General features: G+C 45.7%; 1 protein-coding gene, 1 long non-coding RNA gene and 1 pseudogene across 5 annotated transcripts; 2 read left to right on the top strand and 1 right to left on the bottom strand.

Annotated features, from left to right (window-relative positions):
- Positions 1–52,927: 52,927 nt before the first annotated feature.
- On the top strand, positions 52,928–96,303 carry NCK2 (NCK adaptor protein 2). 3 transcript variants are annotated; one of them, XM_082247072.1, is made up of 4 exons: positions 52,928–52,950; positions 73,611–73,852; positions 75,524–76,245; positions 95,217–96,303. In XM_082247072.1, exons 2-4 carry the CDS (start codon positions 73,627–73,629, stop codon positions 95,409–95,411), a joined length of 1,143 nt encoding a protein of 380 aa, XP_082103198.1. In that variant the 5' UTR covers positions 52,928–52,950; positions 73,611–73,626; the 3' UTR covers positions 95,412–96,303. The 3 variants fall into 3 exon arrangements, with proteins under 3 accessions (XP_082103198.1, XP_082103197.1, XP_082103196.1); XM_082247071.1 differs by lacking the exon at positions 52,928–52,950 and adding an exon at positions 63,063–63,087; XM_082247070.1 differs by lacking the exon at positions 52,928–52,950 and having other exon boundaries at positions 73,610–73,852.
- Positions 96,304–99,042: 2,739 nt separating this feature from the next.
- LOC309545205 lies at positions 99,043–139,429 on the top strand. Its single transcript, XR_014224880.1, has 3 exons — positions 99,043–99,152; positions 133,948–133,974; positions 139,365–139,429. It is a non-coding gene; the product is annotated as an uncharacterized lncRNA (long non-coding RNA).
- On the bottom strand, positions 131,398–131,759 carry LOC309545193 (large ribosomal subunit protein eL42-like; annotated as a pseudogene). Its single transcript has one exon. The product of its transcript is annotated as a large ribosomal subunit protein eL42-like (transcript).
- Positions 139,430–144,179: the final 4,750 nt, after the last annotated feature.

Raw genomic sequence — 144,179 nt, 5'->3', positions numbered from 1 at the left:
AAAATCTGGCTATGCCTATGGGCAGTCCCAGGGGGTATTATACTCCCTTTCTCTGCTGTAGGTACTTTGGTTTTTTTTTCTGCCTCGTCAGGAGTAAGGACCTAGTTCCTTGCTGAGATTTCTGGGCCTGGCAATTTACTTTTTTAGATTTTTTTTTTTTCTCCTTGTCCTTTCCTGTGAGATCTACAATCAACTGCCGGACTGGGCGACGGGCTGGATAATCTAGATCCGATGGTCTTTCCAGTTTGACCAGCGAGCGCGCGCTGACATCAGCTCCACGTTAGGTCGGCTGCGACATAGCCCCACTGGACGGGGGCTGGCCTGCGAGTCAAACGCCTCGCGAGGTTGCATACAACCGGGTCTCGGCTCGAGTCGCAGCGTTCCTACTGGCCAATGGCCATCAGCCCCCCCATTTCGATGGCGAGGAGGTTCTGTCTGGAGCAGTGCCCACCTGGTTCCTGGTATGCGAGTAGCTGCCCCTCCTCTCCCCCGGAGCGTTTTGGGGTGGATGTAGGCCCATCCTACCACCCCCTCCACTTATGCTGGGGCTGTGTGGGTGGTCTGGTCCACCTCCTGGGACGGGGGCAGAGCGCTATGCTGGCGATGGGGGTGTGCACCACTGGCGATCAGCCGATCGGCTGTGCAATGGGGGTTGTACCTGGTGGGGGCTCCTGCCAGGGCCTCTCCTTGAGGCCCAGGATCCCTCCGTGGTCCCTGAGAGCCTCGTTGTGCCGCACGTGGCCACCATTTTCTTGTAGCCTGTGTGCTCATTGCACGGCAGACATTTTGCGGTGCCTGGTTTCTGCAGGGTGTGGAGTCTGGTGGGGTCCTCTCCCTCTCTGCTGTAGATCGATTGGTACTCTGTGACTAGTAACTGGGTGGTGCTGCTAGAGCGGTGGGAGTTGTCCCTTAGCAGTGTTTTACACTTTTTTGTGGGGTCCCCCTGGTGACTCATGGAGTCTTTGGAGCACATCTCCCCACCTAATCCCCTCTCTGAAGCTGCGGGGCTCTCCGGGTCCCATCAATCGATTGATGCACTGACAGCGATCCTGGATCTTTTGGGTGGCTTTTGGGCGAAGGGCTGGCATAAAGCGCCCCTCCCCCCCTCGCCTTCTACTGCCTCATCTTTCACCTCAGATCCTGAATCTGTTTCGGCTGCCATGGACGGGAGTCATCCTGCTGGGTCTGTGACCTCGTGCCCTGAATCCTCAGATAGTGAAAATGATTACTCTGCTTCTGCAACCGTGCACGAAAAGGCTTTGGGGGACGCACTGACTAAGTCTCAAGCACAGATACAAAGTTGGAGGACACAGCTGCGACGGAGGCGCAGGTTCCCTTTTGGCACTCGCAAACCATCCAGAGTGGCAAAGGAGTTTCCTTTCCCCTCCTATTTTGACAGAATTGTCACTGAAGAGTGGAGACAGCCGAAGTGTCCCCTTGGGGTCCCTAAGCGAGGCAATACCCCATGAGGAGTCCCTATATTGGTTTATTAGTCAAAGTGAGTGGGGGGGGGGGCACAGGAAAATGTGTTCATGATGTTTAAGAAAGTCTGTGAAAATAATTCACCACTTTATTCATTTGCTTTTAGATATGTCTTGAAAAATAAATATAGGGGCACCAAAATTTTAAATAGTGTTAGTCTGTAGCAGGGGTATTGTTGTAAAATTCACGGAGGTCCAGTCACTAAAATATTCTTCCATCAGGGGTCCGAATCACATGTTTGATTCCAAATGGCACCTTTAAGCATCAGGCAAACGCTGCACATTTTGTGACAGCCAAGGCAGCTTGGTGCAGCGCAATTAAAGAAAAGGGGGGGGGGGGGTCAGGGACTTCTTTTACTGCGTTTCTGCGTGTAAAACCACCTACATGCAGAACACAGGTAGCAGTCATCTAAACCTAGCCTCAGATCCTTCACATCACAACAGTGTTCTCAACCCCACCTGCACATCACAATCCCCCTCTACATCACAGCCCCCTTTACATCACTTCCCCCCATTAATATAATTTTGGCTGCTGGAAATGGGCATCTTTTTAGTAAAATTGTTAACATCTTTGGGTTTAACAGAATATTTTAGGATGAAAAGTACTAGGTAAAATTACAATTATGTATTAAGGTTTCCACAAATAATTTTTTTACATTTTTTCTTTTTTCCCTTTTCTAGAACTACTGCTAGATATACTGCAGTCTAGTGGATCATTCTTTTCTGAAATTCAGTCAACACTTTTTGTAAGTACTGTTCTTTATGAATCAATTTGCATTGTAATGTATGAACTTCTCTTGGAAGTAATATGTTCCGGCAAAGGAAACTGACAATACTGCAACTTAACCCCTTCCGTACCGCGTCATGTAAAAAGACGTCGGCACAAATCCTTTCTCGATCCGGGCGGACGTCATATGACGGCGCCCTGATCTCCCCGCTACTGCGCGCCCCCGGGGGCGCACAGCGCGGCGATCGGAAGTGAGGCTCGTCCCTCGGACTGAGCCCAACCCCGATCAAGGTAAACAGCCAATGAAATTGGCTGTTTACCACGTGATCGGCTGTGTCAATCACAGCCGATCACATGAGCGGCTCCAGCGCGAGCCGCTCGTTCCTTCCTTAATGCACGCCCCCGGGGGCGCGCAGCGCGGCGATCGGGGACGAGGCTCGTCCCTCGGACAGAGCCCATCCCCGATCTAGGTAAAGAGCCAATGAAATTGGCTCTTTACCACGTGACCGGCTGTGTCCAATCACAGCCGGTCACAAATGTCGTCAGAACACGGTAACTAGCTGTCACCGTGTTCTCCTCTTCACACACTGATCCTGTGTGAGGAGGAAATTGTGGTAACAGCTAGTTACCAAGTACAGTGCACCCCAACCACACTGATTGCCCCCCCCCCCCAAATAAAAAGCACCTGTCACTAGCCCATCAAAGTACCCGAGTACCTGTCACCAGCCCATCAGGTACTCTGATGACAGGTACTCGGATACTCTGATGGGCTGATGACAGGTACTCTGATGGGCTGATGACAGGTACTCTGATGGGCTGGTGACAGGTACTCGGGTACTCTGATGACGGGTACTCGGGTACTCTGATGACAGGTACTCGGGTACTCTGATGGGCTGATGACAGGTACTCTGATGGGCTGGTGACAGGTACTCGGGTACTCTGATGACAGGTACTGGGGTACTCTGATGACGGGTACTCGGGTACTCTGATGACGGGTACTCTGATGACAGGTACTTGGGTACTCTGATGACAGGTACTTGGGTACTCTGATGACAGGTACTCGGGTACTCTGATGACAGGTACTCGGGTACTCTGATGACATGTACTCGGGTACTCTGATGACATGTACTCGGGTACTCTGATGACGGGTACTCGGGTACTCTGATGACGGGTACTCGGGTACTCTGATGACGGGTACTCGGGTACTCTGATGACGGGTACTCGGGTACTCTGATGACGGGTACTCGGGTACTCTGATGACAGGTACTCGGGTACTCACAGCCGGTCACAAATGTCATCAGAGAACACGGTAACTAGCTGTCACCGTGTTCTCCTCCTCACACACTGATCCTGTGTGAGGAGGAAATTGTGGTAACAGCTAGTTACCAAGTACAGTGCACCCCAACCACACTGATTGCCCCCCCCCCCCCCAAATAAAAAGCACCTGTCACTAGCCCATCAAAGTACCCGAGTACCTGTCACCAGCCCATCAGGTACTCTGATGACAGGTACTCGGATACTCTGATGGGCTGATGACAGGTACTCGGGTACTCTGATGACAGGTACTCGGGTACTCTGATGACAGGTACTGGGGTACTCTGATGACGGGTACTCGGGTACTCTGATGACAGGTACTCGGGTACTCTGATGGGCTGATGACAGGTACTCTGATGGGCTGGTGACAGGTACTGGGGTACTCTGAAGACGGGTACACGGGTACTCTGATGACGGGTACTCTGATGACGGGTACTCGGGTACTCTGATGACTGGTACTCGGGTACTCTGATGACTGGTACTCGGGTACTCTGATGACGGGTACTCGGGTACTCTGATGACGGGTACTCGGGTACTCTGATGACAGGTACTCGGGTACTCTGATGACAGGTACTCGGGTACTCTGATGACAGGTACTCTGATACTCTGAGTACCCGTCACCGGAGTACCCGAGTACCTGTCACCTACCCATCAGAGTACCCAAGTACCTGTCACCTACCCAACAGAGTACCCGAGTACTTTCCACCTGCTCATCAGAGTACCTGACATCTGAAGTACCCGAGTACTTGCCACCTGCTCATCAGTACCCATCACTACTCATCTGTACTCATCAGTACCCATCAGTACCTATCACCTATTAGTATCAGTACTGATAATCAGTACCCATCAGTACAGTATCAGTATCACCTATCAGTATCAGTACTACTCATCAGTACCTATCACCTGCCTGTCACCTGCCCATAAGAGTACCCGAGTACCTGTCACCTGCCTATCTGAGTACTCGAGTACCTGCCACTTGCTCATCAGTACCAGAGTACCTGTCACCTGCCCAGCAAAGTACCCGAGTACCTGTCACCCTTCATACAGCCACCATGTCTAAGTCCAAAAAGGTTTATATACGTCCTCCGTTTAAACCTAAATACCGGTGTTATGGCAGCAGATAGCTGCCATAACCCTGGTATTTTTTTAAACGGTGGACAGTTGGCTTTCCGATAAGGGTGGTCCCAGCGGCGGATTCGCCGCGGGATCACCCTTCCGGGGTGGCGGAAGAGGTGCCCCCCCCCCTCCCGCCGCATTCTGGTCCTTTTCCCCGCTTACCGGACCCGCCGGCAGCGGGGAAAATGATCCGTCCCAGATCCTCACAGACAGGATGTCGAGTGAGGGCAAGCTTGCCCTCACTCGACTCTATGGTCTTGGAGGACCGGAGCTACGGCAAACGTAGTTGCCTAGCAACCAGTTTAAAGGTCCCTTTTTTTTTTTTTTTTCATTTTATTTAATTTTTTTTTTTTTTTTTCTATCTTTTAGTGTACTTGTGAGATCTGAGGACTTTTTGACCCCAGATCTCACAAAAAAGAGGTCCTGTCGTGCCTTTTTCTATTACAAGTAATGTTTACATTTCTTGTAATAGAAATAAAAATGATCAATTTTTTTTTTTTTAAAAAAAAGTGTAAAAATAAAAAATAATAAATAAAATAAATAGTAAAAAAAAAAAAAAAAATTAAAGCGCCCTGTCCCCGCGAGCTCGCGCGCAGAAGCGAACGCATACGGAAACCCCGCCCACATATGTAAACAGTGTTCAAACTACACATGTGAGGTATTGTCGCGATCGTTAGAGCAAGAGCAATAATTTGAGCCCTAGACCTCCTCTGTAACACTAAGATAGCAACCTATAGAAATTTTTAAAATGTCGCCTATGGGGATTTTTAAGTACCAAAGTTTGTCACCATTCTGTGAGCATGCGCAATTTTGAAGCATGACATGTTGGGTATCTATTTACTCGGCGTAACATTATCTTTCACATTATGGAAAACAATTGGGCTAACTTTACTGGTTTCTTATTTTTTATATCTTATTATATATTAAAAAAAGTGAATTTCCTGACAGACTCCATGGCAGCATACGTATCGGGTTTGGCCCCGCCTCCAAACCTACCCATAGGACCTCACTCCCATAAATCTTTGCTCCTGTTCAGCACACGTGTTCTTTTTTTGTCCTCCAAAGGATTACCTGATATCCTACCTGAAGATGGATTCCGGGTGATGGATGGCTCTACCTGTCGGGTATGGAGCTCTCCAATAAGCCCCAGCTGCTGCGGGGTATGGAGGAGGGGCGAAGATGTAGCAGCCTTGGCCAAAAAGCCCAGCTGCTGCGGGTGGCCGGTACCCTTGAAAGAGATAAGTCCGGTGTGCATCCATCCCTGGTGGTCTGCGGTTCGTGAGTACACTCCATGGCAGCTATGTTATATGCTTATATTTGCCTTTGTTTATATGTTTTTTCTCTTACCTGGTCTTTCCTGCCTTCCCTGGTGGCTAGTGGTCCGGGGCCGGTCAGCGGTTCACTTCCTGACCGGCCGCCGGTGCGGTGCGCTACTGCGCATGTGCGGCGCCTCCAGAACGAGGCTTGGTTCTCGCGCGTGCGCAGTAAGAGTGCGGCGCATGCGCAGTGAGTTGGCGTCGGCGGCGAGCGCTGATGACGTCACCAGGCGCCATATTTAAACCCCAGAACTGTCAGCAGTGTTGTGTTTATACACACTGCTGATACTGGGTGTTCCATACTCCGCATCTGATCGGTTTTTGGACGCCTGCTGTTCGTTGCCGCTCTGCCTGCTAACCTCTGGTTCTTGGTGAGTACTGGCCCCAGTTTGGGAGCCCCCCCCCCCTCCCCCCCCCCTCCTCTTTTGCTGGTTTTCTGACATTGCTGTCCGGCTCATTCTTGTAGGTCAGCATCAGAATGGAAGCTACTTTGCCCTCCGGTGGTCAGCCCGCCCCTAACAGGTATTTGGGGCTTCTTAGTGGGGCTGTGGGTTATAGGGGGTGGGGGTAGGAACTCAAGTGTTCCTAGCTTCCTGTCTGTTTTTTCTGTTTTTTCTCTTGTTCACAGCCCTCCTCGTTCAGAGACTAGGCACTCTTCTCAAAGAAGTGAAAGACGCTCAAGCTCTCGCCACCGGCACTCTACAGGAAAGTCCCGTTCGGGCTCACATCATCAAAAATCATCTACTTCAGCCAGCCACGCACGGAGACCTGACAAAGCAGGTTGCAGAGGCTGTGGCGCTAGTGTCCCGGAGAGGAAGCTTTTCTGTGATAGATGTTTCTCCCAGGCTGCGGGAGAAAGGGATACTTCCGATCAGCGCATTGAGGCTTTGGTCAAGAGAGTGGTTAAGGACTCTTTGGCAGAGTTGGGTGTCAGTCGTTCTCAAGACACTGCAACGGCTTCCCCAAGCCCCTCCCCTGTAGCACTACAGGTACAGGAAGATTTCGAGTCAGCCCACACAAGCCATCAGTCGATGCTCTTGTCAGGTAGCGACTCTGAAGATGAGGATCCCTGCTTGGGTTTTGAATATACCTTGGTGCCTTCCCTGGTTAAAGCGGTCAGAGAGACCTTAAATTGGGAGGAGTCAGCTGTTCCCCCTCCCAAGCAGAAGAAGTACTTTAAACAGCTCAATAAGGAGCGTGTTAATTTTCCCTTCCTGGGAGAGTTGGGTGAAATCATCTTGGAGGAGTGGAAAAAGGTGGAACGAAAGAATTCCTTAGTATCCAAGATGGCTAAACTTTACCCCTTCAAAGAGGATGATGTGAAACATCTTGAGTCCCTTCCCCTAGTTGACGCAGCAGTCATGAGACTGGTCAAGCACGTGACCCTTCCCTTAGAGGATACGGTCTCATTTAAAGACCTGTTGGACCGAAGGATGGACTCTGATTTGAAGAGAATCTACCTTACAGCAGGTATGGCCTGTAAGCCAGTCCTGGCTTTGGCTGCTCTATCCAAGGCCATGGAGTCTTGGGCTGATGTGGTAGACGAATCGGTCAGATCGGTTTCGGAGGAGGTGGCCAGAAGCGCTCCAAACCAGGAGCTTAGGCTGGGCGCGTCGTTCCTTGGGGAGGCTTCCATAGACTTGATCCGTCTATTGGCAAGAGTTATGCTGTCCTCGGTCACAGCTAAGAGAGCTCTTTGGCTCCGCCCTTGGGTGGCGGATCCGGCATCAAAGCAAGTTTGGTGCCGTATTCCCTTTGAGGGGTCCTCCCTTTTCGGGAATAAACTGGACGAGGCCATAACCCGGGCTACAGGCGGTAAGTCTGGGTTTCTTCCCCAGGATCGGCGCCAGTTCAACGTCAAGAAAGGACAGCCTACCAGAAAATTTGTGCCTGACCGGGCCAGGGAAGCTCGTTCTTATAGACCTGGTCGGGAGTTCAACCGGAACTGGAGATCCAGACAGTCTTCCAGGAAGACGACAAAGAATGTCTCCTCTGGGGACCGCGAGCCCACTAAGTCCTTTTGAAGGTGGGCCCGCTCAGACATGTCGGGTGGGTGCACGTCTACGCTCCTTCCGACATGTCTGGGCGGCTTCGATTCAGGACCCCTGGGCCGTCAGGACGGTGTCTTCAGGCCACAAGTGGGTCTTCAAGGAGAGGCCAGGCTCAAGGTTCCTGCCTACTGCCATACCATGTCTAGAAGAAAGGCGTCAGATTTTGTTTTCTTACGTCGAAGCTCTCATTGCTCAAGGGGCTGTCATCTCCGTTCCAGAGTCAGAGCGAGGCCAAGGAATATATTCTCCGCTCTTTCTGGTCCAAAAGAAGAACGGATCATGGAGACCAGTAATAGATTTGACCTTCTTGAACAAATTCATAAAAAAAGAAAGGTTCAAAATGGAGACCCTGTTGTCCATACAGCAGTCAGTCCAGCCGGCAGATTGGATGGTGTCCATCGACTTGAAAGACGCCTACTTTCATGTCCCTGTGGACGAAGATTTTCAAAGGTTTCTCCGGTTCGAAGTGGGAGGATTACATCTTCAGTTTATCTGTCTCCCATTCGGGCTCTCAACATCTCCACGGACCTTTTCAAAAATCTTATTGGCCGTGGTAGCCCTACTGAGATTGAAAGGTATCCGTCTTCACCACTATTTGGACGATCTACTCCTGTTGTCCCAAGACAGAGACCAACTATTAGTTCATCTGGAGCAGGTCGTGTCCACTCTCCAGAAGTTTGGTTGGTTACTCAACAAGGAGAAGAGTCACCTGATTCCAACTCAGTCCCTGATCTACTTGGGCGCTCTGTTCGACACAGAGAAGGCGACTATCTCTCTTCCAGAGGAAAAGATAGGGACTCTCCGAGACAGGATTCGCTTTGCCCTCTCATCCTCTCATCTTCAGGCACGTCAATGTCTGAAGGTGATCGGGACTATGGTCGCAGTAGTCCCCATGGTGAAGTGGGCCCTGTGGAGGATGAGACCCTTTCAGAAGGGATTCCTTCAGCAATGGGATACGTGGCATCTGGATCAACGCATCTTCCTAACCCCTTCAATGAGAGCGAGTCTTCCTTGGTGGCTATGCAGAGACCACCTGCTGAACTGCCACTCTCTGAAACCAGCTCCGTGGGTAGTGGTTACCTCGGACGCCAGCAACATAGGCTGGGGTGCCCACTGTCTGTCGGAGGTGGCACAGGGCAGGTGGGAGTTTTCCACTCGAGGAATAGTATCCAACATACTAGAACTCCGAGCAGCATTCCAAGCTCTTCGAGCATTTGCTCACCTGACAAAAGACCAACCTGTCATGCTGCGCCTGGACAACACCTCAGCAGTGGCATACATCAGGAAACAAGGGGGTACACGCAGCTGGTCCCTATTGAGGGAAGTGGAGCCGATTATGTCCTGGGCACAGAAAAATCTCTCGAATCTTTCAGCGGTTTATGTTCCAGGAGTCCAGAATGTCAAAGCAGACTTCTTGTCCAGAGTGGATCTGGACAACAACGAGTGGTCCCTTCACAAGGAAACGTTCGACTGGATCCTAACATTGGGGTTTTCTCCAGAGGTAGATCTCTTCGCCTCCCCCTGCAATCACAAACTGCCGAAGTACTACTCAAGATTCAGAGATCCACAAGCATCAGGGATAGATGCACTCTCGGATCAGTGGAGATTCCACAGGGCATACGCCTTCCCACCAATTCCGATTGTGTTGCAGTTCCTTCGGAGACTCAGGTCGGAGCCAGTGGAGGTAGTGGCGGTGATTCCCTTCTGGCCGAACAGGCCATGGTTTCCCCTTCTGACGCTACTCAGTGTCCAAGATCCAATCCCGCTACCCTTCAGACCGGACCTGTTGTCCCAGGGGTCTGTACTCCATCCATGCCCAGACCGTTTACATCTCAAGGTCTGGATGTTGAGAGGAGGAGGTTACAGGCTTTAGGCTGTCCAGAAACGGCAATCTCGACACTACTTAGTGCTAGAAGAAGCTCAACGAACAGGGTGTATCAGAGAATCTGGGAAAAATTTTCTGCACAACTGAATACAAGGCCTGATCCTCAATCTTCAATTAAGATCCAGGATGTATTGAGCTTTCTCCAATCAGGACTGGATTTGCCTCTATCAGTGAGTTCGCTCAGAGTCCAGGTCTCGGCTATTTCTGCTTTTACAGGGATCTCCTGGGCCACTCATGCCCTAATTCGTCAGTTCTTCCAAGGGGCAGTGAGAATCAGACCTCAGAGAAAACCCAGGTTTCCCAAGTGGGATCTGCCACTAGTTCTGGATTTCCTGGCGAGTCAAATTCAAGACATGTTTGATTCTTTGACCATAAGAGAGCTTACACTGATAACAGTGTTTCTGGTGGCTATAACCTCAGCAAAAAGAGTGTCGGAAATTGGGTCCTTTGGGACACAAGAGCCTTTCTTAACCTTTTTTCCTGACAGAGTGGTGCTCATCCCCATGCTGGATGCGAGACCAAAAAGGACCTCTGTCTTCCATGAAAACATAGAAACAGTATTACCAACCTTTAGACAGGAAGAGGAAGAATCTTCGGTTCATCCGCTGGATGTTGGAGAGTGTATTAAGAGATATTTAAATGCCACTTCCTCTTTCAGAAAATCAGAACATCTTTTCGTTACCTTTTATGGAAAAAACAAAGGTTCAAGAGCCTCGACGAGATCCATTTCCTCTTGGATCATCCAGACCATCCAGTGGGCTTATAGGGCTAAGGGCTTGACCCCTCCAGCAGTAGTTACAGCTCATTCGACGCGGAGCATCTCTACCTCCTGGGCAGTATCCAGACATGTGGCTCCTGAAGTCATTTGCAGAGCAGCATCGTGGTCCTCTATTAACACTTTCTTATCCCATTACTGTGTTGAGCCAGCGGCTCTTTCTTCTGTGAATTTTGGTTTGCAAGTCCTGTCTGTTTGACAAAATGCATTAAAACTTTTCTGTTCAGCACCTGCCCACCCTGTGTGTACGGCGAGTTATTTCCCGATACGTATGCTGCCATGGAGTCTGTCAGGAAAACGGAAAATTTATATCAAATACTTACCGTAATTTTCCTTTCCTGATGGACTCCATGGCAGCAGGAGTTCCCTCCCGGATTTCTGTGGAGGATAGTTACAGAACACGTGTGCTGAACAGGAGCAAAGATTTATGGGAGTGAGGTCCTATGGGTAGGTTTGGAGGCGGGGCCAAACCCGATACGTATGCTGCCATGGAGTCCATCAGGAAAGGAAAATTACGGTAAGTATTTGATATAAATTTTCCGTTTTTTTCCCAAAAAATTGCGTTTGGAAGACCGCTGCGCAAATACGGTGTGATAAAAAATATTGCAATAATCTCCATTTTATTCTCTAGGGTCTCTGCTAAAAAAAAATATATAATGTTTTGGGGTTCTAAGTAGTTTTCTAGCAAAAACAACTGATTTTAGCTTGTAAACACCAAATGTCAAAAATAGGCCTAGGCAAGTGGCTAGGATGCATGATGATGCTCCTTGGATGTTGGGCCCCTCTCTATGGCTAGGCTGTGAAAAAGTCTCACACATGTGGTATTGCCATACTCAGGAGGAGTGGCAGAATGTATTTTGGGGTGTCATTTTTGCTATGTACATGCTATGTGTTAGGAATATCCTATAAATTGACAAGTTTGTGTAAAAAAAAAAAAAGTTTTTATTTTTTTCCCACATTTACCAAAAACTTGTGGAAAAAAATGATATGTTCAAAGGACCCATAATGCCTCATAGAATATACGTTGGAGTGTTTGCTTTCCAAAATGGGGTCATTTTGTGGACTTTTCCATTGTATTTGTGCTCTAGGGCCTTGAAAAGTGTGATAGGTAGTAAGAAAGTTTTATGTGTATTTATGCTCCTAAAACGCCTTATGGTGCTACTTGGACGTGGAGTCTATTTTTGTGGACAGGTTGTGTAAAAGTCTCACACATGTGGTATCACCATACTCAGAAGGAGTAGCAGAATGAATTTTGGGGTGTCATTTTTGCTGTGTACATGCTATGTGTTAGAAATAGCTTATAAATTGACAACGTTTTGGGGAAAAAAAAGAAAAAAAAATGTTTTCTTCATTTTCCCAAGAATTGTGGGAAAAAATTATAACTTCAAAAAACTCACCTTGCCTCTTACTAAATACCTTGGACTGTCTACTTTACAAAAAAGGGTCATTTGGGCGGTATTTGTACTGTCCTGACATTTCAGGGCCTCAAGAAAGGAGATAGGCAGTCAGTACATCTGGTGTGATCAATTTTCAGTAATTGGTACCATCGCTTCTAGACTCAATAACTTTCACACAGACTAAATAATATACACTAATTTGGGTTAATTTTACCAGAGATATGTAGCAGTATAAATTTTTGGCCCAAATGTATGAAGAAAAATTAATTTTTTGCAAAATTTTATAATAGAAACTAAAAAAGTGTTTTTTTTGCAAAATTATTGCTCTTTTATTGCTTATATCACGAAAAAAAAAACCCCAGTTGTGATCAAATACCACCAAAAGAAAGCTCTATTTGTGTGAAAAAAATGATAAAAATTTTGTTTGGTTACAGTGTAGCATGACTGAGCAATTGTCATTCAAAGTGTGAGAGTGCTGAAAGCTGAAAATTGGTCTGGGCAGGAAGGGGGTCTAACTGCTCTGTATGGAAGCGGTTAAACTCAAACTTTCCCCACTCAGTCCAAAATTTTCACACTTCTGTTAAAGCTGAGCTAACGTCCACAATGTGGGGCTAGACTGGTAATAATTTGCAAGCAACAAGGTGCCCTCCTTAACCGGTTGCCGACCGCCGCACGACTATATACTGCGGCGGTCAGCCCCGGCCAGGCAGAGTGACGTATCGGTACGTCACTCGCCTGTCACTGACTTGCGAGCCTATAGCGAGCGGGCGCGCGCCCGCCGAGGCGCGCGCCCGCCGCGGCTCGTTCACAGGCAAGTCAGTGCGTGTGACCGGCGGACTCGATGTCCGCCGGCCACACTACGATCGCTCCTGTGAAGGGAGAAAGACAGAGCAGCTTGTGTAAACAAGCTGCCTGTCAGTTCTCCCTGTGTAAAAGTGAAGATCTGACCGTTCTACTATGTAGAACGGTGGATCTTTGCTTTTACACCAATAGCAATGTCCCTACACAGTAGAAAGCACGCCCCTAGGACACACTTAACCCCTCCCTTCCCAATAAAGTTAACCCCTTCCCTGCCAGTGTCATTTTTGCAGTAACAGTGCATATGTATAGCACTGATTACTGCAGTAATGTCACTGGTAACCCCAAAAGTGTCAAAAATGTCAGTCAAGGGTCCGATCTGTCCGCCGCAATGTCGCAGTACCGAAAAAAAAATCGCAGATCGCCGCCATTACGCGTTAAAAAAAAAAACACCAAAAATGACAAAAATCTTTCTCTTTGTTAGTAAACGCGATAACTTTTGCGCAAACCAATCAAAATACGCTTTTTGCGATTTTTTTTACCAAACATAGGTAGCATAAAACAAATTGGCCGAAAAATGTTAAAAAATTTTGATTTTTACTTTTTTTTTTGGGGAATTTCATATAAAAAAATGTGAAAAATATTGTTATTTTTGCAAAATTTACGCTCTTTTTTTGTTTATAGCGCGTGATCAAAAAATCGCACAGGTGATCAAATACCACCAAAAGAAAGCTCTGTTTGTGGGAAAAAAAGGACGTCAAATTCGTTTAGGTACAGCGTCGCACGACCGCGCAATTGTCCGTTAAAGTCACGCAGTAAAAAATCGCAAAAAAACCCCTGGTCCTTTAGCAGCCAAATCCTCCGGGGCTTAAGTGGTTAAGCAGTAACAGGTCCAAGTTGCAGTCACCACTGTCCCCCACTGCTACCATATTCTTTGCAGCTGTTTGTGCCTTGTGACACTCCTCTTCAACTATTGGGTGGTCACTGATGATATAACCACTTTAAACAGGAATTGATTTGAGCCCAGCTCATTACGATTGCTGGAATTGTACACTGCATGGCAGATGTGTCGTGCAGAGTACTTGGCAAATAGACTTTTGTATTTTCAGCCAAAAAGCTAGTGTAATATTTATTTATTTTCTTTTTAATTTGAAACATTCTATCCTAACTCCTTGTCTACCGAGGTACAAATGTCTTGTTACCTAAGGGGTTAAAACAAGCTCACAGCTGCTACAGCAGCCGTAAGCTTGGTATTGATTTTTTTCAGCCAACTCCCAGCTTTCATGTAAAAGTGATCCCTTACAGTACAGTGAATTTTGTTTAGCAATTTTGGGGGCAAGCGCAATTGTAGGGCTTGACATGTTTATCCATTTGACACAACCCCATCTTTTTAACGTATCAAAAGATGAGTATTCTATTGTGTATATGTGCACTTAAATTCATTTTAGCATATTTTGTCCTGAAAATATGCATCTGATAAATGTTTGCTAAAATATCATGCTACAGGGCACGCTTTATAAAGGGTGGGGCCGGCGGGAGAGGATTCTGCTCGCGCACCCCTCCAAAGAGCACGAGGCGTCTCTCCCTTCTCCTCTCACACCCGCCCAAAGAACATCCGCATCGCCATGTCTTGGATAGACTACGTCAACACCATGGTGGACGGCACTGCGTGCACGGACTGCGCCATCTACGCCTTGGCTCCTTCGCACGGCGTGTGGGCCGCCTACCCCGGAGGGGGCTTCGGTTCTGTCACGTCACAAGAATTGGCTGCTATCATTGCCAAAGATTGAAGCCAATTTATCAATGGCATAGTGATTGGAGGGGTGAAATGCAGTGTGCTCAGGGACCTCTAGTTTGACGAATCACAACAGTGCCTAGATGCAAGGACAAAAAGCTCAGACGGAGGAACAACATTCAACATACACATTGTCAAAACATGTCAAGCAATTTTCCTCCTCAAAGGAGGGAACGGCATTCACGGTGGACAGTTGACCCAAAAATGTCATGAAATCATAAAGTACCTGAGGAGTGTAAGCTATTGATGCTGCTGCCTCTTCATTTGCCTGTTCCAGCTGCCAACTTTCGACCAACCACCTGATTCGTCACCCACCAACCCCTTTTTTCTATCGTTTTGTTTTTTTTCTGCCCCCAAAACACCAGAATGAACAGAATTTTTTCCAAGAAAAAAAATTTATATCTGATTTAAGAATAAAAAAAATGCTCTAAAATATCATGCTACACAAAAAAAATTCACAATTTTATTGCTATATATTTTAAAATATTGTTTAGGGGTTTTTTAGTTTTCGAGATAAAAATTAAGATTTTAACATGCTAAAAATGTAAATAATTCCCCCGGTAAAAAAGAGGATAAGAGAAATACTTGTTCAACTTCACAATAGTGTGGGTTTTTTTTTTTCTTTTAAATAAGTGTGCTCTGCCCTGTCCTTGAATGGAAAGTTATTTGTGTTTTTGCAGACCTCTGCCATCTTTAGGAAGACCTTCTTGTCCTCTTCACATGTGTGTTGCAGAGCACATTGCGCTTCTGTGCTAACCAAACAGATATTCCACTGGACCACAATTCCATACCAATATATTTATAGATAGCCAACCATCTCAAACAAATCAAAAATAAAATGAGTCATAAAGTATACAACCAAGAATATAACATGAGTTTTCAGGGGACCAAATTGGCCGCTGTCAATAACGAGCACCAATAAGACAATCCTATTTGGCAAATATGTTGTTCCATCCAAGATAAAATAAGAACAGAAGATTAGTGGGATGGATTGAGATGACAAGGTGGTACAGTCAAAAAATCGTGAAGTCAATGTGGAACTGAAAAGCGTAAGTTCTTTGTGTTTTTGCAAACCTCTGCCATCTTTGTGAAAACCATCTTGTCCTCTTCACATGTATGTTGCTGAGCACATTGTTCTTCTGTGCTAACCAAACAGATATTTCACTGGACCACAATTCCATACCTCCCAAACTTGCGGAATTTTGCGAGACTGTCCTTGTATTTCAACAAAATCCTGGTCTTCTGTGGATCCTGGCTGGGTCCCGGAGTGCAGTGCTTCAACGCAGGCAAACCAAGAACCAGGGAGGAAGGATATCAGGAAGGGTCAGGGAGCGGGATATTTGTGCTGGCAGGGGGATTTGGAGAGTAAAGGAGGATTTGTGCTGGGGTGGGGGGGGGGGGGGTTTGTTCTGGGAGGTAGAGTTAAGGGAAATGAGGATTTGATAAAAGGGGAACATGTGCACCACAGTTAACTATCTCACTTAAGTGTAACTGCCATCTTGCAGACAAGCATAGAAACGTGCCATATGCTTACACCCATGTATTACCTTGAAGAACATCTGTTTTGTGTGAAGAGCCGCAATAGCCATCCTACTATGCAGCTGCCACACTATCAGATAACACCTACCCCAAATTTTAATAGGTAGTATTGTCCTTCTATTGTTTGATTGAACCCTTTACCATGCCTAAAAGAATACTATACCTGATATATAAGGTAATGGTACATATCCTTATTCCCTTATATATTACTTTATTATAACTAAAAGATTATCCCAGAACTGCAACTGTATCTATCTACCTAATGGATTTATCCATTTCTAAATTATCTGTCTATATAGTCTCTACTAACTTTTTCCAGCATACCTTTTCCATTTCACATCCAGACTTCAGGGCCCTGGAAGTAACTCGCTCACACCCAAGAGCATAGTGAATGGGTTACTCAATTTTAATTTCAGTATTTGGCTCTTATATACAGTATACAAAACAGGATATATTTCCAGTCTATATACGTCATTATTCTACATATACAATAAAAATAGAATCATGCATAACAGGAAAAAGTCCTATACCATAATCGTCAGCAAGAGACCCTTTAAAATTATTATTATACAGGATTTATATAGCGCCAACAGTTTGCGCAGCGCTTAACAAAATAAAGACAGACATTCCGGGAGAATACATTTTGGAACAAGAGAAATCAGAGGGCCCTGCTCATTAGACCTTACAATCTAAAAGGGAGGGTAAATTGATACAACAGGTAATAGCTGTGAGGGATGAGCTGAACAGTGTATTAGTAGCCGGATAGGCTTCTTTAAAGAGAAGGGTTTTCAGGGATCGTCTAAAGATGGACAGATTAGGGGACAGTCTGACAGATTGGGGTAGAGAGTTCCAAAGAATGGGGGAAGCTCTGGAGAAATCCTGGAGGCGAGCATGGGAAGAGGTGACAAGGGAGCTAGAGAGCAAGGAGGTCTTGGGAGGACCGAAGAGAGCGGCTTGGTTGATATTTTGAGATCAGGTTAGTGATGTAGCTGGGGGCAGAGTTGTGGATGGCATTGTAAACTATTGTTAGCACTTTGAATTTTATTCGTTGGGTGAGTGGAAGCCATTGAAGTGAAAAATATGCCTTTATGTAAAGGAAACGGATATACAACAGGAAAGCAAACTCAAGAAACAACTTTTCAGAATAGCAAAATATCCTGCAAACAAAAATATTCTCATAACTCTGATAACAATGGGAGGTAAGTTACATCCTCAACAGCAAAAATGTCTAAGTTGCAAAGGGAGAGATTTTCAGTAAAATGTTAAAGTAAAACTACCAACATTCAATTAAGCATGACTATATAATATTTAAATAAAGCATAATCCTAACAATGCTCTCTGATTGTGTGCAATCTGTCTGTATCTTAGGACTAAAAGAGGAATTTATCAAAACTGGAGCAGACAGAATTTGGAGCAGCTGTTGATAGTAAGCAATCAGCTTCTATCTTTAGCTTGTTCAGTAAAGCCCCTTTCACACACGGTAGTCCGTCGGCAGACTCCGTTTTTTCTCAGCGGGGGATCCTCTGATCCCCCGCTGAGCAGACGGATGGCAGATGTGTCTCTGCGCTGTGTGCGGAGACAGAGCTGTCAGGTCCCCATTCTTCTCTATGGGGGAACCGGATGAGAACGGACCTTCTATCCGTTCTCATCCGATCCGCCAGACGGATGGAATAAAGGGTTTCCATCCGTCCGGTTTTGACAGATCGGATGTCAGCGGACATGTCTCCGCTGACATCCGATAACCCATAGAGATGCATGGGGCATCCGTTCAGATCCGCCTGTCCTGGCCTAAGGCTTCAAAAATGAAAGAAGCTGATTGGTTGCCATGCACAGCTGTTCCAGTTTCTGGCTGCTCCAGTCTTCAGCAGGATATACACATTTTGAAATTTGCCTGGTACCCCTTTCAGTTCAACAGAAGCCAGAAGTTTCTGTTTGACAGGTATTACTGCATCCCTGCTGTCAGAATACAATAGCGCTGCAGAGGAGATCCCTGCATCCACATCCTTTGTGTGGATCTGTCAGGTTTTCTTTGTTCAACTTGCTAGTTGCACGAATTTCTTCTTTTTTTCGTGTATACCCTGCATTAGTAAATTCCCCTCTAAGTGGCATTCGGTCTACATACTGTGACTGGTTTTGTTATTTGCTTGTGCATTGTTTGTGTGTACACATGCACTTCATTTGCAGTATGCTTTAAATGGAGGAGACCTTTCAAAGCCTTAATTTCCTAAACATGCAGTCACTCCAGTGTCCCTGTTAAGGTCTTGGATCATACCTGGTATACCTGATGTCAGGGCCTAGATTTGAACCTGGAACCTCTGCTGTGTCTGGCGATGACTCTTCTCGCTGAGCCACCTGAGATACTGGAAAGTGCCCTGTCTGATGCATTAGACAACCCTGTCTTGTGTCTTGACTTCTGCTGAACCTTGAACTCTTTGCGCCTCTCCCAGGAACTTCCTAATTTAAGCCATGTCTCTGCACTTCCTGTTTGCCTGAGTATTGTGCTCTCTTTAGCCAGTATCTCGCTCTCATTTTTCCTGCTGCTGTCCATATTTTGCTACCACTTGTTATTTACTCTTGGCTCGTTTCTTGACTTTGCTTCTGCCTGATCCCAACCTGCAACTACTTTTTACTGACCTTTGGCTTCTTTTACTCACTGTGCTTCTGTTCGATCCTTACCTGCTTATCTGCTTCTGGACCCGGCTTGCTCATCTCCTAGTGGGGAGATCCTAAGGACTGCGACCTGGTACTAACACATAGCAAAATCCATTTCCACCATCAGGAGCTCTGGTGAACACCGGTTAGTACATGGACACCGCTCCTCAGGTGACTTCCTGTGTACCTATCCTGCTGGTTGGTGGTAGTCTCGCTATTGATATAGCAACTGGTCTTTGAGTCTGACCCCTGATCAAGAGGAAGGATCCTGACAAGTCCAAAGTCGTTTTAATGACTTTGTAAGGCTATGTATAAAGAGAATTTATAATGTAATTTCTCTTACCTCCTCCGACAGTCGCCGCCTCTTCATATTCGTCACATATGGGGTATTAGACTTTGCTCCGAAGGAGTAGCTAGGCAACAGAATATGTTAACAATAAAGCTTTAACATATCCCACCCTCAAGGGGTGGTCCCCTCAGTCAATACCCTCCTACTTCCTGCAACCATATCTCAGTTTTAGTGGAATAGCAGTAGAGTATACATTCAAACCCCAAAAGAGGGGCGGGGGCGGCGACTGTCGGAGGACTCAGAGAAAGGAATTTTACAGGTAAGATTTTACAAAAATTCCGTTTTCTCTTACCTCCTCCGACAGTCGCCGCCTCCTCCAAGTCATTACTATTGGGTATTGTCCACCTATCCGTAGGAATAGCTAGGCATATATAGACTTAGTCAAAAGACAAAAGGCATTAGCATATACACACCCACGGGGGCTGTCCCATCTGGTCAATACCCCCCCTGCATCACCACTCCCAACTCAGTTTTAGTTTGCCTAGCATCAGGAATAGTCAGGCTACCTTGTGCTGGGGCTTCAGTCTCAGCCTTCCTAAATCTTTTATTTGATTTTCTTTTAAATGTCAGTTTTTTTCTCTCACTTTACTAGCTGTTTATTTTGTCAGCTTTAGTGTTAGTTTATTCTTCGGATGAAGATGGATCATGCGGTGCTGGGATTCGGACTGGCCGCCCTGCTTCTCCAGGGCACAGAGGGTCAGATGGACCCCCCAGCCCGCCATCGAGCGTTCAGCTATGGTTCGCCCTGGCATTAAGAACGACCCATCCCTGTTCGCTGCAGGGATGCAGCCGTGAGGTGGCTACCTCACAGGACTTGTCTGCGGTACTGCAGCGTCATGTCCCTGGCTCACTGCACTCCCTGTCAGATGAGGACAGAGGTTTATCCGTGCATAGAGGCTCCCCCACGCCATCGGGTACAGGTAAGTACTTTCTGTGTGGGGCCTCTGCCTGGGGTGGCAGTCTGTGTTGCTGTGTGTCCCCATGTCTGTGCCTGTGTGACTCCCTGTGCGATCCCTGCGGGGTTCGCTGTGTGCAGATCGGTATATTTGCCAGGGGTCCCTGTCCCTGTGTCACCTTAGGTGCATGTTTGGGGGTACAGACTTGTGTGCTGTGCGGCGACCGCTGCGGGGGTGAAATCGCGCGGTCCGCCATGTTTTTTGCTATGCACAGGTGTATAGCCCCTCTGGGGCGAGTATACAGCTCATTTTGGCGCCATCCGCCGCCATTTTGTGGGCGGTGAGACGATCGGTTCGGCCGCATGTCGGCGGCCATCTTGGTGTAGCCTCCTATGCATCCCTATGGGGCAGCCATTTTCCCTGGGGTCTGGCTTATGGCCAGCCCCCTCCAGCAGCATTTCCTTTTCCTCTCAGACAGCACAGACACAGGTAGCAACGATCTGCGGGCTCTGCAGTTTATCTCTGTCTTCTTCTGTATACTGCTTCTGGCTCAGTTTCTTTCTCCTTTTGGGGGTCTTCACAGCTGTGACAGTGGCGGTGGGCTGCGCACTCCGCAGCGCTATTTAAGGGGACAGTACACTACTTTTTTGCACTGTAGTTTTTTTATTGTCTTGAGCCATGGATTCTCAGGAAAGTTTCCTCCAGCTTTAGTGGGGGGCCCCAGTTCTCCTGTGGCCCCGCTGCGACCTGATCTGGCTGCTGTGGTTGCGACTTTAGTGGCAAATATGGAAATGCTGATGTCTGAACGGGCTGCGAGAAAACGGCCAAGGCTGTCTCTCTCTTCTGATTCAGATGGGGATATGGATGCTGCTGCAGCTGCGAGCGTGCCCTTTTCAGGGTCCCGCTCATCCTTAGACCCCCCCGGGGTCTGAGAGGGAGGCTGAGGTGGAGGGTGTCGATACATCCTCCCCAGGGTCACCCGAAGAACGGGCGACCATGGATGAGTTGATTGTTTCTGTTAAGGAAACCTTACATTTAGAGGATGAGCCCTGTCCTCTGGGCGTTGTGTCCTCATTTGGGACGCACAGGACCCGCAAGTCTGCGCAGGTTTTTCCCTGCCCAGCGGAATTCCATTACACTGTTAATGAAATGTGGCGCACGTTAAAACGTCCATTCCTGGTACCTAGTCGGTTCAAATTGCTTTATCCTTTTGCGCCGGCTACGGAATCACGATGGTGTGTGCCTCCTCAGGTAGATCACACTGTGGCCGTGCTGAACAAGGCTACCTTGGTTCCTACGAAGGATACCCCGGTTTTCCGGGATCCCACGGACCGGCGGTTGGAGTCTCTAGCTCGCCATTCCTATACGGTGGCGGGTTCGTTGCTCAAACCCGTTTTCGCGTCCGTTATGGTGGCTCAGGCGGTGGCTGATTGGATTAAGGTGCTTAGAAGCAGCCTAGTGTCCGATGACGTGCCGCCTGCACGACTGGAAATGGTGGACCAGATCCATCAAGGAGTCATGTATCTGTGTGATGCAGCCCCTAATGAGGCCTTCTTGGTGGCTCGCCTCTCGAGTGTCGCGGTACTTAACCGGCGACTGATATGGCTGAAGAGCTGGTCGGCCGACCAGCCCTCGCGGAAAACTGTTGCTGATTTTCCCTATGCTGGCTCTCGCCTTTTTGGCGAGGCGTTGGATACCCTGGTGAAAGGCGTCACGGGGGGTAAGAGCACTATGCTACCCCAGAACCCGAAGAACAAGTCTTTCCGTGGCAAGCGGGGTTCTGCGCCTAAATCAAGTCAGGGGTCCTTTCGTGCCTTTCGGAACCAATCCAAGGGCAAGCCCTTCAAGGCCCAGGGCAACCAGAAGAAACCCTGGGCGGGTAAGCAGAAGACCGGCAATGCCGGTTCGGCGGGACACTCCACTCTGCCTGAAGGGTTGCCCTCACCCATTTCTGGGGTGGGGGGACGTTTGCGCGGTTTCCTCCAACCTTGGCTGCTCCAGATCTCGGACAGGTGGGTCCAGAAAATCGTTCGATCAGGTTACAAGATCTAATTCCTTTCCAGGCCGGCGGACAGATTCTTTTCCTCCAATCTCCATTTGCTTCCGGGGCGTCTGCAGGACTTGCATCAAGCGGTGCAGGACATGCTTGCTCAGGGGGTGATTGTCCCGGTGCCTCATCGGGACAGGTTTCGGGGGTTTTATTCGAATCTGTTCACTATGCCCAGGAAGGAGGGCAAGGTGCGTCCTATTCTGGACCTGAAAGCGCTGAACCGCTTCGTGCGTGTTCGGAAGTTTTGAATGGAGTCTCTCCGTTCGGTTGTGGCCTCCTTGAGTCCAGGAGAATTCCTGGCTTCGATAGATCTGAAGGATGCGTACCTGCACATCCCCATTTTCGAGGGTCATTAGCGGTACCTTCGGTTCGCTATCGCAGAGGACCACTACCAGTTTGTGGCGTTACCGTTCGGTCTCGCTTCGGCACCCAGGGTTTTTACCAAGGTGTTGGCACCGGTTCTGGGCCTGCTGCGGGCCCAGGGCATTGCGGTCCTGGGGTACCTGGACGATCTGCTTCTGAGATCGCGTGCCAGTCAGGACCTTGTGCGCGATCTGTCCATCACGGTACAGACGCTCCAGGAGTTTGGGTGGACCATCAACGTTCAAAAATCAGCGTTGTCTCCGTCGCTTCGCCTTCCCTATCTGGGAATGGTTCTGGACTCTGCTCAGGCAAAGGTATTCTTGCCGGAGGACAAGCTCCGAACTTTGCGGGACGAAATCCGGTCCCTCAGGGACAATCCGTCCTCGTCACTCAGGGCCTGCATGCGGGGCCTGGGTTTGATGGTGTCGGCCTTCGAGGCAATTCCCTTTGCCCAGTTCCACACACGGGCCCTCCAGGCGGAGATCCTGGCCAGGTGGGACAGACTTCCTCAGTCCTTGGATCTGGAGGTCTCCTTGAGTCGCCGGACCAGATTGGCTCTTCTGTGGTGGATCCAGTCCCCGTCGGTGGCGGAAGGCAAGTCCTTCCGCCCGTTGGTGTGGACAGTGGTTACCACGGATCCCAGCCTGTCGGGCTGGGGTGGAGTCCTGGGCACCCTGTCTGCCCAGGGCACTTGGTCGGAGGAGGAATCCTCCCTCCCGATAAATGTGCTGGAACTACGAGCGATAAAACTCTGTCTCTTCCAGTGGTCCGACCGTCTCCAGGGCCTGCCTGTTCGCGTACAGACGGACAGTGCTACCGCGGTGGCTTACATCAACCACCAGGGGGGCACCAGGAGTGCTCGAGCGGCCCAGGAGGTGACCGACATTCTGTCTTGGGCCGAGACTCATGTCCCGGCGATTTCGACAGTTCACATTCCGGGTGTGGAGAATTGGCAGGCAGACTATCTGAGCCGCCAGACCCTGGACCAGGGGGAATGGTCCCTACACCCGGAGATGCTGTGTGCGAAGTGGGGATCCCCAGACGTGGATCTGTTCGCATCCCGGCTAAACCGAAAGGTTTGTGGCAAGAACGCGCGACCCTTTGGCGGACGCCTCGGATGCGTTGGTGGCCCCTTGGCATCAGTATCATCTGATGTACGCCTTTCCTCCAATTCAGTTACTATCCCGGTTCCTTCGCAGATTGGTCTCGGAACCGCACATGGTGATTCTGGTGGCGCCGGTCTTGGTACGCCAACGTTGTTCACCTGGCAGTGGCGCCTCCGTGGCGGCTGCCTCTGCGGGAAGATCTCCGGTCTCGGTCCGATCTTCCATCCTGCTTTACAGTCGCTGGCTTTAACGGCCTGGCTGTTGAGACCCAGGTCTTGAAGGACAAGGGTCTATCTTCTGAGGTTATCCCTAGCCTGATCAAGGCTAGGAAATCTTCCTCTGGTAAGATCTATTACCTGGAAAGCCTACTTCACCTGGTGTGAGTCCAGGGGGTTTTCCCCTCGTTCTTACTCGGTGTCGAGAATCTTGGCTTTCCTCCAGTCTGGGGTGGATCAGCGCCTGGCGCTGGCCACTATAAAGGGCCAGGTATCAGCACTGGCGGTCCTTTTCCAACGCCCTGTGGCGTCTCATTCCTTGGTGCGCACATTCATTCAAGGTGTGCGACATTTGGCTCCTCCTAGGAAGGAGCCTTTACCTCCATGGGACTTGAACTTGGTCCTGTCCGCATTGCAGCGTGCTCCTTTTGAAAATATCAGGGAGATATCGTTGCCTCTGCTGTCGAAAAAGGTTGCCTTTCTTGTGGCGATCACTTCGGCTCGCAGAGTGTCGGAGCTGGCGGCGTTGTCTTGCCGCTCCCCTTACTTGATAATTCACAAGGATAAGGTGGTGTTGAGAACACCCCCGTCCTTTCTTCCCAAGGTGATCACGGAGTTCCACCTTAATGAGGAAATTGTCCTGCCTTCGCTTTGTACAAAGCCTAAGCATCCAAAGGAGATTGCTTTGCATTCCTTGGATGTTGTCAGGGCGATCAGGGTTTACCTGAAGTCTATGGAATCCTTTCAGAAGGCGGACTCTCTTTGTCCTTCCTGAGGGACCTCGGAAGGGCATGGCTGCATCGGCAGCGACTATTGCCAAGTGGATCAGACAGACCATTGAGCAGGCCTATGCCTTGAAGGAACGGGTTCCGCCCTTCCCTGTTAAGGCGCACTCTACCAGGTCTTTGAGTACTTCCTGGGCCTGTTGGCATCGGGCCTCGGTGGCCCAGGTGTGCAAGGCGGTGACTTGGTCGTCGGGGCACACCTTTTCCAAGTTCTACAAAGTAGACGTTCTGGCATCAGCTGATGCTTCTTTTGGCCGCAAAGTTCTCAGTGCGGCTGTGCCATGATGGACCCTTGCATTTTTTTCTCTGGGTCCCTGGCTGTTGGCATTTGCTTTCCTGGGCTGTTGCTCCTGTTGAGCATTGTTTTTTTTCTGTTGCCCAGTTGGTTCTTACGGTGCATGTAAGATTCCTTTCTCTGTGGGTACTGTGTTGCCTTTTCTACGGTTGCGTCTCCCACCCCTCATGTCTATACTGCTTTGGGACATCCCAATAGTGATGACTTAGAGGAGGCGGCGACTGTCGGAGGACGTAAGAGAAAACGGAATTTTTGTAAAATCTTACCTGTAAAATTCCTTTCTCTGAGTCCTCCGACAGTCGCCGCCCCCGCCCCTCTTTTGGGGTTCTTATTACCTACTGCTATGCTACCAAACTGAGTTGGGAGTGGTGATGCAGGGGGGTATTGACCAGATGGGACAGCCCCCGTGGGTGTGTATATGCTAATGCCTTTTGTCTTTTGACTAAGTCTATATGCCTAGCTATTCCTACGGATAGGTGGACAATACCCAATAGTGATGACTTGGAGGAGGCGGCGACTGTCGGAGGACTCAGAGAAAGGAAATTTACAGGTAAGATTTTACAAAAATTCAGTTTTTTGAACTTTTTTTTTTTTTTACACATATATTTGCTACTATCAGTAAGGGGACTGCAAAGGCCCTTTATGTAATAGTAACAAGTTCTCGTTGTGGGGACATCTATCAGCCCCAGATTTCCTTCAGCACCCAGCATCTGTCAGGAGTTTTATAGCTGTGACTCGGAAGTGCTCAGAGCTGCACACATCTGTGTTCAGTCTCACCAGGAAGAGATAAGGACCACTTGACGTTTTTGAAGCTCCCTGCTTCAGTCTGGACTCACAAATAAACAAGGTGAGCCCTGAGAGCAGGTGTGGTAGCTTCATCTTTAGTACTGCTGGTATAAGTGATCAGCTGCCTGGATCACCTTCTCATGAAGCTTTTCAACAACTACAAAAGGAAACAAACCTGTAGTTGCTATTTACGTGCGGGTTTATTTTAATCCTTTTACTGCATCACTGTAACAGTTACAGTAGTAAAAGGGGGTACCTATGCACAATATTTGATCGGTAACCAGAATGATTACCAAACAAATCTTCCACTCCCCTTGTTGCATTCTGCATCTACTTTAGGAAACTAGAGCGATCTCCAGGTAGTGCAGTTGGACACACTGTGCTTGCATAAACCTATTTTCAGCATGGTGCACATGTACAGATGGTGGATGGGAAGGGGTTAAGGAGAAGACATGGCATTGGAGGTTAAGCTTTTAGATTCCAAATAGTAATGATAATGGCTGCTTGGGCTATTTGTGACTATTAAAACAAAATACTCTTTAGCAGCTAATCAGTGTCCTTGCCTAACGCACAGCTGAGGCAGAAATGAAGAAGTATGAAGAAACGAAGAAGGCTGATGTTTAGATGATTCTTTTAGTAATTGCAACAGCCTAGTCAGCATGCAGACCTAACGCGGTTTCTTCAGACTCCTTCTCCCCCTTTTCCTGGATACCTCCGGTGCCCTTTTTTGTAGGGGCAAACAGAGCAGTCTTGTCTTGGAGGTACTTCTTTCTTCCATGGGTACTTTTTCCTATACTTTTTATACAAAGGTATTTCTTGGGGCTGCCTTTTTCAGATTTGTTGTAAGGTGCAGACACATGTCACTCCTTTGAGTCAGTCTGGAATCTTGTGACATTGTACCTTTTACAGAGGATTGAGTTGCCTCAATTTATTGTTGCTTTTTATAAATATTTTAACCAATTTATGGCACTTTTCCACTGCAAGTATCGGCTCGTACCGGCTCGGCTCTACTCGGCCCTGCTTGGCCCGGTTTGCTTTTCCACTGCTGGTACCACATGGTATAGTGTCGGAACGGTTCGGTACGGTACGGTATAGGTTTGCTTTTCCACTAAAGTAGTACTAAAGTTAAGTGGGTGGGATAACAACGGGGTGGGTGGGATTCTCTGACCAATCAGTGGCTAGTAGTGACTGCATGCAAAGGATTGTGGGATATGGTACCAGTTTGGTACCTGTTGGAACCACAATCGAGTAGGTACTGTTTTTTCAGAGCCGTACCGTACCGTTCGGTTCCATGCAGTGGATAAGCAAACCTATACCGTACCGTACCGAACCGTTCCGACCCTATACCATGCGGTACCAGCAGTGGAAAAGCACAAAAGCGTGCCTAACCGGTACGTTTCCATGCAGTGGAAAAGCGCCATTAGTTAGGTTTTCTGTTCTGGCTAGCTGGATTGAGTACTGTTTTTTTTTTTTTTTTTTTTTATTTCTTTTAGTTCTAATAGTACAGAGACTTTCTATACTCGCATGAATCTTTCTGCTGTTCGTTAAAAAATGTTCTGTATATGTATGTATGTGGATGGGTGTTTGTATGCTTTGCAGAGTAGGCATTTTCTCTTTCCTGGCTTTGAAAAAACCCACAATGTTCCTACCATGTTCATGAACACTAGGGGCAGTTTGGTTGGATTCCTACCTAATGTTAGATTGTAGGAGGAAACGTAAGCATTTAAAAGAAACCTATAGAATTCACATGGGTAATATCCAAGGTAGGATTTGAACTCTCAGCTGCAAGGAAAATGTATCCTAAGTAGAGATGGGCTCAGGCGTATTCAAGATCCTACTCCCAATCCACCTGCCTGATCCCACCAGGAAGCCAACACTGCTAATTATAGGCATTGAGACATTTCCATGTCTGCAGCTGCACAAACCGGGTAATGTCTCAATGCCTGTGATTAGCCATGTGCAGTGTTTCTCTACTGGTGGGATCAGGCAGGTGGGTTGGGACTAAGATCCCGAACACGCCTGGGCCTATCTCTAATCCTAAGTGTATGTGTAATGGTGTTGCCAGGGGTGTGGAAATTGTTTTTAAAAAACTACTTGTCCAAGGGACAAAATCAGTGTCCCAATCTACTTGTCCCTTATGACAATCTGCTTCTTCTGATTAAAAATAAAAAAATTTCAGAGGATGGAAAATCTGAAGGGTTGATGTTTTTTTTTTTATTAGACAAAGGTGCTTTTATAAGTCCCCGTTCACACTAAGGCGACCTGTGAGGCGACCTGGTCGCCTCACAGGTCGCCGTAGGTCGCCTTCCATAGGGAAGCTGCGGACCCGTTCTAATAGGAGTGACACAAGTCGCTCCGACTTAGAAAAAGGGTCCGGAGCTTCTTTGGGGCGACCCTGAGGCGACCGCCATAGACTTCAATGTTATGAAGTCCGTGGCGGCCGCTCCGAGGTCGTGGCGCGCTGCTCGCACCGCGACCTCGGAGGTCGCCCCCCCAAGTCGGATCGCGGCAATGTGAACGGGGCCTTAATGTCTGGGGCTTTTAAAAACAAAAGGGGCTTTATGGCGACCTAAAGAGGAAGTAAAGTTCCCTCTGTAACTTAAACTATAGGTAAGCCTATGATGAGACTAAAGTATAGGTACTGTAATATCTCCTAAACATGCACCGTTTAGGAGATATTTACCTTACATGCAGCCAGTGACATCATTGGCACATGCGCTCTGAAGGAACGGCCACCCATGCCCTAAACGGCGGCCCCCGTGCGAATGTGCTGGAGTGATGTCACCGTGGCTCCGGCCAATCAGACAGCCAGAGGACAGGAACTTGGAAGGAAGACGGGTGAACATGTCGGTTGTCTCAGGTGTGTGTGGGTGCCGCTGGAAGGGCTTTGTTCTATGGCAAGTATGTCGTAATGAGCTAGTATGCGATGCATACTGTTTTTTTTTTTTTTTGGTTGAACCAGATGGACTTGTCTTTTTTTTTTTTTTTTCAACCTGACTATGTAACCAGGTATATATTAGCTCATTATGCCTTTTTGTCTTTCAGGTTTTTATTTTATTTTTTTTTTGTAGGAGGTTTACAACCTCTTTAAACATGCAAATGTTGTTTTTTATTTTTTGTTAGAAAATTTTCTTAGGACCCCCCAGACTTATATATTGTTTTCTCTTACGTCCTCCGACAGTCGCCGCCTCTTCATATTCGTCACATATGGGGTATTAGACTTTGCTCCGAAGGAGTAGCTAGGCAACAGAATATGTTAACATTAAAGCTTTTAACATATCCCACCCTCAAGGGGTGGTCCCCTCAGTCAATACCCTCCTACTTCCTGCAACCATATCTCAGTTTTAATGTCTAGCTTGTCAGGAGTGGCTGGCTCTCTCTGTGCTGGGGCTTTTCTGCCCCAGACTCTTTCTTCTTTTTGATATTTTGTTTGAGTTTTCTCTCTACCTTTACTTAGCTGTTATTTTTGTCAGCGTTGGTTAGTTCTTCTGATGAAGAGGATCATGCGGACTGGGTCTCGGGCTGATCCCCCTGGTCGCAGGTCGTGGGTCAGTGGCTTCCCAGTCTGCCATCGAGCGTTCAGCCAGGTAACGCTCCTGGCACAGTGAACGACCCATCCCTGTTCGGTGCTGGGATGATTGGTGAGGTGGCTACCTCACTGGACGCTGTGCGGTTTCTTAACCCCCATTTTGTGCGTCTTGAATGCGACTCTCCCTGCCGCATGTGCAGCGGCTTGTTCGCCTGTGCGGGTCCCCCACGCCATGTGAGGTAAGTGTATTTATGTGGGGACCTGTCTGTCTGGGGGGGTGTCAGTCTGGGACTGTGTAACCTGCCTCTATTCACACTGCTTGTCTCCCTATCTCTCGGCTGCATGCTGTGGGCTGCAAGGGGGGGGGGGGGGGAGCTGTGTGACACTGTGTGTGTCAGCCTGGTCAGTGTGTGAAGCTGTGTGCTGTGGGGCATGTTTTTTTGGCATGTTTGGGCATATACAGCGATCGTTGCGGCGATCTGACATGTATTCTGATACTGGACTGTAATGTGTGCTTTACTGCACTGTGGAGCGGCGGTTTCGGCGCCAGACGGCGCCATTTTGCCTACACTCGCTCCGGCCGCATGTTTTACATGCATGGCGGCCATTTTCTTGTAGCCTCCATAGGCTTACATAGAGCGCCCTGGCAGCATCACTTCCTCTTTCCAGGAACACCGATCGAGGCAGCAGCAGCGGCGAGGGTCTCCTCAGGTTTTATCCTTCTGTTCTTGCTATCCATTGCCTGTGTTCAGTTTACATATTCCCTGTGGGGGTCTTATTGTGCTTGAGTGTGGTGCGGTGGGCTGCGCTTGCCGCGCTTGCTTAAAAGGGGCAGTTAACCCTTTATTGTCTGGCATTACAGGGGCAATGGATTCTCAGGAGGGCAAATTTCCTACAGCCTTGGTGGAAAGCCAGGGGACCGCTGTTTCCCCCCCAGGGGGGGATTTAGCCACTATTGTGGCTGGCCTTGCTGCTCAGGTACAGATGCTGGTGGCTGCTCAATCTACTAAAAGGCCCAGAGTTGCTCTTTCCTCTGATTCTGAGGGTGAAGGTGATGGGGCTGTTATGGCGGGGGCCTCCTTATCGGGGTCCCGCTCCTCTCTTGATCTAGTGGGGTCCGAGGTGGAGGCTGAAGTTGAGGGGGTTGATAATTCTCCCCCTGGCTCGCCTGAAGAGCTTGCAATCATGGATGAGTTGATTGCTTCCATAAAGCAAACGCTGCGTTTGCAGGATGAAGTGTGTCCCCCCGCCGCCTTGGCGGCTTATGGGACGCAGAGAAAACGCAGGACGCCGCAGGTTTTTCCCTGCAATGATGATTTTCAGCGCGCTGTTAAGGAACAATGGCGCAATCTGCGCAAACCTTTTGCTGTACCAAGTAGATTCAAACTGCGTTATCCTTTCTCGCCTTCCACTGATGAAAGGTGGTGTGTGCCTCCCCCAGTGGATCACGCGATTGCGGTTTTGAACAAATCCACTGCGATTCCTGCAGAGGATTCCCCTGTGTTCCGTGATGCCACGGATAGGAGATTGGAGTCTCTTGCCCGTCATACTTATTCTGTTACGGGCTCTATGCTTAAGGCTCTGTTTGCTTCTCTCATGGCGGCTCAGGCGATCGCAAGTTGGACGCAGATGCTTAGGCGCGTCCTAGTGGCCGATTCTGCCTCGCCGGCGACCCTGGATATGGTGGATCAAATCCACCAGGGTGTCATGTATCTGTGTGATGCGGACCTGGACCTGGTTCCGTTGGCTGCACGTGTGCACAGCGTGGCGGTGTTGTCTCGCCGCCTGGTTTGGTTAAAATGTTGGTCGGTGGACCAGTCCTCACGTAAGACCTTAGCCAATCTACCTTATGATGGGTCTCGCCTTTTTGGGGAGTCCTTGGATGTGTTGATTAAGGGGATCACTGGGGGTAAGAGCACTCTCTTGCCCCATTTCCCCAAGGCTAAGGGGGCTTCTGGGAAGAAGCATGCTAATTTTCGGCCCCCTCAGGGGTCCTTTCGTGCCTTTCGGCCGCACTACAAGGGCAAGCCGTTCAAAGGTCAAGGCTCTCAGAAGAAGCCCTGGTCTGGTAAACAGAAGTCCGGCCAATCCGGATCTGCAGCCCATAACAGTTCGGCCTGAAGGGGCGCCCTCACCCAGTTTTGGGGTGGGGGGACGCTTGCTCGGTTTTCTTCAGCCCTGGTTGGCCCGTGTGCGGGACAGATGGGTTCAGGAAATCGTTCGATCTGGTTACAAGATCGAGTTTCTCTCTCGGCCGGAGAGCAGATTTTTTCCCTCAAATCTTCAACTGTCTCCGGAGCGTGTGCGGGACCTGAGGGCTCAGGGAGTGGTGGTTCCGGTGCCTCATCGGGACAGATTTCGGGGGTTTTATTCCAATCTGTTCACCGTGCCCAGAAAGGAGGGCAAGGTTCGTCCAATTCTGGACTTGAAGGCTCTGAACCGCTCTGTGCGGGTTCGCAAGTTCCGCATGGAATCCCTGCGGTCGGTGGTGGCTGCCCTGGTTCCGGGGGAATTCATGGCCTCCATCGATTTGAAGGATGCGTATCTTCACATCCCCATTTTCGAGGGTCACCAGAGGTTCCTTCGATTTGCCATTGCGGAGGATCACTACCAGTTCGTGGCGTTGCCTTTTGGTCTCGCCTCGGCTCCGCGGGTCTTCACCAAGGTGCTTGCACCGGTTCTGGCGTTATTGAGGGCCCAGGGCATTTCTGTGATGGGGTATCTGGACGACATTCTGGTTCGGTCTGCGACCAGCCAGGGTCTGGAGAAGGACCTGTCTGTCACGATGCAAACTCTGCAGGAGTTTGGTTGGACGATAAATTTTCCAAAGTCGACACTGAGTCCGTCGGTTCGTCTTCCCTACCTGGGAATGATTCTGGACTCGGTGCAGGCGAAGGTCTTCCTGCCGGAAGACAAACTCAGAACTCTCCAGGAGGAAGTCAGGTCCCTCAGGGACGTTCCGCCCCAGACTTATATATTGTTTTTTAAAGTATCGGTCCTACAGCAGGGGTCTCCAAACTATGGCCTTCCAGTTGTTAAGAAACTGCAATTCTCATCATGCCTAGACATGTCTGTGAATGTCAGAGTTTTACAATGCCTCATGGGACGTGTAGTTCCTCAACAGCTGCAGGGCCGTTGTTTGGAGATCCGTGTCCTAGAGAATAAATTGGTGGGTGTTGACGAAAAAATTGCAAACGGTATTTGCGCAGTGGTTTTTCAAACACAATTTGTTTAGGAAAAATTGTTTTTTGAGTTTTAATGCAAAGAAACATATTACATAACCCAATTAAAATATACAAGATGATATGCCACGTAAATAGATACGAAGTGTGTCACGATTTAAAATTGTGCACGTCAATGCAACAGCAACAAACGGGTATCTTTTGGGCCTCATGCACACTGGACATTTTACAGCTACTGTTTTTGGCTACAGATGTTTTTTTCTGCAGGCAATATACTCCCCAGCATGTTATCCTATGTGTCCTTGCACACATAGGCTTTTATCAGCAGTTTCTGGCTGGAAAAAAAAACCCAAAAATAGTGGGTTTTGAGAGGAATTTTTCAGCTGGAACTCTCTGATAAAAGCTTAATAACGCTTAAAAATGCGGCTATTCTGTGTTTATCAGTGTTTTTGAGCCAAAATGTTTTGTGGGAGTATAGTTCTTGCAAAAAAAAAAACGCTACTGCAGAAATGCTGAAAACCTCCTTCTACAGCTATAGCTTTCTACTGGCGTTTTAATAACGTCCAGTGTGCATGAGGCCTTACTATCCATAGGTGACACTTTAAAAGCCTTTACAGTTTACCACTTTAGATTTACACAGGAGGTCTGGTGCTAGAATTACTGCCCATGATCTGAGGTTCGCGGTGATACCTCACGTGTTAAGACAATCATTATTTGTGTATGTGTGCGTGACCGACGCGTGAGTTCGCCTTTGCACACAAGCATGGGTAGTACAGTGGTGCTTTAAAAAAATAAATGAATTCCTAATTTTTTTTTTAACATGGTCGCTTTAAATATATATATTTTTTGATCACTTTTATTGCTGTCACATCCCTTGTGACCGCAACAGACAGTGACCAGTACTCTTTTTTTTTTTTTTTTTTTTTTTTTTTTATAGAGAGATCTGGGGTCAATAAGATCTCTCCTCTGCCCTTAAAAAGCTTTTTAACACACCAAGATTGGTGTGATCAAATCCACCATTTTTACAAATGACGCCAGGAGAACTAGAAGGGATATATGCTGATCACTTCCGGTTTCCTATATCATAGAGGTGGATAGGGTGGTTCCGGTCTTTGTCTCCCTCTATGATCAGCCGTTATCGCAAAACCCTGCTGCTTGCCCACAGCAGGTCTAAGTGTAAAAAAAAAACTTCTTGCCCGGAACCTGGAACTGCATATTCTGTGCGTCGGGTGGAAGGCATTCAACATCCCTGTGTTTCTGTGTTCTAGATAAAGACTACAGCTTTTTCTAAGGAAAACCATGTCATGGTACTTGTTTTGTGTACATCAGTATGGCTACTTCTCCACTTCAATATCCCAAATGTTTGTGGATTTTTTATAGTATTATACCGTTTCTGCAAAGCAAGAGGACTTGGTGTGTGCTCTTAAAGTGGCACTGAAGTTCTGCCGTTACATACTGTGAGCAGGCAGACTTTTTATTGCAGAAGAGTCATGCAGCGTTTCTTCAGGAAAAATCTATGCCTGCCTGCTCACAGCGATCTGTAGAATGTAAACTGAGCTCTGCATGCTCAACTAAGCTTAAAACAACCATCCCGATCCCTGCTTGTGCAAGAGTGACGTCGTAGGCCTTTTATGGAACTAGAAATTTGTATTAATCAGTCTTTTAAAGTGTTAATAACTATTAAAATGAATAAGTGTTTTTCCACTTTTGCTCTAAAGTCACATAACATCTACCTTCTATTTTAAGTCAATACAAGAAAGGCCACACCTTGATGCCAGCCCTTAAAGATATGTTCATTCAGGACCTGTACACTAATCGTCCCTGCCTGTAGCCATGTCCTTTAATGTGCTTTGCCCTGATTGGGCTTAGTCAGAGTTCCCCACGACTAAACTGAATCTGAGCAAAACGCGTTGGTAGTACATGGCTACAGGAAGAGACTGCCAGTGTACAGGACCTGCATAAAACCTTTATCGGTTAGGATTGGCATCATTGCTGTGCAGTTTTTCTTGTATGAACCTTGACACACCCGAGCAGGACCTGCACAGCCAGCACCTTTCTCCAAAGGCTAAGGAGGATTATTAGGGATCAGAACGGCACGCCATATGATAAATGCTAGTACACCTACTTTAAAATTGTTACATGTTCCCATAGCATAACTTAAAAAAATATTAAATTTGCTGCTTACCTTTTTTTAGTGCTGGTTCACAATTATGCAATGCGGGAACGCTGCAAATATACAGCGTGTTCCCGCATCGCATCTGCAGCACAGGCAGTAAACACTGCCACATGTGATACGCTGGGGGTGTCGATTCAAAGTTAACGTCACCCCCAGATCAGATGGCATATCGCAGTGCGATCTGAAAGTTCGCACAGAATCGGATCACACTAGTGTGAACCACCATGCGATCTGATTCTCCTGCGGACCAAAAAAAGGGTCCTGTGCGTGTTTCAGTGCGGTTGCGGTGCAAATTCAGCCATACAAACTGTATGCCTGAATTTGCACCGCACAGATATCGCATGTAATTTTAGGAGCAGTGCGCTCCGAATTACATCCGGATCTCTATGATCGCACAAATGTGAACCGGCACTTAAAGCTAAAGCTCTTTTGTGAAATCTCCAGAACTGAAAAATCCTGTGCGGCTTTCCTATCGCTCTAATGTTTATAAAGTGGTTGTAAAGTCTTGTGTGTTTATTTTTTTTTTTAAAGTAACAAACATGTTATACTTACCCTCCTCTGTGCAGTGGTTTTGCACAAAGCAGCCCTCCTCTTCTCGGGTCCCTTTTCACTGCTCCTGGCCCCTCCCTCCTGTCGAGTGCCCCACAGCAAGCCGTTTGCTATGGGGGCAACCAAGCCGAGCTGCAGCTCAGTGTGTCCATTCAGAGGGGGTTGCTGGTGAGGCTGCTACACACAGAAGGCTTTTTATCTTAATGCATAGAATGCATTAAGATAACAAAAAAACCTGCCTTTACAACTCCTTTTTAATGTTTACTATAATTGCCTTGTCTGTATAGTTCTGGTAGATCTCATTATCAGTTCTAAACTAGATTTGAAAACTGTCTTTTTCCTGACGGAACTCCCCTATGTTTACCCTCTCCTATCCCATCTAACCAGGTTAGGTTGAGCTAAATGCAAAATACACTAACCTGTCAAGTGGGTCTAGTGTTACCCTGCAGTGATCCACTGTTTATCTGTCTGTGCCTGTGTCCGGGACTGCCATCTTTGTCCTCTTTAACCAGTTACCTCTTTCGGGTTCATGTAGCCTGTCCCCCCATTTATGTGGCAGCGCCGCCCCCAGTTCTGTGAATGGGCTCCAGCAGCCTCCTGGGATATGTGTCAAGGGTTTCCAAGGGAGCAGCCAGAGCACAACATTTCATTTTTGCCCAGGCCAGAATGAAAAAATATAAAAGCAGAAAATCCGAAACCCCCCCCCCTCCTTTTTTATTTTATTTATTTATTTTAAAAAAAACATTTTTTTTTTTTTTTTAATTATTAATTGGTTCAGGTTCTGTTTTGAAGATGTGGAAATTTGGCTTCTTGCATTGCATGTTAATAAGCTGTGTCTATCTTATTCAGCGGGGACTGAATCAATGCGGAATTGGTAAAAGTAGTATGCAGTCTGCCCAGACCTGCATTATGCAGTATAAATTAAGTGTTAAGGTCCTAAATAGCTTTTATATACCCATACATATCACAAAATATATAGTTTGCTATATGTAAGTGTTAATACGTAGTTACACCTCTTTAGTATCTCATGTGTTGTATGTATAGAAGCTATTAAGGACATGTACACTCATAGATCTTTTTATACTGCATGGTGTAGGTTCATAATTTAAAAAAGGGCAGGGGTGCCTGCACTTGCTATAATTATATTTTGATTAAGCTTTAAGTTTGTATTTACCTTGTTTTTCCGAAAATAAGACCTACCCTGAAAATAAGACCTTTTATTTTCAGGGAGGGCTGCAATATAACCCCTACCCCAAAAATAAGCCCTAGTTTAGTGTTTGTAAAATCCTGGAATTCACTTCCCCCAGCTGTCAGCGGGGGAGAAGAGAAGGAAGAGCAGCGGGAAATCAGCTGAGCACCAAGCGGCGCTGTACCAAAGGTATTTCACACTATTATAATGTTCGGCACTTCTGTGACCCGCTCTGAGGGGAGGGGCTGAGATCCCCTATTGACAGCTATGAGAAGAGAAGGAGAGGAGAGCAGAGCGGGAGATTAGCTGAGCGGCGCTGTGCCAAAGCTATTTCCCACTATTCGATTACAGAAACACACTGGACATTATATAAAACAGTCATGAAGTGTATTCTAGCATTTTACAAACACCAAACTAGGTTCACACAGGGGTATCCTGACAGGCAGGGAGGGAGATGAGAACTACCCCGAAAATAAGCCCTACTGTGTCTTTTGGTGCCAAAATTATTATAAGACCCAGGCTTATTTTCGGGGAAACACGGTATTATGCTGTGCCCCTCCCCCTGCATTATATATGTATATATACACACACACACACACACACACTATATTCCCAAAAGTATTGGGATGTCTGCCGTTACATGCACGTGAACTTTAATGACATCCCAGTCTTAGTCTGTAAGGTTCATTGAGTTGGCCCACCCTTTGCAGCTATAACAGCTTCAACTCTTCTGGGAAGGCTGTCCACAAGATTTAGGAGTGTGTCTATGAGAATGTTTGACCATTCTTCCAGAAGCGTATTTGTGAGGTCAGGCACTGATGTTGGAGAGAAGGCCTGGCTCGCAGTCTCCACTCTAACTCATCTTAAAGGTGTTATATTGGGTTAAGTGCAGACCAGTTAAGTTCCTCCACTCCAAACTCGCTCATCCATGTCTTTATGAACTTTGCTTTATGCACTGGTGCGCAGTCATGTTGGGACAGGAAGGGTCCATCCCCAAACTGTTCCCACAAAGTTGGGAGCATAAAATTGTCCAAAATGTCTTGGTATGCTGACGCCTTTAGCGTTCCCTTCACTGGGACTAAGGGGCAAAGCCCAACCCCTGAAAAACAACCCCACGCTGTTATCCCCCCTCCACCAAATGTTTTAGACCAGTGCACAAAGCAAGGTCCCTAAAGACATGTATGAGGGTGGAGGAACTTGACTGGCCTGCACAGTCCTGAACTCAACCCTATAGAACACCTTTGGGATGAATTAGAGCGGAGACTGTGAGCTAGGCCTTCTCCTCAACATCCGTGCCTGACCTCACAAATGCGCATCCAGAAAATGGTCAAACATTCCCATATACGCACTTCTAAACCTTGTGGACAGCTTTCCCAGGAGAGTTGAAGCTGGTATAGCTGCAAAGGGTGGGCTAACTCAATATTGAACCCTACAGACTAGAACTGGGATGACATTTAAAGTTCATGTGTGTAAAGGTAGATGTCCCAATACTTTTGACAGGCGTGCGCGCGCATATATAATATACACACACTTTTTTTTAAGTATTTGTACGTATTCCATTTGAATTGGGACACATAACAAACAGTGGGGTTTTCTCAAATTTAATAAAGAGGAGTGTAGCGCCTTAAAGCAGAGGTAAATCAGTGCTCAGGTATAAACATGCAAACACATAAAAAAATGTATTAGGGTTAAGCAAAGAGTCCATGTAAAATAATTCCATAGAACAAATGAGTCCATGATGAAATCACCAATCCAGTGAGCAAACCGCAAGGCAATGGTGTCCAATCAAATGTACCGCCACCAATAGAAATATTGCAAACTCATTAGAGCAGTTACAGCAGCAAGTGAGCCTCAAACACATATGGAAGTCCTTCTGGAAATCACACAGTGGATCACTTCCACCAGTCATTTGTACCAGGATCCCACTGGAAATGAATATATTCACCCAGAGCCCAGAAGTGTATTCATAGTGTAGTAAAGTTTATTCCATAAATAAAATACACGTTAAGTGAAAAATAAAAACAATAAGAACTCTCATGGGTTGCTGCTGGCAACCCAGAATCGCTCAGCAGCGAGGAGTCAGTGCCAAATGCTACGCCCCGAAATTTTCTTAAATTTGACTGGAAAAGTACAACTTCACTTCATCGTATACTGTAGTTGTTTATTACAATGAGTGTTGGTCTAGACTAGTGTAATTATGTGTTTGCTAATCTCTCACATTCCATACGGCTAGTAGTTAATGAGTATTTACAATCCAGGGCCTGATTATTCGGGCCACAATGTTCTTGCCTTTTAACACTTTAATGCCAGCTTTATGTGCTGTGGTATCAACCGCATGTATGACACATGCAAGACCACCATGTCTAGTAAGCATCCAAATATGCCTGTAAATACTGTTAGTCTGTATTTATTTTTTTTGTGTAGTTGTGGTCAGCTTGTTAAAGTTCCACCTATGCTAAATTATGGCACCTATAATTAACAAATGCAAAGTAAAGGAAAAAAGTTGAATTAATGCTTGTGATCTGTCTGTAGCTCTATCTTCAGATTATAAAAGAAAAAATGAAATTGCTCCTTGTGGTATGTGCTGGAAATGTTGTCCTATATGAAAGCTTAAAGTATGACTAAAGGAAAAACCTTTTTTTCCTCTTTCGTTCATTGACGGACACAGCTCCTGTCATTCTTGACGATTGGGTTATGCTGCCCTCTACAGGAGTAGGACACTAGGCAAAAAAACTTCTGGCTACACCCATGGACAGTCTCAGGGGGTATACTCCCTCTTCCTGCTATAGTCACTCAGTTTTTTTTCTGCCTAGTCAGGAGCAAGGGCCTATTTCCTTGCTGGGATCTTTGGTCCTGGAAAAAATTTTTAGGTAGGAAATTTTTTCTTCCTGGATTTCTTTCGTTCATTAACGGACATAGCTCCATATCATCTTTGACCCTTGAGTTATGCTGTTCTCTTTGGAGTAGGACACTAGGCGGTAAAGAATTGACTATGCCTATAGGGCAGTCCCAGGGGGTATACTCCCACTTCCTGATACAGGACTTCAGTTTTTTTCTGCCTAGTAAGGTGTAAGGACCTAGTTCCTTACTGGGATCTCTGGTCCTGGCATTTTTTACCTTTTTAAACAGAATTTTTTTCTTTCTGCTATTGCAGCGCCTGGCGCGCTGGGACCTGTGGTGCCACTGCTACAACAATCTTTTTTTTCCAGAATTTGTTGGCGGTCCAACCATGGAGTCCCTGGAATATGTGTCACCACTTGACCTACTCTCAGAAACTGCTGGACTCTCTGGGCCTCAGTTCGCCCTGGCAGCCATGAGGGCGGTACTACAGTCACTGGTGTCCAAAGTTGATATGGCCCTTCAAATAGGCCTAGCAAAAAGTGCCCCTGCCCTCACCTCTGTCCTCTGCCTCCTCAGCTTCTGAGGTTGATTCAGTCACCGCGGACGTGAGTCAACACGCTGGGTCTGCGTCCACGCACCTTGAGTGCTCTGACAGTGAGGATGGGTCCTCTTCCACTACAACCGCGCATAAAAGGGCGCTTGTGGAGGCACTGATTGTATCAATGCGGGAAACTTTAAAATTAGAGGACAAAGCAAATCATGCACCGATGCAATTTGGTACCCACAGACCATCCAAGGTGACTAAGGTGTTCCCCCCCCCCCTTCCTGCCTATTTCAACGATATTGTCGCAAGTCAGTGGGGTTCCCTGAAACGCATGGTTGGGATACATAAGCGTTTCGCTAGGAGGTATCCTTTTAAGGGGTCCCTTTTGAAAAAACTGACAGTTCCATTGGTGGTGGATTCTCAGGTTTCTAGATTGAATAAAGCAACACTGCTACCGGTGGAGGACTCCCCGTCCTTTTAAGACCCGGTGGACACGAGAGCTGAGTCTCTGGTCCGATACCTTTTTTACCTTGGCAGGTTCAATTTTGAAGCCAGTGTTTGCCACAACCTTGGTCTCCCAGACCTTAACGAAATAGGCAAAGCTTCTGCACCAGGATTTGGAAGGAGGTCAGCATCCTCCCAAGCTGGCGAATCAGTTGGTACAGGGGTTACAGTATATCTATGAAGCCTCTCTGGATGCAGGTCCCTTTGGCCTGCAGAGTGTCGGTGACAGTTGTGACTCTTCGCCGCATGATTTTGCTGAAATACTGGTCTGCCGACCAGACTTCTAAAAAGAAGCTGACTGATCTCCCTTTTGTAGGAGACACCTGTTCGAGGCTTCTATGAAAGGGATCATTAAAGGTCTTACGGGAAGCTTCCACAGGACGCCAAGAGCAAAGAGCCTCGTGGTAAACGTGGTCCTTTCTTCTCAGCCCACAAACGGCCTTCTCCTCCTGCGGGGTCGCTGGACAAGGGTTTAAAATCCGCCCGTTTTTTGCAGGAGGTTTCAAGACACCCTGGTCTGGTAAGCCAAAAGCGGGTTCTGCTAGTCCTGCAGACAAGTCCTCTTCAGCCTGAAGGGGCGCCCTCACCCGTGCCTGGGGTGGGGGGAACGTCTTAGTTTTTTTTTCCAGACCTGTGGACCTCTTTCATTCAAGACAAATGGGTCCACGAGTTGATTCGGTCAGGTTATTACAAGATCGAGTTTTGGTCCTTGCCTCCAGCAAGGTTCTTTCCTCCCAACTTGCTTCTGCCCCCGGATCAGCTGCAGGGCCTTTTCGGAGCAGTACAGGATCTTCTCTCGCAAGGAAGAGAAATTAAATGTCCCAATGAGGCGGTTACCATGGACATGAAAAAAGTGTCAGTGCCACGTCTTAGTTCATGTATTTAAAGGGACAGTTACGTAACACGGACTTTACTGGCACATAATATCAAGTAACTCGTTCAAGTAAAAATAATTATTTATCAAAGCGTTGATATTAAAAATATATTTCTCTGTCGCTCATTGACAGACGTAGTCCTCGTTGATTCAACACACTCGGGTTATGCTGCCCTCTACAGGAGTAGGACTAGACAGGAAAGAAAACGTTCTGGCCACACCCTAGGGGCAGTCCCAGAGGGTATATCCTCTCACTTCCTGCTCTAGCAAATCAGTTTTTTCTGTCTAGTTAGGAGTAAGGACCTAGATACCTTGCTGGGATCTTCGGTCCTGGCAGGATTTTTTTCTTAGAAAAATTTTTTAGACAGCTTTTTTTCTCCAGTGTTCCTGTGAGATCTTCAAGCAAGAAAGCTGAACTGGGCGACGGGCTGGATGTTGAGATCCAGTGGTCACCCCAGTTCAGCCTACGAGCGCGTGCAGGCCATAGCTCCGCGCTGGGTCGGCCGCGACATAGTCCCACTGGACGGGGACTGACCCTGCGAGTTAAACGTCTCGCTGAAACGCCAAAGACCATAAGTCTCGGCGTCCGGATTGGTCGACAGCCCTCCCACCTCGGTGGAGAGGGGTACTGTCAGGAGTTGGCGCCCGCCTGGTTCCGGTATGGTGAGTAGTATGTTCCCCCTATCCCCCGGACTGGTCTTGTGGTGAACGCGGGCCCCTCTCTGTAATGGTAAGGATGGGTCTTCCCTCTATCCTGTAACATGTCACAGATCCCCCTGTTTGAGTGTGATTTTTGTGAACAAGAAGCCAGGAGGCTTGGTTTGGGAGCTGACAATCTAATTGCAAAGATGTTAAAATGATTGAAGTCAGGGGCAGTACTAGAACTTTACTGTGATAGTGTAAGGTATCCTACCTGTCGGAAGCCACAGGGCGATGTCTATACATGTATACTGCATTCCAGATCATTCCTCCAGCTAAACAGATGCGTCCCGACGGCCACGGACCGCATACGGCCCGCCAGGGTCCGGTACCGCCGAACATGCTGACCACCATGAGGGTGAAGGGTTGTGAGGCCGAGATCCTTCTGCGGACATGCCGCTATTCTGTGCAGGCCGCCGCCATTGTCTGGTAGTTCGCACGAGGCCGCCATTTTGGCGTAGCCTCGTGTCTCCAGCATGGGGGCGGCCATGTTTGAGGTGACTCAAACACCTCGTGGAGCTAGGGGAGGTGCCGGAAGGCGTGCAGAGGGGCGGAGCCGCCTCCTTTCTTCCCGGGAAGCCAGCCAAAAGACTTCCTGTCTGTTCTAGACAATGCTGAAACAAGTTGCATTTTGAAACTCTGAGCAGTAAGTGGTGAGCTTTGGGGTCTATCTCTCTCTCTCTCTCTCGCTCTATAGGGGTCCCTAAACAGGCAACACTGAGGGGCTTTGTGGCGCTGGGGGTCTGAAAAAAAAAAAAAAAGTTTTATTTCTTTTTGGCAAATTGATTTTTCCGGGCAGTATCTGGAATTATCATGGACCCTGCCACACAGGTACCCCCACCGGTTTCCCTCGGGGGGGCCGCGGGACCCGCCAGTGCACAGAGTATGGATGCATTCACAGCAGTTTTGAAGTCTTTGGCTCGGGTGGAGACGGCCTGTCAGGAACGGGGGTCAAGAAAGCGACCCCCGCCTACCCCTATATTGTCTGAGACTTCAGATTCAGATGCTGAGATGGTTATTGCAGCTGCAGGCCCCTCTGCAGGGGCTGTTATCTCAGGTAAGGTTTCCTCAGACTGTGAGGAGAACGTTCATGCTTCCGCCATAAATCAGCAAGAAGCATTGGTGGACGCACTAGTTGTGCGGTTTGGGAAACCTTAAGACTTGAGGTTTTTCCGGCAGAGGCAAATAGAAAGGAATTTCCCTTTGGTACTAGCAGACCCACCAGGACGGTGAAGGTTTTTTCTTTACCAAAGGGTTTGGGTAAAAAGATTAAAGAGGTATGGGATCATTCTAAGCGTACCTTTTACTAGTTCCAAGAGCATTACTAGACGCTATCCGTTTGAGGAATCCCTTATTAAGAAATGGACGGTATCACCAGTGGTGGATCCACCTATTTCCAGACTGAATAAAGCCACGGTTTTTTTCAGTGGAGGACGCTTCGTCCTTTAAGAATTCGGTGGATCGGAAGGTAGAAGCAGAGTCCCGCACTATCTTTCCCTGATAGGATCAGCCTTTAGACCAGTTATTGTCATTTGATCTAGTTCTCAGACATTTACGGAATGGGCGAGATTGGTGCGCCAGGACCTGAAGGGGAAAGGTACCCCCCAGGCAACATCTGTTTTGATGGAACAGATTATATAAGGACTACAGGTTGTCTGTGACGCAGCCTTGGATGCTACCCCCCTATTAGGGCATGCATCTATGTCAGCGGTAATCCTCAGACGTGTGCTGTGGTTAAAATGCTGGGTCAGCGTAAGTACTACAGGGAGCGGTAGTTACCGTTCCCTGAACAGATCATTTTCTTTACCTTTTCCAAAGATTAGCATCAGTTCCCCACAAGAATCTGATCCGGTTGAACGGACAGACCGGGTGACTTCGGTCTCTAATGTTTAACCAGGAGAAATCACCACTCGTGATAGGAATCAGGTGTCTAAATAATGTGTGGGAACAGAGAACGATCAGACTTTGTCGGATTGCCAGGGCCAGATAGCTCTAGGGCAGCCTGGTTCGGATCCAGTCAGGCAATATCAGGGTGATGACGTAAGTAATTCGCCAAGGATTTCACCATCTGTGCCTTCTTCACAGCATCCCGAAGGCGCAGAGATTGGTAACGCGCGCCCACGATGCTACAGTGGACGCAGCAGACGCGCTGAACGGCCTGTAAAGGCAGTGTCAGCTATTAAAGGGATTCCCTCATCTCAGATTGCTGCTGAGATTTCTCCGCAGGATGGAGATGGAGGGAACTCCAGTTGTCCTGGAAATTCTAGGCTAGCCTCGTCAAGCCGGTCCGGCCGACTTGGACATGCTAGTCGCTAACGTTCCTTGGGAACTTCTTCTCAGGGAGTGTCTGCGGTCTCAAGGACCGATCTTCCATTGTGCTTTACAATCGCTGGGTTTAATGGCCTGGCCATTGAGACCCAGGTACTGAAGGACAGAGGGTTGTCAGCTTCAGTTATTCCTACGCTAATTAAAGCAGGGAAAGCGACTTCCAGCAAGGTCTATTATCGCACATGGAAGACGTATATCGCATGGTGCGAATCTTTAGAAATTCCTCCACGTACCTATTCGGTGACCCGAATATTGGCCTTTCTGCGAAAGGGGGTTGAGCAGAAACTAGCCTTGAGCACCATCAAGGGTCAGGTTTCAGCATTAGCAATCTTCTTTCAGAAGCCTTTGGCTATTAAGTCCTTGGTGCGGAATTTCATCCAGGGGATGCGGCACCTGGCTCCACCAGTCCGCGCGCCCTTATCGCCCTGGGATTTTAATTTGGTTGTCGGTTCTGAAGAAACCTCCTTTTGAAAGCATCAGGGAGATTCCCTTGTTTACTTTATTCCAGAAGGTGGCCTTCTTGGTGGCTATTACTTCTGCACGCAGGGTGTCAGAACTGGCTGCATTGTCAGACCAGTCCCCATATTTAGTGATTCAGAGGGATAAGGTAGTTCTTCATCCTAAGCCATCCTTTCTTCCAAAGGTGGTTTCAGGCTTCATCTGAATGAAGATATTGTACTACCTTCCTTGTGTCCTCAGCCCAATCATCATCAGGAACATGCGTCGCATTCCTTGGATGTGGTTCGGGCAATCAGGGTATACCTGAAGGCTACGGAATCATTCCGTAAGACGGATTCACTTTTTGTGATCACGGATGGCCCCAGAAAGGGGTTGCCTGCATCTGCCGCGACTATCTCCAAATGGATTAGACAGACGGTGGTACAGGCTTATTCTAGTAAGGGTCGGAATCCTCCGTTCCCTGTTAGGGCGCACTTCACTCGAGCGCTCAGTACTCCTGGGCTTTCCGCCATCAGGCATCAGTGGTCCAGGTATGTAAGGCGGCCACCTGGTCGTCGGTACATACCTTTACAAAATTTTATAAGATTTAGGTGATGGCATCGGTGGATGCCTCATTTGGCCGCAAGGTTTGCAGGCCGCAATTTGAGGAGACCGGTGGTCTACCTCAAGGGTTGTTTTCTGTTGGAATTTTCTGTTGAATCTCATCTTTAATTGATGAGCATTGGAAACTTCTAGTTGGCACCGGTTGGGCCTTCTAGATTGGATTTGTTTTCCATTTTCCCACCCCTCATTTGTGGTACTGCTTTGGGACGTCTGTCAATGAGCGACAGAGAAAAATGGATTTTTGTAAAATCTTACCGTAAAATCCTTTTCTCTTAAGCTCATTGACAGACGTAGTACCCGCCCCTCCTGTTTTTGAGTTGGGTTGGGTTAAATTCTCTAAACACTGCTTTGTGACATAACTGATTTGCTAGAGCAGGAAGTGAGAGGATATACCCTCTGGGACTGCCCCTAGGGTGTGGCCAGAAAGTTTTCTTTCCTGTCTAGTCCTACTCCTGTAGAGGGCAGCATAACCCGAGTGTGTTGAATCAACGAGGACTACGTCTGTCAATGAGCTTAAGAGAAAAGGATTTTACGGTAAGATTTTACAAAAATCCATTTATTTCATGTTCAAAAATCACAATTAAATAGAAAATATAGTTTTTTTACAAGATGTGGACACAAATGTATCTATACATGTGAACAGCACTATGCAGATGGATGCCAACTACCACTCAAGTAATACAGATAAATTAGAGCCATAGTTTCCCTTAGTATATTTCACCAACCAAAGTCAGTAATGTGACAGAAAGGTAAGTTAAGAAGTTGTAGGATATGGTGGTAGGGCACTTCCACTGCTGAACGTCTGTTTTGTAGCTCAGGCTCAACATGTTTTGCGCTTCCTCAGGGGCCTATCAATGAGCACTGTAGACAATAACATACAGTAAATAAACCAAAAATATAACCATTTACAATAACTCGTATAGAACAATATAAAAAAACATAAAGTTGATCATAATCAATTGGTTATATCCATATAGATATGTATAGTTTACCAACGCTGTTGATATACAGAATAGAAAGTAAATACACGGCCATATTCACCAGTAGGAGTATATAAAGACTATATCAAGACACTTCCCCTGTTGTTATTTATGAACAGGGTACTCACAATGATGCAGTCAGATTTATCTATGGTATTTATATTTATATTCTTGGAAGTCTTCCTTTCAGGATCATTGTCCATGGATGTGTCCCCACCCTCATTAGTTATTGGATTGTTTCTGTGTGGAAGCCCTCCTACTGGTGAATATGGCTGTGTATTTACTTTATATTCTGTATATCAACAGCGTTGGTAAACTATAATTTTCTATATGGATATAATCAATAGATTATGATCAACCTTTTTTTTTTATATTGTTCGATACGAGTTGTTATTGTGAATTGATTGTTATATTTTTGGTTTATTTACTGTATGTTATTGTCTACAGTGCTCATTTGGACATAACTGTGCGAACTCTGCAAGCCTGGAAACTGAATTTTCAGAAATCAGCTCTGACTCCGTCCAACAGACTGGATTACCTGGGCCTGACTCTGGATTCAGCCTCAGCACAGGTGTTTCTTCCAGAGACAAAACTCCAGAAGTTGCAGGGTGCAAGTCTGCTCCTGTTATCCAACTGTCGGTCATCTCTCAGGACTTGCATGCTGAAGTGCTGGGCTGCATGATCTCCACCTTCGAGGCGGTTCCGTTTGCTCAGTTCCATATCAGGCCCTTGCAAAGGGAGGTCATTGCCAAATGGGACAAGAATCCACATTTTTTTGGACAATCTGATCCTGTTGAGCGGGGGTATGAGGGGATTCTTGATATGGTGGCTTCGTTCCCCGGCACTTTGAAAGGGAAAGTCCTTTCTGCCCCTGTACTGGATTATGGTTTCCACGAATGCCAGCCTATTCGGGTTTGGAGGTGTCTTTGGCAAAGTTTCGGTCCAAGTGGTTTGGACTTGGGAGGAGTAAAGTCTGCCGATCGATATCCTGGGGATTCTGCGATCAGGCTTTGCCTGTCTTTGTGGACCGATCATCTGTAGGATTCAGTTGGACAACGCCATGGCCGTGGCATATGTCAGTCGTCAAGGGTGCACCAGTAGCGGCCAGAAAAGTGGCTGCCATTCTAAGGTGGGCAGAACGTTTTGTTCCAGCCCTCTCTGCTGTGCACAATCCAGGGGTGGAAAATTGGCAGGCGAACTTCTCTGTCGACAGGCGCTGGATCTGGGCAATTGTCTGTTCACCTGGGGGGGGTTTCAACAACTGTGTTTCTGGTGGGGGACTCCCGACATGGACCTGTTGGTCTCTCGTCTCAACCGAAAGGTTCAGAGGTTTGTGGCACAGTCTCGGGATCCTCTGGCTGATGCCTCCGACGCTCTGGTGGCCCCTTGGGCCAGTATCTTCTTATATATGCCTTTCCTCCATTACAACTTCTGCTGAGACTTCTACGTAGAATCAAGGGCAGAAGGGATTCCACTCATTCTGATGGCTCCAGACTGGCCCCGCCGATCTTGGTGCGCAGGCCTAGTAAGGCTGATAGCTGATGCCCCTTTGAGACTCCCTCTCAGAGAAGATCTTTTTGTTGTCAAGGACCGATCTTACATCATGCTTTACTATCGCTGGCTTTAACAGGATGGCTGTTAAAAGCCATTTACTGAAGGACAGAGGCTTGTCGGATTCGGTTAATTCCTACACTGTTAAAAGCTCAGAAATCTACTTTGAGGAAGGTTTATCGAGTATGGAGGGCGTACACTACCTGGTGTGAGGCTCAGGGGGGGCTCTCCCTGTTCCTTTTCAGTGTCTCGTCTGCTGGAGATTCTACAATGAGGTGTAGATAAGCGCGTTTGGCCCTGGACACCATCAAGGGTCAGATTTCCGCCTTGGCAATCTTTTTCTAACGACCATTGGCCTCCAAATCCTTAACACTTTTGTTCGAGGGGGTGGCTCCTCCGGTTAGGTCTCTGTTGCCTCCATGAGACCTCAACTTGGTACTGTCGTTTCTTTGAAACCTGCCTTTTGAAAATATTTGTGAACTTCCTCTGCCTACCCTGTCAAAAAAGGTGACGACCTTGGTGGCTATCACTTCTGCACACAGGGTGTCGGAGCTGGCTGCGTTGTCCTGTCGGTCACCTTACCTGGTGGCTCACAGGGAGAAAGTGGTGCTTCATCCCTGTCAGTCATTCCTTCCTAAGGTTGTCTCTGGTTTCTATTTAAATGAAGACACTGTTGCCTTCCTTGAGCCCTAAGCTGAAACATCCTAAAGAAATTGCTTTACATGTCTGGGTGTGGTTTGGGCAATCAGGGTTTACCTGGTGGCGACTGAGTCGTTCCAAAAATCGGATTCCTTGTTTGTCCTTCTGGATGGATCTCGTAAGGGGCAGACCGCATCTGCGGTGACCATTTCCAGATGGATCAGGCAGACAACGTGGCAGGCCTAATCCATTAAGGGCCAGGTTCCTCCTTACCTTGTTAAGGCACATTCTTCGAGGACGCTTAGTGCTTCTTGGGCCTTGCATCAGTGGTACAGGTTTGCAAGGTGGCCACCTGGTCGTCTGTACACACATTCCAAAAGTTTTACATGGTGGGATGTACTAGCATCTGCAGATGCTGCGTTCGGTCACAAAGTTTTGCAGGCTGCTGTTGCAGAGCCTCTTGAGGGTGTATTTTTTTCCTGGTAGGTGAGCTCCAGTTCCTGGTTGAGCGCATGGTTTAACTGGTTGGCTAAGTTTAGCCCTTTTGGGAAATATGTTTATTGCTGTGTTTTTCCCACCCCTCATGTTGACACTGCGTCCATCAATGAACGAAAGAGAACTGGATTTTTGTCTTACCGAATCTTTTCTCTGATGTTCATTGACGAACACAGCACCCACCCCTCTGTTGAGTTGGGTTATGTATTCTTGTGACACTGCTTGTTACAAAACGAAAGTCCTATAGAAGAAAAGGGAAGTATACACCCCTGGGACTGCCCTATAGGCATAGTCAATTATTTTCCACCTAGTGTCCTACTCCTAAGTAGAGCAGCATAACCCAGGGGTCAAAGAAGATATGGAGCTGTGTCTGTCAATGAACATCAGAGAAAAGGATTTTATGGTATGACAAAAATCCAGTTTTTTTCCTGTGAGATCTACTATCAACTACTGTACCGAACTGGGCGACCAGCTGGATACTCTAGATCCATTGGTCACCCCAGTCTGGCCAGCAAGGGCGTGCATGCCTCAGCTCCGCACTAGGTCAACCGTGACATAGCCCCACTGGATGTGGGCTGGCCCTGTGAGTTTAATGTCTTGCGAGGTCGCATATGACCTGTCCTATGCCTAAGTCAGCGTTCCTCCTGGCCGACAGATCCCCCCCCCCCCATTTCGATGGAGAGGATGATCTGTCTGAAGCGTTGCCCACCTGGTTCCTGGTATGGTGAGTAGCTGTCTCCCCTCTACCCCTGTCAGGTTTAGGTGTGGATGTGGGCCCCTCTTTGGGACAGTCAGACCCCCCCCCCCCCATTTCCCTTCTACCCGCAGGCACCCCCCTTGCCAAGTCCCGCATCCTGCCTCTACCCAAACACATATATTCTGGGTATTTTTTTTTTTTAGGTGGTCTGGCCTCTTTCCTGGGTTGGGACAGGGCACTAACTGGCGATGGGGGCGTCACTGGCGACCGGGCAATCAATTGTGCGGGGGGGGCAGTCGTGCATGGTGGGGGCTCCCGCCAGGGCCACTCGTTCTGCCTGGATCTGTCCTGAGGCCTGGTCCCCCAATTCTGGGTCCCTGTATGGTGCAGCTATTTTGTTGTAGCCTGTGTATTCCCAAGGACTGATCTTCCATCCTGCTTTAGTCACTGGCTTTGATGGCTTGACTGTTGAACGCCAGGTGCTAAAGGGTAGAGGTTTGTCTGAGTCGGTGATTCCTATGTTGATAAAAGCTAGGAAATCTACTTCTAGGAAGATCTGCCATAGTACGTGGAAAACGTCCATTGCATGGTGTGAGTCTCTTTGGGTTCATCCTCACTCCTTCTTCTTTGTGGCTCAGATCCTAACCTTCCTTCAACAGGGGGTTGAACAGAAATTGGCCTTGAGTACCATCAAGGGCCAGGTATCGGCCTTGGCGGTCTTTTTCCAGCGACCTTTTGGCCACACACTCCCCTGTGTGTACTTTTCTTCAGGGTGTCTGACATTTGGTTCCTCCAGTGCGGGCTCTGTTGCCACCTTAGGATCTTAATTTGGTTCTTTCAGCTCTACAGAAGCTTCCCTTTGAAAATATTCAGGAGATTCCCCTGCTTTCGCTGTCCCAGAAGGAGGCCTTTTTGGTGGCTATCACCTCTGCGCGCTGGGTGTCGGAACTGGCGGCATTCTCCTGTTGTTCACTTTATCTGGTAATTCACAAGGATAAGATTGTGCTTCGCCCCTGTCAGTCATTCCTTCCTAAGGTGGTCTCTGACTTTCATTTGAATGAAGACATTGTGTTGCCTTCCCTGAGTCCCAGGCCTGAACATCCAAAGGAAATTGCCTTGCATGCCTTGGATGTGGTTTGGGCGATAGGGGTGTACCTGGCAGCTACAAAGTCTTGCAGGAAGTCCGACTCTTTGTGCTCATGGATAGACCTTGCAAAGGGCTTTCCGCTTCCTCTGCGACCATTTCCAGATGGATCAGAAAGACTGTGGTTCAAGCCTATTCCATCAGGGGTTAGGTTCCTCCATTCCCTGTCAAGGCACACTCTACTAGGACGTTTAGTGCCTCTTGGGCTTTCCATCATCAGGCATCAGTGACGCAGGTTTGCAAGGCCGCCACCTGGTCGTCAGTGCACAGGTTTTTACAAAGTTTTATAAATAGGATGTGTTGGCATCTGCGGATGCTTCCTTTGGTCGCATGGTTTTGCAGGCTGCTGTTTAAGAGGCCCTGATCCTCTTTGAGAGTGTATTGTTTTGTTTAGGTGGGCTCTAGCTGTTTTGGTTGAGCCCCTGTTGCCTGGTTGGCTACTGTTAAGCCTTGGGAATTTTTTGCTGTTTCCCACCCCTCATGTTTATTAACACAGCTTTGGGATGTCTCAATGATCAAGAATGATAGGAGCTGTGTCAGTCAATGAACGAAAGAGAACATGGGATTTTTGACGTACTGTAAAAGCCATTTCTCTGATGTTCATTGACGGACACAGCACCCAACACAGCACCCACCCCTCTGTAGAGTTATAATTCTGACACTGCTTGTAACAAAACTGAGTGACTATAGCAGGAAGAGGGAGTATACCCTTGGGACTGCCCATTGGTGTAGCCAGAAGATTTTTCTGCCTAATGTCCTACTCCTGCAGGGGACAACATAACCCAATTTTCAAATGACAGGAGCTGTGTCCGTCAATGAACATCAGAGAAATGGATTTTACGGTAAGTCAGAAATCTATTTTTTTTTTTCTGTTTTTGGTAGCAAGGAAGAATTAAAACCCTTGTCAGTTTTTTTTTTTTTTTTTGCTGTCTGTGCCCCCATTAAGGAGGGTCACCCTCTATTTGCCCCATTTACAATTATCATTGAAAGTGCAAGTAAAGAAAATCACAAATTTTGGGTTGTCCCCAGATAAATAATAGAGGGAGAAATCTTTCAATTGGTCACTAGTTCTGGTGACCTGGGGGTCCCCAAGGGATTCCCTTAATTTGCGTGGATTTCCTCTCACGACCTGTTTTGGATATGGGACAGGAGGTGAAGTGAAATCTCTAAAATGGGACACAGATGGTGAAAAAAAATCTGACAGGGGTTATAACCACCCCTTGCTCTATACAAAATGAAAAAGAAAACGTTTTGCCTATAGTTCTACTTTAATTTCAGGTAAAGAGCTATTTTTATTTTTTCAATACAGTCTTGAGTAACAGCCTTTGCTGCACAGCAGTTCTTTTACCTGACTTTTCTCTGCTGCAGGTAAGCAACACAGCCCAGTCATCATCACCTCCTGGCCCCTAGTCTCTGAATGGACAGTGAATGAGCAGCAACTGATGAGGTTCACTCTGTGCTTCTCCTGTCAGCATATACCCTGTTAGCAAGTGTGAATGCAGGATGACTAATTTGCTTCAAGCACTGCCATCTCTTCCATTGCTGCTGTAAACTGGATTACAAAAGGTAGAAATCAAGGTTAATTCAGGTATTTATACTGGTTGCATTTAAAACTGATTTGTTAAGATACTGTATCCTTACTACTGTTAGAACCAGATGATTGCACTGAAAACCCACCTCCAGTCAAAACTTTTTTCCTAGTCACAGCAGGACACAGACCCTTTTGTCTTTAACTGGATTATATGAAGCTACCTTGAGGTGATTGGACACTGGCAAAAAAAGACCACTGCAGGATTATCTCCTATATAGTCTCTCCTACTCCCAGTTAGTGATGGTTTATGGCTAGTGTCCTTAGGTGAAACAAATACTATCCAAAAAAAACAAAAAACATTTTGAAGTTAGACTTTAAAGATATGAGGGTTAGTTTGCAGATTACTTCTGATCAAGTCAATGGCATATGTCCATTGACTTAAAATTAAATTGGATATTTCATTTAATTTAGAAATCTACTTGAATACTGTTCTACTGTGTCACCACATCAGTAAATAACAATCTTTGAGCTCAAGTAAAGTGACTGTGCCTAGGCTAAAAGGCGGGACTAAAGGCCCTGGCTATTGTATCTGTTTTTTTGTAAAACCTTTCAACAAGTGATTCTTTATATTTTTTTTCATCCAGATTGGAGGCACTCTAATTTAGGAGGTGTGTTACTTGGCCAGATCTTTAGGTGAAAACAGCCTAAAAAAGAAAACGAATGCAGCTGCCACATCTAATGATTGGTAAGTTGCAATATATTACATTTTGGGCTTTGGGTTTCTTTTAGAGGAACGTCTCCCATACATATGCAATGCTTCCAGAGGTCTATTGCACAAATCAAGGGTACAAATAATTTATTTACTAATAATCAGGATTGTGTGTATTTGGAATGAGTGGTACAGCAATATGCCTAACCTCAGTGTACATATAAGCATGCCACCAGTTTTTGTGACTTGCTGCTCTGCATGCTTGTAGCTATCAAAACATCAAATCTCAGAACGTTTAATTACTTAGGAAACTTGCATAGAATGTTTTCAAGGATGAAAAATGAAGCTACTGGACAAATGAGTACTGTAGTTCGTCTTCAGTTTAGGTTCTACATTTTATTGTGTGACTGTACTTAGAGCTGCACGATTCTGGAGGAAATGAGAATCACTTTTTTTTGCTTAGAATAAAGATCACGATTCTGAACTGTTTTAGTGTAAAGATTTTCAACCCCTGAAGCTTAGGTTATCAAGCAAGATGGCAACAAAATAAGACCTCATACACTCTACTTCAATCAAATTTAAAGGAATGTAATAAAAAATAATGTAATGTGTAAAGAAATTAAAAATACAATTTAAAAAAAAATACCGTTAAGTTATGTTAGGGGTTTTTATTATTTTTTTTATTTTAGTACTCGCTGATACCAATTACTGATACCTTCCGTAACTTTTTTGTTTACATTTCACCTGTCATCAATGGTAAAAAGCATTAAAAAATTATTTTACAAATGCAATGTATTTTTTTTTTTTTGCGCATCTTTTAATGTGCAATGTGTAAATAAATATGTTAAAGGTGTAAACATAATAATGAAAAAAGCAAACCAAAAAATAAAAAAAAAGTTGTCATTACCAATAGTTTATAAAATAGAAGTAAAAAAAAAAACAGCAGGAAAATAAATGGAGAAGGAGAATAAGGCGTTAATAAGGCTGATTAGAGTAAATTAAGGGTTAATAAGGGGTTAAACAGAGAAACAATTTACCAAAATCTAAAATGTGTATATAATCTGGAAATGTTCAAACAGAAAGATTCAATGTTTCTTTTATCTTTCTTTCAGCGGCTGAGCAATGTTGTTGATTGTACATTTCCGGTGTTCCGTGAAAAAATCCTACCCGTGAAAATTCCCTACCCTCGTCACTTCTGGTGCACCTACGTCATGGAACAGCTGAGCAGCTTACTGCGCATGCTCACAGCTCCGGAGGGTAGGGAATTCTCACGGGGTAGGGTTTTTTAACGTTACACCTCATCAGCTGTTGCCGCGGGTACATTAAAACATCTCCGCTGCAACATGAAATCATCTCCGCTCTTACCCCTGTCACTTCCCTGATCTCGGCTCCTAAATGTAAAAGCGGCGGTGGGTCTATGAAAATATAACTCACGGAGCCAAGATCTCCATCATTTATATTTTCATACATTTTACATTTAGTAGCCGAGATCAGGGAAGTGACAGGGGAAGGAGCAGAGATGACTTCATGTTGCAGCAGAGATGTTTTAATGTACCCGCGGCAACAGCTGATGCGGTGTAACATTACAAAACACTACCCCCTGAAAATTCCCTACCCTCCGGAGCTGTGAGCATGCGCACTGGTAAGCTGCTCAGCTGTTCCATGACGTGTATGAACAGGCAGTGACGAGGGTAGGGAATTTTCACGAGGTAGGGTTTTAAACCGCTCTGCACTTTCTACATGAATCGTGGAAATGCTGGATTAAGATAGGGGGTCGAATTGAGATCACAATCTTTTAACGATTAATCGTGCAGCTCTGACTGTAACTCCAGTTATGTATTCATTAAATACAATTACCTGTGTTATTGAACATGGCTAGATAAAGAACTGTAAAAGAAACAGCACCCTACTGTAGAAAATTAAAAAAAATATGAATACATTTTCGTTATAAAAAACAAACTTCCCTAACATTACCTTGCTTTCATAGAAACATAAAATGTGTCGGCAGATAAGAACCATTTGGCCCATCTAGTCTGCCCAATATATCTGAATCCTATGAATAGTCCCTGGCCCTATCTTATATGAAGGATAGCCTTATGCCTATCCCATGCATGCTTAAACTCCTTCACTGTGTTTGCAGCTACCACTTCTGCAGGAAGGTTATTCCATGCAACCACTACTCTCTCAGTAAAGTAAAACTTCCTCATATTACTTTTAAACCTTTGCCCCTCTAATTTAAAACTGTGTCCTCTTGTGGTAGTTTTTCTTCTTTTAAATATGCTCTCCTCCTTTACCGAGTTGATACCCTTTATGTATTTAAAAGTTTCTATCATATCCCCTCTGTCTCTTCTTTCTTCCAAGCTATACATGTTAAGGTCCTTTAACCTTTCCTGGTAAGTTTTTTTTTTTTTCCTGCAATCCATGTACTAGTTTAGTAGCTCTTCTCTGAACTCTTTCTAGAGTATCTATATCCTTCTGGAGATATGGCCTCCAGTACTGCGCACAATACTCCCAAGTGAGGTCTCACCAGTGTTCTGTACAGCGGCATAAGCACTTCTCTCTTTCTACTGCTTATACCTCTCCCTATACATCCAAGCATTCTGCTGGCATTTCGTGCTGCTTTATTACATTGTCTTCCCACCTTTAAGTCTTCTGAAATAATTACTCCTAAATCCCTTTCCTCAGATACTGAGGTCAGGACTGTGTCAAATATTCTATATTCTGCCCTTGGGTTTTTACGCCCCAGGTGCATTATCTTGCACTTATCCACATTAAATTTCAGTTGCCAGGGGGGCGTGGCCGGGATGTAGACAGCGCCGGACGTGTGTTAGCAGAGCTCTCCACCATCCTGACCTTATCCGGCTCCATCCACGGCCCCTGTGCCTCGGATCGCGGCGGTTTTGCCCTCCTCCGCATCGGGCACAGGTGGGGCACGGATGCCGGGGAGAAAATCCCGGGTTTCAGCACCGACCCCGCGGCCTAAACGAACGGTCCCGCCGCGAGGCGCGAAAGCGGTCGCCGCCATCTTGCAGGTCCAGGCCTCCTCTTCTTCCTCTGCAGCCACAGGCGCCCAGGCCTTCTTGAAGTCGGGAAAGATGTCTGCGGGGGCCGGGAACCCTCCTCTGGCACAGCCTAAGGACTCAGGTACCGAGGGGTCACTGCTGGGGACCGCTGGACAGACTGGGGGGTTGCATGGAGGGGGGGATATTACTGCTCCCATACTGGCTGCTATAGACGCCTCAAAAACTGCCCTGATGCTCCGGATTGACCACCTGGCCTCTGAATGTACCCTAATCCGCCATGATCTGGATAAAATCAAGGGGCGCCTGACTGAGACTGAGGGCCGGGTGTCTGAGGTGGAGGATGTTACCGCTTCCCATTCGGCACAAATCATTGCCATGCAGGCCCAGGTGAATGCTTTGGCGGACAAGATGGAGGATGCTGAGAACCGACAGCGTCGCAACAATATCAGGGTGGTCGGCTTGCCAGAGAAGGCTGAGGGATCTAATTCTACATTGTTTGCTGAGAAGTTCTTTTGTGATCTACTCAAATTGCCTCCCCCTCCCCCGACATATGTGGTGGAAAGGGCTCATAGGGTTCCCACGGGACCTCGGCCACCCGGGGCCCCCCCGCGCCCGTTTCTGGTCCGCTTTTTGAACTTCCGTGACAGGGATCGTATACTCTCTGAGGCCAGGAGACAGGAGGAATTGCAGTTTGAGAACAGCAAGATAATGTTATTTCCTGACTTCTCTGTGGAGACGCAGAAACAACGCAGATCCTTTACTGAAGTGCGCAAACTCCTGAGAACCAAGGGCCTGAAATATGGCATGATGTACCCGAGCCGCTTGCGTGTGGATTACAAGGGATCTGTCCTTTTCTTCAATTCGGCGGGGGAGGCTGCTGACTGGTTGGAATCCATTTAATTTCCTCTGATGCACCTGCTCTCTTGGATGATATGGGGCTCTTGGGGCCCTGCTGCACTGTACTCCCTATTTGCAGCTCCTGTCTACGCACGGTCTGCCTCCTCAATTGCTGATGGGGGGACATCTATGGTTCCTGTATTGCTGATCCTGCCCTGAAGTTTCCTGGGTTGCCCTGGGCTGGATCCATGCTTCTATTCCTGGGGCTGTGGAATGGTCTACAGGTCATTGGAGCTCTGTGTGCTACACGTTGTTGAACTAACAATTTTTTCTTTTTTGTTTTGACTCTATTTTTCCTCCCTTTAGGTTTTTTTTTTTCCTTTTTTTGAGGAATGACTATCTAACGGCCCCCCCTTTTTTGGGGCTGCCTTTGGTGGACACGAGTAACGCCGGCTGCGGTTTTTATGTTGCAGCCATGCCTTTAAAATTTTTGCTGGGTTTTGGGATTAGGCTGGGTACCCTGTTGCACTTTTTTTTGTTCCAGGTTTGGGTATCACAGCAGGGATGTTTTTTTGTTCTTGGCTCCAGGCTCCCTCCGGTGGTCACTGTTCTTTTTTACTCATGTGTCTGTATTGCTGAATGTCTGGATGGAGTCGGGGGATCGGGTTGGTCATCGGGCTGTGCTTGGTCCTCCGGCTCCCTCCTGCTATGTGTCCCTCTGCTGTTCTATGGCTGAGCTACTTAAAATCATGTCATGGAATGTGCGGGGTCTCAATGACAAGGTAAAACGCACAGCCATTTTTAGGTATATTAAATCTGTTCAACCGCATGTTATCCTCCTCCAGGAGACGCATTTGGATGGGAGCAGGGTGCTTGCCTTGAAGAGGCCTTGGGTTCAGAGGATCTTCAATGCCACTTACTCCACGTATGCCCATGGGGTGTCTATTTTGCTGGGTAGAAATGCACCCTGCTCGATTCAAAAGGTAATTACGGTTCCTGGCGGACGGTATGTTATTGTTCTGGAGATTTTTAACCGGCAGGTGGTACTGGTGAGTGTCTACTTACCTCCCCCGTTCCACTCTCAGATTCTGGTGGATCTCCTGGTGACCTTGGCCCCTTATATGCACCTTCCTCTAATTATGGCGGGGGATTTCAATGCTGTTCTGGACGGCGGGCTGGACTCCTCTAACCCGGGTAGACTGTCGTCTCCTGAACTGGTGTCCTGGTCTTCCGCGGCTCAGCTTACGGAGCTGTGGCGCTGGAAAAACCCTGGGGTACGTGGCTACTCCTGTTGGTCTGGGGTGCACAGAACGGCGTCAAGGATAGATCTGGCTTTTGCTAATGGGCCTTGTCTTGCTTTGGTCCAGGATGCTACATATTTGGCGGGTGGCCTCTCTGATCACAACCCACTGCTGCTGACTCTGCGGGTGGGAGCGGGTGGAACTAGGGGTGCATGGCGCCTTTCGCCAGGTTGGCTGCAAACTGACAAGGTGATGCAGCAGGTGGAGCCCCAGATGCCTACATATTGGGAAGATAATGCCTCGTCCACGGCAGGGGTAGTCCTGTGGGATGCTTTCAAAGCGGTTATGCGGGGTCATTACATCTCTGCGATTAAGGCATCTCGTGGGGAGGCTAATGCTGACAGAGAAGCTGTTCTGCTGGAGTTCCGTAGGTTGGAAGATGAATACTCGGCCACTCCGGGACCGGCGGCCTATGCGGCCCTGGAGGAGGCCAGGAGGCGTTTGGCCTTGTTGGATACTGATTTTGCGCATGCCAACCTTAAACATAGAGCGGAGTCACTTTTTGAGAAGGGAGACAAGAATGGTAAGCTTTTGGCCTTTTTGGTGGCAGATCAGAGGGCTTCGGTAAGTGTTCCGTGCATCAAGTCTAGTTCAGGGGAACTGGTTAGGGACCCGGGGGAGATCTCCCGGGTCTTTATGGATTACTACTCTGATACCTATTCCCCCCTGCCTGCATATGACCTGGAGGAGTTGGAGCGCCTTTTATCTGGCTTGCCGGTTCCGGTCTTGGAGGGTGAGGACAGTGCGTGGCTGGACAATGACATCACGTTGAAGGAAATAGAGAGAGCCATCTCATCCTTTCCCTCCAATAAATCGCCGGGCCCTGATGGGTTCCCGGTGGAATGGTATCGGCAGTACTCAGACTCCCTGGCTCCCAGGCTCCAGGCATTGTATGCTGCGTGTTTCGATCAGGGGGCCCTGCCGGGTTCCATGCTCGAGGCGTATGTTGTTCTCCTGCCCAAGCCGGGGAAGGATCACACCCTGTGTTCCTCCTACCGCCCCATTGCCTTACTCAATGTGGATCTCAAGATACTCACGAAGGTCTTGGCTACTAGGCTGGCGGTGGTCTTGCCTTCCCTGGTGGACATTGATCAGACCGGGTTTATGCCGGGCAAGTCCACGGACACCAACCTTCGACGTCTGTTTACTCATTTGCAGGTGTCCCATGCCTCGGTTGGCACTAGGGTGGTGGTGTCCTTGGACATTGCCAAGGCCTTCGACACGGTGGATTGGGGGTACATGGGGGTGGTCCTGAGGCGCATGGGGTTTGGTCCTAAATTTTGCAAGTGGATTTCCCTCTTGTACTCCTCCCCGCGTATGGCGTTGAAGATTGGATCCTCCCTGTCTCCCTTTTTTGCAGTGGGTAGGGGGACTAGGCAGGGCTGCCCTCTTTCACCCTTTTTGTTCTCTCTGATGATTGAACCCTTGGCTATTGCATTGCGTGCATCTCCGGAGGTGGGGGCTCTGGAAGTGGGCTCCATTAAGGAGTGCCTGGCACTTTATGCGGATGACATGCTTTTATTTTTGAAGGATCCCAATGCTTCCCTGCGGGCGGTATTCAATATCCTGGACACTTTTGCAAAGTTTTCCGGCCTAAGGGTAAATTGGGATAAATCCACTATGCTCCCTATTGATCCTGGTGCCATTGCTGCAGCTGATGGGGCGCTACCGTTGAAATGGGTGACGGAGTTCACCTACCTGGGAGTCAGGGTGTCGGCGAGGGTGGCGGATTATCTTACTTTGAATCTTAACCCATTGCTGGAGGTGTTTAAACGCAGGGCGGAGGTGTGGCGCGACTTACCTTTGTCGGTTCTGGGGCGCATTAACTTGGTGAAAATGAAACTTCTCCCTGTCTTTCTGTATTTCCTTAGAAATTCCCCGGTGTGGGTCCCGCGTTCTTTCTTCCGCCGCGTTCATGGCCTGATAGGTTCTTTTATTTGGGGTACCTCTTCTCCTAGAATTGGTCTGCAGGTGTTGCAGGAGCCCTGGGGTCAGGGGGGATTGGCTTTACCTGATCTTTATAAATATTTCCTGGCTGGGCAGGGGGTGGTGGCGCGACGCTGGCTTGCGGGGGACGATGGGGACTCCGCCACGGTGCTGGAGGCGGCTGTTTTGGGCTCCTACGAGAGTCTTCGCCTTTTACTGCATCGAGGGTCCAGGGCTACATTTAAGCTGACAGGAACGATGCGTTCTACCATCAAAGCCTGGGAACAGATGCAGGTGCTGGTGGAGCCAGGAGCCACTGGTGTTTCCCCGGCCTCCCCATTGTGGTGGAACCCCAAGTTTCCTCATTTTGCCTCGATCCCTGATCCTACCATCTGGGCCGTTAAGGGGGTGAAGTTGCTGGGGGATATTGTCTCTGGTGGGGAGCTGTGCACCTTTGATGCCCTGAAGGCGCGTTATGATCTTCCAAATGGGTATTTTTTTCGCTATCTTCAACTTCGCCATGCGTTTGTGGCACAATTCGGTTCCTCTCGGGTTGTGATTAAAGCTTCAGCTCTTGAAACGGCGATACAAGCGGCGGATATGCGGAAGCCTCTCTCAGAATTGTACAGGGAATTGTTCGCTATCACTCCACCTGCTGTACGTAGGTGTCGGGAACGCTGGGTGGAGGAGGTGCCTGACCTGGACGGTGATGACTGGGATGATATGTGGAGTTCACCCTTCGCCTACCTGGTCTCTGCGAGGGACCGTCTGATTCACTTTAAATTTCTGCATCGGATTTATTACACGCCGGCGAGGCTGGCACGTATTTATCAGACGGCCTCGGCGGAGTGCTGGCGTTGTTCCCATTCACCGGCGGACTTCAGTCACATCTTCTGGTGGTGCCCGGTGGTCAAGGACTATTGGGCATCCGTCTTAGCTTGTATTGTGGAGGTGGTTAAGATTCCGGTCCCCAGCTCCGTGGAGGTTTGCCTCTTGGGGTTGGTGGATGGCTTGGCCCCTGCGAGCGCCGTTCGTACTCTGGTCAGCTTACTGCTTTTCTATGCTCGCAAGGCTCTGCTCTTACACTGGAAGAGTCCCTTGGCTCCCACGATCCTTTTCTGGAAAGGCTTGGTTAATAAAGTGACTCCGCTCTATAAGGCCACGTATCGCAGTAGGGGATGCCCCCGCAAGTTTGATAAAGTATGGAAAACATGGATAGACTCTCCGGCCTCGACCTCCGTTGATCAGCTTTAGTGTTCTGTGTGCTACTGTTCGGGATTGTCTGGGGGGGGGGGGGGGTTCGATGGACATGCCGGTTGGTGATATTTTCCTGTTCATTGTGTTCTTACTGTATGTATAGAAGTCTCTCTATTTTTTGACTAAGCCATGGGGTTGCTGCTAGTGGGCTCTGTGCTCGACTTATCTATATGTTCTATGACCTTACTACTGGATAATTGGAGCAGACTTGAGGGGTATCTTTATTACTGATGGAAGCTTTGTTTTTGCACTGGACGTGCTGGATGGAGCCTGGAGTGGGGGGTGGGTGGGTGGGGGGTGGTATGGGAGGGGTTTGACCTGTTGTCACTGTTTATGCTTGTTGCCCTGCGTGGCATTGTCTTGTCTGTTTTTTTGTGCAAAAATTCAATAAAAACAAATTTTCAAAAAAAAATTTCAGTTGCCAGAGTTCTGACCATTCTTCTAGTTTTCCTAAATCCTTTTCCATTTGGCGTTTCCCTCCAGGAACATCAACCCTGTTACATATCTTTGTGTCATCAGCAAAAAGACAAACCTTACCATTGAGGCCTTTTGCAATATCACTTATGAAGATATTAAACAAAATTGGTCCCAGTACAGATCCCTGAGGTACCCCACTGGTAACATGACCTTGTTCTGAATGTTCTCCATTGACCACAGCCCTCTGTTGTCTGTCACTCAGCCACTGCCTAATCCACTCAACAATATGGGAGTCCATGCTCAATGACTGCAGTTTATTGATAAGTCTTCTATGTGGGACAGTGTCAAAAGCCTTACTAAAATCTAGATATGCAATGTCTACTGCACCTCCACCGTCTATTATTTTAGTCACCCAGTCAAAAAAATCTATACGATTTGTTTATTATTTCCAAGTAATTCCTTGTTTTCTGAGCATGTGTTGCACCCAATGCTCTTAGCCCCCGTTCACACTGGGGCGACGCTACTTCGCACCGCGACCTCCGAGGTCGCGGTGCGAGCAGCGCGCCGCGACCTCGGAGCGGCCGCCACGGACTTCATAACATTGAAGTCTATGGCGGTCGCCTCCTGGTCGCCCCAAAGAAGCTCCGGACCCTTTTTCTGAGTCGGAGCGACTTGTGTCGCTCCTATCAGAACGGGTCCGCAGCTTCCCTATGGGAGGCGACCTGCGGCGACCTGTGAGGCGACCAGGTCGCCTCACAGTTCGCCCCAGTGTGAACGGGGGCGAATTGAGGTATCCTATTTTTACACAATCACATATTATTGGCAACATGTAAATAATACGATTCCATGGGTAAGTGTGCTGGTTGTGGACGCATAGAGAATCTGGTGCATGCGCACCTAGCACTGGTAATTCCTGTGGAATTGTACTATCTTAATCGTACAGCACAGGACACTTGTCAACTTGTTCATATTTTTAATGTGTTATAGCTTCATACCTTCAGATGATTGGAAACTGGCAAACTCCTGAGGACATGCCAACCTGGAAGCCTACCCTGCTTAACCTATAACCCTACCCCACTCAGTTTTTCACTATTGTTTGTATGTGATGGATTTCTTCTCCTTCCCAGAGAAACTAGCTTTCAAACTTTAATTTTTCTAGAATTCTTCAGTCAACCCTTTCTGTCTTTTTTAAGCCTACAGAAGCACTATATCTAGATTATTGCAACCTCAGTAAAAATTTGGAAGCCATACCCAGACCCAATTCTGTGGGGATAGCTTGTAATGTTGCTTTGGCCACTGGATCCTGCTGGGTGCTGTACAGGTCCAGGACTGTGGTCCATCCCTATGGAACCCGGCCCCTGAAGACCCCTTTGAGGTATGCCCACTTATATACAGCCCAGCATAGTTCACAAGTAGGACAGGACCACCCTGTATTTTTGACTTTTACCATGTAAAATGGGGTATGTTTGGACTGTATTCACTTTGCAGTGCTAAAATTCAACCATGCAGGTCTCAGGTGGATTATTAGGTGTTACATCATACCATTGGTTGCAAACTTTAAAGCTAATTCTACGTTTTCTCTCACCCTTTTGCAAAGAGGGTTTGTTGCAGGATGGTCTACATGTGGGTTATGGTGTACTCCTACCAGAAGTTCTTTTTTTATCTCCCACACTCAACTCCATGAGTACACTATAGGGCAGTGATGGCAAACCTTGGAACCCCAAGAAAACCCAAGAAAATATTAAAGCTATTTTTTGATAAAAATACAATAAAATTATTATTAGCAGACACACATACAATATTACTTACATAATTCCTGCTAAATCTAAAAGATGAAACTGAGTTGATATATCTCTGTGTGAATGAAGTCTTCTGATTCATGCACATGGGGGCTGAGGTCTGTACAGTGTGAATCAGTGGTTCATTTATGTGGCCACCTGGAGCTAAACGAACACAGCTGCAGGTCCTAATTTGACAGGTGTGGGGATGCAGGTGTACAGCCTGAACACAGTGTGCATTTGGAGACCGCTTACCTTTCCAATTAGGGCCTGCGGCTGTGTTCGTACAGGCTCTGCATCCTCATAGAATGACAGGTGGCTCCAGCCCAAACCCCTCCTTCACACAGCCAGAGTGCCTGTAGGAATGAGCCCTTAATTATAGTTTTCTAACCTAAAAAACAGATCTCTCCAGCGGTGTGCTGTCACTACGAAGAGGGATTCCATCTTCATATGGTTTTCTCTCTGATTTCTTGGGCTCCAGTCATTTGGCCAAACTGCGATTGATGTAACTCACACACATGCGCACGGATGTCATGGTCACAGCACAGCTCTCTAAATGGATGGTATGTCATCCATTGAGCGTACAGTGCACATGCGCTGGTGCTATCACCGGCTGCTACGTTTAGGAAATATTCACTGTACTTACAGGTAAGCCCTATTATAGGCTTACCTGTAGATACAAGATAAAAAATAGAGTTTACTACTGCCAGATAAGTTAGTAAATGGGTAAATAGGAGTTGATACATGGATGAAGAGGGACCTGACAGTGCAGAGGAGAAGAAGCAAAGTTGGATAGGTCAAGAAGCAGTCTAGGGGAGAGGAGTGGGAAGCCCAGCTACATAAAGCACACTAAACTTCACTTGGACAAGATAACAGGCAGCTATGTGAGTCACTTGGTGTTCACCCTCGCTCTTTTTCAGGGCTCAGGTCTTGACCTTCCATCAATGGGGGGTTGAGCAGAAGTGTACCTTGAGTACCATTAAGGGCCAGGTGTCGACCTTGGCAGTGTTCTTTCAACTACCCTTTGCAACCCACTCTCTAGTGCGTACTTTTATTCAGGGGGTCCGACATTTGACTCCACCAGTGCGGTCCCCACTACCGCCTTGGAATCTCAACTTGGTGCTTTCAGCTCTACAGAAGCCTCCCTTTGAAAATATTTGAGTTTCCCCTGCTTACACTATCCTAGAAGGTGGCCTTTTTGGTGGCTATCACCTCTGCGTGCAGGGTGTCGGAATTGGCAGCGTTGTCTTGTTGTTCCCCTTATTTGGTGGTCCACAAAGATAAGGTAGTTCTTCGCTCCTGTCCGTCGTTCCTCCCATAGGTTGTCTCTGATTTCCCTCTGAATGAGGACATTGTGTTGCCTTCCCTTTGCCCCAGGGCAAAACATCCTAAGGAAATTGCGTTGCATTCCCTGGATGTGGTTCAGGCTAGGGCTGAACGATAGTCGATATGATATCGACTATCGTTCTGTGGCCGTAGGCGATATTCATATCGCCGAGGTCACGATATTTGCATTGGCAGGGGAAGGGACTCGGAGGACTCACAGACTTCTGTGTTAGGCAGGGAGAAGTCGGGTTGCTTCAGCGGTGAGCATACATTTACTCACTCGTGCACTGCAGCCCACCCCACACACGTTCAGTGAGTCTCACTCTCCGCCCTAGTTTTCTCAATGGCACTTTCAGGGAGCCAATCACGCCGTGATTAGCTGCACAGCTAACCAATCACGCGTGCCTGCACACCTGATTGGTTCCGCTGTGCCTCTACTCACGGCGTGATTGGCTCCCTGAATGTGCCATTGAGAAAACTAGGGCGGAGAGAGTGAGACTCACTGAACGTGTGGGGCTGGCTGCAGTGCACGAGTGAGTAATGTATGTGGCTGTGCTGTGATCCTTTCCACCGCTCCAGCCTCCTACAACCCCCACTGTCTAATCTGATCGAATCCACACTGTCACTAATTGATTTTACCATATTAACCCTGACCTGCCCAGTATCTGCAATTAAAATTTAGAAGGCTGCCTGCATGCTTCCTGATTTCCATTCCCAGCATCCTTCCCAATCCCTACTGTGTCAGTAACATTAACCCTATGGTACAAGGCTGCAATGTGCACTGAATACCATTCCCTACAGTAACATACATTAACCCTGTATGGTCAGAAAGGCTGGATTGACGGGTCCCTCAATATCGCAATATATATCGTTGAAAAAATAATATCGCAATATATTTTTTTTCCAATATCGTGCAGGCCTAGTTCAGGCTATTCGGGTGTACCTGGCAGCTACGGAGTCTTTAAAAAGTCAGACTCTGTTTGTGCTTACGGATTTGCCTTGAAAAGGACTATCTGCTTCTTCTACGACCATTTCTAGATGGACCCGACAGATGGTGACTCCGACCTATTCCATTAGGGGTCAGGTTCCTCCTTTCTTCTGTCATCGAACATCAGTAATGCAGGTGTGCAAGGCGGCTAGTTGGTCGTCGGTGCACACTTTCACAAAATTAGATGGATGTGTTGGCATCAGCGGATGCTTCTTTTGGCCGTAAGGTTTTGCAGGCTGCTGTTTAGGGGGCTTGTTCCCTCATTGGGGGTGTACTGTTTTTTTCAGGTGGGCTACAGTTGTTTTGGTTGAGCTTCTCTTACCTGGTTGGCTACAGTTTAGCCTTGGGATTTTTTTTTTTTTTGCTCTTCCCTCCCCTCATGTTTGACACTGCTTTGGGATGCCCCAATGATCAAAAAGAACAGGAGCTGTGTCCATCAATGAACAAAAGAGAAAATGGGATTTTTGACTTACCGTAATATCCATTTCTCTGATGTTTATCGACGGGCACGACACCCACCCCTCTATGGATTTGTAATTCTTCTGACACTGCTTGTAACAAAATTGTGTACCTATAGCCGAAAGGGGGAGTATACCACCTGGGGACTACCCATAGGTGTAGTCAGTTTCTTTTTCTGCCTAGTTTCCTACTCGTGTAGGGGGGGCAGTATAACCCAGTCGTCAAGAAGATCAGGAGCTGTGTCCCTTAATGAACATCAGAGAAGTGGATTTTACGGTAAGTAAAAAAAACGAATTTCTCTTCATTGACAGACACGGCTCCAGAATCTTCTTGACCATTGGGTTATGCTGCCTCCTACAGAAGTAGGACACTAGGCAGGAAAAAACTTTACCACGCCTATGGGGCAGTCCCAGGGGGTATGCTTCCACTTCCTGCTGTAGCTATTCCGCTTTTTTCTGCCTAATCAGGAGTAGGGATGATCGAAATTTTGAAAAGTTCGGTTCGACCAGAACACCTGAACTTCCCGAAAGTTCGGCCCGGATTTCAGAACCCCATTGAAATCAATGGGACCCGAACTTCGGTAATCAAAAAACACCATTTTGAAGCCCTAAAACACTAAAAATGCCCCTAAAAAGTGCCTAGGGTTCTGGGTCATGCCCCAGGGACTATTAATCACACAAAAAAAAGTTCTTAAAAATTTTCATTTTTGATAGAGAGCCAATTATTGAAAAAAATAAAGATTTCTTTGGATTTAGTGTCTGGGGGGGTCTAAAAAGTGTACCTGTGAAGTTTCAGCTCTGTAGCATGTCCAGAACCAGAAAAAAAAAAGATTGTTTGTATTAGAATTGGAGTAGAGCAGGATAGTGGCTCCGCTATTTTAACACCCGGCCGTTTTTGTTGCAGGTGTTTCTTGGGCTTTTTTGTGGACGTCTTTGGAGGCAGGCATGACATCTGAACTTCTGTGTAGGGGTATATATACACACACATGTATGTATATATACACATACACATATATAGGTGTGAAAGTAGCAGAACCCTATGCCTGCGCTAATGAAATTATTTGCAGGCATAGGGCTTACAAAGGATAAAAAAAATATGGGACCTATGGAACCACTTTATTATCTCTGATGAAGGGAAACAACTTGTAGCAGGATAACAAGAGAAAATAGGATTGAAGGAAATGGGAAATGGTGTGTCCTATCCATCACGGGGCACTAATGTAGGAAAGTGTTAAGAATTTTTTTTTTTTTTTTTTTTTGGGGGGGGGGGGGGCTGGATATAGTGGGTGTTTTTTTCCCCTTCTTTTTCTTTCTTTTATATATAAATAAAAAAAAAAAAGGGAATGTAAATAAAATGGTAGATACAGAGATATTTGCTGTATTGGGATGGGGGAAGGGTAATTAATGAGCAGAAGACAGATGTAAGGAAGAGAAAGGAACAAGGTAATACATTGTTCTACCCCCCCTCTTCATAATATTGCAAATGTGACATAATATTTACTTGTTAAAATGGAGATGTATCAAATCGTGGTGTTCATATTTTTAATTCCTGAATAAAAGATAATATTTGAAAAAAAAAGAAGTATCTTATAAATTGACAACTTTGCGTTTTTCATTTTCTTTCCACATTTTCCAAAAACTTGTGGAAAAAAAATGACATGTTCAAAAGACTCATTATGCCTCATAGAATATACATTGGGGTGTTTGCTTTCCAAAATGGGGTCATTTTGTGGGTAATTCCCTTGTCCTGGTGTTCCAGGGCCTTCAAAAAAGTGTGATTGGTTGTAATGAAATTATATGTGCAATTTATGCTCCTAGAACACCTGATGGTGCTCCTTGCATGTTGGGCCTCTGTATGTGGTCAGGCTGTGTAAAAGTCTCACACATGGGGTATCGCAATACTCAGGAGGAGTAACAGAATGTATTTTGGGTTGTAATTGGAAGTATGCATATACTGTGTGTGAGAAATAACTTATGACAATTTTGTGTCATAAAAAAATAAATAATAATTTCTTAATTTTTCCAAGAATTGTGGGGAAAAAATTACAACTTCAAAAAACTCACTATGCCTCTTACAAAATACCCTGGAATGTCTACTTTCCAAAAAGGGGTCATTTGGGGGGTATTTGTACTGTCCTGACATTTCAGGGCCTCAAGAAATGATAGACCGTCGGTACATCAGGTGTGATCAATTTTCAATGATTGGCACCATAGCTTGTAGACTCTATAACTTTCACACAGACTAAATAATAACCACTAATTTGGGTTATTTTCACCAAAGATATGTAGAAGTATAAATTTTTTGCCCAAATTTTTTTTTTTACATTTTCGCTCTTTTTTCACTTATATCGCAAACAATGAAAAAACCCAGTGGTGAGTAAATACTACCAAAAGAAAGCTGTATTTGTGTGAAAAAAATGACAAAAAATTTGATTGGGTACAGCGTTGTAATTATCATTCAAAGTGTGAGAGCGCCGAAAGCTGAAAATTGGTCTCGGCAGGAAGGGGGTGTAACTGCTCTGGATGGAAGTGGTAAAAAAAAAAAAAAGGAGACTTTACAATCATTGTAACTTTGTTCTTTCTGTCTTGCAAAAATCACCCTTTTAACCCGTTGGGGATATTCCCTTGTAGTCTCTTACCAATAAAGCAGCTGTTTTGGTGGCCCATCTTATGTCTGTTAGAATTGGTGTCTCTTTTCTGTTGAGAGCCTTTCCTCACACTGAACACTGACCATGCAATATTACGTCCTAGACAATCCATCCTTCCAATTATGATTTCATCGTTCTATCTCAATGAGGGCATTGTTCTGCCATCCTTGTCCCCTGCTCCCAAGTATCCAAGGAAAGTCTCTACATTGTCTGGACATTGTAAGAGCCAATAGAGTCTACCTGAAAACTACTGTTTCCATTAGACAGATTTCCTGTTTGTCCTATCCTCTGGTTCCTCACAAGAGGCACCCCACTTCAAATCCATCATTGCTAGGTGGATAAGCAATTTGATTATTAGAGCTTATGCTCTAGCATAAACACGTCCTGTGCTATTACAGGCACACCCCACCAGATATGTTAGAGCCTTTAGTAGTTACCAAGCCTCTGTTACCCAACTTTGCAAAGCTGCCACTTAGTCTTCTGTTCATACTTTTTTAAAGTTTTTACAATATGCAAGTTCAATCGTCTGCTGATTTTGGCCACAAGGTTCTTGCAATGGCCCTCTGAATCTGTTTTTTTTTTTTTATCCCTGTTTTTTTGGGGGGCCTGTTGGCACAGTTCTGTTGCCTAGTTATCCACCCATGTTCTTTGGGAATGCCATTATAATTTAAGTTGCCTGTGTCCTGTACTATATGATTAAGATTCATTTTGACTTGCCTGTAAATTTCATATCTTGGAGTGCAGTACAGTTCACTGGCCACCCTTTCTAAATGCTCCTTGTTAGGATTCATGCACACTGTATTCTATTGATGCTTTTTTTTATCCTACAGGAATTTAGCAGTAGCAAAATCTCTGTAAAAAGCAGCATTTTTGCATGCACATTTATCTGTCTGGCATTATTACATTCTGTTGGCTATTAGAACGCAATAACACGGGAAATCGCCTAACGCTAAAGCACGTTTCAGCACTATTGACCGTGTTTTACGCTCAAAAGCTCTTCCCCTGAACACACAAATGTTTTTCTTTCTGCTTCTAAAATCCCATGTGTGCATGGACACATAGGTTAACATAGAGGGGTTTTTAGAAGCAGAAAAAAAAAAAAGCTCAAATGTCTGTAAAAGCAGCAATTTTGAGCTCAAGTGTGCTTGAGGCCTTACTCTTCATTAGTTGCTACAAACCTCAGTCTTACATCCAGGCCACTTTTTGCAATTCGGCGCTGTGCGACTTTAACTAACTGACAATTGCGCGGTCGTGCGACGCCGTACCCAAACGAAATGTACGTCCTTTTTTTCCCACAAACAGAGTTTTCTTTTGGTGGTATTTGATCACTTGTGCGATTTTTACTTTTTTTTATAAACAAAAAAAGAGCATTTTGAAAAAAATAACTATTTTTTTTATATGAAATCCCCCCCAAAAAAATGTAAAAATCAAAATTTTTTTACATTTTTGGCCAATTTGTTTTCTGCTACCTATGTTTGGTAAAAAAAATCACAATAAGCATATTTTGATTGGTTTGCGCAAAAGTTATTGCGTTTACTAAGGGAAAGATTTCTGTAATTTTTGGTGTTTTTTTTTTTTTTAACGAGTAATGGCGGTGATCTGCGATTTTATTTATTTATTTTTTTCTTTTCTTTTTTTGCGGGACTGCGACATTGCGGCGGACAGATCGGACCCTTGACTGACATTTTTGACACTTTTGGGGGTACCAGTGACATTACTGCAGTAATCAATGCTATATTTATGCACTGTTACTGTAAGGCTCCATGCACACAGGGCGTCATAAAAACGTGCTCCAAAGCTGTTTACTTGACGCCGGGAAACAGCAGCTGTAAAAACGTGCTTTCAGTAGCTTTTTCAATTAGCGTTATTGCACGTTTGGCCACAGTAGCTGTTAGCAGCGTTTTTTCTGCCTCCTTTCAAAATCAATGGTTCCCTATGGGAGCCTATTGATTTGAATGGAAGTCGCACCGCAGGTCGGATCAGGGTGATCCGACTTGCGGTTCGACTTGCGCTGTGAGAATCTTGAGGGGAAACTCCACGCCAAAATGGGGAAAAAAACGGCGTGGGGTTCCAAACCAGGCCCTTGGGGTCTGGTATGGAATTTGAGGGTAGCCCCATGCCGAAAAAACGACGTGGGGTCCCCCCCAAAATCCATACCAGACTCTTATCCAAGCATGCAGCCCGGCATACCAGGAAAGGGGAGGGGACGAGCGAGCGGCCCCACCCCCCCTGGATCATACCAGGCCACACGCCCTCAACATGGGGGGTGTGGGTGCTTTGGGGCAGGGGGGGCTCTGCACCCCTCACCTCAAAGCACCTTGCCCCCATGTTGATGAGGACAAGGGCCTCATCCCCACAACCCTGGCAGGTGGTTGTGGGGGTCTGCGGGCAGGGGGCTCATCGGAATCTGGAAGCCCCCTTTTAACAAGGGGGCCCCCCAGATCCCAGACCCCCTCCCTATGTGAATGGGTATGGGGTACACTGTACCCCTACTCATTCACCACATAAAAGGCAGTGTATGGAAATAACGACAGGAGACGTTTTGGAAAGTTTATTAAAAATCTTCATCCGGCTCTTCTTGTCTTCTCCTCTGCCGTCACATGTGACACAAGGGGGCGTGGTCTCCCGATGATGTCATCTGGCGGCCACGCCCCTAATGGCTATATAATAAGCTGCAGAGACCAGAGACCGGCATAATCGCCGGAGACGTCGTCAGAGGAGGACCGGAGGAAGAAGAAGAGCCGACAGCAAAAGAGCAGAAGACCGGAGAGGAGAAGACCAGAAGAGAGGACAGCAGAAGGGCGGACAGCAAAAGAGCAGAAGACCCCGGAGAGGAGCGGACAGCAGAAGACCCCCGGAGAGGAGAAGACAAGATGAGAGGACAGCAGAAGGGCGGACAGCAAAAGAGCAGAAGACCCCGGAGAGGAGAAGACGAGCCGGATGAAGATTTTTAATAAACTTTCCAAAACGTCTCCTGTCGTTATTTCCATACACTGCCTTTTATGTGGTGAATGAGTAGGGGTATAGTGTACCCCATACCCATTCACATAGGGAGGGGATCCGGGATCTGGGGGGCCCCCTTGTTAAAGGGGGCTTTCAGATTCCGATGAGCCCCCTGCCCGCAGACCCCCACAACCACCGGCCAGGGTTGTGGGGATGAGGCCCTTGTCCTCATCAACATGGGGGCAAGGTGCTTTGAGGTGGGGGGTGCAGAGCCCCCCCTGCCCCAAAGCACCCACACCCCCCATGTTGAGGGCGTGTGGCCTGTTATGATCCAGGGGGGTGGGGCCGCTCGCTCGTCCCCTCCCCTTTCCTGGTATGCCGGGCTTCATCCTTGGATAAGGGTCTGGTATGGATTTTGGGGGGGACCCCACGCCGTTTTTTTGGCGTGGGGCTACCCTCAAATTCCATACCAGACCCGAAGGGCCTGGTTTGGAACCTGGGGGGGAACCCCACGCCGTTTTTTTTCCCCATTTTGGCGTGGAGTTCCCCCTCAAGATTCTCACAGCGCAAGTCGCGCCGCAAGTCGGATCACCCTGATCCGACCTGCGGTGCGACTTCCATTCAAATCAATAGGCTCCCATAGGGAACCATTGATTTTGAATGGAAGAAAAAAAAAAACGTATAACGTGGCTTAACGCACGTTAAGCCACGTTATTCAGCCTTTAGCAGCGTCAGACGTTTTTACAGCTTGACGCTGCACATCCAGAACGCACAGTTCCTGGGTTTTTTTTGGAGCTGTAAAACGCCTATGCCACTTGAAGCTCCTAAAAGCTCTATGTGTGCATGAGGCCATAGAATAACATGGATGGGCGTTCTGCAGCTGCAAAAAAAAACGTCTGACGCTGCTAACAGCAGCTCCAAAAACGTCCAGTGTGCATGAGGCCTAAAAATGACACTGGCAGGGAAGGGGTTAATTTTATTGGAGAGGGAGGGGTTAATGTATGCCTGGTGCTTACTAACTTGTGTGGGGGGAGGTGACGGAGTGAGTCAGGGACAGATCGCATGTTCAGCTATGCTGAACAATGCAATCTGTCACTGCTTGTCACTTAGGAGATCCGCCCGCTCTGTTTACACAGGCGGGCGGATCTCCAAACCTAGATTCCCCGACGATCGGGGAAGAGCAGCGGCGATCGCCGCTGCTCCTCCCCTGGCCCGACTCCCGCTGTGACTGAAAACAGCGGGAGCGCGCCTCTGGCGGCGCGCGGGCGCCGCCTACTTGGAGAGGAGTCCAACGACGTAGTACTACGTCGCTGGACGATAACGAACCACTTTGCCGCAGTACGGTCAACGTGACCGGTCGGCAAGTGGTTAATAGCTTCAAATTGGCTTCCTTTGATTCCCTGCCTGCTTAGACTAGAGGATGGTAGGAAAGTCCTATACGTTAACCAGACTGCACACGACTGATCATCTAACTATTGAAGCTAGTAGGGGAGAAAAGAATAATGGACCTAATCCACATGAGTTTCAAACTTTTCGAGCTTGTGTATGCTGCCTGCACGCCAAATGGCACTTCTTTAGTGTGTGGGCAGTGGTCCATTTTATCTGTAGTTTGCTGCAGGAAGTGAGCATTGCGATGGGCATTTCAGCACATTGCACAGTTTAAGTAAAAAAGCTTTAAAAAAATAAAGTGATAGGCTGTGCCTCTCAATGCACTGTGGTGTCTACTGCATGTATTTTGTTTCCTAACATAAGCTATATTAAAAACACTGACTAGTTGATGTGCTTTGTTGACAGTTTGACTCCATGAAAAATGACAGAAGAGGTCATTGTTATTGCCAAATGGGATTATATGGCACAACAGGACCAAGAACTTGATATCAAGAAAAATGAACGCCTATGGCTATTGGATGACTCTAAAACATGGTGGAGGGTGCGAAATGCAGCCAATAGGACCGGATATGTCCCATCTAATTATGTTGAGCGGAAAAATAGCTTAAAAAAGGGATCGTTGGTTAAGAACTTGAAGGACACACTAGGTAAGCATGTTTTGGTCTTTTTAAGTTGATCACTTAACCATAATTTGTGGATATCAACCTAATAAGTATTTTATCTTTAGTGTCAACTACTAGCCAGCGTTATTAAAACGTATTAAGTGAATTGGTAAAAACACTCGCACCAAACAAAATATGCTGTGAAAAAATTGGATGTAATCTTTTTAAAAAAAAAATAGGACTGCCACTACTACAACCCCTAGGGGTGAACAACCGAACAAAGTAAATAGCAAATAACTATTAGCAGCGCAAATTCCTCAGATAAATCAATCCCAGTGTAAAATTGTCATAAAAAAAAAAATCATACCATAGGTTAAGTGCTCAAGTGCAATATATACACATAAATACATTATAATTAGGAAGAAAAAGGTGAAAATTAATTCCAAAGAAATATGATTAATAGAAAAAGCGCAAATCCAGTCCAGCTGTATGTAAAAATAAGTGCATGTATTGTCCAAAAGAGGAGTTCAACCTCAATAAGTAATAATTCCTTTAAATTCCAACGGAGGTAATACTCTTCTTAAAAGTGAAAAGTGCCATCTGCCCGAACCGTGTGTTACAATGTTAGAGAGCATTCAAGCTCACCAGATGTTGTTGATCTTTTACCATTTGGCAAAAGAAGATCAAATAGCACGATCTATGGTCCACCAGCCCATACGTGCTTAAGGAGGGTATTCCTATACGCAGATCTTAGGGAACACAAGAGACGGACCCCTCATTGTGTAGTATCCATAAAATCTTCAGTTTTTTTAATAGTTGCACTAATAGAACAGTAATCCCTCTGTTTCCAAGCCCAGGGACTCCCGTGTGGGTTACCCACACACTATTCAGGGGGCCGCTCCGGAAGTTCCTAGTGCGGCGTGCGTTCCAGGCTGTACTCAGGACGAGGCAACGTGGGTGTCAGCTTGATGCAAAAAATATGTTGAGCACAAAAAATAATTTTCTTGCTTAACATAGTACATGAATATGGACTATTTAGAAGGGACATTTACTCAAGACAGGCTTATCTATGATGGAAGCACATAGCAGGCACCTCCCAGGGGCTGTCAGATTCTTCATCAAGTTCAGTTCCCTGGCTGGCCTGAATTTTCTGGTCCTTGGATTGACAGCTTGATCCTTTTAAGCATTACTGTTGGCCTGCGGGACTGCTTATCAAAGTTAACAGTATTTAACCTTTTGTAGGTGAGAAGGGCCAGGCGTTCAATATATTAATATCCATGTGCTCGGGGATTTAGAATCTTAAGTGTATGTAAAGCTGGCCATACCTTTATACAATCATCTTATTCAATTTCCTTTAGATTTACCTTTAATCATGTAGTGCAAGGGCCTGCCTGATGACATGCGAATTGAAAGTGTTTTGGTTTGACCTCATATTATATGGTTGTGGTAAATCTAAAGGAAAATTGTGTAATGTATGGCCAGCTTTAGTGTGCTAACAATACCCCTTTTGTGTGTAGTTTGTTAGCATGTACATGAGGATATCCATATTTGCTCACTAGATATGTAGGCTCTGCTTCCTGCTAAGTAGTACAATTTTTTGCTAATGTACATTATTGGGCAGTATGTACAGTGCAGATGTTTTCATTTACTTACGGACCATTACTGACACTTTACTGTTAGACTGCAAGCAACACATATATTCTTATTACTTTTCAGGTCTGGGTAAGACGAAACGAAAGACTAGCACTAGAGATGCTTCACCTACTCCGAGTACTGATGCAGAATATCCGTCAAATGGTACCAATGTTGACCGAATCTATGACTTAAACATTCCAGCCTATGTAAAATTTGCCTATACGGCAGAAAGAGATGATGAGCTCTCTCTTGTGAAGGGTGCAAGAGTCATTGTTATGGAAAAATGTAGCGACGGCTGGTGGCGTGGAACACTTAATGGACAGGTTGGATGGTTTCCATCAAATTATGTTGTGGAAGAAGTTGATGAAGCTACAGCAGATTCACCCAGTTTTTTCAGTTTGAGGAAAGGTGCATCAATAAGCAATGGGCAAAACACTAAAATTCTCCATGTTGTTCAGACACTGTACCCATTTAGTTCAGTAACTGAAGAAGAGCTGAACTTTGAAAAAGGAGAAATAATGGAAGTAATTGAGAAGCCTGAGAATGACCCCGAATGGTGGAAATGTAAAAATTCCAGTGGGCAGATCGGCCTTGTTCCCAAAAACTATGTTATAATTCTAAGTGATGGTCCTTCTTTAAATAGTTCACATGTTCATCAAATAAGTTACACTGGCCCTGCTTGTACAGGACGTTTTGCTGGAAAAGCATGGTACTATGGAGGAATTACGAGGCATCAGGCAGAATGTGCCCTAAATGAAAGAGGAATGGAGGGAGACTTTGTCATTCGGGACAGCGAATCTTCAGTGAGTAATTCCATAGTTGTCTTTCTCATAATACAGCATGTCACATCATTCCTCATAGAAATTGGTTGATGAATTATTTTTCTCTATCCATTTACAGACACAGCAGCTATGATTCTTGACCATTGGGTTATGCGCCATCTACAGGAGTAGTACTAGGCAGTAAAGAAATTCACTGACACGCCTACAAGGGCTGTCCTTTCCGACATAGCCCCACACACACTCTGCCACAAGCCAGTTTTTTTGCTGCTTAGTGAAGGAGTAGGACCTAGGTTTCCTGCTGGGACTTCGGTCTCAGTTTTTTTTCTTTTATGAATATTTGTTTCTCTTTTTACTCACTATCGCTAGCTAGTGTCAGGGGGATCCTCCTGGTTAACTACAAGCGACAGCCGGCTGAGGTTTTGCACTGGATAATATAGATCCTTACGGTCTCCCAGCCTGGCCTACGAGCGTGAGCAGGTTATGGTCCACCCAGGCCTCGCCATGACAGAGCCCCTGTGGCTGGGGACGAGCCTGCAAGTGGATGTCTCGCGGGGACGCATCGACCTGGAACGTCCTGAGTCACAGCGTGCCCCTTGGCTGACAGCACCCCCATTCCGGGTGGGAGGTGGTCTGTTCGGAGCGGAGCCCACCTGGTCCATGGTATGGTGAGTAAACTGTGCCCCCCCCATGTCCCTAGTGGCCTCTGGGGGGGTGGGAAATGTGGGGATAGTAGGACCCCAGTTTCCTAAAAGATCCCCCTGGCCTGTCAGAATTCTGGCCCTGCCCTCCCTGCTCCTGTTCTGGGGACGCTATATGTAGGTGCCTGGGGGGGGGGATGTACAGTGTTACCTTATCCTGGGGGTCTTTTTGGTAGATCCCTGGTGTGGCCTCATGTTTGGGTCCTGACCGCGTGGCAGCATTTTTGGCCGCTATCTTAAGTGTGGGCGTTCGACTCCCTGTGTGTAAGATGCAGCGGCCATTTTCCCTGGGCTTCCTATTCTTTTACATTGACATGTTAGTGTAGTCTGGAGCTCTTGTGCTTGATGTCATTTCCTGTGAGGCACTTCCTGTGCTCAGTTCTCCATGCTGCAGACGCTGCTGGTTCCTCTCTGAGGTGGTACAGTATTGGGGGGCTTTTCAGGCATTCCCTGGGCACTCTGCTACCTGCCATTAGCTTAAAGGGTAACTCCGGTTACATTGCGATCGGTTGGTGCGGACCGTGATCGCCATTTAAAGGGGCAGTACACTTTTTTTTACTAAAGCATTGCAATGGTGTCCCAAGCAGTTAATTCTCCATCTGACCCCCTCAGTGCATCTGCCGGTGCATCTGGTTTGCATTCACTGATGTCTTTCTGCAGCATTGAAAAATCTGGCGTCAAAGGTGAACAAGTCGCTAGCAAAAAACGGCCACTGCCTTCTCTGTCCTCTTGATTTAGAGCCAGATATGGTCGCCACGGACAACTCCCTCCCTGAGGGATCCCTGTCCTCGCTATCGGATGGCGAGGAGGATATGCGCAGGAACGCGCTATGGTGGAAGCACTGATTTTATCAGTGAGAGAAACTTTAAAATTGGACTGATAAGCCCACACAGTCAGGAACGCGAGTAATTTTTTGCTCCCGTAAAGCCCAGAAATTGGGTCAGGTGTTTCCTTGTCCTGCGGATTTTCACGATATTGTGAACGAGCAATGGCGGCGCATTAAGCACGTGCTAGTGGTGCCGATGCGCCTTAAACTCCTTTATCCCTTTGCTGACTCGGTCTCGAACCGCTGAGCGGTGCTACCTAGGGTGGATCACTCTGTTTCCAGGTTAAACAAATCTACTGTGGTACCTGTGGAAGATTCCCCCGGCATTTACGGACCCGGTGGACAGATGGCTGGAATCCCTTTCCCACCACTCACATGTAGTGTACTAAAACCGATTTTTGTGTCTGATCTGGTTTTACAGACGGGAATGGGTTCAGGTTCTTAGGGGTAACTTGAACACTGAGATGGTTCCTCTGACCTTGATTGAGCTCACGGACCAGATAGCCCAGGCCCTGGTGTTCCTGTGCGATGCGTCCTTGGTTGCGGCCCCTCTGGTTGCCAGAGTGTCAGCGGTGGGGATTGCCATACGCTGCATGGTGTGGCTGAAGAGCTGGTTGGCGGACCAGGCTTCTAAGAAGGCCTTAACAGATCTCCCTTTTCTGGGTGAATGTCTGTTTGGGGACTCCTTGGATGAGTTGATTAAAGGGTTAACGAGAGGTAAAAGTACTGTTCTCCCCCAATCCTCCAAAGGCAAGGTGCCCTGTGGTAGGCGGGGGCCCTCTTTCACGGCTCATAGATGTTTTTTTTCGTGCCTCAGGGGCACAAGAAAAAGGTAAACCATTCAGGGCCTCTCTCGAGGGAGCAAAAAGGCTTGGCCGGGTAAGCCCAAGACTAGCCAGTCTGGTTTGGCGGACAAATCCTCTTCTGCATGAAGGGGCGCCCTCACCCGTTCCTGGGGTGGGGGGGCGTCTTTGTTGCTTCCAGAAACCCTGGACATCCTTGATTCAGGACAGATGGGTTCACAAACTGATTCGTTCAGGGTACAAGATCGAATTTCAGTTTCACCCAGCAGATTCTTTCCCTCAAATCTTCGTCTGTCTCCGGATCGCTTGCGGGATCTCCAGGAGGCAGTGCAGGACCTCTTAGCACAAGGAGTAATTGTGCCGGTTCCTCCGCAGGAACGATTTTGAGGTTTCTATTCAAACCTGTTCACGGTGCCCAGGAAAGAGGGCAAGGTGCGTCCAATTTTGAACCTCAAGTCACTGAACCACTTTGTGCGGGTGCAGAAGTTTTGGATGGAATCTATTCGGTCGGTAGTAGCATCTTTAAATCAGGGGGATTTTCTAGCCTCCATCGACATCAAAGATGCGTACCTACACGTCCCTATATATGAGGGACATCAGAGGTATCTCTGTTTTGCATTGGCAGAGGAGCACTTTCAATTTGTGGCGTTACCCTTTGGTGTCACCTCCCAGAGTCTTCACCAAGGTTTTGGCCCCGGTGTTGGCATTACTGTGCAAACGAGGGGTCGCGATCCTAGGATACCTGGACGATCTTCTGCTGAGAGCGCACTCTCACCCAGCCTTGTTGGGCGACCTGGAAATCACAGTTCAGACCCTTTAAGAGTTCGGGTTGACCATCAATTTCAAAAAATCTGCACTGACCCCGTCGGTGCAACTGGATTACCTGGGACTGACTCTGGACTCCTCTTTGGCGAGGATCTTTCTTCCCGGGGACAAACTTCAGAAGTTGCAGGGAGAGCTCCGGTTGCTGATGTAAGACGATCTCTCCTCTCTACGGACATGCATGAGAGCCTTGGGTCTGATGGTGTCAACCTTCGAGGCGGTCCCATTCGCTTAGTTTCATTCCAGGCCTCTGCAGAAAGAGATTCTTGCTAAGTGGAACAAGGATCCACGGGCCTTAAACAATATATGTTTAAGCTGCCTCACAAGGTCAACGCTCTCTTAGTGGCTCCTGTCAACCACCCTGAGTCAGGGCAAGTCCTTTCTACGGACGGTGGTCACCACGGATGCCAGCCTGTCGGGCTGGGGTGGAGTGCTGGACAATCTCTGTGCGCAGGGACTCTGGTCGACAGAGGAATCTTCCTTATAGATCAGTGTTTTAGACTTCATAGCGATCAAGCTTTGCCTGCTCCACTGGATGAATCGGTTACGAGGTTCCCCGGTTCGGATACAATCAGACAATGCCACGGCTGTGGCTTACATCAATCATCAAGGTGACACCAAGAGTGCCTGAGTGGCCCAGGAGGGGGCTGAGATTTTGACATGGGCCGAGGAACATGTTTCGGCTCTCTCATTCCCGGAGTGGAAAAATGGTAGGCGGATTACCTGAGTCGAGTCGTCAGGTTCTGGATTAAGAAGAATGGTCCCTTCATCCGGAGGTATTTCGCCTCCTGTGTGTCCGTTGGGGCACCCCGGAGGTCGACCTGTTTTGCGTCTCTTCTAAACAAAAAGGTGCAAAGGTTCGTGGCCAGGGCTCAGGACCTTCTGGCCAACGCCTCAGATGCATTGGTTGCTCCTTGGAGCCAGTATCGGCTTTTTTATGCCTTTCCTCCGATACAGCTGTTGTCGAGGTTTCTCCCTGCAGGCTGGCGGTGGAAAATGTTCCAGTGATTCTGGTGGCCCCTGACAGGCTTCGTCGATCTTGGTACGCAGACCTGATAAAGATGGTTGTCGAGCCTCCATTGCGGCTGCCTCTAAAGGAGGACCTGCTGTCCCAGGGGCCTGTCTTCCACCCTGCTTTACGATCGCTAGCTTTAACGGCATGGTTGTTGAAGGCCAGGTGCTGAGAGACAGAGGTCTCTGAGTCTGTGATTCCCTACCCTATTGAGGGCTAGAAAAGTGACTTCCAGGAAGGTTTATCATCGTACATGGAAGATTTATATTTCCTGGTGTGAATCGCAAACTTTGCACCCTCACTTGCTTTCAGTTGCGAGGGTCTTGGCTTTCTTGCAGAAAGGAGTTGAGCAACGGTTAGCCTTGGGCACGATAAAGGGCCAGGTGTTGGCCTTGGCAATATATTTTCAAAGTCCGTTGGCTGCAAATCCTTTGACCCTTACCTGTTGTTCAAGGGGTGTTTCATCTGGCTCCTCCAAAAATATCCCCCATTGCCCCCCGTGGGATCTGAATTTGGTTTTGTCTGTTTTTCAAAAGCCTCCTTTTGAGAATATTCAAGACATTTCTCTGCTTTTGTTATCTCAGAAGGTTGCCTTTTTGATGGCTATTACTTCTGCCTTGCAGAGTGTCTGTGTTGGCGGCGCTTTCCTGGCGTTCGCCTTTTTTGGTCATCCACAGAGATAAGGTGGTTCTCCGACCTAATCCGTCTTTTCTTTCTAAGGTGGTGTCTGATTTCCATTTAAATGAAGACATTGTTTTGCCTTTACTCTGTCCTAAGCTGAAGCATCCCAAGGAAATTGCATTGCATTCTCTGCATGTGGTTCGGGCAATCAGGGTTTACCTGTTGGAAATCAGTTTCTCTTTTTGTCCTTACTGAGGGATCTTGTAAGGGTTTGGCTGCGACTATATCCAGATGGATTAGGCAGACGGTCATTTAGACCTATTCGTTAAAGGGTCAGGTTCCTCCTTTCCCTGTAAAAGCGCATTCTACTAGGGTGCTGAGTGCCTCTTGGGCTTTTTGCCATCAGGTCTCTGTTACTCAAGTATGTAGGGCGGCGACCTGGTCGTCCATGCATACGTGTGTGAATTTCTACAAGGTAGATTTATTGGCATCTTTGAAAGGTTTTTGCAGGCTGCTGTTTATAAAGAGACTTGTTTTTTCTCTTTCAGGGGTTAATATTTTCTTTTTTGGGAAAGCTCCTGTTCCTGGTTGAGCTTGTTACCCAGTTGGCTAGGTATTAGCCTTTTGGAAATACGTTCAATTCTAGATTGTAAGCTCTAACAAGCAATGCCCTCTGATTCCTCCTGTATTGAATTGTACTGTAACTGTATTGTCTTCCCCCACATTGTAAAGCGCTGCGCAAACTGTTGGCGCTATATAAATCCTGTATAATAAAACTGTTTTTGGTTGCGTTCTTCCCACCCCTCATGCCTACACTGCTTTGGGACATCCCAATGGTCAAGAAGCATAGCTGCTGCGTCTGTTGATGGAAGATAGAGAAAACTGGGTTTTTGTAAGAACTTACCGTAAAATCCTTTTCTCTGAGTCCATTGACATACGCAGCACCCGCCCCTCTGTTTGGGGATGGATTGTGTCGTCTTTATCACTGCTTGCTACGAAACTGGCTTGTGGCAGAGTGTGTGTGTGGGGTTATGCCAGAAAGGACAGCCCCTGTAGGCGTGTCAGTGAATTTTTTTCACTGCCTAGTACTACTCCTGTAGATGGCGCATAACGCAATTTTCAAGAAGCATAGCTGCTGCGTCTGTCAATGGACTCGGAGAAAAGGATTTTAGGGTAAGTTCTTACAAAAATCCAGTTTCTCGTACGTCCTCCGACAGTCGCCGCCCACTCATACAGTCTTCACTTATGGGGATATTGACTTCATCTCCACAGGAGTTTCTAGGCATAAGACTTGTAAAAGAACAATTAATCTACATAGTCACACCCATGGGGGCTGTCCTTCTAGTCCAATACCCCCCTGCAATAGCCATCCCAAATCAGTTTGTCTTCTGCCTAGCTTCAGGAGTGGATAGGCTTCCCTGTGCTGAGGCTACAGTCTCAGCCTTTCTTCTTTTTCTTTTATGATTTATTTTCAAAAGATGTCATTTTTTCTTTACTTTGCTAGCTGTTTATTTTATCAGCACTAGTTAGTGGATCTTCGGATGAAGACGGCGTCTGCGGAGCCGGGAATCGGACTGACCGTCCTGGTTCTCCAAGACAGAAGGTCAGATGGAATCCCTGCCCGCCATTGAGCGTTTCGCAGACTATGTGTTCGCCCTGGCCTCACAAACGACCCATCCCTGTCCATCAGGGATGCAGCCAGGTGGGGTGGCTACCTCACTGGACACAGCATAGGTTCGTCCGTGCACTACTAGTGTCCTGCGTTTTTGGCTGGCGGCACTTCCCTGCCATCTGAGGGTGGGCGGTTTCCCGCTTGATATGAGGCACCCCACGCCATCGGGTACAGGTAAGTACATTCTGTGTGGGGCCTCTGTCTGGGGTCGGCAGTCCATGTGTGTCTGTGGTGCCCCCTGTGTCTGTGCGTTGTGGGCTCCCTGGTCCCGGTTCCTGCGGGGGTTTTTATTCTCTCACAGCAGTGCTGTTTAGGGTTTTTGGGGGTCCCTCTCCTAAGGTCACTTTAGGGTGCTTGGGGATGCAGACACGTGTGGCGACCGCTGCGGGGTTAAAAACCGCCGGTCCGCCATTTTAAGTGTGCGCAGCATGTCTGTCTTCACTGTGGGCGCTCATACAGCATGCTATGTAGTGTATTTTCGCTCCTTGCGGCGCCATCTTGTGTGTGGCAAACGATCATTCCGAGCACATGTCGGTGGCCATCTTGCCGAAGCCTCCCATTCGTTTCCATAGGCATCCATTTTCCCTTGGCCTGCAGCCTAGTTCAGCCTCCAGCGGTGACATCACTTCCTCCTTTATCACAGGAGCGACCGGACGAGCTGGTATCACTTTTGGGGTTCTGTCCTGCGGTTCATTTTCCTGTCCTGCCTTGTGCAATCTTCCTGGTCAGTTTTGTCCCTGCGGGGGGCTCTGTGTGTCAGTTTTATAGCGGTGTGCTGGGGGGGGGGGGGGGCACTTAAAGGGCCAGTTTAAAAAAAAAATTATTTTCTGTCATGGAATCCCAGGACAGCAAATTCCCACCAGCTTTGGTGGGGGATTCAGGGTCCTCTGAATCCCCCGCCGCCACTAATTTGGCTGCTGTTGTGGCAACTTTGGTGTCAAACATGGATGTGCTAATGTCAGACCGTGCTGCCAGAAAAAGGCCTAGGATTTCCTTTTCTTCTGATTCTGAATGTGATATGGTTGCTGTGGGTAGCGTGGCTCTTTCGGGGTCTCGCTCTTCTCAGGACCCGCAAGAGTCTGAGGGGGAGGCGGAGGTCGCAGGGAGGGATGACTCCCCAAAACCCCCCCCCCCCCCCTGGGTCGCCAGAGGAACGCGCAGCTATGGATGAGTTGATCCTAGCAGTTAAGGAAACACTACATTTGGAGGATGAGCCCACCCCTCCGGGCGTTGTTTCCTCTTTTGGTACACACAGGACCCGCAAGACAGCGCAGGTTTTTCCTTGCCCCGCAGAGTTTCACCATAAGGTGAATGAGCTATGGCGTAATTTAAAACACACCTTCGTGGTGCCTAAGAAGTTTCAACTTCTCTACCCTTTTGCGGCTACTACTGCTGCGCGCTGGTGTGTGCCTCCTCAAGTGGATCACACGGTGGCCAGGTTGAACAAGGCTACCCTGCTACCCACGGAGGACTCCCCGGTGTTTAGAGATCCTACTGATAGGAGACTGGAATCTCTTGCCCGTCATGCCTATATGGTGGCGGGTTCCATGCTCAAGCCTATTTTTGCCTCTGTGATGGTGGCTCAGGCTGTGGCGGATTGGACCAAGGTGCTCAAACGCACCCTCGTGGCCGACTCTGCCCCTTCCACTACAGTGGAAATGGTGGAGCAGATTCATCGTGGGGTTATGTATTTGTGCGATGCGGCTCTGAATGAGGCTCCCTTGGTGATACGCCTGTCTAGTGTCGCTGTGGTTAACCGTCGCTTAATCTGGTTAAAATGCTGGTCCGCTGACCAAAAATCCAGGAAGATGGTGGCTGACATCCCCTATGCGGGGTCTCGCCTTTTTGGGGAATCCTTGGACGAATTGGTTAAAGGAGTCACGGGGGGTAAGAGCACTCTGCTGCCCCAGAATCCTAAGGGCAAGTTTTTCCGTTGTAAGCGGGGCCCATCCTTTAAACCTACTCAAGGGTCCTTTCGTGCCTTCAAAGCGCAGAACAGGGGCAAACCCTTCAAGGGCCAAGGTGGCCAGAAAATGCCCTGGTTTGGCAAACAAAAATCCGGCCAGGCCGGTGCGGCGGCTCAGTCCGCCTCTGCCTGAAGGGACACCCTCACCTGTTACAGGGGTGGGGGGACGTTTGCACGGTTTCCTCCAACCTTGGCTACTCCGAATCTTGGACAGGTGGGTTCAGGAAATCATTCGGTCAGGGTACAAGATCGAATTTCTTTCACGGCCGGCGAACAGATTCTTTCCCTCAGATCTTCATTTGACCCCAGGGCGGTTACAGGATCTTCTCGCTCAGGGGGTGATTGTCCCGGTGCCTCATCGGGACAGGTTTCGGGGGTTTCTATTCGAATCTGTTTACTGTGCCCAGAAAGGAAGGCAAAGTGCGTCCGATTCTGGACTTAAAAGTGCTGAACCGCTTTGTGCGCATTCTAAAGTTTTGCATGGAATAATTCCGCTCAGTGGTGGCCTCCCTGAATCCGGGAGAGTTCCTGGCCTCCATAGACCTGAAGGATGCGTATCTGCACATCCCCATTTTCGAGGGTCATCAGAGGTACCTCAGATTCGCTATCGCGGAGGATCATTACCAGTTTGTGGCGCTACCTTTCGGTCTTTCTTCGGCTCCAAGGGTCTATACCCAAGTGTTGGCGCCTGTTCTGGGCCTGTTGTGAGCACAGGGCATTGCGGTCTTGGGATATCTGGACGATCTCCTGTTAAGATCGAGTGCCAGTCAGAGCCTGCTGCGCGATCTGTCCACTACGGCCCAGCCGCTTCAGGAGTTCGGTTGGACGATCAACATTCAGAAGTCGACCTTGTCGCCTTCGGTTCGTCTCCAGTATCTGGGAATGGTTCTGGACTCTGCTCAAGCAAGGGTGTTCTTGCCGAGGACAAGCTCCGGACCCTACAGAACAAGGTCAGGTCCCTCAGGGACAACGAATCCTCGTCACTCCGGACCTGTATGCGGTCCCTGGGGTTGATGGTGTCAGCCTTCGAGGCGATACCGTTTGCACAGTTTCACACGCGGGCTCTCCAAGCGGAGATCCTCGCCAGGTGGGACAGACTACCTCAGTCCTTGGACCTGAGGGTGTCTCTCAGTCACCAGACCAGAATGGATCTATTGTGGTGGCTTCAGTCCCCGGCTGTGTCGGACGGGAAATCTTTCCGGCCAATTCTGTGGACGGTGATCACCACGGATGCCAGCCTGTCGGGCTGGGGTGGCGTTCTGGGCAACCTGTCTGCCCAGGGCACTTGGTCGTTGGAGGAATCCTCCCTTCCGATAAACATTTTGTAATTGAGAGCGATCAGGCTGTGCCTGCTCCATTGGTTTGGATCGTCTTCAGGGCCTTCCTGTAGGGGTGCAGACGGACAATGCCATTGCAGTGGCTTACATCAACCACCAAGGGGGCACCAGGAGTGCCCGGGCGGCCCAGGAAGTGACCAGCATTCTGTCTTGGGCCGAGACTCATGTCCCGGCAATATCGGCAGTTCACATTCCAGGTGTGGAGAATTGGCAGGCCGACTATCTGAGCTGCCAGACCCTGGATCAGGGGGAATGGTCCCTACACCCGGAGGTGTTTCAAATGCTGTGTGCGAAGTGGGGATCCCCGGATGTGGATCTGTTCGTGTCTCGGCTAAACCATAAGGTGGAAAGGTTCGTGGCAAGAAGGCGCGATCCTCTGACAGACGCCTCGGATGCGCTGGTGGTGCCTTGGCGTCAGTATCGACTGATCTATGCCTTTCCTCCGATTCAGTTGTTTCTTCAGGTTCCTTCGCAGGTTGGCCTCGGAACACACACTGGTGATTCTGGTGGCGCCGGACTGGCCTCACCGGTCCTGGTACGCAGACATCGTTCACCTGGCCGTAGAGCCTCAGTGGCAGCTGCCAATGCTAGAAGATCTGCTTTCCCAGGGACCGATCTTCCATCCTGCTTTACAGTCGCTGGCTTTAACGGCCTGGCTGTTGAAAGCCAGGTCCTGAGAGACAGGGGTCTCTCCTCAGAGGTCATTCCTACTTTGATCAAGGCTAGAAAAGCCTCTTCTGGTAAGATTTATTACCGTACATGGAAAGCTTATTTTGCCTGGTGTGAGTCCAGGGGTTTCTCTCCTTGTTCCTACTCGGTGTCGAGGGTGTTGGCTTTCCTCCAGACTGGTGTGGACCAGCGCCTTGCGTTGGCCACGATTAAAGACCAGGTATCTGCCCTGGCTGTTCTTTTCCTGCGCCCTGTGGCGTTTCATTCCTTAATTCGCACCTTTATTCAAGGTGTGCGTCACTTGGCCCCTCCTAGAAGGGAGCCCTTACCTCCATGGGACTTGAACTTGGTTCTGTCTGTATTAAAACGTTCCCTGTTTGAAAACATCAGGGAAATCTCGTTGCCTATGCTGTCAAAAAAGGTGGCTTTCTTGGTAGCGATCACTTCTGCTCGCAGAGTGTCAGAGTTGGCTGGGTTTTCTTGCCGCTCCCCTTACCTGGTGGTTCATAGGGATAAGGTGGTCTTGCGACCTAACCCGTCCTTTTTGCCAAAGGTGGTTTCGGATTTTCACCTCAATGAGGACATTGTTTAACCTTCGCTTTGTGCGAACCCTAAGCATCCTAAGGAGGTTGCCTTGCACTCTTTGGATGTTGTCAGGGCGATCAGGGTCTACCTGTCATCGACTGAATCCTTTCGGAAATCTGATTCTCTTTGTCCTTCCTGAGGGACCTCTGAAGGGTATGGCTGCGTCTGCGGCGACCATTGCCAAATGGATCAGACAGACCATTGTACAGGCCTATTCGTTGCGGGAACGGGTTCCTCCCTTCCCTGTCAAGGCTCACTCTACCAGATCGGTGAGTGCGTCCTGGGCCTTCCGGCATCAGGCCTCGGTGGCCCAGGTGTGCAAGGCTTGGTCGTCAGTGCACACCTTTTCAAATTTCTACAAAATTGATGTTCTGGCGTCAGCTGATGCCTCCTTTGGCCGCAAAGTTCTCTGTGCGGCAGTGCCATAAGGTACCCTGGTTTGTGTGGGTCCCTGGCTGTTGGGGTTGTATATCCCCTTGGATATTTGTTTTCCTTGGTTGTTGCTCATGTTGAGCCCTTTTTTGTTACCCAGAAGGTTAACTTTCTGTGCATGTAAGGTTCCTTTCTCTGATGTGGATACTGCATTGCTTTTCTGGCGGTTGCTTTGCCCACCCCTCATGTCTACACTGCTTTGGGACGTCCCCATAAGTGAAGACTATATGAGTGGGCGGCGACTGTCGGAGGACGTAAGAGAAAACTGAATTTTTGTAAAATCTTACCGTAAAATTCCTTTCTCTGAGTCCTCCGTCAGTCGCCACCCCCGCCCCTCTTTGGAGATTTTTTATACACTTTCACTGCTTGCGACCAAACTGAATTGGGATGGCTATTGCAGGGTGGTATTGGACTAGAAGGACAGCCCCCATGGGTGTGACTATGTAGATTAATTGTTCTTTTACAAGTCTTATGCCTAGAAACTCCTGTGGAGATGAAGTCAATACCCCCATAAGTGAAGACTGTATGAGTGGGCGGCGACTGTCGGAGGACTCAGAGAAAGGAATTTTACGGTAAGATTTTACAAAAATTCAGTTTTTTGTTATCACCGAGCCTTTAAAACCTTTTTCAAATGAATATGCAAAAATTAAAATAAACTCTTCAGGGCAGACGGGTTGTAGCCTTCATTGCTAAATTGTTTTTGAATGCTCCAAAGCTTGGATTTTGTCTTTCTTTTCTACTTAATAAACCAGTGACCCAGAGTGAATGTACGTACCAGATGTCCTAATGGATATAATTGTTCTAGGTAAATGAATCAGTGATGAAGGAAGAAAGAAGATGAAAGCCGCAATGTATGAACCCTGGACAATAAGTTCACAATGGTGGCTACCATATTTCTATACAGACCTGTACTTTTAAAAAATCTTTCTGCTTGTGTAATTTAAAACAGGGGAGTTCTCTGATGTGGTCTGTGACTGCTTGCTCTTGGATAGTGGGTCAGCAAGCCCAGATTGTGGGTTGTCGACCTGCCATCCAAGTGCATCAGCATTGTGGATGGAGCCAGCAGTAGAAGGAAACGACTGTGGAGGCTCTATAGCGCCATTTATGAAAATCAGAGTTTGGGTATCGCACCAACGGCTTTAGCAGCGGGTGAGCTGCACTGAGTCATAGACTTCTATTATATCTTGCGGGTTTAGTGTACTTTAGAATGTACACCACACCTGCAAGTTATAATAGATGTCTATGGCAAAATGCATCTAACAGAAAAGCTTCAGGTGCACAGTGCTGCACCCCCGGTGTGGGTAAACTGCAGAGCATCAGTGTGAAAGCAGCCTTGGGCCCCTTTTAACACGATCAATTGGGTTTGTCTGCCCGTTTTTCTTTCTTTGTGAGGTTGTGACTAAACAGTAGGTAAACATCCAATGAGTGTTGGTTCCACAAAAACTTGGTGATCCTGATTGCAGCTAAAAATCTTCATTCTGTTCAAAATAACAAAAAATTTGAAATTCTGAACCATTTCATTTCATTGTGGCCCGCGACCGATTACCAAATCACTTAAATGGCCCATGCACTTCAAAAGATTGAGCACCCCTGCTTTAATGGATGGACACATTTGATTGGTAGGTTTCTGGAGGGGAAGGTGGTGTTAGATTTTTTTTTTTTGTTTTGAATTTTGATACTTGTGCAGTTTATATTATTCTATAGGGTATAGATGCGCTGAACAAGTATGTAGATTGCTGCACTTAGAATTCCTGAATATGGGAACAATTGAATGGAGATAATAAAATAAAGTGTGCTGTATTTTCTGTATGTGATCAAAAATCACTGCATATATATAAAAAAAAAAGTCCACAGTGGCCTGAAAGAGCTATGAACATGGACCAATTAATGAATTCACAAAGGTGTAAAAAGTAATAAAATCATTAAAGTCAATAAAAACTGTTACAAATAACATGGATCGTATAAAATGACAGTCTCTGGTTTTATAAAACTGTGTAACAGTCTTTAACAGATTCCGCAATAAAGGTGCAATATCAGATGACATCCAATGTGAGAACGCAATAGCCTCTTACCAGCTGGCTGTGGGTAAGCAGCGTTGAGATACCGGACCTCTCTGTGGATGGATAGACCTCCACCTCTGTGGATGGATAGACCTCCACCTCTGTGGATGGATAGACCTCCACCTCTGTGGATGGATAGACCTCCACCTCTGTGGATGGATAGACCTCCACCTCTGTGGATGGATAGACCTCCCTCTCCTCTGCTGTTTGCTGGCCATTTCGCTTGTGTATTGTGGCTCGTATGAACACAGGCTGGTCGGCTCCTCTGTATACTATACTCAATCCTCCTTCACATAATACTCACAGCTGAGATGATCACTGCACCAGCTGGTCAGCTCAGTGAGCAGAAAAAAACATGCAAGGAAAGGATGTGTGCATTACCATTAAAACAAAAGGTTTATTTTTAAAAAAAGTGCACATACATCAATTTAAAAAATGGGTAAAAATGACACGGCCGCCTGCAGTGCGGACCATGCAAGGTGACAGACACTGGCTACACCTGTCCAACACGTTTCCCCCTCTTACAAGCTTCAACTGGGAATGGAGTCGCTTGAATTTTTTGAATTGATGTAAGTGCACCTTTTTTAATCCGGTCTGTTAGGTCTGGTATCTCAACGCTGCTTACCCGCAGCCAGCTGGTAAGAGGCTATTGCCTTAGTCCTTCCTCACTTTGGATGTCATCTGATATTGTACCCTTATTGTAGAATCTGTTAAATCTGTTACACAGTTTCATAAAACCAGAGACTCATTTTACACGATCTTTGTTATTTGTAGCAGTTTTTATTGACTTTAATGATTTTATCACTTTTTACACATTTGTGAATTCATGAATTGGTCCATGTTCATAGCTCTTTCAGGCCACTGTGGACTTTTTTATATATGCAGTGATTTTTGATCACATACAGAGAGGATAGCGCACTTTATTTTTATGATCTCTTCAGTTTATATTATTGCCTATGGGGTGGGTATGTGTGCCATCTTTTTTTTTTTTTTTATTATTATATTGCTTTAAATTTAACCTTATAGTCCCAAATGTGAGCTCTTTGGATCAGATGGAAGTAATACAACATGCTTTAAACCTGCCCCCTCCATGCCCTTAACTTAAGATCTTCAGCTGCAAAGTTTGAATCTAGGCACACTTTTGTCTTCGTTCCATATCTATTTTCTCCATAGAGGTCAGTGGGATTTCCTCTAAAAAATATCAGTGAAAAAAATCTGCATGACTGCCTCTCAATCCTGCATAGAAAAAGGTTGCTGGCTGGTGTGAATGAACACTCAAATGTTGCCATAGTCTTACCAAGCAGGCAGAGCTCTAAAGCACGCTCTCACTAAGCTCTGTGGTTGCAAGCATTACTGAGAAATTATTCTTCCAATTTCACAACAGAGGCAGGGAAATCACAACTTATTTCCTTATTTTCTGACAGCAGCCTGCTAGCCTTCTGATGTAAACAAGGAGCAGCTGCTATAAGCTGTTAAAAACCGACTGAAACCCCTCTGCAGAGTCTCTGTTGTGACCTTTTGAGGATGAATTACTCTACAGTACCTGCAACTACAGAGGTCAGTGAGCAATTTATCAAAGCTCTTTTACTGCTTGTTAAAAATATGTAAATACTTTTAAAGAGGTTGTAAACTCGGTAAAAAAATTTTTTTTTTTACAACCTGAAAGAGAAATACATAATGAGCTAGTATGCATCGCATACTAGCTCATTATGAAATACCTTAGAATGAGCCCCCGCCGTGCCGTCCGCTCCTCTATGACGGGTGACATGTCTAGTCGCCCGTCTTCCGGGATCGCGGCATCCGGCCATCTGATTGGCCAGAGCCGCGGTGACGTCATTCCCGCGCGCGGGAGCGACAGTCACGGCACGGGTCTCTGAAGAAACAGCACGAGCGGCCGTTCCTTCATAGCGCATGCGCCAGTGACGTCACTGGATGCATCGAAGGTAAATATCTCCTAAACGGTACATGTTTAGGAGATATTTACAGCACCTATAGGTAAGCCTTATCATAGGCTTACCTATAGGTACAACTTGCAGAGGAGGGTTTACTTCCTCTTTAATGTCCATCTGGGCAAACTAGCCTTTTAAACAAGGGAAAAAAAACTGTTGTACATAACTTGCTAATGTACACATTTTATCAAGTTTATTGCCAGTGCTTATGATGATGTGGGGGTCTTCTGACACTATGACACTATGCTCTAAAAATAACTTACACATCCACTATTCAATGACTCTGCAAGCTATTTTTTTATGAATTTCTTTTCTGCCATCCTCTGTCAGCTCCCAAACCTTTTCTTTTTCACCTCACTTCCATTTTTATGAAATGAGCATACAACATATGTCTCCTATTTTGCAGCCTGTGGATATCCTGCTGTTATAGAACTACGTATCCCAGCATAGCCAGCAATGTACAGTATATCTCTCATTGACATTCTTTCCCTTTTCTGTTGCTGTAGGACTTAAAATCCCAACAACCCAGTCTAAAAAAAAAAGGTTAACTTCTCTCCTTTTGGGGAGGTTCCCAGAATGAACACTGTGCTGTGCCCCCACAATGCAGAGTTTAGCGTGCGTGCCCCCTTCGAAGCAAAAAACACTGTGCCGTGCCCCCATCAATGCAGAGTTCAGTGTGCGTGCCCCTTTCAATGCAGTGTGCCAACACCCACCCCCCCAGACCAGTGCACTTACCTGGAGCAGGTCCCGGACTCCCAGTGGGCGGCTTCTTCTCACTCCGGCGGCAGGCGGCTTTTGGCGGCGCGTCTTCTCGAGTCCTCCTCCTGCTCCCACCTCCTCCTCGGCTCGGCCAATGGCATGGGGTTTGCCATGCGGCCAATCAGGAAGCCGGTATTAGACCGGCTTCCTGATTGACCAGGAGGAGGATCGGTGTGACAATAGCGAATTTTCATTCGCTATTGTCACACAATGGGTGGGCTCGGGACGCACTGCTCTGCGCCCCGGGTCCACCCTTTCCATCGCCTATTAGAGCCTCTGGCTCTAATCAGGTGATTGAAAAAAAAAAAAACATTGTACTCTATGCGTCCGGCTCCCCTGCATGCAGATTAGGGGGCCGGACGTATGAATGGGGGGGCGGCGCCCCTGCGCCCTCAACACACCAGCCGCCACTGTCCAAAGGTAAACCTATCCTTTAATTCCACATTTTATCTGCTATGTTTTTATATTCAGTTGTACAGTCTAGATGGGTGCAAAAATAACTCTTGGCTTGCACACATACTATGATGTAGTCATACTGTTTTCTAATATAAAAGATCTGGTATTTTACTGTTCTGTAAACAATCGTATAAAAGGGTATGGTTGCATTTTTCAGGTCTCATTCACACGGCCAACGATGCGTGTTTAGTGTGAACAGGTTGGTTGCCGCTATTGTAACTTCAGGTGCTGTGTGCAGGCAGGCCATTGAAGTCTGTACGGGTCAGTAGCTGCACAGACACAGCTGCTTGTTCTAATTTGACAGGCATGCGGGTGAGCTGACCAGAATGTGAAATGTGTTTAGGGCTGCTCAACCACACTCTCATTCCTGTAATGTTTGGACCCATTTGTATCTGCAATTGCTGCATGCACGCAGCAGCTGGAATTCATGGACACTGCAAAAAGGCCCATTCATGCTATACATTTGGACTGAACACGTGCCTTTCAGTAAGCCTGTAATATTCACCAACAAACAAATAAACTAACATGTCTGGAAAAGTACATATGTTTGTCTTCAATTTACTCCTTTTGTGTGAGGGCCTTGGAACCTATGTCGAGGCTGTATAAAAGAGCTGTCCAAGTTGAGAGTAATCTCCAGTCCCTCTGAAATGGAACTGTTCAATGTCGGGGTGAAGCTTAGTACTGAGCAGGCATGGCTTAATCTTAATTTCTTCAGGAAAATCAAGGCCCTATATAAAGCATATAAGGTGTGTGTGTGTGTGTATAAAGTATGCACCATCCCTGCCAGGGGAAAGAAAAAAAAAAAAAACAGCTACCGCACTATTAGTTTATAAACTTTAGTGAGCATGACAGGTTCACTTTATTCACTTGACCTCCGGGAGGTTTACTCCATATAAAATATAAATACCTAAAAGTTTCGGGGGGGGGGGGGAAACTCTGTGTTTTTCTTAGTTTCTCTTCTAAAATGTTATTTCTTCATAAATTTAGGCCAAAATATAGTGTGTAGAAATAGGAAGAGATAGCCTGGCCCCTGCACAAATCGCCCGGCCCAATTGGTTCAGCTTGATTCATCCAAGCCACACCCCCAACATGTTTCACCCCTGTCCCCAGGGTTTAATAATGGAGGTCACCCCTAGGGCCGGGTGAAACATGTTGGGGGTGTCTTGGATGAATCAAGCTGAAGATTTTTTTACCTACTAATCACTCAGTCCGGTCGAGGTGTGCACAAATGGGCTATCTCTTCCTATTTCTACAGCGTGCTTTGGATTTGGACGAATCTTTCCCCAGCGTGCTCCCTCATTTGTTGTGGGTCAAAATGCTATGTTTCTTTGCTAAAAATAACACAAATCCGGGTGTATTATTTAATCTGTGTGAAAGTTTTTATATATATATATATATATATATATATATATATATATATATATATATATATATATATATATATATATATATATTTATTTATTTATTATAGAAAATTGATCAGTCTTGATGTATCTCATTTCTTGAGGCTCTAAAACGCCTAAAAGAGACATGGCAATTGTTTTTAAGTTTAATGTTTTTGGAACATGAAGAAATCCAATCCTTTTTTTTTTTTTTTACAAATACTGTTACCAGTGCAGTACAACGTCCTATTATGATTGGTGTGGCAACAATTTGGGAAACTGATTGGGGGGGGGGTAATCGGGGATCGTTTTTTTTTTTTTTTTTTTGGGCAACTTTCATAAAATGGTTTACTTCACAGCGATCACATGGTACAGGGTACTGTGATTGGCCCAGGTACCATGTAATCACTGATGACCAATAACAGATAATGCACAGTAGTAAACAACGGTGTCATAAATGGATTCCAATCATGACTCTTGTTTACTAGGTGTCATGTGATTGCCGTGCGATCACGTGGTATCTGGGCCGATCACAGCGGCCCCGATACTGAGCACCGTAATTCATGGTGTCGGTTGGGCACATCGGTCGCAGTTCACGCCAGTGCTCATGAGCAGGGCAATGTACGGGTTCATTCTGGTGCCTACTCAAGCCGCCAGCCAGCAGCAAAATTACTGATGGCCGGTTGACAAGTGGTTAAGGTGGATATAGATTTTACAGGGAGGTTGTGTGGTTTGACTGCCTTCGGGCCTTTCTGATATGTGGCATGCTCCTCCTAAACGCAAACTCCTAGCTCAGCTAAACATTCTTGTTTATTCAGGAGTAGCTTTTAGAGTTGTATTAGCTTGGTAAATATGCCACAATTCCAACATTTGATGGATTTTACTTTTATAATGTCGATTTTAAATCATGTTTATACAAATGTATGTGCTTTCTATTTTACAGCCCAGCGATTTTTCAATTTCTCTAAAGGCATCAGGGAAGAACAAACACTTCAAAGTACAGTTCGGGGACAGTGTCTATTGTATTGGGCAAAGAAGATTTAAGAGCATGGATGAACTGGTGGAACATTACAAGAAGGCACCAATTTTCACTAGTGAACATGGAGAAAAGTTGTACTTGGTTAAAGCACTACAGTGACATCGGACTTAGCCCTGGCCTCTCAAGCTTCAAGCCTTAGTTCCAAAAAATAAATTACTTCCATGGAACAGAGCCATCATTACAAAGGAAACAGTCTTAGAAATACAGGTTCTTCTTAAATCACAAACACTCTTGCATAGTATTTTTATCTTTTTATTATTTGTGCGTTTGTTCTGTCTTTTTCTGTTTGTAAGTCATCTTGCCCTCAGGTTAAAGAAAACCTCACTCAAGTGACCATTGTAAGCACTCACTGTCATGCCTTGGTTTAAAGTCTCCTATTCTGCACATGTTTACAGTTCGTAGCTAGCTATTGCTAGCAAGAGGAGTAGGAGGCAACTTGAAACAGTGTTAATATGCTCTAAATTTTTTATCATGTAAAAAAAAAAAAAAAAATCTTTATTGAAAGACATTAGGCACAGTTGACATGCACTGAAGCTGCAGCAAATAATAATGTAGATATGCTGTATCGGTTGTGGCTGCGAATTTTGTAGCCTTGTTGCTTACCAGGTAGTATACTGAGACAATGCATAGGCTCTTGAAACACTCTTTACACTGTAATGTGCTCTGCCACTGCAATACCTCCTCACTTCGCTGCAGAGTACACCAAGTAAAGTATTGTAGCAGTACATCTGAAATTACTTTGGTAAAAATGATTGTAGTAAATAGTTTATTTGGTATGTAATTACTACAGAAATAATAGAAAGTGGATAAGCAAGTTATTTAATTCAAAGTTTTACATGAAAAGTAACCAAATGTGCCATCCACATTTTTTTTTCTATTGCTCTCCTGCCTGTTATAATTAAACATTCATGTATTTAATTATGAAAGTCAAATGTATGTGTAGCTGACTGTCTATGCTAATACAGACAAATAAACTTTTGTTTTTTGAAATGCTTTTTTTGGTGTTCAGATGCACTTTTCAAATATATTCCTTGTTACTCAAATTCGATTTCTTGAGAGGTTTGATATTTAGAGACATCAATTCTTTAGAAGCACACGGTTAGCATCTTTCTCGGCTGGTGTTGAAGCTGGTTTACTGTCTGCTACTAAAGGGTCCACTTAGTGTTAAAGTTAATCTGTCAGAGAAAAAAACAAAAATAAATGTATGTGTGTATTACAGGTACTTGTATAGTGCTGTCAATGTGCTATACATTCACATCAGTCCTTGCCCTCAATGACCAAAAGGAATGTAGAGGAGGCAAATCTGGATGAGCAAGCTTTGATAAAACCATGAAGTATGGTAATCTCCAGTATATGCAGACGCCTCTAGTGTTTTATCCCAAGACGCTCACCTAAAGCAAAACTCTGGGCATAAACTTTTTTTCATAATTTTAATGCTGCTTTCCTACCTTTTTGTAGAATATGTAGTCCAGCTTCTGATTGCCTCTGTACTTTTTGAGAAACAGCCTGTGCATTTTTTTTTTTTTTAAATAATGGGGTTGACTCCCAGTGGTCTCCAGTTTGCAAGACTGGTGGCTGCTTTTCCTTGCATTCTACTGGTCTTGTCGCATCCCTCCTGTAGTTTAATTCAGCCAGCACTTCCTGCTCGCTGCAGTGGGTGGACCAGCAAGTCTGAGATACCTGGTCTGAACCACCCACAGACCCAGTGCACCTCTTCTCCCATCACAAACCAAGGTGGAGCTGACTCGCTCCCTCAAATCATTTACCACCATTAATGCTGGGCAACCACACAGGTGGGAAGGGGGATACAGATCTCACTAGTGCCATTAGGAAGGCACAGTGACAGCCCAGACATCAGTGATCGGTATTAACTATGCCACTGATCACTGGAGACTAACAGGGAGAGATAAATAGTTTTATGGTCTTTCTGTATAAGCAGAGGAGTGGGGGGGGGGGGGGGGGGGAGTTGCTAAGCAGCTGTACTGACCTAACCCCATAGCTGCTGGGAAGTGAGCTGAGCCTGTGGCAAACAGTTAACTCATCAATTGCCAGACACCTTTATTTTTTACTACCTGAAGCACCCACTGAATAACGACTGTCTGGCCATTGAGGGGTTAACTGTTAGCCACAGGCTCAGCTCACTCCCCAGCAGCTATGGGGTTAAGCCTGTGCAGATGCTCAGCTCCTTCCCCCATTCTGCTCTGCTTATACAGAAATGACCATAAAACTCTTTCTCTCCCTGTGTGTCTCCAGAGATTGGTGGCATAGTTAATACCGATCACTGATGTCTGGGCTGTCATAGTGCCTTTGTCACTAGTGAGATCTCTGAACTTGTCAGCTCCAACTCGGCTTTTCACTGTGTGAGTGAAGTAAGCTGGCATTCCCTGGAGTTTTCTCCTTTTCAGGGAGGGAGGGAAAGAGAAAGAGAGAGAATAAGTCATAAGGCACATGTGAATAAACAGCTACCGCCGTTCTGAGACCAACAAACTTGCAGGACGAAAATAAGTTTTATTTATCTAGTCCTGCATTGTGTCAGTGAGGGTGAGGCTGGAGAAAATGGGTGTGTGATTTAATGTACAAGTGGGTGAGTACACAGGCTCAGTGTACCCATCCACATACACTACAATTAACTTGGCTTGATGGGTACTGTAGTTTGAGAAGTGAAGAGTGAGAGGGCAGAATGTGACGTCTCCACCGCATTAACACCCCCTCTTCTGCTCGGTTGAAGTTGTTTTTTTTAATTATAGTGATGTCCTCATTAATTTTTCTACTTGACTTTTCTTAACTGTTTAGTGTTTTATTTAAGTTTGTTAACTAATTGACAAATTTTTGTGGTATCCCGAGGATCTGCTTTAAAAACTCTTCACTCGTCGTGTGCTTTGTCCCCAGAGGTTTTGCTTAATGCACCCATCCAAAACCAATCACTTGTATACTGTCCCTAAAAATATATATGCACGTATTTTGACTTCTCAGTTATGTATTGTCTCCATAGTGTGTTTTATGCATCCACTTGTACCTTTCACTCATGTATGACCCCCATAAGTTTAATTTTAGGCACTCATTTTACATTTTTTTTCAGGTTTGAGTGATGGCTAGTTAGGAATGTATAGTACTACTTTCCATTTATTCACTCTTTTCTTCTCTTCATTCTCCTCAGACATAAATGTCACAGTTCTGCATGGTATTCTATGTAAATTATTGTGCGTTTATAAGACCTGTTTGGCTTTCCATAATTGTTAGATGGCCTGGAAAAGTCAGATTTCAGCTGCAAATTATATTTTCCAGCTAAAAAGTCCCTTACAACTTGAGTCACCTCGTCTTACACACTGCATCCAAAACTTTTACTGAATTCTGTAATAGGCAGTTTCCTAATAGCTAAAAAAGACAAACCGAAAGCAATGGAGTGGAAAAGTGGTTCTGCTGCACCATGGAAACTAAGAGGCAGCTTGTTTTCTATAGAAAAGGCATAGCTGAAAGCAAGCAAATTTGGAAGGGTAAAGTATAATTCTACAATTCTAATTTTAAAGACAATATCTCTGGGGCTTGTATTGACTTAGGCTGGTCATAGAGGATGCAAATTTATTTCCTGCAACTACCGCTAGCAATAATCACAAGTGAATTTGGCAGACTGGTTGTACCCAAATTGATCGATCGATCAACCTGGTACAATCAGCCTGCACACACACGGTTCGAATCTCAACTGGTTCCTGCTGAACTGACCAGGATTCGAAACCCTCTATGGCCAGCCTTAGATGCTGAGCTGGGAAAGCCTGCTTAGCTCGTAAACACCTTTGGTGCAAGGGAGGTGCTTCCACAGGTACAGATCAACGTTTTGCTAAGGTAAAACAGCCTTTGATCACTTTGTAATTACATTCGTTTTAAGTGTATTTTGACTTAACAGTCATGTGTATGGCACCTTTTTTTAGCAGTGTTTTATGGAAAATTTCCATTAGTAATATAGCTTTAAAGACTTTTTTTTATTTTTAGAATGCATGATCTTGGAATTAAGAGCAATGAATTAAGAGCAATGTGTGCTATAAAAAGTAGCGTGACTACAGAACCAAATGCTCCATATCCCTTCTATCTATTCCAAGGGCATGCACTTCACTTCCTTCAGTTTAGCTGCAATTTATGTAGATTTTCATTAGATTTTACAATACTGTGCATTTTTCTAAAATTTTTGGAAGGATATTTATTTGGAAAACAGTTCAATTTTTTTATGCTCGCTCAGCCTTTTTTTTTTTTTTGTTTATATTTAGATGAAGGTACTTGTTGCCATGAGCATATTTTACCATTTGACTATCACCCAAAAGTTTTCGAATTACAGGAAGTTTAAGTACCAATTGATATAAATGCACAAGAAATTACATTCCTGCTTTAGTATTTGCTGTTCCATAGATTTTCTTTGTAGTGTGGCATAGCTTCAGAGTTAATTTGTCAGTACGATAAAGTATTATACAGCATGTGACACTACAACGTAAGCATTTACCAGTGGCTAAACATACTGATGTCCTACCCAGCATTCTGTATGTATTTAACGTCTGCAAATCTGATAGCTTTGCACAATCGCCCACTGCCTAATGCAATGTGCATTGATTTTACTGGTAAATAGGAATGGTGTGGTAGGTGGGAACACTTAACACTTCAAGAAATTTTGCAGGATTTTTCTAGGATTTGGGGCATACAAATTGCTTGGGACGTCATCTATAGTAGTAAGTGCTTGCCAGGTGATTGCACTGTAGTGCTGCGGTCAGTCAAACCTAGTTTGTACTGACATGTTTACTTTAAAGGGTATCTCCATTTTAAGGATATTCTACTCTCAACTGGCAGCTTCATCTAGTAACTGCTTCCTACAGCTCTGGTTTTACTAGGTGCTATAATTGGTTTTCATCTGCAATGCCTCAACTTGGGAAATCTAGACTAGAATACATTTAGGCCTTGTGTTTGTGTCTGAATAAAAATGTCACTCCTACCTAAAAAAAAAAAAAAAAAAAAAAAAAAAGTGTAAAAATCAATTTTCTCTATCGTTCATCCACGCAGCTCCATCTAGTCACAGAATATAGGGTTATATAGGGTTATACTCCTCTTATCAGGAATAGGCACTAGGCAGGAAAAAAGCTTAACCACACCTATGGGGGCTGTCCCTGCAGGCATAACCCCACACACCCTGCTATCATCAAACATTTGTTTCTGCCTAGTTTAAGGAATAGGACCTAGCTTCCTGCTGGGACTTCGGTCATAGCTATTATAGGAAAGCTTGTTAGTTTGTGAATTTTTATTTTCACTAGTTAGTTCCTTAGGACCAAGATCCAGAGGAACTACAAGCAACAGCTGGCTGAGGTTTCACACTAAATAATCTAGATCCTTAAGGTCTCCCAGCCTGGCCAGCGAGCCTGAGCAGGTTATAGGCCAGAACTTGGCCTTGCCACGACGCACACGACCTGAAACGCCCTGAGTTGCAGCTTTACCTTGGCTTAGAGCACCCCCATCCCGGGTGGGATGTGATCTGTTTCGGAATGGCGCCCACCTGGTGCCGTGGTATGGTGAGTAAATTGTCCCCCCAAAAACCCTTGGCAGTCTCGGGGCGGATGTGGGCCTTTCCCCGGAATAGTCAGACCTTATGAGCTCCCTCTGTTACCCTGGCACCTCGGAGGACTAGTCCTGTGTACCCCTCGGCATTCCCCTACCCCTAGCAGGTTTTTACGTTGGGGGGGCAATAATAATGCAGCCGGTGCGGCGCTTATTTGAGCGGGGTGATTTGTCCTGTGTGGGCCCTTGGGCAGGGACCTTCCGATGCCTATTGTTCTGGGCCCAAGTTTAGGGGACCTGGAGACCACATGGTGTGCCGTGGGGGCCGCCATTTTGCTGTGGATCGTGATTTGTATATTCCCATTAGTTAATATAGGCAGCCATTTTCTATAATTCCCCATTGAGAATGCTTGAGCGGCCATTTTCCTGAGGTCCAGGCATGCGGCATGGTTGTTTAAAATATAGAGGCTGAGTTTTCTCTTGCTCTTCCTGTACAGTCAGTGCCCGTTTCGTTTTTGCACAGATCGTGCTCCAAGTCTCCTCTGTGATCTGGTGACATTTTCCTGGGGTTCCCTGTGGTTTTTCTTCAATCACTCTATTATCTTACAATAACCATGGATTGTGAGCCCGCACTTATAGCGTTGGGACCGCGTTTTTGGTGGTCTTAAAGGGACACTGCCCAATTATTTTAAAAAGTGTAACATGGAGTCCCAGGATATTTCACCTGCAGACTCCCTGGGAGCGATTGCAAGACCTTCTGGTTCTCAGTCTCAGCCAGAGATTGCAGCTTTTTAGCAAAATTTGATGTCTAAGGTGGATTTTGTCATTGCTAGGGCTGCCAGGCACAAACGCCCTCTGCCTTCCCCTCCATCTGCAGGGTCTTCGGACTCTGAGATAGACATGGCCGCCACAGACACAGACCACCCTGAGGGGTCGGTGTCATCGCATTCTGACGGTGAAGAGGACTGAGCGTGATTTGGTGATGAACCCACAGCACCGGGTACACAGGTGTCTTATGGCTCCCGCAAATCCCGTAAATCGGGCGAGGTGTTCCCTTGCCCAGAATTGTTTCATACTATTGAGGATGAACAATGGTGGCGCATTAAGCACGTGCCTAAGCGTTTTGCTTGCCATTACTCCTTTGTGGAGGCAGTGTCCACTAGGGGGATTGTACCACCAAAAGTGGAACCCCCAAGTGTCTAGGTTGAATAAAGTGAATCTGGTACTGGTGGAAGAGTCTCCACCTTTTGCGGACCCCGTGGATAGACGGGTGGAATCCTTGTCCCGCCATTTACACGTGGTAGCAGTTCACATATTAAAGACTACCTTTGTGAATGTTTTGGTAGACTGCTACGGAATGGGTGAAGTTACTTAAACTTAAGTTGGAAGCTGAACGCCTCCCCCCTGTGGTATTGGAACTACTGGACCAGTTGGCTCAAGCCCTGGTGTTCACGTCACCAGAATTCAGCCTCATTGGTGGCCAGGGCATCAGCAGTGGGGATTGCTATTGGGTGCAGGGTGTGGCTGAAAAGCTGGTCGGCGGACCAGGCTTCTAAAAAGGCCTTGACTGATCTTCCCTTCTTAGGGGAGAGGCTGTTTTGATCCTCTCTAGACGAGTTGATCAAAGGTATCACAGGGGGTAAGAGCACTCCTCTTCCCCAATCTTCTAAGGGCAAGGCACCATGTCCTAGGCGGGGGCCTTCCTCTAATGCTCATAAACGTCTTTTTTTTTGTACCTACGGGTCGCAAGAAAAAGGTAAATCATTCAGGTCTTCTGGGGGTTCCAAGAAGCCTCGGCCGGGAAAAGCAAAGACCGGCCAATCTGGACCTGCAGACAAATCCTCTTCTGCACCTGATTCTGGGGTGGGGGGACATCTTTGTTTCTTTCTGGAACCCTGGATCTCCTTTATTCAGGACAAATGGGTTCACAAACTGATCCGATCTGAGAACAAGATCAAATTCTGGTCTTGCCCTGTCAGACAGATTCTTCCCGTCCCATATTTGACTATCCCCAGTCCGGTTGAGGGACTTGCGAGGGGCAGTATACGATTTGCTGTCACTAGGAGTGATTGTACCGGTTCCTTTTCAGAAACGTTTTCAAGGGATTTATTCAAACCTCTTCACCGTGCCCAGGACAGAAGGCAAGGTGCGTCCCATCCTGGATCTCAAGGCCCTGACCTGCTTCGTGCGGGTACAGAAGTTTTGGATGGAATCCATCCACACGGTGGTGGCGTCGCTGCACTAGGGAGACACTTTGCTTTCAACAGCCCTGCTGTTTAAGCCAGCGACTGTAAAGCAGGATGGAAGATTGGACCTTGAGACAACAGATCTTCCCTGAGAGGAAGTTTCCAATGAGCATCGGCGGCCAACCTTAATAGGTCTACGTGCCAAGGCCGGCAAGGCCAATCTGGAGCCACCAGAATCCCTTCCACCTCTATTCTGCATAGAAGCCTCGGCAGAAGTTTCAGCGGAGAGAACGCATAGATCAGCCGATACCGACCCCAAGGAGCCACCAGTGCTTCTGTGGCGTGTCGGCCAAAGGATCTCGATCTGGCTACGAACCTCTGCACCATCTTGTTCAGACGAGAAGCAAACAGATCGACCTCGGGTGTCCCCCACCTGACACACAGGAGATGAAACGCCTACAGGTGCAGGGACCACTCCCCTTGATCCAACACTTGACGACTCAGGTAATCCGCTTGCCAGTTTTCCACACCTGGGAAGTGCACAGCAGAGAGGACTGGGACAAACTGTTCCGCCCAGGCCAAAATTTCAGCCACCTCCCTGGCCGCCAAGACATTCTTGGTGCCCCCTGGTGATTGATGTAAGCCACATCCATGGCGTTGTCTGATTAAATCCAAACCGGACAATCTTGCAGACGAGTCGTCCAATGGCTCAGACAAAGCTTTATTGCTCGGAGCTCCAAAACATTTATCTGTAGTTTCCCGATAGGCTGGCATCCGTGGTCACCACCGTCCAAAACAACGGAAGGAAGGACTTGCCCTGGCATAGTGCTAGAGACTGGATCCACCACAACAGAGCAGACCTTGTGTTGTGGCTTAACCGAATCAGAGTCCAAGGACTTTGGATCCTTGTTCCATTTGGCAAGAATCAGGTGATCAGGGTCTATCTGGAGACCACTGAGTCTTTTAGAAAATCAGACACTCTTTTTATCCTTACCGAAGAATCTCGTAAGGGATTGGCTGCGTCTTTGGTGACCATATCCAGATGGATTAGGCAGGGGGTAGTTCAGGCTTATTCACTGAAGGGTCAGTTTCCTCCTTTCCCAGTGATGGCGCATTCTACGATAGTGCTCTTGGCTTTTCGCCATCAGGCATCGGTGCTGCAAGGCGGCAACTTGGTCATCTGTGCATATGTTTACAAAATTCTACAAAGTAGCTGTGTTGGCATCTTCGGATGCTTCTTTTGGCAGCAAGGTTTTGTTTCTTTTGGCAGCAAGGTTTTGCAGGCTGCTGTTTAAAGAGAACTTTATTTTTTTTTTCTCTTTTGAGGGTGTATTGTGTTTTCAGGGTGAGCTCCAGTTCCTGGTTGAGCTCACCCTGTTTTTAAAGTTACTTAAAGTCACTTAAAGTTTTTAGCCTTTCTTTACCAATTAAATTTCCCGCCAGTATTTGCCAAAATTAAACGACAACTTGACGGCTGGACCAGCCTCCCCTTATCACTCATGGGTAGATGTCATCTCTACAAAATGGTAGCCTTTCCTAAACTGTTATACCCCCTCCAGACGATCCCATTATTACTGACGTTTTTAGCCTTTGGGGAGTTACGTTTCCGTTTGCGTTGTCTTCACACCCCTCATGAATAATACTGCTTTGGGACATCCCTATAGTCTCTGACTAGATGGAGCTGTGTCTGTCGCTGAACGATAGAGAAAACTGGATTTTTGTAAGAACTTACCGTAAAATCCATTTCTCTGAAGTTCGACAGACACAGCACCCGCCCCTTTAGTGAATGTTTTTTTTTTTTTTCCTATTCTAAACACTGCTTGAAACTAAACTGTTTGATAGCAGGGTGTGTGGGGTTATGCCTGCAGGGACAGCCCCCATAGGCATGGTTAAGCTTTTTTCCTGCCTAGTGCCTATTCCTGATAGGAGGAGCATAACCTGTAGGGGATCAGAGGGGTGAACAGCCGACTCAGATACAGTCCAGTGAAATTAAATATGCTTTTATTCAGCAAAACAAACAGAAAATGACAGGCTTGTCTTGAAATAATATTCCACAGTCTAAATAAACCCAGCCCCCCACGATCGCAATGTGGCTGTGGAAGGTTGCCCAGGTCAAGGAGATGGAAAATCTTGTGGCTACAGAGCGTGGCACTAGAGCCAAATTCCTCGAGCGTTGGTTTACTGGCATGAATTCTCCTTTTCGGAGGAATACAGGAAACTTATTGCATGAGTTTTTATCGTGCCCCCATGGTTGACTTTCTCCACTCCCTTGCCCCACCTTCCTCCTCTCTCCCCCCTTGTACTCCCCCCAAATATTTATGCCAAATATTAGAAGCTTATGCCACACATCACCCACTCTTCTGACCACACTTGAAGACCAAGCCCTTTTTGACCCTTTTTGTTTACATGAATAAATACATTTTTCTTGCTAGAAAATTACTTTGAACCCCCAAACACTATATATTTTTATAAAGCAAAGGCCCCACAGATTAAAATGGTGGGTGTTGAAATTTATTTTTTACAAACACAATTTTTTTGGGAAAAAAAAACTTTTTTGAATGCTCTCGATCTGACGTCTGCGGTGATACCTCTCGTGCATGGTGCAACCGCTGTTTACATATGACACGAGAGCGATGCTTGCGTTCGCCTTTGCGCGCGGGGATGGGGGGACAGGCGTACTTTCATTTTTTTTTATAATTTATTTCGCCTTTTTAGTTTATTTTTACACTGTCCCTTTTTAATTATTTATTTTATTTATCATTTTTTATGTTATTACAGAGAATGTAAACATCCCCTATTATAGCAATAGGTAGTGACAGGTACTTTCTTTTCAAAAATGTGTGGTCTATTAGACTCAAGATCGGTGTGATTACATGCTTTCCCAATTTCCCAATGGCGCTGTTTATATCCAGGGAAACCGAAGTCCTGAATCGCTCGTAGCGTCCCGTTTCTTAGGCCATAGAGATGATTGGAGTCGTTCTGGTCTCCGTTCAGCTCTATGGTCAGCTGGCAGAACCATCTGCTGCATTCTCGGGTTCCCCAGTGGGACAGGAGAGCCAAAGAAAACCATAGAAGGAAGGGGGAGGGGGGGAACGTTCCCTCCCACTGCTTATAAAAGCAGTCTAGGATTGCTTTAACCTGAAAGCCGACCACCAGCTGAAAAAAATTATACCAAGATGCTGTCCAAACCTGCAAGCATCACTTCAGTAAAACCACTCAAAGTCCAGAGTGTTTCTTCCTCGGTAAAAACTTCAGACATTGCAGGAGGCAATTCACCTTCTGTTGTTCAGCAGACTGTAATCCCTCCGGGCTTGCATGCGTATGCTGGGCCTGATGGTGTCCACCCTCGAGGCGGTCTGTTTGCACAGTTCCACACAAGACCTCTGCTAAAGAGATTCTGGTGAAATGGGTCAAGGATCCACCGTCTCTAGAGGTGGCTTCGCTCTCTGGCACTTCAACAGGGAAAATCCTTCTCCTCCTGCACTGGACAGTTGTCTCCACGGATGCCAGCCTGTCCGGGTGGGGAGGCGTCCTCAGCACAGGAGGTTTGGACTCTGGCAGAGCCCAGACTGCCGATTTGTGTACTGGAACCCCGAGTGATCAGAATTTGTCTGCCTCATTGGACAATTGTCTTCAGGGGTGTCCGTTGCAATTTAATTCGGACAATGCCACTGCCGTGGTCTGTCAATCACCAAGGGGACACAAGAAGTGTCCTTGGCGGCTCAGTAAGTAGCCGGCATTCTTAAGGTGGGCTGACTGATTCGTTCCAGCCCTCTCAAATGTCTGCCACGACTCCTGTGCAGGATTCAGGTAAAAGGGATTCCGGTCATTCTAGGGGCTCCAGACTGGTGTCGCTGGTCTTGGTATGCCGATCTAGCATGGCTGGTCGCCGATGCTCCTTGGGGACTTCTTCTGAGGGAGGATCTGCTGTTCCAAGGATCAATCTTCCATCCTGCTTTAGTCGCTGGCTTTAACGGTTTGGCTGTTGAACGCCTGGTGCTGAAGCGTGGAGGTTTGTTTGAATCAGTGACAAAAGCTTGGAAATCTGCCTCTGCCTCTAAGAAGATCTACCATTGTATGTGGAAGAGGTACATTGCGTGGTGTGAGTCTCTTGGGGTTCATCCCTGCTCCTTCTCAATGGATCGAATCTTAACCTTTCTTCAAGGGGGGGTTGAACAAAAAATTGGCCTTGAGTACCATCAAGGGCAAGGTATCTGGTTTTGGCAGTCTTTTTCCAAGGACCTTTGGCCACACTCTCCCTGGTGTGCATACCTTCTCTTCAGGGTGTCTGACATTTGGTTCCTTTTAGTGCAGGCTCTGTTTTCGCCCTGGAATCTTAATGTGGTGCTTTCAGCTCTACTGAAGCTTCTGTTTGAAAATATTTGTGAAGTTTCCGTGCTTACGTTGCCCCAGAAGGTGGCCTTCTTTGGTGGCTATCAGTTCTGCACGTAGGGTGTCAGAACTGACGGCATTATCCTGTTGTTCACCTTGTGGTGCTTCATAAGGATAAGGTGGTGCTTTGCTTCTGTCTGTCATTCTTTCCTAAGGTGGTCTCTGACTGTCATTTGAATGAAGACATTGTGTTGCCTTCCCTGTGTTCCAGGCCTACATGTCTAAGAGAAATTGCTTTGCATGTTTTGGATGTGGTCTGGGCAATTAGGGTGTACCTGGCAGCAGTGGCGGCTGGTGCTCAAAATGTTTTGGGGGGGGGCGCAAACAGAAAAATGTAATGGGCATTGCTTCGGGGCAAAAAACGTGGTAAAAAATTGTGTGACTTTGAGGTTACACAAGTGTGAAAGGGACCTTCAGTAATCAAGGTACAAAAATATGTAGCAGAAAACAAATTGGCCTAAAATGTTAAATGTTGATTTTTAAATTTATTTTTTTGGGAATGTCATATAGCAGAATGTGAAAAATATTTTTTTTTTTCAAAATTGTCGCTCTTTTTTCGTTTATAGCGCAAAAAAATAAAAAATTGCACAGGTGATCAAATACCACCAAAATAAAGGTATATTTGTGGGAAAAAAAGGATATCAATTTTATTTGGGTACAGCTTCGCGCGACTGCGTAATTGTCCATTAAAGTAACGCAGTGCCGAATCGCAAAATAGGGCCTGGTCATTAAGCAGCAAAATCTTCCGGTCTTAAAGTGGTTAAAAGACTCCAGACACCTACCTGCCTCTATATAGGACCCACTGACTCCCATATATTTATAGATCCCCCATCACCATGAAGTGCAGAGAGGTAATTAGAGGGGCCCCTCTGTCCCATCCAGGAATCCTGACCTCCTCAAGAGAAGACGACCCCTGAACAAAAGGAGTGCATGGGGGCAAACAAAAAAGATCCCCTCCCATCCATCCAGGAATACAGACAAATATAGGGAGACCCCTATCCAGGAAAAAAGAAACCCCTCCCCTTGCATTTAAAGGAGACTCTCAGCTAAATAGACTGCAGGGGGTGACCACAGGGGACCCCAACATAGACCCCTGCCCACCCACCTCCAGGAGAATGACACCCTCACTTAGGAGGAATGCAGAAGAGTGATCAGAGGGGACCCCCACACATACCTCTGCCACCCTTCTCCAGTAAAAGAAGACGCCCAGCTAGGACTATTGCAGGGGTAACCAGGGAGGACCCCCACACATACCCCCCTGCTCAACCTTCTCCAAAGAAAGGAGACCCCCAGCTAGGAGGATTGCAGGGGGATGATCAGAGGGGACCCCCACACAAACTGCCCTGCCCACCCCCCTGAAGGAGACCCCCCCACTTGAGAACTGGAGGAGGTCTTTAGAGGGGACCTCCACACAGACCCCTCACCCACTTTTTCCCCAGTAAAAGGAGACCCCCAGCTAGGACTGCAGGGGGGTTATCAGACATGACCCCAACACAGACTGCCCCTACCCACCCTTCTCGAGTAAAAAGAGACCCCCAGCTAGGTTGACTGCAGGGGGTGATCAGTGGGGACCCCAAAACGGACCCCCCCCTGCCCACCACCCCTCTAGGAGAAAGAGATCCCTAGTTAGTAGGACTGCAGGGGGTGATCAGAGGGGACCCCAACACAGACTCCTCCTGTCCATCGTTCTCCAGTAAAGGGAGACCCCTAGCTAGGCGGAGCGCAGCCAGCTGCCTTACACCCCCTCCTTCCCCCTAGAGAAATGACAGAGATAGTATGCTGTGACTCACAAACATATCAGAAGCTGTGCACTCACGGTTGCAATGATGAGGGGAGAGAGACTTTTAATATCAGGAGCAGGAGGAAATCCCAGCCGCACTGTTCTGCTGCTGCTCGCTCTGCTGGCTGCATCCACTCTCTGTAAACAGAATGAACGATCCCGGCGGCAGGACAGAGAATAAGCCTTCGTAGGGTGCCACTTCTACCCAGTCGCCTGGTCAGCCTGTCCCCTCCCTGATAGCGGCTCTGCTGGTAGTGAGCCTTCCTGGAGACTGCAGAGATCCTGTCCACGTCCAACTGTAGATCAGCGTCTCCTGAGCCCTCCCAGCACTGTCACTGCTCCTGGACAAATCACAGGACGGCAATATTGAATGGAAGTGTTCGGGGCGCCTCGCTCTGCGCCCCAAGGACACTAAAAGGACGCCAATCGGCTTTCAAAAAAGAGGCACATGATGCCAAAACCCCCACCCCTCCCATAGCCAGCAATGTCTCTGGAGCCCCGCTGCCATTAAAGGTACACTTTTTTTCTTTTTTTTTTTAAATGTTGATGTTACGGTGATTAGCCTTTGGGGGGCTGGGCCCCCCTATTGACCAGCCGCCACTGCCTGGCAGCTACAGAGTCTTCTAGGAAGTCAATCTCACGGGCGAACCTCACAAAGGGATGTCCGCTTCTTCTGCGACCATTTCCTAAACAATCCTAAAAAATGATAAACTAACCTAACTTTAATGGTACCAAAATATAAAAAATACCAGAATTTGTAAATACAATAGTGTGAATGCTCTGGGCACAGATTCTCTACACCTGCATGTTGATGTGACCTATTACATTGGATAATGTTTTGAAATGTATACTGTTGTGTGCTTTTGAGTATTTACACTATATTGTCACCTGTATTGGGCCACCTGCCTTTGCATGCACATGAACTTTAATGGCATCCCAGTCTTAGTCCGTAGGGTTTAATATTGAGTTGGCCCACCCTTTGCAGCTATAACAGCTTCATTTCTTCTGGGACGGCTGTCCACAAGGTTTGGGAGAGTGTCTGTGGGAATGTTTGATCATTCTTCCAGAAACACATTTGTGAGGTCAGGCACTGATGTTGAGTGAGAAGGCCTGGCTCACATTCTCTGCTCTAATGCATCCCAAGGGTGTTCTATCAGGTTGAGGTGCAGGCCAGTCAAGTTCCTCCACCCCAAACTCACTCATCCATGTATTTATGGACCTTACTTTGTTCACTGGTCCAAATCATTTAGTGGAGGGGGGATTATGGTGTGGAGTTGTTTTTTCAGGGTTTGGTCTTAGCCCCTTAGTTCCAAGGAATGGAACTCTTAAGGCGTAAGCATACCAAGACATTTTGGACAATTTCATGCTCCCAACTTTGTGGGAACAGTTTGGGAATGGCCCCTTCCTGTTCCAACATGACTGCACAAAGCAAGGTCCATAAAGACATGGATAAGCGAGTTTTGGGTAGAGGAACTTGACTGGCCTGCACAGAGTCCTGACTTCAACCCGACCGAACACCTTTGGGATGAATTAAAACAGAGACTGTGAGCCAGACCTTCTCTCTAGCATCTGTGCCTAAAATGCGCTCCTGGAAGAATGGTCAAACCTTTCCATAGACACACTCCTAAACCTTGTGGACAGCCTTCCCAGAAGAGTTAAAGCTGTTATAGCTGCAAAGGGTGCGCCAACTCAATATTGAACCCTATGGACTAAGACTGGGATGCCATTAAGAGTTGTAAAATCAGAAGGTTTTTCATCTTCATGAATTCTTTGCATAAAGATAAAAAAAATCTTCTGGGTGTAGCACCCCCTAATACTTACCTGAGGTCCTTCTCTGTCCACGAGTCCCTTGGCCGTCCCGGACTCTCCCCCTTGATTGGCTGGGACACAGCCACTACGCCATTGGCTCCCAGGGCTGTCAATCAAAGTCAGCCAATCAGGAGAGAGAGGGGACGGGGCCGAGCAGCAGCTCCGTGTCTGAATGGACACCTGGAGCTGCGGCTCAGCTCGGTTGCCCCCATAGCAAGCTGCTTGCTGTGGGGGCAACTGATTGGAGGGAGGGGCCAGAAGCAGCAATGAGGGACCTTAGAAGAGGAGGAACCAGGTTGCCCTGTGCAAAACCAACTGCACAGAGGAGTTAAGTAAAACATGTTTGTTATTATTAAAAAAAAAAGCAATTTTTTACAATCACTTTTAGGTACATGTAAAGGCAGGGTCCCAATACTTTTGACAGTATAGTGTATATTTATAGTGTGTGTACATATTATTCTATGATGTTTTAATGTGTTGTACCGCTGCATAGATTTTAATTTTTTTTTGTTTTGCTTTAATCGAACATGTATTGTTGTGCATAGCAGGGGATCCAGAATACTATGCTTCCTTGCACATCAAGCTCACATTTTAACACAGTCTTGTAAGATGTCACTGTTTCAACACAAATGTCGCAGACTTGTGTTACATGATAAAACATAGGGGTCTGTCCAAACTATTCTTTATTGCTCTGCACAAGACAGGGTTCATTTCACTACAGTATATAATACAGTGTCATGGCATGAACTTTCACTGAGATACCAAATCCAGAATGATGAATCCTTCAAGAGCGATGTTTCTTTATGCCATCTGCCTGATCTGCTTGGCTTCTATTAGTAAGATGTTGCCTTTTTTTCTGCAAAATCTAATCCTCCTTTTATCTGCTGTTCCCTATTGTGTTTTTCTAAATTGCTTCTGTATTACACATGACTAAGTCTGGTGTATGTACTTATACGTTGTCATTTCTAGAGATCTTAGCATTGATATTTTACAATTATTCTTGAATCTTTTGAGAAGCAGCATTTCAGATACATTCCCTTTTAGAATAAACGGATAAGGGTCAATTATTCATCGTGCACAGAACTGAACTGGACATTCTCTGCAGATATGTTTTTATTTTTATTTACAAAACGTTGCTATGTAAAGTGCTATTTGAATTAAACCACTGGGTACTTTTTAGAATATCAAATGATTTGCACATTTTTAAAGGATAATTTCAGCCTCTGAACATTTTAGAAATAGCCCTTTTAGCTTTGGTAGTTTGTCCAGCATTCTAGGAAGTGTATGTATGTGAACTTTAATAGTGCCATAAAGTAGGGTTCACAAATTGGGAGCAGAATTTTTTATGATTAGACCTTGTTTTGGCAATAAGTATCTCTGATCTTTTATTGTACGCGAGAGAACTATCCATGTATTAACAGTACATTTGTACAGATTTTTGAATGTTGGTGATGTGATTTAGCACATATGCAAAGCCCTGCAAGTCAACCTGTATTCTGACACACTCAAGTTGGCCATTAAAATGTATGATTTTGGTTCAGCTCACCTGATTCTGAACCTACATTTAATACAACAACTTTAGCTTTTGCAAAGCGGTTATGAAGGCTTATTTATAAAAGTATCTAACTTTTAGTGACTTAAAATGGTTAAGTATGAAACATGAAAGTTTTAAATCTGATAACATGCTGTGGACAACACCTACAATTGTGATTTAGGACAGCTTATAATGGAAACCCAGTGTCATATCTTTTACTGTGAAAGTAAAAAATACGGTAATTTTTTTTTTTTTAAATGGTTTTGCATGTTTAGAATGATCACAACTATAATAAGCTGTATAATTATTTTATGAGACTTGTATTACTTAGAGAAAAAAAGTCTTCTTTTTAATTGTACCTACAGGTAAGCCTATAATAAGGCTTACTTGTAGGTACTGTGAATATCTCCTAAACTTGCTTTAGGAGAAATTCCAAGTGCATTCAGCCGATGACATCAGGGCATGCGCTGGGAAGGTCCAGCTTACCCTGCCGTACCCTCAGAGTCCATGCTGTAAACGGTGGCGGATGTGCAGGAGTGTTGTCATTGCTGCTCCAGCTACTTACAGCGCCGGAGCATGCGAACCCCAAAGAAACAGGGAAGATGTCAGCCGTCTCAACGGTGTGCAGTTGCCACTGGAGGGCTTGGTTCTAAGGCAAGTATTTCATAATGAGCTAGTATGCGATGCATACTTGCTCATTATGCCTTTGTCTTACAGGTTTTTTTTTTTCCCCCCTTATGTTTACAACCTTTTTAGGGTGACCAATTTGTTGTAGTTTGTGCTTGGAACTTTAGAAAACATAGTTCTGTGGTTGCCCTATGATGCAAAGAATTATTTGCACTGATCATCCCAAAAAAAAAAAAAACACCTATATACCAAAATACCAAAAACATTTTTTGCAACAAGTTAGAAAATCAGTGTGACCCCGTTTCTGGTCATGAGGAGTTGCTCGACAGACTAGTTAAACTGCAAAATTTGTATCTACTGAATACATGCATGCAGATATGTCTTGCCTAAAAAAAAAAAACAGAAAAAAGTATTGTATAACAATAGTCTGGATAGATAAATTGCATGATTAATTGTAAATCTGACAGATTTGAATACAGATGTTGAAATTAATAATGAAAGGGATTCTGATTGATATGATGATCAGAGTTTGAATCTTCTGAAAAAAAAAAAAAACTATAACGTGCCCAGCCTGAGGTTATTTGTGTTCATACATGCTCCTGTTTTTTTAATTTTGTGTCATATGTTCTTACAGTGGAAATCTTTAAGATATCTGACTTTTAGTATTCAACCCACATGTCTATGATTTGCATTATTTCCAGAGTTTATCTGATATGGTTTTTCCTGTCACACACTATTTTATGTATAGGCTTCAGAATTTAGAACCGTATGTGTAGGTCTTTGGGTAAACTTAAAGATTCAGTAAATGGATGATTTCGATAATTATCACACTTTTCTTTTTAGGTGTGACATAACATAGAAGAATACACTCTTTGCACTCCTCTCCTGAACAGTTTCTCTTTGTGACAGGAAGGAGGCTGAGGCACTTGTAGGAATTACTGATTTCTGTGTGGTAATGGAAATAGCCATTTAATTCTGCGTACCGATTTATGAGGGTGGAAGGCTAAACCTTTTCATTTTAGTCACTAGTATGCCCACACATAAGTCATGTTGCTTGCTTTTATAATGAAATTATAGAAATGGGGTCTCATTCTCACAGTAGTGTAGAGCCATACACCACCAAGTAAGAGCATATTTGTGCAGCAGGTAGTATGCGAACCATCTGTTACCTGTCATATTTGTACAGGCTTGCTGATCGCATCCACCTGTGCTACCTGCTACACAAATATGGTCATTCTTGGTAGTTTAAAGCCCCAAATGGCCATGAGCCCTGTAAAGAGGGCAAATATAGGGAGTGTATGTATTACAACATTTTTTACAAAAATTGTAAAAATATTTACAATTTTTTTTTTTTTTTTTTTTTGATAAAATAGGAAATATTTAAGTCCTAAAATTTGGAATGGTGCTTTGATTAGAACTGAATAACAATGTGTCTTGCTTGATGACAAAATGCCTTTTTTTTTTTTGCATGTAACCGTCTTGAAAAATCTTAGAACAATATCATGTCTTCTCTTGAAGCACGTCGCAAAACATGCATGCTTTCTCTAATATGTCCTCCACTTGCACCACCTGATACTTATTGGAAGATCCTCTCATTGACCTAAAGCAAACTCCACCCATAACTGATATGTCATTGATGATGTGTTGAATCAGGTGCTGAATAGAGATGGGCCAAACAACCCCCGCAAACCCCATTGAAGTCTATGGGACCCAAATTTAAAAAAATCAAAAGTCCCCATTTTGAATGCTTATATGCAATTTATTGACCATAAAAAGAGTATGGTGGCCTGGGCACTGCCCTAGGGACATGTACCAGTGCAAAAAAAAATAAAAAATCTTTTAAAAAAGATAGTTTTCTCTATCGTTCATTGATACAGCTTCATATCTTCTTGACCATTGGGTTATGCTGCCCCCTACAGGAGTAGGACTCTAGGCAGGAAAACACATCACCACGCCTATGGGGCAGTCCCTGCAGGCATAACCCCCCACACTCTGCTACAGCCCTCAGTTTGTTTTTGCCTAGTTTAAGAGTTGATCAAAGACCTTATGGGTGGAACTGGGAAAAGTACTCTTCTCCCTCAATCCTCTAAGGGCAAGGCACCACGTACTAGATGGGGACCTTATTTTACTGCTCATAGGTGGCTTTTTCGTGCCTCGCAGGAGAAAGGAAAGGCTTTCAGGTCTTCTGGGGGTTCTAAGAATACGTGGTCAGGAAAACCAAAGATGGGCCAATCCGGATCTGCAGACAAATCCTCGTCTGAATGAAGGGGCACCCTCATCTGTTTCTGGGGTGGGGGGACGTCTTCGCTTCTTTCCGGAACCATGGACTTCCTTTTTTCAGGACAAATGGGTTCACAAACTGATCTGATCAGGGTACAAGATCGAATTCCGGTCTCGACCATCAGACAGGTTCTTTCCCGTCCAATCTGCACCTATCTCCAGATCGGTTAAGAGATCTACGAGCGGTGGTACAAGATCTGCTGTCACAAGAGGTGATTGTTCCGGTTCCTTTTCAGGAATGCTTTCAAGGGTTTTATTCAAACCTGTTTACTGTGTCCAGGAAGGAAGGCAAAGTGCGTCCAATCCTGGACCTCAAGGCTCTGAATCGTTTTGTACGGGTACAGAAGTTTCGAATTAAGTCTATTCGCACAGTAGTGGCGTCCCTACACCAAGGAGACTTTTTGGCCTCCATAGATATTAAGGACGCATATCTACACATCCCTATCTACACTGGACACCAGTGTTATCTTCCCTATAGGAGAGGAGCATTATCAATTTATGGCTTTACCCTTTGGTCTCGCCTCCAGGGTCTTTACCAAGGTGCTGGCCCCGGTGTTGGCATTATTGCATGATTTGATGATCACTGTCCGAACACTGCAAGAGTTTGGTTGAAACATCAATTTCAAAAATTCTGCCCTGATACCTTCGCTGAGACTGGATTATCTGGGCCTGACTCTGGATTCTGTTTTGGCGAGGGTCTTTCATCCCCCCAAACAAGCTGCAGAAGTTGCAGGAGAAATCTGGTTGCTGTTGGAAAACAATCTGTCCTCTCTGTGGACTTGCATGCGGGCCTAGGGATGATATCAACCTTCGAGGCGGTTCCGTTTGCTCAGTTCCACACGAGACCCTTACAAAGGGAGATTCTTGTAAAGTGGATCAAGGATCCAAAGTCCTTGGATACCTTGATTTGGTTGAGTCACAACATGAATTCTGGCTTTACTCATCAACACTACACCAAGGCAAGTCCTTCCTTCCGTTGTATTGGATGGTGGTAACCACGGGCGCCAGCCTGTCATGCTGGGGAGGCTCTGCTACCAGGGATTCTGGACAGTGGAAGAGTCGAAGCTTAAAAGAAGAAAATGGTTGCATACCACCACTGAATCCAATGAAGAAAAGTTCCTTTATTCACATAAGTGATACAAGGTACAGCAGGGTAGGACAGTAGGCGCATTTCACACGCTTCGCTACGTGCTTGTTCACTACCACTACTACAAACGCGTAGCAGTCATGTGAAACGCATATGCTGTCTTACCCTGCTGTATCTTGTACCACTTATGTGAATAAAGGAACTTTTCCTCATTGGATTCTGTGGTGGTGTGCGACCATTTTCTTATGCTTCTCCTGGTGGCAAGTCGAGGTTCAGCACCCACCTTGAATCGTGGACTTTGACTAGCCTGAGCGGTGTTCTCACTCTTCATTGAAGAGTCCAAACTGCTGATAAAGATCTTGGAGCTCAGAGTGATAAAGCTTTGCCTTAGTCATTGGACAACTCATCTGCAAGGTTGCCTGGTCCGGATTCAATCAGACAATGCCACGGCCGTGGTGTACATCAATCATCAAGGGGGCACCAAGAGTGTCTTGGCGGCCTGGGAGGTGGCTGAGATTCTGGATTGGGTGGATAAGTTTGTTCCGGCTTTGTCTGCTGTGAACATCCCAGGTGTGGACAACTGGCAGGTGGATTACCTGAGTCGTCAGATGATGGATCAGGGGAAGTGGTCCCTGCATACAGAGGTGTTTCACCTCCTGAATGTTCATTGGGGGACACCCGATGTCGACCTGTTTGCTTCTCGCCTCAACAAGAAGTTTCAGAGGTTTGTAGCCTAGTTGAGGGATCCTCTGGCCAACGCCACAGAAGCACTGGTGGCTCCTTGGGGTCAGTATCTGCTGATCTATGCATTCCCTCCGCTGAAACTCCTGCCGCGGCTTTGGGCAGAATAGAGGTGGAAGAGATTCCGGTCATTCTGGCGACCCCAGACTGGCCTCGCCGTGCTTGGTACGCAGATCTGGTAAGGTTGGTTGCCGATGCTCCTTTGGAGACTTCTTCTCAGGGAAGATCTGCTGTCTCAAGGGCTGATCTTCCATCCTGCTTTACAGTCGCTGGCTTTAACGGCGTGGCTGTTGAAAGCCAGGTACTGAAGGATAGGGGTCTTTCTGACTCTGTGATTCCTACACTATTGAAGGCCAGGAAGTCTACTTCCAGGAAGATCTATCATCGTACGTGGAAATCGTACATTTCATGGTGTGAATCGCACCCTCGTTTGTTCTCTGTATCTAGGTTTTTGACCTTCCTTCAAAGAGGGGTTGAACAGCGTTTGGCTTTGGGCACTTTCAAAGGCCAAGTGTTGACTTTGGCTACTTATTTCCAATGTCCTTTAGCTACGCACGCCCTGATTTGCACTTTTATGCAGGGGGTGCATCATCAGGCTCCTCCGAGGCGATCCCCTCTGCCTCTGTGGGATCTGAATTTGGTGTTATCTGTTCTTCAAAAACCTCCGTTTGAGAACATCAGAGCGATTTAAATGCTCACGTTATCGCAAAAGGTTGCCTTTTTGGTGGCTATCACTTCTGCCCACAGGGTGTCTGAATTGGTGGCATTGTGCTGCCATTCCCCTTATCTGGTGGTACACAGAGATAAGGTGGTACTTCGACTTAATCAGCCGTTCCTTCCGAAGGTGGTTTCTGATTTCCATTTGAATGAAGACATTGTGCTGCCTTCACTCTGTCCTAAGCCCAAGCATCCCAAGGAAATTGCTTTGCATTCTTTGGATGTGATGCGGGCAATTCGAGTTTACCTGGTGGCTACTGAATCTTTCAGGAAATTGGACTCTCTTTTTGTCCTTCCCGAAGGACCTCGTAAAGGATTGGCTGCCTCTGCTGCGACCATATCCAGATGTATCAGGCAGACGTGGTTCAGGCTTATTCACTAAAGGGTCAGGTTCCTTCTTTCCCGGTGAAGGCACATTCTACTCGAGCGCTGAGTGCCTTTTGATCTTTTCGCCATTAGGTGTCAGGGATGCATGTTTGTAAGGCGGCAACTTGGTCATTGGTTCACACGTTTACAAAATTATACAAGGTAGATGTGTTGGCATCTTCGGATGCCTCTTTTGGCCACAAGGTTTTGCAGGCTGCTGTCTAAAAGATATCTTTTTTCTCTTTTGTGGGTGTATGTTTTTTCTAGGTGAGCTCTAGTTGTTCCTGATTAAGCTCCTTGTTACCTGGTTGGCTACGTTTAGCCTTGGGAAATTACGTTGTTCTTTGCGTTTTTTCTCACCCCTCATGCAAATACTGCTTTGGGACGTCCCAGTAGTCAAAAAGATATGAAGCTGCGTCGGTCAATGAATGATAGAGAAAACTGGATTTTTGGCTTACCGTAAAATCCTTTTCTCTGAAGTTCTTTGACAGACGCAGCACCTGCCCCTCTGATTATGAATGGAATGGGGTTGTTGTCTTTTAAACACTGCTTGCAATGAAACTGAGGGCTGTAGCAGAGTGTGTGGGGTTATGCCTGCAAGGACTGCCCCAAAGTCGTGGTGAAGTTTTTTTTTCCCAGCTAGTGTCCTACTCCTATAAGGGGCAGCATAAACCTATGGTCAAGAAGATCTGAAGCTGCGTCTGTCAATGAACTTCAGAGAAAAGGATTTTACGTCAAGTCAAAAATCCAGTTTTGGAAGGGGCAAGGATTTTAATTATGCTTAAAGTGAAACAAAAATGAAAAATTCCTTTGGTTATAGTGGCTCGAGGGTCCCCTTAGTCTGCCTTTAAAGTTATGCATCTGTTCCCTATATGGAGCCTGCTGCAGCAAAACTGACATTTATAAAGAAATAAAAATTACATTTAAATTGCTGGAAATACAATACCATTGCTGGCAATACAAAAATGTTTAAAATAAATGGTGTGGGGTTCCCTTCCCAATCAGGCCCTTTGAGTCTGGTTTGGATTTTAAGGGAAACCCTATGTCAAAACAGCGTGCAGTCGTCGTGTCTCCCCCAAAATCCATACCAGACCCTTATCCGAGCATGCATTCCAGCAGGTCAAGAAAAGCTGTGGACAAGCGAGCGGACCCCACTCTGCTTATCCGGAGATGTTTTGGGGACAATGCAAGAAGAGGAGGATCTATGCATACAGGATCAAACAGCCTTTTTTTACACAATGCAGAGGATTAACCCCTTAGTCTGTGTATTCAGTAAAGCATTCTTGTTTATACTCACTGTGGACCTGATGTTACTGTTGTGATTTTAGTAACACTTTAAGTAAAAATCTGAAAATTTTAAACCTGTTTTCTCACATCTATTCAAGATCCTAGTACCTGCCACTTCCCCTGCACACACTGTGCCTGGCTGCAGAACTGTATGAATTTATTTTCAATCAATCAGCTTCACCCTTTCATTTTTGCCAGAGTCGATATGAACATGTAGGAGAGGCATGGGTTGCTAGAAGGTACCCAGAGTGATCCTTCAATCTGACATGTCATACATTAAGCCAAAAATGCTCTAAGGTTTCCTTTCTCATGAATTATGCATAAGCTTATGGGCAGAGCACATATCAGCAAGTCATACTGGAACCTGGCTTAAAAACCAAGCCTCACCTTTCACAGCATTGCCAAGAGGAGGGGGACTGAGAAAGCAATAAAGGACAAGGTCTTGCATCACCCACATCAAACAAATCCATTTTAGGTAAAGATAAATTCTCTGCGTACAGTTTTATCAAAGGATCATCAATGCAGAATTCAGTCTTTATAGACTTTGACATGATACATTATATTGCAAAGCGATGACTGTGTGTGTGTAATTAAAAAAAAAAAAATACACTGCACAAAAATTTGAGGAACACTTTGAAAACACATCAGATCTCAATGGTGAAACAAATCTCATGCTGGATATCTACTGTATACTGGTATAGACTGCGTAATGTGTTAGGAACGGAAAGTATGCCACATCGTTTGTAGGTTGATAATTTTAATTTCCAACAGAGGGCTGAATTGAAAGACATGAAAAAATTATGCAGCAGGCTAATCCATTTTGCTAAAATGTCATTGCTTCAACTCAAAATGGTCCTTAGTAGCTTGTATAGCCCCCACATGCTTGTATGCATGCCTGACAACATCAGTGCATGCTCCTAATGAGACGATGGATGGTGTCCTGGGGTATTGCCTCCCAGATCTGGACCTGGGCATCACTGAGTTCCTCAACAGACTTGCAACCTGGTGGGGTCGGATGGACCGAAACATAAGAGGTCTCAGAGGTGTTCTATTAGATTTAGGTCAGTTGAGTGTGGGGGCCATTCAATGGTATCAATTCCGTCATTCTCCAGGAACTGACTGCATACTCTCACCACATGAGGCTGGGTATTGTCATGCACCAGGAGGAACCCAGATCATTTGGTCAGAGACATTCACACCAGTGGCCTGCTGGAGGTAATTTTTTAGGACTCCGGCAGTGCTCATTCTGTTCCTTGCACAAAGGAACAGATACCGGTCCTGCTGATGGGTTAAGGACCTTCTACAGCCCTGTCCAGCTCTCCTAGAGTAACTGCCTGTCTCCTGAAATTTCCTCCATGTTCTTGAGACGGTGCTTGTCAGACACAGCAAACCTTCTGGCAATGACACATATCGATGTGCCATGCTGGAGGAGTTGGGCTGCCTGTGCAACCTTTATAGGGTCCAGGTATCGCCTCATACTACCAGTAGTGACAATGACCCTAGCCAAATGCAAAATTAGTGAAAAACATCAAAGCCGCTGAAAAAGATTAACAACCCCCTCTGCTACTTAACTGACCAGATCAATATCCCAGGCGTTTAATTGACTTGATGCGATACTCTGATTAAAAAGTGTTCCTTTATTTTTTATTTTATTTTTTAATCTATCTATCTGCAGGTGAGGTAAACAGCACTACGGTACTCTTCCAGTGAATGCAATTTAGGCACTCTCAATGGCCATATAAATAAGTCCAAGGATTGCTGCACTTGTGATTTATTAAAAATGAAAAAAAACTTTTACATACCAAGTTGTTGCACAATGTTCCACAACAGTTTCCGGCAATAATGCTCACGCCCTTCTTCAGGTAGGAACAAACATAATGACAATTTCTTTACATCCATTTTATAGAGAAACTTTACACCAGGAACAAATAAGATATTAATTACATAATTAACTAAATCAAAAACCTGAATTCATCCTACTTCCTAGAGTGCAGGTTAAACGAGATGTAATCAACCTCCAACATCTTACAGAGAATATTCCAGTATTAACCTATTGTCAAAAAAAAAAAAAAAATATATATATATATATATATATATATATATATATATATATATACACACACACAGTATCTCACAAAAATTAGTACACCCCTCACATTTTTTGTAAATATTTTATTCTAACTTTTCATGTGAAAACTCTGAAGAAATAACACTTTGCTTCAATGTAAAGTAGTGAGTGTACAGCTTGTATAACAGTGTAAATTTGCTGTCCCCTCAAAATAACTACGCACACAGCCATTAATGTCTAAACCACTGGTAACAAAAGTGAGTACACCCCAAAGTAACAATGTCCAAATTGGGTCCAATTAGCCATTTTCCCTCCCCGGTGTCATGTGACTCCTTAGTATTATAAGGTCTCACTTGTGAATGTGGAGCAGGTATGTTAAATTTAGTAGACAAGCAGACTAAGGACATGGATACTGGAACCATGTCCTGTGGTCTGATGAGTCCAAGATAAACTTATTTGGTTCATATGGTGTGAAGTGTATGTGGCGGCGACCAGGTGAGGAGTACAAAGACAAGTATGTCTTGCTTACAGTCAAGCATGGTGGTAGGAGTGTCATGGTCTGGGGCTGCATGAATGCTGCCGTCACTGGGGAGCTACAGTTCATTGAGGGAACCATGAATGCCAACATGTACTGTGACATACTGAAGAAAAGCATGATCCCCTCCCTTCAGAGACTGGGCTGCAGGGCAGTATTCCAACATGATAACCCCAAACACACTTCCAAGATGACCACTGCCTTGCTAAAGAAGCTGAGGGTAAAGGTGATGGACTGGCCAAGCATGTCTCCAGACCTAAACCCTATTGAGCATCTGTGGGGCATCCTCAAACGGAAAGTGGAGGAGCGTAAGGTCTCCAACATCTACCAGCTCCGTGATGTCGTCATGGAGGAGTGGAAAAGGACTCCAGTGGCAACCTGTGAAGCTCTGGTTAACTCCATGCCCAAGAGGGTTAAGGCAGTGCTGGAAAATAATGGTGGCCACACAAAATATTGACACTTTTGGCCCAATTTGGACATTTTCACTTAGGGGTGTACTCACTTTTGTTGACAGCGGTTTAGACATTAATGGCTGTGTGTTGAGTTATTTTGAGGGGACAGCAAATTTACACTGTTATACAAGCTGTACACTCACTACTTTACATTGTAGCAAAGTGTAATCTCTTCAGTATTGTCACATGAAAAGATATAATAAAATAGTTACAAAAATGTGAGGGGTATACTCAGTTTTGTGAGATACTGTATATGGTAAAATAAGTATTAACCACTTAAGCCCCGGAAGATTTTACCCCCTCCCTGACCAGGGCCTATTTTGCTATTCGGCACTGCGTGACTTTAACGGACAATTGCGCGGTCGTGCGACGCTGTACCTAAACGAATTTGATGTCCTTTTTTTCCCCAGAAACAGAGCTTTCTTTTGGTGGTATTTGATTACCTGTGTGATTTTTTGATCATTCGCTATAAACAAAAAAAGAGCGACAATTTTGCAAAAATAACAATATTTTTCACATTTATTTTATATGAAATTCCCCAAAAAAAAAAAAAGTAAAAATCAAAATTTTTTAACATTTTAGGCCAATTTGGTTTCTGCTACATATGTTTGGTAAAAAAAAATCGCAATAAGCGTATTTTGATTGGTTTGCGCAAAAGTTATTGTGTTTACTAAGGGAAAGATTTTTGTCATTTTTATTTTATTTTTTTTAATGAGTAATGGTGGTGATCTGCGATTTTTTTTTTTTCTTGCGGGACTGCGACATTGCAGCAGACAGATCGGACCCTTGACTGACATTTTTACACAGGGGAGAATGACAGGCGGCTTTGTTTACATTAGCCGCCTGCCTTTCTCCCTCTCCACCCGACGATCGCGAGTGACCGGCGGACATCGGGTCCGCCAGTCATACGAGGGGGGGGGGGTCCGCGAACGAGCAGGGGCGGGAGCGCGCTATTCTTAGCAGCTTTATTTGAGAGTTTCCTTTGCTTTGTGTTTGGGAGCATTGTCTTGCTGAAATGTCCACCCTTGTTTCACCTTCATTATTCTGGTAGATGGTAGCAGATTTTTATCAAGAATGTCTTGGTATGTTTTTTTCATTCATCCTTCCTTCAATTACAAGAAGATTGCCAGTACCGTATGCTGAAAACACAGCCCTACACCATGATGTTCCCACCATCAAACTTCACTGTTGGTATGGTGTTTTTGGGGTGATATTACTTTAAACATGGTGTATATTATGGCATGTAAAGAGTTCAATTTTGGTCTCGTGGTCAGACTATATGCTCCCAGTATTTCACAGGCTTGTGAAATGTGCAGCAAACATTAACCACTTTACAACCGGAGGATTTTGCTGTCTTCCGTCCAGGCCACTTTTTGCGATTCGGCGCTGTGCGACTTCAACTGACAATTGCGCGGTCGTGCGACGCCGTACCCAAACGAAATTTACGTCCTTTTTTCCCCACAAACAGAGCTTTCTTTTGGTGGTATTTGATCACCTGTGCGATTTTTACTTTTTGCGCTATAAACAAAAAAAGAGCGTTTATTTTGAAAAAATAACAATATTTTTCACATTTTTTTATATGAAATTCCCCCCAAAAAAGATGTAAAAACCAATTTTTTTAAAAGTTTTTGGCCAATTTGTTTTATGCTACATATGTTTGGTAAAAAAAATCGCAATAAGCGTATTTTGATTGGTTTGCGCAAAAGTTATTGCGTTTACTAACAAAGGGAAAGATTTCTGTCATTTTTGGTGTTTTTTTTTAACGCGTAATGGCGGCGATCTGCGATTTTTTTTGCGGGACTGCGACATTGCGGCGGACAGACCGGACCCCTGACTGACATTTTTGACACTTTTGGGGGTACCAGTGACATTACTGCAGTAATCAGTGCTGTATATATGCACTGTTACTGTAAAAATGACACTGGCAGGGAAGGGGTTAATTTTATTGGAGAGGGAGGGGTTAATGTATGCCTGGTGCTTACTGACGTGTAGGGGGGGAGGTGACTATGTGATTCATGGACAGATCGGATGTCCAGCTATGCTGAACAGTCCGATCTGTCACTCCCTGTCACTATGGAGATCCGCCCGCTGTGTTTACACACAGCGGGCGGATCTCCAGACTCGATCCCCGACGATCGGGTAAGAGCAGCGGCGATCGCCGCTGCTCCTCCCCTGGCCCGACTCCCGCTGTGAATGAAAACAGCGGGAGCGAGCCTCCGGCGGCGCGCAAGCGCCGCCCAGAAGGGGAGGAGTCCAGTCACGTTAATACTACGTGACTGGACGGGAACGAGCCACTCTGCCGCAGTAGTATTACTGTGAGCGGTACTAGAGTGGTTAAAACAGCTTTAACATGCGTTTTGTTCAGCAATGGAGTCTTCTGTGGTGAGTGTGCATACAGGCCATAGCGGTTGAGTGCTTTACTGATTGTTTTCTTTGTAACAATTGTACCTACTAATTCCAGGTCTTTCTGAAGCTCTCCCCAAGTGGTCCTTGGCTCTTGGACAACTCTTCTGATAATTCTTCGTGGCCGATTAATGTTAGTTATGTTCTTTCCACTCCCGGATTATGGCCCCAACAGTGCTCTCTGGAACAGAAGTTTAGAAATCATTCTGTAACCAATGGCATCAGTATGTTTTGCAACAATAAGGTTGCAAAGGTCTTGAGAGAGCTCTTTGCTTTTCCCCATCATGAGATGTTTCTTGTGTGACACCTTGGTAATGAGACCCCTTTTTATAGGCCAGCAGTTGAGGCTGAACCAGCTGATGGTAATTTGCACTGACCAGGGGCAGGATTGCTTTCTAATTTCTGATAGATTTCAGCTGGTATCTTTGCTTTCCGTGCCTGTCTTGCTCCTCCCTTTCTTCATGTGTTCAATCCTTTTTCCTGTGTCATTCCATTTCATTACATATGATTTAATTTCTGAACTTTTGTTTTGGTTGCTTTTTATGTATGGATTGCATGGGTTGTTAATGACGTGGTAGCAATTTTATGTCAATAACACCTTTAGAAAAAGATTTACCTAGAAAAATGGTGATGTGTTCAATATTTATTTTACCTGCTGTATATACAGTGTATACTTTTTTTTAAAAAATATTTTATTAAAGTTCAGGAGGTCAGGGTATACCAGCACAGCTATATAATAATAGAAACTATCCTTTTTAAAAAGGGAAAAACCAATGCTTCCAGCAGCAAACAAGGCTTTACCTACAGGAAGGGTATCACTGGCTATCTCCCTGACCAACTTTTTACTACTCCACACATGTTCCCAGGAGTTTCCTGAATAAAAACCGGATTTCAAGTAAATTAACCCTGCCCCCCCCCCCCCCGTCCCTTAAAGGGACCATAACCTAAATACTGGGGCTATATATCACAGATCCTGTTTCCATTCTTGACATCTTCGACACATCTTCCCACCGCTACCTCCACCCGAAGGTGGTGGAGACACCACAAGATTCCATACAGTAGACACGAGAGGCCATCATAATTTTTATGCTTTCTCCAATACAGTTCTGCATGGACCTTCACATAGGGTTATGTGATAACGTCATGTTCAATGATGTGTGAGACCAGGTAGATCTGAAAAGATTTCCTTGTTTCTTTGTACAAATGTATTTGCTTTCTGAGTTTATGATCTGGACAGACTGGTAGCAATCTTTACCTGGTTGATATCTGCTGGGCATCCTAGATTGGCATCAACCAGAGTGAACACCTGTTCCTGGTCCTTCCAGGGTTTCATGTTCACGTGTTAGATTTGTAGGTTTTCTCTGGGCTGTTTTACCTACCCTACCTTTTCCACAACATCAAATGTTCCCTGCTATTTGACTTATAGTATAGCTACTCTGTCCTCTACCTGAACTCTCTCAACTTTGGTTGAATGGTTGTGCCATCTCTTCTGTGCCTCCTGAGCACTCTAGAGATATTTATTCAGCAACAGCATTAAATGTGTGATCCGCTCTTGCATTTGGGAAATATGTTCTATTATTTTTTTGTCTGTTTCCCCAGATCAAGCAATCCACAGGGGTCTCTGTTTTTAAAAGATGAAAATCCTGTGGATGCCTGGGGGACTTCCCATATGGCATATAGTACAAGAAGTAATCCTAAGCCTTTCCATCTCTCTGTGCTACATTCTAAACACGGAGTTCACAGTTTTGTTAGACCTGTTGACCAGGCCAACTGTGGGTGATGGAAGTCTGCAATGTACTTGAACATATGGAACAGCTTCCATGCAGTTGTCTTAGTATTTCTGAGAGTAACAGCCTTTGGATATCTAGTTGTATAATCGAGAACTACATGTATATATTCATGTCCTCGGGCTTCGTTTACCAGGAAACCAACCAGATTCATTGCAATATGCTGAATTGAGGTAGAGGTACCAATGGGGGTTTTTGAAGAGTGACACCAGTGTGGTTAACTGGCAAAGAGGGCAGGAAGCACATCTCTTAATCCCTCAGCCTTTAACACCAGCCAGTAAAACCAAATGGTTATCCTTTTGTCATCTCGGCCCACAGGTGTCCTCTCCATGTTGTGATCTAAATAAAGTGATTCTAAAGGATTTTTTTTTATCTTAAAATGAAAAAGAGGTTTTGCTTACCTGCCCAGAGCAGTCACCTCTTTGACAGTCCCCCTCTGGCACTGTCTGCTCCTTCCTCCCTATCCAGTCTCTGTGTTGCCCCTGCCCCCTCCTCACACGAGTTTGACTGCAGCAGGAGCCTATGGCTCCCCCTGCTCTGTGTTTCCTGTACAAGCTAGAACTGAGGAGAGCTTGGTCTGCAGACCTGGAACATTTTACCAACAACATTAACATTATCATCAACAATTAGTTTTCTTGTTTGTTTGGTAAGGATACCTTCATTTGTGAGAATGTTACATTTCTTCAAGTGACTAAGCTATACAGTTTATATTTCATATGCTTCCACAGTTTCAAAAATAAAGGTCTGTTCCATCTCACTTTAATATCATCCATTTTTTTTTCTTACCAACCCAATCTATTGTGTGACAGTTCAATAGGTGGTAAAATTGACACTGGCACAGGATACTTTCAAGCGTCCTCTTGTATACACACAACCTGGAGGGTTTTACAGTGGAGCAATTCTTGCAATTAGTCTGGTGTGCACAAGTGTTACCATGTTGCCTGACTGTAGCAAGGCCTTTTGATGATCTGGCTTACTTGCAAAGCACACTCAAATTGCCCCTCACATCGATCAAGGCATGTAGTGCGAACTTCTTTAACTTAAAAGGATGCCCTTTGGATAGTTACACATTGCATAGGCTACTCTTCTAGTGAACACTGAGCTAGAAAAAGAGCAATAGCTATTTTTGCATTTCCCAGAGACATCTGCAGCACTCCTGCAAGGTGGCTCTCTCTTTAGGCAATAAGCTGGGCTGTCAACAAGCAGGTACACTCCTGTTGGGCTGCAACTGCCTGTGCCATGGCCTTCTCATGTCTTTCTGCTTGTGTCTGGTTAGCTTGTTGCTGCTGTGCAGGAGCCGGGTCTGTGCGAGCTCCTTGACCAGCTCTTCTATCTCTCTTTCTTTAGAACATAGAGCCTGTGTGGTTTTAAACCACAGCATTCATAAGGTACACTGTCGCTTAACATTTTTAGTTTTCACAATTTAAATGACTTTTCCCAGCTGTAGCACTGTGTGCCTGCATCTGAGCACCAAATGTAAAATTCAGTGGGTGAGGGATGACCAGTGCGGCCATAAACCAAACACCAATTTTTTATTTTTTCAGTTGCTTTTTTTTAAATCAAAAGGCAATCGAACAATGCTTTGAGCTGCAAAGAAAAAGTGGCTTCTCTTCTGTACAATAATAAAACACAAAGCCCACTTAACTTCAGCAGTACAAAACAAACAAGTGGCTCCTCCACACATTCTCCCAGGAGTTTTTTTTGCATACTGTATATCCTCCTTCAAGTAGGTCTACCCTCTACTGCTCCAAAGTAGGACCATGCTAGGGAGATATATTGCCCGTCCTGGACAAATCACTGGCATCCTGTAATATGTAAAAATAAAACACATTATATATATATATATATATATATATATATATACAGGTCCTTCTCAAAAAATTAGCATATTGTGATAAAGTTCATTATTTTCTGTAATGTACTGATAAACATTAGACTTTTATATATTTTAGATTCATTACACACAACTTAAGTAGTGCAAGCCTTTTTTTTGTTTTAATATTGATGATTTTGGCATACAGCTCATGAAAAACCAAAATTCCTATCTCAAAAAATTAGCATATCATGAAAAGGTTCTCTAAACGAGCTATTAACCTAATCATCTGAATCAACTAATTAACTCTAAACACCTGCAAAAGATTCCTGAGGCTTTTAAAAACTCCCAGCCTGGTTCATTACTCAAAACCACAATCATGGGTAAGACTGCCGACCTGACGGCTGTCCAGAAGGCCATCATTGACACCCTCAAGCAAGAGGGTAAGACACAGATAGAAATTTCTGAACGAATAGGCTGTTCCCAGAGTGCTGTATCAAGGCACCTCAGTGGGAAGTCTATGGGAAGGAAAAAGTGTGGCAGAAAACGCTGCACAACGAGAAGAGGTGACCGGACCCTGAGGAAGATTGTGGAGAAGGACCGATTCCGGACCTTGGGGGACCTGCGGAAGCAGTGAACTGAGTCTGGAGTAGAAACATCTAGAGCCACCGTGTACAGGCGTGTACAGGAAATGGGCTACAGGAGCCGCATTCCCCAGGTCAAGCCACTTTTGAACCAGAAACAGCGGCAGAAGCGCCTGAGCTGGGCTACAGAGAAGCAGCACTGGACTGTTGCTCAGTGGTCCAAAGTACTTTTTTCGGATGAAAGCAAATTTTGCATGTCATTCGGAAATCAAGGTGCCAGAGTCTGGAGGAAGACTGGGGAGAGGGAAATGCCAAAATGCCAATCCAGTGTCAAGTACCCACAGTCAGTGATGGTCTGGGGTGCCATGTCAGCTGCTGGTGTTGGTCCACTGTGTTTTATCAAGGGCAGGGTCAATGCAGCTAGCTATCAGGAGATTTTGGAGCACTTCATGCTTCCATCTGCTGAAAAGCTTTATGGAGATGAAGATTTCATTTTTCAGCACGACGTGGCACCTGCTCACAGTGCAAAAACCACTGGTAAATGGTTTACTGACCATGGTATTACTGTGCTCAATTGGCCTGCCAACTCTCCTGACCTGAACCCCATAGAGAATCTGTGGGATGTTGTGAAGAGAAAGTTGAGAGACGCAAGACCCAACACTCTGGATAAGCTCAAGGCCGCTATCGAAGCATCCTGGGCCTCCATAACACCTCAGCAGTGCCACAGGCTGATTGCCTCCACGCCACACCGCATTGAAGCAGTCCTTTCTGCAAAAGGATTCCCGACCAAGTATTGAGTGCATAACTGAACATATTTATTTGTATTAAAAACACTTTTTCTTTTATTGGTCGGATGAAATATGCTAATTTGTTGAGATAGGAATTTTGGTTTTTCATGAGCTGTATGCCAAAATCATCAATATTAAAACAAAAAAAAGGCTTGCACTACTTCAGTTGTGTGTAATGAATCTAAAATATATGAAAGTCTAATGTTTATCAGTACATTACAGAAAATAATGAACTTTATCACAATATGCTAATTTTTTGAGAAGGACCTGTATAATCAGTCTTTTGTAAACATCACGTTTTGTTGCTAGATGTATTATGTAAGAAAAGTCTTTGGTTCTGTCTTTTCTGACATTGCATGATTTAGAATGCATACAATGTCTTTGGCTGAAGGTTAACTGTCATCGTCTTAGGAGGATGTCACTCCCTCGAGATGAGCTTTGTGTCTCAGCATGTTTTTTGTTGACAGACTGCTTCTCATCGATAGTCTGTTTTGTCAGTTGTACCAGTGGGGAAGAAATTGTTTAATTAAGACAAAGTTAATGATCACAGAAAGTTTTCTTACTTTACTACAGTTTCCTCCCCAAGAGAAATGTCACACTTGCACCAGACACCTAGGTAATAAAACAAATATTTTCCTGACATGGTATTGTACTGTCAGATGACATGCATTCTTTACCATGTTTGCCCTCTGTAGTATTGAATTTTTTAACTAGATTCACTAATATAATTTATAGTGGGAATTATTTATACTGTTATCCTACTATGCATGTTCCAATAGTCAAACATCTTTGACATTCTATATTTATAACCTACAGAACTTTTCAGCTGACAAGTATGCGTTCTGCATTTTATCCTTGCAAAAGCTTGCCTTTAGTGACATACATATGACAAAGCTTTTCATGCAATTTTTATTTCCTAAACATGGAATAAATGTTCAAATAACATGAATTTGGTATATGTATACAGGGGTATAGTCTTATATAATTTGCTGAGTGTCATGTTGCATACAACTTTTTACCTACTTTTAAATCTGTTTTACAGCTTTGTCTATGTTTAATATTTGTGTACAATATTGGAGTTGTATAAAAACCCTGGTCTAACCTGTGGCTCCTCAGCTATAGTGGGCCACCGTGTGTTGCAAAGCATGCTGGGACTTTAGTAAAAGCAGGGCTTGGCAATTGGGAAAATCTATATTCACATTTATAGAGTAGTGGAAATCAACTAACAGGGCCACCATACAAAGCATTAGACATTTGCTGTGCAGGTAGGTCTGTGGGGTGCTGGGGTCCACAACATTTATCAGTTTTAGTGCTCACATCTTTTTTTTTGAATTTTTAAGATTTTATTATATTTTCAAAGTGATACTGCAGCTTAGAACTGGATGACTTGTCCCTTTCTCTTCTTGTCTCCTCCAAGCTCAAAGTGCTTGCATCTCTTTATAGCCAACATCCACTTTGATTGGCAGTTGGAGTCAACACACTCGAGCCTCAGCACTTGGTGGTCTTTGCCTTTTTACGGAAGATTGGCTTGGTCTGCCCACCGTAGCCGCTCTGCTTGCGGTCGTATCTCCTCTTTCCCTGGGCATAGAGGGAGTCTTTCCCTTGTACTGGACGACCTTGTGGGGCTGATGCTTCCCACCTTTCTTGCAGTAAGTTCGGTGGGTTTTAGGGACGTTCACCATCTTGGCCGGCCGCGTAAAAGAAGGGCAGTGCTCACGTCTTGCATTGTAATTTCAGACAAGCACCAAACCAACAAGAGGTGTGGACATAGGTTATAATAGCCTGTTTTCCTGGTACCCATCTTCATTTCAGTATGATGGAGAATTGGTGTTGGATGACACTCATTTTAAGACTGTGATGTGAATATGGGAGCTTCTATATTTACAGTGCCTTTTTTTCCTTTTTTTTTATTTTTCTTTAAAATTATATTCCTACTCCTAGCAACATTACTGAAGAATCACTGCCATAGAACAAACATGCAGAAAGTGAAGTCTTCAATGGTTTCCTATCCTGCATTCTTGATTCACGTTAGTAAATTGTTGGGTATTAAAACCTGAATCCAAATGAGGGGGCTGCAGAGCCTGCACATTTAAAAACAATTCAACAATGGCAGCACCCACATTTCTAGTTAAAGGAAGATGAGTAACTTACTCCCCCTCTTTCCTCTTCCAGCATTTTCTGTGCAGAAAGTCTGCTTGTCATTCCATTTAGTATGAAGACATACTGCTTCTAATTTTGCTTTCTTTTTAAAAAAACCTATGTAACCCTGTTTTGGGGGGGGGGTTAAGTAATTAAGAACCAGAATTTTTGCTAAGTGGAAGAGTGGGTTTTGTTAAGGTTGTGTCAGTGCCTCCAATCTGGACAGTGCCTCTTTGAACAGAGGGGATTCCTTTCCTGGGAAATTACCCAGCAATCTGATCAAAGTAATTGGGAGCAGAGGAACTACTGCAACCATCATATAACATTAATCATAAATGTATAGATGCACACCAGTATGGAAATAATACAAGCCTTATATAAAAAGAGATTAATAACAGTACATACATCCAATGTACAAACTGGTAATATCAGCAAAGGACCCAGCAAGAGTCCTGGTGGAATTGTGCAAAAATACCCAGGTACGCAGGTAATGATGGAGATATCCCCAGAAGAATGTTGCAGGGGCCCCTGAGGATGATGGCGATGCATTCCAGGCTTGTTGGACTATGGTTGAAGGGTCTTCCCATCATCTAACAAGCCTGGAACGCAGCTTTTGAAATTTGGCCGGTCAATGCTGAGCTGGTGGGATTTTGATCCATCCTGTGGCCAGCTTTAGTTATCTGGTATGGTGTATGTAAGATAACAAAGGGACAGATATGCATCTGTCACCAGTCTTTAGATATACACAGTATATATACTGTATCTGCCCAGAAGCTTTGGGCACCAAATCTAAACTATTAAACATAGCAGCGCTTGCCTTATAATCCCTGCTTCTGGTATGGATTTAGCAACAACTCTTCCATGAATGGGACATGTGTCTCAGACTTTCTCTCTCTCTTCACTGCCTCAGTCTGGGGTTTTCAACCCAAAAATCCAGATAAAGGAAGTACTATACATAATTCTGTGATAAGCAGCACAGCTATTTACAAATATTGACTGTAGAGGACAGCAGATATCTACACACAGTGCTTTTTCACACAGCATTACATTGTGGTGGATAGCAGCAAGTGTTTTTTTTTTTTTTTTTCACTTTAAAGGCTGGAACTGTTTCTAGTTGCTTGCTCTGGTGTGTGATGATATTTCCATGTTTATGACCTTGTTAAAGTACATATATATGTTTGCTGAACAATTTACCAAGTTTCCTCAATATATATATCTATATATATATATATATATATATATATATATATATATATATATATATATATACAGTAGATGTCCCCCATATAGCAGGTCTGTAATTACCTTGTCCAAGTGCTGTTTTGGCCTACTTTGTCCGCAACCTGTCCAGTACAAATCCTAGTACAAAGCCTAGCTGACGGTTCCTGCTCACTAATGTCCCATAGACTTGAAAAAGAGTGTGTTCCCGCTATATGGGTACATCCCATTCAAGTCTATGGAAAATAAGTGTGCAGGCACTGGTAACCCAGCTCTAGAATACAGGTAACGCAAAGGCTGTAGACATCTAACAAGGTAGGTAGGATTCTTCTGGAGTAAGAAACTCACATGAACTTTAAACATAGGTATTTCAAGTTTGTTATTGAAATTTTCTAGTGACTATAATTGCCATAATTTTTAGGTTGATGTTTTGTTTTCATTGTATTTTAATAAAAATAGCATTTGATTCAGAGTACAGTTGAGTCACGTTGGTGTATTTTTTTTTCTCTGCAGGTTTGGGTGCTGTCATAAGAAGCAATGGTAAGTGCTTTGGGGCAGGTATGACTTCTCAGGAAAAATTGTTATGAAAAGTGCTTCATATTGTTAAACAGTAATCGGTGGTCTGGTGTTGAGGTGACACACTTGGTTTTTGCAAATCTAGGCTTAAAGGGTTAAACAGTTTGACTGGATGTGTCACTGGCACTTTTCATGAGTGCTTACCTTGGCTGCCCCCTTCTTAATGCATTTGAGCTGTACTATAGCGTCCATCAATTAAAAGCTCTCTGCTTTTCATTGCTGGAAGCTATAGTATAGCTTTTATGAAGCTAGGCGGGGGGTGCAAAAGGTGGACATACTGTAGCTGCTATTCTTGATGAGTAGCTGTGACCGGTCCAGCCTATTGTATTAACCCCTGCAGCACCAAAAGCTTATTAGAGGGGAGAAGAGGACTTTGTGCTGCTGGCTGGTCTCGTTGAAATCCAAAGGACACATTGAATGAAAGTGTTGTCCCCTGTGCTAATTAAAAAAAAAAAAAAACTAAACAGGCTTTTTATGTGAAATTATTTATTACAGGTACCTATATAACACTGTGAATTTACACAGCGCTTTACACATATACAGTATATTGTATATTCACATCAGTACCGGTCCTCAAGAAGCTTACAATCTAAGGTTCCCAACTCACATTCATACATTCTGGGACCAATTTAGAGAGGAGCCAATGAACCTACCATTATTTCCTAATAGCTCACCCAAGCATTAGAAAAGGTGCAGGGACTTTTTTCCTTGCATTTTCCGCTACTGTGCCCATGCAAACGTGGCTACAGGGAAACTGCAATAGTGTGAACCTAGTCTTATAAGGAGCTACAGTTGGCTGTTCATAGAGCTTTTTTCATAAATCCATTTTTTTTCACTCAATATGCATGTTTACTGAATACGTTGTAAAATCGTTTAAATTAGCTTTGTTTTTCTCAGTGACCTAAATTTCCTCATCCATCACCCTCTGCAAAGCAAATAAAACTCAAAACTGGGAAAAAAGGAAGGTGGGACAGAGTACCAATATTTTCCACTCACTCCTATATACTCATATATGTTGTTCTGAGTGATGTATCACATGCACTGTGTTCAGGAGGGCAGGTGCTTAGACAGGGCCGATGACTTCAAGCTGAGTTCAACGTGTATTAGGGGGCAGAGTTATGACTTCCTAAAAACGGCAAAAGCCCCAGTCTTTTTTTTTTATTTTAAAGATACAGTATACCATATATATATATATATATATATATATATATATATATATATATATATATATATACACACACCATATACGGTGGGACTATGTTGGGCAGCTATTCCAGCCCAGTCTCACCGCATGGCAAGGCAACATGCCATGTCTCTGGTGTGCCTGGTTCACACCACTGTGTTGTGTTGGTGTGCTGGCGCTGTGCATTGAAAAAAAACTTCTGCGTGCAGAACTTTGTTTCCATTGTTGCACAGTGCGAGGCAATCAAGCCGCCTCGTACCACGCAGCTCACAATTGAACTTCATGAAATGTCTCTGTGATATTTCAATACAGTTCATTTAACAAAAACAATGGTGAACAGTACGATGAACCAAGAGCCTTGGATCCGTCGATCCTGCTGGACTGCGCGGCACACCAGCACACTGTCACTCATTACTGACCTACTTCGAAAATGCTTGTTGCTTGGCTGGCTGTGGTTTCAGTACTTTGAATCACTGACCCTGATCATGAATGTGGCAAGTGAAATCAGAACCCCTGATTTGCACGCTTGTTCCAGATCGATGGGTATTGATGCCAAAAAAGTGAAAATTTCTATCTACATTTCAGTGCTATTGGTACTTGGTAGTAATATAATCATAAATAATTCAGCAGTGTCAAGCCTGTGAATGGTAATTAGAATACATATAAGGAAATGTTTAATAATTTAAGAAGAGAATATTAAGTATTCTACTCCTAAAAATTTTCTCTTTAAAAGGCTTATCCAGGGTAAAAAAAAATGCTCTCATAGTCACTTGTTTAGTTTACAGCTTATTCTTACATTATTTCCTATAGTAAGATTTATATGACAGCAGGAGTGATTGACATTTTACAGTGCTTTTAGTTATTACATGAAATGGCTTAATTGTGACCTCTTCCTTGGACAATAAATTATATAACTGTCTAAAACATAATTTACATTCTGTCCTTTTTAGTGACATGCAATTACACTCTTTCTCCACAAGATGGAGCATTGCACTCTTTAAGGCATTCTGCAATAGCTCTAAACAAAAAATTACTTTTTTATTATGTAACAGAAAAAAACTTTGCTAATACTTTTCTTAACATTTTAGAAGGGCAACCTTGAAAGTCACTGATGTTTTCTCTTGCCATCCTAAAAATATACTTAATTCCTACATTCTAAGGCTTCATCCACACAGCCACAAGAGGATGTACAGCATCCTCCGCATACAGAACTAAGTACACTCCTGTGACCTACAGGAGAAATATCGCCAAAAAAACGTTTTCATGCATTTACTTAAATGTTCATTAACATTTTACATGACTAGTTCAGGTATTTTCCTGGAAATATAAAAAGAAACATTGTGCATTAACACATCCAATAATTTCCTCTTCCCTGGGAGCATGCAGATTGCTCCTTCCATACTCCTTGCTTACCTCAGGCTCTTTATCTTCTGTGGGAAAGTCATTCTCCCTCCCCATGTCCTGTTGCTTGTGAAACATTTACAATCCACCTAATGAGTGGGTTCAGAACTGCCGACTATGGCTGCCTACCACATATTTCCTTGGTAACTGACCTCTCTTCAGTTAGTGACTGGGCAGTTCCTCAATTGCACTTCTCCTTCCTCTTCCACCAGGGTTGGGTGTTTTTTTTTTTTTTGCCTTCTATTCTAGGGTTTCTGCCCTTGTCACAAATCGCACCACCGCCACCTTTTTTTTTTACAGGTGGCTATTTGAGCTTCTGTTGATGCTTCCTTCCACAAGGTACTCTTGTTGTTAACTGTCTGTTCGGGTCTGTTGACACTTCCTCTTTTTTTTTCTCTGGGCCTGTTGCCAATGTTGTTGTTTTGTTGCCTACCCCTCAATATATTGCTTAGGTACCTCCCATGGTCAAAAAAATCAATACCTGTGTCCTAATCTGTACGATTAATATATTAGGATTATTGATGGACCTGCATACTCCATATCTTGGAGTACAGTACACAGGATCCTCCCATCTTTCCTCTGAGATCTTTTTATTGCTTTCTAAAATATTGGAGCCTTAGGCATAGCTCCCAACTGTCCCTAATTTCGAGGGACTGTCCCTGATTTGTAACAAAGTCCCTCTGTCCGTTCTAATCTATATAGTTCTATATAAAATGCACAATTTATCTTTTAAAAGGTTTCCCAGTGCTAAACCTTTCATCCAATTTCTAAATTGCTGCATTTGTAGTTGTCAAAAGCCAGTATAAAGGAATAAAAGTGTCTTTGCCAGTGTCCAATCACCTAAATATGTACTGTACTCCAAGATATTGAATTTACAGGTTTGTCAAAGTAGGGAAGGTTCAGGACTCCTGTCAGGTTTTACTGGCGTCAGAGGGTCTGCTATAAAGCAATTTTCCATCACTTCCTGTCCTAGGTACATGCTTTTGTTTTGTTTTTTTAACCAGACAGGAAGTGAACAAATCTCTTCAATGGCACAGACACAGTAAAAATGCTCTTTATAACCTTTAATTAAAATAATTCTAGAACCTCTGTCAGCTTTTTATTGATGATTACCCCCCCACTCCCTGTCTGGTTGTCCTCCACAGCAGACTGTGAGGGGAAATCTCTTAACAGTGCTCTGTATAGTAGTTAAACCGAATGGGGGTCTAATCCTTCCTAATTCTATCCAATGATTTGGGTATAGATATACTTTAGGTGGTTAAATAAAAAAATTCTAGGCAATATGTAAAGTCTATCAGCTGCTACAGCAGTCCTGGAACACTGCAAGAAGGAAAAAAGCAGAGTATGCCAGGAGGTGATATTCACATGATGAGGCTGTCTCCAGGTTTGCCAGAAATTACAGGAGTATGTGGAAAGAAAGGAGGGAATACACTGCTAAACTTTTCAATCTGTATGAAAGGTTTCCTTTTCAAAAGGATTTTCGATTTTGCAGTGATATTTTCTAAGCTGATATACCCAAAGAGATTCTGATATTTAATTTCATATTACAATGCAGAGTTTGCATAAATATTGATAATAAAGGCAAAAACCCCTGTTCGACATAGGAAAAGCTGCAATAGAGTCTTCAAGACAGATTGAAGGAAAATCCAAAGTTATACTGTTGTCAGCTGAACAGCAATAGAGGGGAAGTCTTCCAGTGGGAGAACCTGTTCTGGTGATAACTAAGAGGAAATTTCAAATCACTTTTCAGAGATTTTTAAATTATATTCTGCTGTGTCTCTGGGACTCTCTTGAATTGGACACAGACCTAAAAATAGCTACAAGGTGTTTTATCAAATGTTTATCCACTTTAAATAGTTAGTGGCCATCACAACATAACAGGAGGAATATAAATATATTTTGTTCTACAATGAGTTAACAACCAGGTTTTATGGGGTAAAAGTTAAAATAACATTTTATTTATCAATCATAAAACACATTGCAAAAACAATACAAACAACATAAGCTGCCGTCCATTATAAGTATTGCAACTGCACCAATAGTTGCCTTTCTGTTTGTATGCTGCAAACAAGTTTATAATATGTAATATTTTTCAGCCTTCCAGAATAATTCACTCACGGCACCTGTTGCAAATGTTTTGAGTAGATAAACTTTAATAATATCCAGCAAGAGTGTTTTAAGCCTCCTTTGATTCCCTCCAGTGCTATCCAAAGTGTCCTTTGTCTGCTCCCAGGTTGAACCAACCTCTGACATGTCCCTACTGTATTCTACTCCTCCAACACACAGACTCAAGCAAGCATAATTCCAAGCTGTTATGTGGGGGTCAGTCTACACAGTTGATTCTGAGTCAATATAGTAAGGAATAGATATAAAGATACAGGCCTAACCATAGGACATACTGTAGACTGGATAAATTCACATCCCTATGTTTTCCAGGACCCTGGCTTTTTCAAGGGATTGGGATTTTAATCTCTTTAACATGCGCTAAGGTTACTGAGGATAGTAAGAAAACAGCCATGATCCTGTCCCCAAACTCTTAAGACATGGTGTTCTAGATGACTTCCTCGGCCCAGTATGGAGAGTGTTTAAAACAAAATTAGGCGTCATTACTTTTGTTAGTTTTGTGGTTTCAACAGGTTTTACTTTATTATGTGTAACCCATGATACCATATTGTAATTGGCTGCTGTAAACGTCTAGTAGTAGGAAGTTACATTGCAGAGTAAAAGAGTGCATAGAATTTGATTTACTGTCATGTGATTTCTGTTATAGCTGAGAGTCGAGAGAAGAGAGCTGTGCCAAACTGGAGCATGACCGCTTCTGATTTCTATGGATGGGTGGAAGAATTGCGTAGACTGGCTGCCTATGACAGGACTGATGAAATGGCCAAAGTTTACTGGGCTCACTTTCCCATTGCATCTCATTTAGGCTATGATGAGCCTGAAGTTGAAGATTAGTTGAATCAGTGGTCTCATCTCTCGATGTCAATGTAAAGTTGCCATGGAGCATACATTGCTATTACAATGTTCAGTACCCCTGCTTATAATAAATACATATATTTGCTGATGTATATTTATTATGTGAATTTTTCTTTTTCTTAGAGAACAATAGCTATTTTCTACCTTTTTGTTTTATCCTGATTATTCCTGCAGATGTTGCCAGAATTATGAAACTAATAGATAACTAAAGAAAAAAAATCAAGCAATTCTGAATGGACCAGTAAAAGTAAAACACAAATATGTTTATGTAAAAGAGAGAATTTTTGTATAGGTAAACAGAATTCTATGGAATTGCTGGACAAAAAAAAACAAGCTGAAAAAATTGAAAGTATCTCCACTAGCTTTCAATCTCAGCTATGTTTGTTTATGACACAACTATTTATCTGTGTATGTCTTAAAAATAAACCTATTATTTAAAAAAAATCACTTTTCTCTTTCATTCATTGACAGACGCAGCTCCTGATATTCATAACCATTGGGTTCTATCTACTGTCCCCTACAGGAGTAGGACACTAGGCATAAAAGAATTCTGGCTACACCCATGGGCAGTCCCAGGGGGTATACTCCCTCTCTCTGCTATAGCCACTCCAGCAACTTTTTTCTGCCAAGTCAGGAGTAAGGATCTTTGGCCCCTCCTTGGGTCGGTCAGACCCCCAGGTACCCCTCCTTTCCACAGGCATCACCCTTGCTAAGTTCTTCATCCTGCCCCCCCCTCCACGCTGGGGCTATTAGGGTGGTCTGGCCACTCTCCTGGAATGGGGGCAGGGTGCTAACTGGCGATGGGGGATGGGCCGACGATGACTAGATGATCAATTGTGGCGGGTTGTACCTGGCGGAGGCTCCTGCCAGGGCCCCCGACCTGCCAGGATCTGTCCTTGAGGCCTGGGTCCCTGTAAGCCTTGTGGTGCCGCCATTTTGTTGTAGCCTGTGCGTTTCTATACACGGCGGCCATGTTTGTGTAGTTCGGCAGCCATTTTCTCGTGGTTTCCCATTGGAAATTGCGGTGGCCATGACAGTGGAGCCCTGTGGGTGGCAATTTTGGTGGTGGGAGCTCCTCCTCATCTCCTGGTGCTGATTCCTGGATCATTTTACTTCCTGATCGCGAATATGTAGTGCAGATTCTCCTGGTGGCTGCAGGTGCCTGTTTCTGTGGATGGTGAGTCTGGTGTGGTCCTCCCCCTCTCTGCTGAGGATCGCTTTGTGCCTGGCGACCAGGTGGTGCTGCCAGCGCGGTGGGGGTTGTCACTTAGCAGTGTTTTACATTTTTTGTGGGGACCCTCTGGTGACTCAGGAAGTCTTTTGGAGCACATTTCCCCACCCGATACTCTCCCTGAGGCTGCGGGGCCCTCTGGGTCCCAACCATCCATCCATCCATGGAGTCCCTTGTGTTCTGGGTGGAGGTGGCTTGCGGGCGACGGGCTAGAAAAAAACGCCCCCATCTTCCCCTGCCTCATCTGTCTCCTTAGATCCTGAATATGATTCGGCCACCGAGGACGTGGGTCACCCTTTTGGGTCCGCAACCATGCGCCTGGAATCCCCTGATAGTGAGGATGATTCCTCCCATGTCTGCGACCGCGCACAAAAAAGGCGCTGGTGGATGCACTGATTGTATCTGTGCGTGAGACCCCGAAGATGGAGGATGCGACAGAGGTGCAGGTGCCCTTTGGATGGCTTGTGAGTGCAAAAGCGGCAAAGGTGTTTCCTTTCCCTGCCTATTTTGACAGAATTGTCGCTAAAGAGTGGAGACGTCTAAAGCGTCCTCGTGGGGTCCCTAAGCGCTTTACTAGGCGTTACCCCTATGAGGAGTCCCTTCTTAAGAAGTGGACTGTGTCAGCGGTGGTGGACCCTCCAGTTTCCAGGGTAAACAAGGCAACCATGATTCTTGTTGAAGAGCCCCTGGCCTTTAAGGATCCAGCTGACTGGAATGCAGAGACTATGACCCACACTATGTACACTCTGGCTGGTTTGGCAATGAGGCCGTTATTCATTATTGCCCTAGTGTCGCAAACTCTGACCGAGTGGGCTAAGCTCCTACACTGTGATGTGGAGGGGGAACAGCTCCCCCCTGCCTCTGCTGAGCTGGCGGACCTGCTGGTCCAGGGACTGCAGTTTATCTGTGATGCCTCTTTGGATGTGGTTCCCGTGATGGCTCGCCTCTCTGTTTTGTGGTCCTTCTGCGTGTTTTTTGGCTTAAGTGCTGGTCTGCGGATCAGACTTAAAAAAACGCCTTAACTGATCTTCCTTTTTAAGAAGATCCCCTGTTTGGAGCTACCCTGGATGACATTATTAAAGGACTCACAAGGGGGAGTATTTGTTGTAGTATTTGTCGTAGACGTGGGCCTTCCTTCTCAGCTTGTAAGAAGTTGTTTCGTCCCTCAGGATCGACTGACAAGGGCTCAAAGCCTTTCAGGGCCTCTTCTGGAGGATCCAAATGAACCTGGTCTGCCAAGCCAAGATCGGGCTTCTCCAGACCCGGGGACAAGGCTCCTTCTGCATGAAGGTGCGCCCTTACCCGTATCAGGGGTGGGGGGGGGGCGTTTTCACTGGTTTCTGGACCCTTGGACTTCCAGGTGCAAAACAAGTGGGTCCATGAAGTCTTTTGGTCCGGCTACAAGATCGGGTTTAGCACTTGTCCCCTGGCAAAGTTTTTTCCTTCCAACTTGCGCCTGTCCCCAGACCGCTTACAGGGCCTGTTTGGGGCGCTACAAGACCTGTTACTTAACGGGGTGATTGTCCCGGTTCTGGCCTCGGAACGTTTTCAGGGTTTTTACTCAAATCTGTTTGCAGTTCCCAGGAAGGGAAGGCAAGGCGCTAAACTGCATCAGGGGGATTTCCTCGCCTCTATCGATATCAAGAATGCCTACCTTCACATTCTAATATGTGCCAGTCATAAGCATTTTCTCCACTTTGCTGTGGAAGAGGAGCATTATCAGTTTGCGGCGTTACCCTTTGGTCTCACATCTGCTCCTCAGGTCTTCACAGAAGTGTTAGCCCGGTGCTAGCTTTGCTACGCCAACGGGGGATCGTGGTATTGGGGTACTTGTACGATCTCCTTCTGCGAGCGGAGTCTCCCTCTGCTCTGGTTGAGAACCTGGAGTTTACAATATGAACTCTGCGGGAGTTCAGCTGGATTCTGAATTTTCAGAAGTCTGCTCTGGTTCCATCCACAAAGCTGGACTATCTGGACCTGACTCTGGACTCGGCCTTAGCCAGAGTGCACCTTCCCGTGGATAAATTCCAGAAATTGCAGGCTGAAATTTGCCTCCTGCTGTCCAACAAATGGTCATCCCTCTGGACTTGCATACGGGTGCTGAGCCTGATGGTGTCTACCTTTTGAGGCGGTTTGCACAGTTCCATAAGAGGTCCCTGCAAAGGGAAATTCTGACCAAATAGGACAAGACTCCGCAGTCTCTGGACAATCAGATTCGGCTGAGTCGGGGGAAGGAAGGGGTCTCTGATATGATGGCTTTGTTCTCCAGCGCTTTGGCTGGGAATTTCCTTCCTCCCCCTGTATTGGACAGTGGTCATGACGGATGGCAGCCTGTCTGGCTGGGGAGGCATCCTCTGCAAGCATTCTGCTCAGGGGATCTTGACACTGGAAGAGTCAGACTCCCGACCAATGTCTTGGAACTCCAACCGATCAGACTGTGAATCATTGGACGGATCGTCTTCAGGGTTGTCCAGTGCGCATTCAATCGGACAATGCCATGGCTGTGGCTTATGTCAATCCCCAAGGGGGAACAAGAAGTGTCCTGGAGGCTCTGGAGGTAGCCTGCATTCTAAGTTTGACAGAATGGTTCGTTCCAGCCCTCTCTTTTTAAAGATATTTTTATTAATGCAAAGGTATACATACAACAGCCAAAAAACAATGGCAACAAGGCAGTTTACAAATGACAGTAAATATAAAAGGAATTACATACGCAATGACCAGACAGCCATCAGTATAATCAAGCATATTAAACCATCTCGAAACTGTGTTAGAAAATAAACCCAATACCCCCCCCAACCATCCGACCTATACAGAAACAAAATTGTAATTTAAGTACCATTACCGTATTAAGAACATATAAACCACCAAGCGACTTAAATTGGGGCCAGGCATTAAGCACCAACATGGAGCAGCAACAATACTTCTCAGATATCTTGCATGGGCAAGCAGAGTTTGCAGGGTCACCCACAATCATGTTTAGGAATTCCCCCCTTAAACTAGATCCTGTCTACACCTCCAGGGATCCCGAAACCGAGTCTACCCAGACCAACCGTATTTTATCAAATTTTTTCGGGCATCCCCTAGCCAAATAGGTAAGCTTGTAGAAAGGTAATGCATTATTAATGAGAGAAATGCAAGCCCCCACAGAGGGGGGATCAGGATTCTTCCACTGCAGTGCAATCATCTTTTTAGCATAAAAGAACAGGATACGGGACAATACCTTCTGAGATTGCCAGAGGCCATCCTCAGACAGGTTTCCGAGTAAACACCTATCAGAAGAACAGACATTCAGAAGAGCCAGCTTTTCCTCCATGAGTCGGCATACCCCCTTCCAGAAGTCTTGGACCCTGGGGAATGCCCACACCATATGAAAAAAAG

Source organism: Pelophylax lessonae (assembly GCF_965119305.1).
Source record: "Pelophylax lessonae genome assembly, chromosome: 2".
Lineage (NCBI taxonomy): Eukaryota > Metazoa > Chordata > Amphibia > Anura > Ranidae > Pelophylax > Pelophylax lessonae.
Note: the sequence above shows the minus strand (reverse complement) of the source record. Positions and strands in the feature narration are given on the sequence as shown.

What these genes read in the sequence shown, in the direction of transcription:
- NCK2 (XM_082247072.1), top strand. Translation starts at nt 73,627, where the DNA reads ATGACAGAAGAGGTCATTGTTATTGCCAAATGGGATTATATGGCACAA. An exon ending in GAACTTGAAGGACACACTAG is followed by an intron (nt 73,853 to 75,523) that starts GTAAGCATGTTT and finishes ATTACTTTTCAG; the next exon opens with GTCTGGGTAAGACGAAACGA. An exon ending in TTCGGGACAGCGAATCTTCA is followed by an intron (nt 76,246 to 95,216) that starts GTGAGTAATTCC and finishes TCTATTTTACAG; the next exon opens with CCCAGCGATTTTTCAATTTC.